Here is a 143847-nt window from a genome sequence, read left to right on the forward strand (position 1 = left end):
TTCATGATCCTGTTAAATACGAATAGATCTATTTTCTTTAAAGGTTTAATCTGTTATCTTTATTATGGCTGCCATCGATCCTGTCGAACCCCACTGTTAAAGATGATAGGTTAGATTTGAGGAGTTTATAGGTCTGCTCGTATTGAATAGTCGATTGTTCACATGCTATGATCCTTTTTCTACTTGAATCGGCTCTTTTAGCTGATTCGCCTGTGCTTTCATAGATATGACACGCTTTCATGAACTTGTTGAAGTATGGTCAGTTCTATGGGTTTTCTGGTTCTAGACTATCATCGTCATCATAGCTGTATTGATCTGGTCGAACCTCACTGTTGACGGTAATGGATTAGATCTAAAGAGTTCGTAGGTTTGTCTGTATTAAACAGTCGATTGTATGCGTGACATATCCCTTTTTCACCAAATTCATTGGCTCTACACTACGTATTGATCGAATCAGATTTAGCCAGTGATGTATCTCTGACATATACATGTTAATAGCTTAAGGGAAAGATTCATTAAAGCTGAGTGCATCGCAGTCGTCATTATAAAATTAATCACAATCCGTGAGTGTTACAGTCCTTAATAGCCGATTTCTTATCGTATCGGCTATTTAGTCGATTTTCCCGTCTGGCTGCTCCTGAAGCGGCACACTTGGAACTGTCTGGGCAAGACCGGCATGTTCCACCTTAAACTACTGATAAACTTTCTCTCCTTGTCAATTGCAGATCAAATTGACTGGCACGCCATCGGGAGGAATTCGTAGGGTCGACTGGTCCTATGTTGAAGCCAAGCGGATCTCCAGCCTTGCTCCATCAAGCAGATCCTTCCGGCTTGCTGTATACCTGGCGCAACGACACGTTTTTACGCCGACACCCGCCATCGAGCCAAGCCAGCAGTACGCACGGTACCCTCCGCTCCGTTTCACGTGAAAATTTCATCGAGCGCCCGCGAAAGAAACCGTGCGTGTTCCGGGCTTTCCTTTTGCGTTCGTGTTGGAGAAGTCGGCTTTTAGGTCCGTGACCTTTTTCTTTCAGCGTGACGCATACCATAAATAGGTCTCCTGTTTTGCATCGTATTGTTGGAGACAGTATAACACGAACAACCGCTTATTCGTACACCAGACGACTTTATTCATACTACATACTATGCCGTGATATATAGCTATAAATCACGTGCATAACCTGTGAACATGAGACCTTTCAATGACGACGACGCCTCTTTTTTTAAGAACTGTTCCATCGAAGAGACTAAACCTGAATGTCCAAACCCATATAGGGCAGGTTGTTTAAACCTTCAGCTGTCACCACAATTTTTAATAAGAGAACAAAGTTCCAGCCCCTACCATCCACCGATGGTACACAGCCAATATTTGAGATTACAAGAGGAAGCCATAAGGCTTGCAAACCACAAGAGAAGGAACAAAAAACAGTAACAGCCCATCTAGTGAGCACAGCACTCAAAAGAAACTAGTCCGCAATACGATTATTAAATCTCCATCGGAACTTCGCAAAGATCGTCATAATTAAGGTTTCCCAGCTTCTGCTGCCCATCTTATATAGTGGCCGGTCCTCCTCTCTATGCAACATGGACCATTGTCTGATCCAGTACGTCGCCCTGAAAATTACCTGTATAAAAGTGTTAGCTGAAGCCTTGTTAAATACCATATCATTTCTATTCAAACATAGTGCCCAACAAAGTGCAGCTGCTCCTATAAAAATTTGATTTTTGACTTTAGGACATAATCCATGAAGCCAAGAACCAAACAAATTAGCAAAACTAGTAGGTGGTTGAATTCCAAAAGTGATATGCACAGTATTCCAAACAAAGCTTGAGAAGCGGCGGTCAAAGAACAAATGTTGTATAGTTTCAACTGAACTACACAGACAACACTTGACATTTCCTTGCCATTTCCTCTTAGCTAAATTATCTTTTGTGAGGGTTACCCCTCTTTGTAAATACCAAAAGAAAATCTTAATTTTCAGTGATACTTTTAATTTCCAGATAGGGTTTTTCTCAGATAGAACACCTTCACAGATGTAAAAGTTGTACATAGACCGTACTGTGAATATGCCATTCTTGGTAAGGTTCCAAGTGAACACATCCCTACTATCTGAAAGGTGAACATGTACAACTTTGGACACTAGGTCCAACCATGCATTTCTATTTTCAGACACTAGACCCCGCCTAAAAGATACATTAAGTGGAACTGTCCCTAGGACGTTCGGCACCGTGTCATCTTTAATTCTAAATAAATTAGGATAAGCCTCTCTAAGAGGTTTGTCTCCTAACCACACATCCTCCCAAGACCTTACTTGCTCCCCGTTCTTTATCTTAAAAGTGCCACCAGCTAAGAAATCCTCTTTAGCTTTTATAAGACCAGCCCAAAAATGGGAATCCCCTGGCCTATGCTGCACTTGAGTAAGGCATTTATTGGTCAGATATTTTCTTCTTAGAAGGTTCTGCCAAATCCCATCCTTATTGATCAACTTAGACAACCACTTACTTAAGAGACATCTATTTTGTATGTCCAGATTGAGTATTCCTAGCTGTCACCATATGTCCTTCGAGTTCGGCGGCGGCATGGACGAGATCCGGTAAGCTTTTCAGGGACTGAGCGGACAACGGGACACCGGCCTCGTCGTCTAGGGCGGCGAGGAGACGTCTTGTTGGGAGAGGTGGGAGGGTCTATAGGTGCAGTCAACCTGGGGGCTCGTCGTGCATGTGCACAAGGGCCACAGATGAGAGGAGAATCATGCATGGCGATTACCATGGCATGGAGGAGCACTGTGGCGGGTTTGGAAGCCATTGTTGTTCTTGTTGTGTTGGATGAACTAACTAACTGATGCTCCAGCTAATAAGCTTGATGAGTTGCTTGGCTGGTGCCTTGGAATGTATCAACACCGCTGATTATTTATAGGGCCGGGGCGCATCAGCAACTTGCATGCATTATTGACTACGGTCTCTCCATGCATGCGTACGTGTCAAAAAAAAAGATATTAGACGACGAAAATGCATGCGCTAGCTCATGTAGTACCACATTCGGGGGGGTCATCGCCCAATCATACAATGAATGAATCGGCATATTACATACAACTCAAAATAGATACGATAATGCTTCTTATCAGACGTCCGACGCATCGGACGCACCTCTTTCACTCATCTGCGTTCTATAAACCGCACTCATCCGCTCGCTCGCTCGCTTCTCTCCTTCACGCACTCATCTGGCTAGCTCGCTCGCTCACTGCCGCGTCCGCCCGCGCCGCGCTCCGAGCCTGCTACCGGCCACGGGGATGGACGCCGCGCCCGCGCCCAGCTCGCTGCCCGCCCGCCCGCGCTCCCTCCCTTCCTCCCTCCCTCCCTCCCCCCTCCGCGACCTCCATTGCGACCCCGCGCTCCCTAGTGACCCAGCTCCCGCTCCCCCCACCGGAGACGAGGACTACGGCGGCGGCTCCGACGAGGTAGGTCAGTCCTCTTATGGATCTGAGCCCTCCTCCTCCTCCTCCTCCTTTGGATCTGAGAGGATGCGGCGGTGGCTAGGGGTTCCGGCGAGCTCTGGGGTCCTATTCCCTCCTCCTTTCGGCAAGCTCGAAGGTGACGGGCCAGGGGCTGAAGCAGCCTGCACCTCGAACTCATCCCTTTGTTGTTTTGTATGCCTTGCTGTTTTCTCCATGTTGCAAGGGGATTTTTGGATGTTGCAACAAATGATTTTCGAATCTTGTAATAGGTGATTCATGTGTTGTAGAAAGGGAGTTCTAATGTTGGGATTGTATTTTTTGCTCTAATGTTGTAACTTGTGAATTTTAACTTTTTCTACGTGTTGTGGCAAGCGATTTTAATTGTTGAAATTACCTTAAATTCAAATGTTGCAGCACTGAAAGGCGATTTGAGATGTCTTCATTTCCATGTTTCATGGTTGATTTTGCGATGTTGCAGTACATAATTTTCGATGTTGCACTACATAGTTTTGTGATGTTGCAGTATTTATATTCCGATGTTGCACTACATAGTTTACATAATTTGCGATGTTGCACTTAAAGTGTTTCGTGCTCTTGGGACAGGGGCGTGGTGGGGAACGGGGACAGGGGCGCGATGGACGCAATTCTATTCTGATCCGATTCTATTCGATTATCGTTTACGGGTCGAGCGGGTTTGGGAACGGGAGCGGCGTCCTAACGCATCTCGCGCGCTGGACGTCCGAGCGCTAAGAAAGGTGAAATAGATAAGGTATACGAACGAACCCGTCAGAAAATACTGCCGCTTAATGGATAGTATATTTTCAATTCCATTCCATAAAGGCTGAAAGTACGTAAAGAAAATTGCATATATAATTTACTGGAGTAGCACATTAAGTATTACGTGGAGAAAAATGCTCACCACCACATTTCCTACACGTGCATTATTGGCAACGGTGGTGGCCAGGGGGTGCCACATACTACCGTGTACCCACACCCTCAAAAATGAATTCTAGTATTAGTGGCCAATCAGCCAATGGGAAGAAGCGTGGGGAGGCGGAGGGAGGAGCGAAGGATCCGACGAGTGGGCCCCACTTTCACTTGTCAAGTTGTCATCCATATTCGTAAAACCAACATTGAAACCAGCTCTACTCTATATATATATATATATATATATATATATATATATATATATATATATATATATATATATATATATATATATATATATAGATAGAACAACTACTCTATAACTGGCTATAAAATAACATATTTTGTAGCCACCTTGAGTTACTATAATTACTATGTTAATTTATAAGATTATAATAACTACTTACTAAGTGGTTTACTATAACGTTATGGTAAATATCCCTATGTGTTATAGTAACCTAACTATAGTAAATATATATTGACATTATCGTAAATTAGTATATAAAATTATGGTAAATGGAGATGGCTGCAGAATAACTTATTCTGTAGCTGGCTACTGAATAGCCTCTCCCTATATATATATATATATATATATATATATATATATATATATGACAAAAGTAGATTTCTTTCCGTTGTTGAGCCCCTAAAGAGACCTGCAAACAAGGCTGCTTTGATTTACATGATAGCACTTGAGCATCCATCATATATTCATATCCTCGATCTTCGCAAAAGGACTACCACAACGCAGCACTTTACCATACTACAAAGCACACAAGTGTGCAACCAAGCCCGCGTTTAGTTGGTTGAAAAGTTGGAATTTAGCTACTATAGCACTTTTGTTTTTATTTGACAATCAGTATTTAATTATAGATTAATTAGGTTTAAAACGTTTGTCTCACGATTTCCAACTAAACTGTACAATTAGTTTTTTTCGTCTATATTTAATGCTCCATACATATATCGTATGATTCGATGTGATGATTACTGTAGCATTTTTTGAAACTTTTTTTTAGAACTAAACACGGGGCAAATGAAGACCTTGTCCTAGCATGCAGTCCTGTGTGCCCCACAAGGAAGAATCTGGATGGCCTTTAGTCTGCACTCTGCAGGAAGCTTGAAGAAAGGGGCCACGTAACGAGGACATGAGGACTTTTATATCCGTAACACCACCACCAACCATCACTGGTGCTGAGGACCGAATCATGGAATTCAGAAATCAGAAACATGGTTTTTCAAATGTCCACATACTGAGCAGCTTCGAAGGAAGCAATAATCTAAAGAGAGAGAAAAAAAAATACATAACACAATGATAGATAACAGCAGCGTAAACAATGTACAACACCCTACGGTACTAACTCGCTAACAACATGGCATCAGTTCAGATGCAGGGTTTGTTTTCCGGTCTATATGTACACGAATGCAACAGCATGCATGACAAATAAAGGGGCATTTCGATGTGTCCCAGTAAAATGGAAGGGGTTCATTCTCAGGCTAGTGTCTCAACTGGATTCGCTGTTGAGTTAGCAGGCTCTCGGTTCGCTTGTCTTATAATTCATACTTTTCAGCTTGTTTTTTTTCAGCCAGAACAGTATTTTTCTCTCACAACAAATCAGCCGTAACAGTGTTTCGGCTGGTCTCTTGTTTCAGACTTGGAGGCTCCTTTGGCATTCTTCAATCTCGAGGCCTGGGTTGTCCAACTACTGTTGGTAGGGCGCTCAGTGGCGAATCCAGCCGGAGAAATGACCTAGGGCAGACTTATACTATAAAATTTTGGCTACCAACGACAATATGCATATTTTGGGCAAAAGTTGTAGAAGAACCACTATGAATCAAGATGTTACCCTGTAATAATGGAATTATCAATACTACATGTTTCGATAGAGAAATAAAGTACATAGCCTGTCAATTTTAAAGACAAGAATAAAAAAAAATCAAGCACAAATTTAGCAATACCTAGTTTCTTATAGCGCTTCTTGCTTAGTGGGACTGAAGTTGTCTGTCTAATCGTGGTGGCACTGTTAGAACCAGTTTCATCTCCTCCCCCATCCACAATGGCTTCATCTGCTCCCTCATCCATCACCAAATGACCAAAATCCCAAAATCACAAAATGTCCAAATCCAAAATCTCCCAGCACCAGCCTACAAGCTGCAACCAGCAGCAGGGCCGGCTGGGCCTAGCCGCCTAGCCCGAAGTTTTTACTTTTTAGCCATTTTTTTGAAAATTTTTCATAAATATGTCCCTGGATGTATGATTTCAAAATCTGAACCCTTAGCTCGGCACCATCGTTGCTGGCGCCGAGGTCTTGAGTTCGACACACACGTAGCGGTGACTTGACAGGCAACTCGCCGCCGTAGATCCTGGCGCCGAGCTTGGCGTCGTAGATCCTAGTGCCGAGCTTGGCACCAGGATCTATGACGCCGAGGTGGTGTTTTAACCCGGCCCCCCAACCTTCCTGCCCGAGCCTTCTTCCTCTTCTTTCTCCTCCCTCTCGGGTTTTTTCTCTCCCCACTTCATCCTACCTCACGAATCAGCATATTGGACCTTGGAAACTTTGATTTGATCCATAGATCTTCGAGAGCAAGGTATCCTTGCTCCCCTCCTAGTTTTTTTTCATCGATTCGGTATATATTAGTCGGATTTTTTAACCTAAGAATCGTCATGACTTAGGGTTTCATGCAATTTTTAATATTTGTATTATACAACCGTAGGATGTAAGGTGTGGAAAAGCTAGCAAACCAAGGTAAACGCATCGCATGTTCTAATGTCATGGGTTCATTATTGTGCATCAAATGGGAAACCCTAGGTTTAGGGTTTAATGTTAATTGCTTTTAGTTCTTAGAACAAAATTGGTTGAATTATAGTTATGGCCGGATGACCGGAAATGCCTTCGACCCATTGCCTCTGCCTAGTGGTGTTCCAGTGCCCATGTTCTTTTGCGGCGATCCTTGCAAGGTAGCCAAGTCCGATGAAGAGGACACGTATAGGCAGAGGTATTGGATGTGTTCCAATTTTGCATTTGAGCCTACACTAAGTCAGCGCCGCATTAACAAGATGGTGAGAAATTGATGTTTGTGTCATATGACATCTTGCATGATTTTTTTGTTTTGTAACAATTATATTTTTTGTAGATCCCTCCACCGCTCTGTAATTTTGAGCAGTGGATCGACACTGAGATCAAGCCTGAAGACAAGGAATGGATGCAGAAACTGTTGCGGTGGGAGGCAGAGGACAAGAAGATGATGGAGAAGAGACACGGAGAGGAGGCTGCAAAAAAGGAGCACAAGGAAGAGGAGGAAAGGAGGCGTGTTGCTGCGTACAGGGAGGAAAGGGAGAAGAAGCTTGAGCGTGCACGCCGAGCAAAAGCAGCGATGGAAGAGAATCCCGATGCCCTGAGGAAGGGAAAGTGGCCTCGTTGCACTCAGTAGTCTCCATGACTTGCTAGTTCTATGATTTATTCATGAACAATGTTGTCTACTGTCGGCACGTACTTCTAGTATTATTGTGTTGTTTAATGTGGCATAGTATTGGACTTTTTATTATGTAGTTGTTTTCATTATTTGTGGTCATAATATTCAGTATAATGTTGCGGACGTAGTGAAATGTGATCATGTGCTGCAAACACAACCTAACGAAGTAGGGCATTATATAATTCAACACACAGAACACATGAAATGGCATGTGAGAACATGTACCGAACTAGGGTACAAAGTTTCTTCGACTAAACCTAACATGCCTTAGGTAATTAAACCAAACAACAAACACATGGATGTGCCATGTGAATAAGATAGGGTCGTCCTAGTAGTGTGGCCACATAGCAAATTGTGTTGCACCTTCTCCACAGTAGCCTCCCATTGTTGGTGGTGGTGGTGGCTGGGGTGACGGCGGAGGCCCCTTGTTCTTGTGGTTAGGGCAGGTGCAATATGGATCATTGTAGAGTGCCTCCTATGAATCGGCACCATTGTTGTTGTCGTCCTATTCGTCATTCTTGTAACCGCTGCTAACTTCCCTTTCTAGATCAAAGATACGGTCTTGCAGGTAGTAGATGTACTCCGCATGCGGATAAATAGGTCGATGATCGACCCACCTAGTGAACCCATAGTTTTCTTTGGCCAAGGAAGACTGCAATAAGTATGTCATGTAAGTTGTATAGAAGAGGAACATATTGAAGAAATAAATAGTAATAGAAATTACCCATGCTCACGAGCATTTGAAGAAACGACGACCTCCATATATTCCCTCGATGAACATCTACACTAGGCAGTCCTCACCATGCATGTATTTTAGCCACTCTTCTTTCCGTTCATCGTATCCTCTCAGTGGTGCCTCTTTGGTGAAATCACTTTTGCTCTCAACTGAGAACCTCTCATAAAGAGCTTCCTCAAAGAAATTGGGATCAAGAGAACCCTCCCACATAATGGTAGTTCGCTTCCCCTTTCCTCTCCCTCTGGACGATCCTCCGACATTGGTGATGCAATGAAAGAAAATACTAGTTGAGAAGTAAGTAGCAATGCATCCAGCATTGCATATATATAGGCAGAGGCAGGTTTAGTTGCTGTTTCAATGTGTTATAACTGGTCACAAGAAGCCTAACTAGTTTCACTGAAGAGCCTATTTCAATGGACACTAAAAAGCCTAGATTCATTTCCTAAAAAGTATATTCGTTGTTGACATGATAAATCACTGAAAAGCCTAGATGCTATAGGTGTACTATATAAGTGAAGTGATAAATCGCTGCTGTCATCGTACTCCTCATCCTTGTAACTTAAAAGTCTATTTTCATTATCTAAAAAGCCTAGATTCGTTCACTGTTACTAAAAAGCCTAGATGCTATAGGTGTACTATGTAAGTGAAGTGATAAATCGCTGTTGTCATCGTACTCCTCGTCCTTGTACCTGAAAAGTCTATTTTCATTGTCTAAAAAGCCTAGATTCGTTCACTGTTACTAAAAAGCCTAGATTCATCTGCAAAGCGTCTGTACGATATGATTGTACTATACACGTTCTAATGAATTTACATTTAATTTGTGTACTACATTTGTGCCTTTTTAGAAGTGTAGTATAATTAATGATTCACGAAAAAAAATCACAAGAGTTTCCCTTGTTTTAGGAGCATCCATAGTTACAAATAGAGATATCATTATATAATCCAAATATTTAATCGTCCAAAGAGCACAATACAACCACATGGAACATCACAATCAACATAACATGTCCTGCATAGTCCAAATAGTCCACAATATCCATACAGTCCTAAATAGTTATAGAAAAGTAACTACAAAAACCATAATAGTACATACTAACATCTACCACAAACCCTCACTGCCTCCTAGTCTAACCCTTTCCCTTGTGACCAAGAGCGCTGGTACCTGGAGTGTAAGGGTCAGGTGGACGGCATCGCCTAGTGCCTTAAGGCTATGTAGACTAAGTCGAGGGAGCGTCCTGGAGCTGAGAGGGGCCAAGCTCCTCGTGCCTCTGGTCCACGTCGTCATTGCCCTCGTCCTCGTCCTCGTCCCCTGTAGGTGCTTGGCTAGAGGAACCTAAGCCTCCTCTGCCTACAGAAGGAACGTACACGTCTTGCGTCGTGGCTGTCCTACAACCACAATGAGCAGCCGCATGGCGTAGCCGACGTGATAGCCTCTGTTGTACAAAATTATGTTAACCGGAAGAATCTAACGTATTAATAATATGTTTGAAAGAATATTTTGAATCTTACGTCTAGAAAGCTACGCGTGTCGTCGTCCCTGACTCTCGAATGAAAGCGCTCAATGTCTTCGATGGAGCATTTGAGGGTATTGCCCTGCAACAAAGTTCTCAATAATAATACTTCTCAACAGATAGCAACAGGTTTTGTTTTCTTTTGTACAAGAATCTAACGTATTATAAGGATGCTACGGCTCGAAGGTGGCACTAACTAAAATAGATACCTCTAACGCATAATGTATTGGTATGCATCTTAACGTAGAAAAATAAGGCAATTGATTTACCACTCTGTCCAAGATTGGTCCTGCCTCCACCTGCCTTCCTACACGAGTAGATTGGTCGTACACCGTGTCTTCATCGTCGGAGGACTCGATGTCGACGTAGTCATCTTATGTCCATTGTAGCCTCAGCCTACAACGTGTCGCACGTTGGTACCAAGCTTGGTAGTGCCTGAACTCACGGTTTGTGTGTGGCTCGTTGTTCTCATCCATGTTGTCGTGCAACAGCTCCCATTGCTCAATGTAGTACTGGTGGTGCTTCTCCCAGTCAAAAATCTTTCTGTTCTTCTGACGATCCAACCTGCACGTATGTCATCATTACTTGAATCCATGTACATGTCACCGTATTAATGGAAATGGACCATCACGAGACAATTGAAATAGCAAAACACTTACTTGTGTAAGTCAATGTCAGTCGAGAACGGAGCCGTTGGCCAAAGCTGTCTCACTCCAAATTGGCGTGCAACTCTATCTAGCAGGTGGAACTCGATAGCATAGAAACAGATTAGAGGGCACCTCATCCTATAGAAGTCGTCGTCGCACCCACACATGTTGCTCAACTAAAAAAAAAGTGCCCCCTCTCCATCATCTGGCTCCCATGACACCTGCAACATGTCCAAACAAGATGTTAGATGCTATACTAAACTATTTCAAACCAGCATGGGAAATAAAATTTACTTACACTAGACGTCGTGAGCATGTCTAGCTCATTCGTGAACTTAATGAACGCCCACTGTAACCTCACGTGCGGAACCCTAACCTAGTCCCAAAGGTACGCCCACGCTGGCTGCCAACATGGAGGCTGACCTGGGAACCACTCACGATGAGTCAGAACCTCAAGATGGCCAACTGGTAGATGAGCCCACATCCACAACTAGAGTAGATACACGCATCCACCAAGTGACGCTCTGGACGAAGTCTGACGACAAGCCTCGCAAAGCTACCGGTAAAGAAAACCCAAGCCTGCAGAGCCCCAACTGTACTGACCCGCCTAGTCCCAGTCACTGAGGCAGTGGACCCACATCCATGATGCAGTGTCACCCATGGCATCGGGGAAGAGAACGCAGGCAAACAAGTGTAGGATCCACGCCCTATAGCAATACCCAACTGTCTCCTCATCTGCCTCCTCCGGGCACTATGCGAACTCTTGACGGAGCTAGGAGATTAGAACTCCAGAAGTGCGAGCCCCTTGCTCGCCAACCTCACACCCAAGGAAGGCCTCTACTCATGCTCTCCAACCTTCTGACCTACACTACCCAGTCACTACGTTGCCGTGAATCCTCAGGCCTAGCATCTTCTAATAGTCCTAGAGCATGACTGTCATCTCTCTGAAAGGTAAGTGGAAGCTGTGAGTCTCTGGCCGCCACCTACATTTTAAACAAAGCAAGATTACATGTAAAAAAGGCAAGCGCATGAACAAATGGCCATGAATGGAGGCAATGATTGAAGATAACACCTGTCAACCAATGCAGTTATGGCCACTGAGTTGAACTTGGGCAACCCACGATGAACCTAAAAAGAGATGACATCCAGGCCAGCTCTTTGCAGGAAAGGAGTGTACCTGTTGTTGTACTACATGTCCAAGAACCCATTATGGGTTCTAGGATGAAGGAGCGGAAGGTCCTGCATGGAATAAAACATAGTCTCCCATTACTTCACAAACACATGTACGGTCACAAAAATTTGAACAAAACATATAGATTATTACCTGCCCTTCCGCTATGAGACGTCCTCGGTGGGTTGCCTCATACATCAGGTCGAGCAGGAGGAATTGCACCATCCTACAAAAAAAGTCAATGAAATAGAAATTCAATATACAATGAAACATGAACTTAGAAATATACAAGTAATTGACACAATTACATGCATAAATTGAGACATGCATAATTAATTAAATGAATACGACAAAATGAAATAATGAAAACAACCAATAGTCGCACCTCACTAATCTACCAATGGCAAGTGCGTGAATTGTGGCCCAGTCTACCACACTTGCCTGCACTTGTACTACTTGGGGTCAGTAAGAAATGGGGTTCCTCTCCCACACCTTGTTCTTCTGGGTATCTGATCCATAACCATCATATGTATCTGTCCTCTTCCTTGATCCACGCTTGTTCCAACGGTAAGCTAGGATCCACAATGTACTTTGGCCCATCATATGGAGGCCACTCTCCTAGGGTCCCAAAAAGACACGAAGCGGGGGCTCCATGTGTGCACAAGCGTGTCGACACTGAACTCGTGAGGTATCCTGCTCTTCGATATTATAGTTGCTGATGCCTAGCTGCTACCACCAAATGGGAACATAGAAAGTGGTACTGCCTTGGTTTACCGACAAGTGCATGTGAAAGTTTGGAGGATAACCACATGCATCCTCGACTCTCGGACCTCACCATCGGATGTTGTACTGTCCCCTATGCTCGACCTAATAAGTCCCTGTGGCATGGTCAAAGCATGTAACCTCATGTGTGCCAGCCCTTTCATTTGCCTTCCTTAGGTGTGCCTTTGGTTTCAGAGCCCATATCTCTCCATCACTCAGCAACTTCAATGCATGGGCAGTGTCTATCATTGAACCAGGCAATAAGCTTGTAGAAGGTGAATTGAATGATTGCATTCACGGGCATACCACATATCCCCAATAGCAACTTATTGAATGACTTCGCCATGTTGTTGCACTGAAACTCGTACCTCCATCCACCGGCTTTGTGAGCTCTTGTCCATTTCTCAAATCCCTCATCAAACCTAGTGAGCCAATGTCTACCTTCTGCATTTGATGAGGTTCTGACCTGCTCCAACTTTTTCTGAAAGTACTTGTCCTCAAGCTATCGAGCAGCCTCCTGGAATAGGTCAAAGTTATCCTTCACACCATCCTTCTGGAGTAGATTCTCGGCAAGGTGCTGAGTACACCAACGATGGTGCAAAGGTGCATACCCCTCTATCTTGCTCTCGCACGGCATTAAGGATGCCCTAGTGCCTATCAGATATGACGCCAACCTCCTTGCCAGGTCCAACCACATGTATTCGGACTAACCTTAAGAACCATCCCCAACTGTCATTGTTCTCCTTCTCAACCAAAGCAAATGCCAAAGGAACCAACTTGTTGTTCGCATCACAGGATATGGCTATAAGAAGTGTGCCCTGGTATTTGCCAATCAAGAACATACCATCAATGGAGAAGATGGGACAACAGTGCCTAAAGGCCTCAACACACTGAGGGAAGCACCAGAAAGCACAGAAGAATATCTGCCTCCCATCCTTCCATGCATTTGGTTTTGGGATGTACTCATAATGCATGCCTAGATTCACCGCTTTGATTGCATTGAAAAGTACTAGCAGCTGCTCATACCCATCCTCCCAGTCCCCATATATCATCTTCCATGCTCGCTGCTTAGCCCTCCAAGCTTTACCATAAGTTATCACATAACCTCCATGCTATGCCTCAACGGTCTTGATTATTGTCCTAACCTTCATATTGGGTTCTCCCTACAATATTCCCATTAACCGCTTGGCAATGAGGGTAGATGTCAACTACCGATGCTTCAGTGTTAGCACATGGTCAGCACAATTGTGTGGCTCTGACAAATTTTGTGATCTTCCACTTTCCTGATGACCTTTTGCTTCCTTGCACAAACCCTCCATGGGCAGTGTTCCTTGTCACACACAACTGTGTAATGGCGCTTTGCATATGAATACAAGACCTTGTAAGGTCTCTTTCATATCACTACAAACGTCTACAACCACGTCTTCAATGTAGGGAGGTCCTTGAATACCCTCCCATTCTAAATTACCATGTAAGGGCCGACCTCAGGAGCTTCTAGGAGCTCATCATCACGTCCTTCTATACATGCCTGATCGGAATGAGCAAGATCGCTGAACTCATGAACTCTTGGATCACGACGGCCGAGAAAGATACGCCTCAGCATCTCAACATCACTCTCTGTCAGCTCTCCAACAGGGCAATCATCATTAGAATCAAGAGCCCTTGCCATCTCATATGGCTCTAAATCATTCATAATTTCAACACTATTGGAACCATGAAATCCATCTCCATAGTGCACTTGCGTAGCAACAGGGGGCACATCCACATTGTCAGGAATGTCTCCTGCAATATAAGTATAGAAATGAGGAAAGAATGAAAGAAATGGATGTAAGGAAGGGGGTAAGCTCCCAATAACCATGCGGATAAGACACTTACTCAGATGATTCTAGTGTCAAAGGGATCTCATGAGGAGGATCTGCCATAATATCATGAGTCTGACAAGCATCTCCAACTACCTCATTGGGGGCAGATTGAGCATCGGGAACCGTAGGTGCAACCTCCACATCCATATCAGGTTCCTGGGATGGGAGGGTCGAAGTGTGCCTACTGACCCATTGGTGGGGAAACCCATGAGGGATGGGATCAACTAACACCCAACGCACAACCATGTCCAAACATTGCAGCTAGCTCTTCATAGCCGATCTCACATAGTTCTCCCACTGATCCGCACACCCAATTGGGATCATTCGCCTGAGGATGTTGGGAGGAGAACCTAGGTGCAGTACACCCTCAACTGTAATGCCATCATCATCATCTCAAAGGCAGTGCAGCTCCTCCCGAGCCCTTGCAACCATCTCACTAAATAAAGGCCTATCATTGAATAGCACAGGCACGCTTTGCATATCAACAAACTCAACATATCCATAGCGATCGCATTCAACGGTGCCTCCATGATATATGGTCACTAGGTTGTCCATCTAGTTCAAACACATAACGAAACACATGTCCTTTAGTCCAAATTAGACGATAGATAGTACCTAACAAGTACTTTCTAACTACAAACTAAGTAAATAAGATAATAACTACGTATATATATACAGTGTACTAAAAATAGCTATGTCTATGTACCTATGTATCTGTGTTTCTATCTATCTACATATCTAACTATATCTATGTACCTATGTATCTATGTTTCTATCTATCTATATATCTATCTCACTAGATCACTAACTAAATCAACTACCTGAGTCATCACATTAACTACTAAATAATAAATAATCGAACTACTACATTACAATCAAAGCAAACTAAGTACCTGCATTGCATATTCACAATTTTTACCTAGCACGGCCGGGCGCTACAGGGCTCGAGGACGGCACGGCCACGGGCACGGCTACGGGCGGGGACGGCCGGCACGGGCACGGGCAGGGACGGCCGTAGAGGGCGTGGGCGCGGGCACGGGGGTGGTAGCGTGGGCGCGGGCGGGGACGGTGCGGCAGCGGTGACGGCACGGTAGAGAGAAACAAAGAGGAAGAGAGAAAGGAAGGGAGGGCCCATACGTAAGAGAGTGCTTGGCGCCAGGATTGTTGGCGCCGAGCTCGGCGCCAAGATCCACGGTGCTGAGCTGGCTGCCATGTCAGCATCCACGCCACCAACGTGGCCCTAAGCTCGGCGCCAGAATGTATGGCGCTGAGATGTGTAATCTCGGTGCCACCATCGATGGCGCTGAGCTAAGGGTCCAGATTTTGAAATCATACCTCCAGGGGCATATTTGTGAAAAAAATTCAAAAAAGGGCTAAAAAATAAAAAAATCGGTCGCCTAGCCCTGGGGGCTGGCTGGCCATGTAATGAGGATAGGAGAACTTTTATACTAGGAACAACCCTCCTAGATAGGTATAAACAGGAAATAAAAATAAAAAGATAGACTTTATGAAAGGCCCCACGAAGTGAGTTCCTAGGACTAGAGGGGGGGTGAATAGTTCTTTCTAAAATTAAACATGTCGGCTAACCAAAACAGACGCAAAATTATTACTTCCGGTCTAGCCAAGACTATACCCCTCTATCTAAGTTAACAAACACCTTATAAAGATTCTAATTAGGCAACAAAGGTGCCAGGGCTAGATAGAGCTCACCTAATCAATTCTAGAGTAAGGTCACACAAACCTATGCACTAGTACTTTGGCAACTGAGGAGCTCCTACACATGCTAGTGATGCAAAAGCACAAAGCTCCTAAGCTCACTAGCAATGCTTAATAACAAGGCTACACAAGCCTAAATTAAAGAGCGCAAGTTACTTGGCTACACAAACTAAGCAAGGCAACTAATTCACTACAAAAGTAAACTAGTTACACAAGGGAGCTACTTCTATGCTACACAAGCAAGAAGGTAACTAGCAAGCTACACAAGGTAACTAAATACGAGAGCAACTACACAAGCACAATGTATATGAAACTAAATACAAGCTTGTGTAACAAGGATGCAAACCAACAGGAAGACAAGGATGACACGGTGATTTTTCTCCCAAGGTTCATGTGCTTGCCAACATGCTAGTCCCCATTGTGTCGACCACTCACTTGGTGGTTCAGGTGGCTAATTGGCATCACCCGCCAAGCCCACACGTTGGGCACCGTAAGAACTTACCCACAAGTGAGGATAGCTCAATGACACGCTCAACTAGAGTTGCTCTTTGTGGCTCCCGTGGGGCGAGCACAACACCCCTCACAATCACTTCTCTAGAGCACCACATAATCTTCTTTGTGTGCTTCGACGGAGACCACCACCAAGCCATCTAGGAGGTGGCAACTTCCAAGAGTAACAAGCACCACCGGCTTGCAACTCAAACACCTAATGCCACTTGAGGCAATCTCACAATGCAATGCACAAGAATCACACTCACTCACAATCGATTCGCACTCTTGCAAGCACAAGAGAGTTAGAGGCATCCAAGCCCTCCTACACAAGCCACATAGGCATGAGGGTGCTCAGCAACCAGCCCAAGGCTAGTCACCACTTCTATTTATAGCCCCAAGGGCTAAAAGAGCCATTGCCCCTTCACTGGGCAAAACACGCACTGACCGGACTCACAGGTCATAATGACCGGACACGTAGGTCACAAAGTCCGGTCACTAGCATGACACCACGCATCCCCTCCTTTTGAAATAGACCATTGGGCTCCAATGGCTAGCTCCCACTGAGAGGTCCTTGCTTGGTTTTGGTAATTGAGTGACAACCATAGGTGGACTAATTGTGTTTATGTGAGATACACAGATGATTAGTCCACAGGTACATATGTGTGGGCAACATATGCCATGGAGGTGGAAATGGCTCGAAGATGTTGCAAAGCTCACACATGTGATGATGAAGGAGCTCATTGCACATGAGACATGACATTGAGTCATGTGATCAAGGTGGAGAAGATCAAGACATGACTTGGCTTGCTGGACCGGTTGCAAGCGTGAAGGGCAAGTTAGAGGCTTTGGAGCGATGGATCGCGTGGCGGTGAAGCTTGACCAAGACTTGGTGCCGATGGGCGAAGGCAATAGTGAAAAGCAAGTGACATCAAGATCGATGAACCAATATGGTCACGTGATGATATGAAGTGGATCATATCATTTGGTGATTGGTTGGTGCATGTGTTGCATTGACATTAGAGGAGATGGGATGGAATGCGCAAGGCAAAGGTATAGCCTAGGGCATTTCATTTCACCGGTCATATGTTGTGTAGAGAAGTGCTTGACTGGGTTCAGGATAGATGGCTGTACTATCAAGATGGGCAAACTTGTTTGCATATCGGTCATTCAGTGCCACTCGAGTGATCTAACTTTGCATCATTGCTAGGATCGAGTGGCGTGGTAAGTTGAGTGGTTAACTCCTTGAAAATGTTTGTGAAAAGCTAACACACGTGCACAAGGTGTTGTACACTTGGTGGTGTTGGCACATTTGCAAAGGAGAAGAAGTTGGTGAAGAAAAGGAGTTGAATGCGCTGATCACGGGGTGACCGAACGCGTTCGACATGAATACCAGACGCGTTCAGTATCTGACTTAGGCGGCAGTGTTCCCAACATGACTAGACATGTCCGGTATCTGACTCAAGCGGTAGTATTCCTGATGTGACCAGATGTGTCCAATATCGATATCGGACGCATCCGGTATTCTGGCCAGGCGCGGGCAGAGCTGCTGAGGTGACCGGACTCTGGCTCATAGCAGTGACCGAACGCTGAGCAATCACTATTTAGCATCAGGTCATTGTGATGTGGGGTGCGGGTGTTGGTCCAGAGAGGACCGCACGCAGGGGTGCGTCTAGTCGTCCACACCGGATGCGTCCGGTCGTAGTTGAGCAGCACTGTGGGCTCTCTAGACTCGACCGGACGCTGCCCCTCCTACGTCCAATCACTTCACTACAATGCATCTTATGCATCGCATCAGAGCGTGTCAGAGTGGGCCGTTGGGTGGCAACATCTACTTTGTTTGAATGGGACACGTGGTGGTCAAGCAGTGACCGGACACAGCGATCGGACGTGTTCGGTGCACACGACCTGTGCTTTCGGTCATCCCAAAATCTACCCAGTGAAGGGGTAACTACTATTTTAGCCCATGGTGCTATAAATAGAAGTGTTGGTTGGCCTTTGGCTAAGAGCTAAGCACACTAGAGCCTTGGTGGCTTATGTGGTGGTGCTTGGAGCCCTCTAACTCACTCTAGCTTGATAGTGTTCATTAGATTGAGTGAGTGAGCGATTCTTGTATGATTGCATCATGTTGGTTGCATAGAGTGGCACTAGGTGGTCGTCTTGCAAGCCAGTGGTGCTTGTTACTCTTAGGAGGTTGCCACCTCCTAGACTGGCTTGGTGGTAGGTCTCCGTCGAAGCTCGCAAGAAGCTTGTGCGGTGCTCTAGAGAAGAGCTTGAGGGCCATTGTGCTCGCCCTGCGGGGGCCATGAAGAGCAACTCTAGTAGAGCGAGACACGAGGGGCGGCAAGTGGTCCAACTAGGGTCAAGTGCTAGAGCTTCTAGTAAGAACTCCATGTGGGAGAGTGTGACTTGCGGGTCACCACTAGCAAGAGGACCGGTGGCAACCTTGGAGCTTGTCTCAACGGGGATGTAGCATGTTGGCAAGCACGTGAACGTTGAGAGAAAAATCACCGTGTCAACATTGTTCTTCCCGTTGCTTGTAATCCCCTTACACAAGCTTGTAATTACTTTCATATACATTGTGCTTGTGTAGTTGCTCTTGTAATTAGTTAGCTTGTGTAGCTCATTAGTTACCTTCTTGCTTGTGTAGCATAGAAGTAGCTCCCTTGCGTGGCTAGTTTGGTTTGTGTAACCTTGTTAGTCACATTGCTTAGTTTGTGTAGCTAAGTATTTACACTCTCTAATTTGGCATTGGTTACCTTGTTATTGAGCATTGCTAGTGAGCTTAGGTGGCTTTGTGCTTTTGCTTACTAGCATGTGTAGGAGCTCCCTTGTTGCTTGAAGTACTAGTGGCATAGGTTTGTGTAACCTTGCTTCTAGAATTGGTTAGATGAGCTCTAGCTAGCCTAGCACGATTGTTGCCTAATTAGGATCTTTATAAGGTGCTTGTGAACTTTGATAGAGGGGTGTAGTCTTGGCTAGATCGATTGTTTTAATTCCACATTTGTTTTGGTTAGCCAGCGTGATTAAATTTAGAAAGGACTATTCACCCCCCCCCTCTAGTCTGCTATTTTGACCTTGCCATAGGCATGAGGGTTAGAAGCATCCAAGCCCTCCTACACAAGCTACATAGGTGTGAGGGTGCTCAGCAACCAGCCCAAGGTCGGTCACCACTTCTATTTATAGCCCCAAGGGCTAAAAGAGCCATTGCCCCTTCACTGGGCAAAACATGCACTGACCAGATTCATAGGTCATAACAACCGGATGCACAGGTCACAGAGTCTGGTCACTAGCATGACGCCATGTGTCCCCTCCTTTCAAAGCTGACCATTGGGCTCCAACGGCTAGCTCCCATGCATGCATACTCCTGACCGGATGCGCCTAGGCCCAACTACCGGACGCGCCGAGGGCAAGTTCGGTTACCAACACATCTCTACACAACTGACTGAACTCTGCTTTCTCCCATGACCAGACTCAACTCTCCTAGAGTCCGATCACTTCCAGAGAGGTTTTAGAGAGCTCTTTGGATGACCGGACACGTCAGGCCACTAGATCCTAGCAACGATGCAAAGTTAGATCACTCGAGTGGCACTAGATGACCGATATGCAAACAAGTTTACCCCTCTTGATAGTATGGCCATCTATCCTAAACCTGGTCATAAACTTATCTACACACCTATGACCGGTGAAATGAAATGCCCTATAGGTTATACCTTTGCCTTACGCATTCCATTCCATCTCCACCAATATCAATGCAACACATGCACCAGCACGATCAACAATGATATGATCTACTTCATATCATCATGTGACCTTATTGGTTCATCAATCTTGACCTCACTTGCTCTTCACCGTTGCATCGGTCCATCGGCGCTAAGTCTTTGCTCAAGCATCCCACCACGCGGTCCAGCGCTTCAAAGCCTCCGACTTGCCCTTCACTCTTGCAACCGGTCCATCAAGCCAAGCCTCATCTTGATCTTCTCTACCTTAGTCACATGACTCCATGTCATGTCTCATATGCAATGAGCTCCTTCATTACATATTTACCTATGGACTAATCTCCTATGTATTCTCACATAACCGCATATTAGTCCACCTAGGTTGTTACTCAATTACCAAAACAAAACAAGGACCTTTCAATCTCCCCCTTTTTGGTAATTGATGACAACTCTACAAAGATATAAAAATTAAGCTCAAATGAATTCATGTTTCTTGTCCAAGTAATTTTACCATGTATAAATGATTTTGGACAAGTACCACAAACCAGAATTGGTAGTATTAGCTCCCCTATTATATGTGCTAGAGTGTTTGGTTTGAAGCTCGCACATATGCATAGATAGGAATTGTGGGAGAGTAATTACTACCAAATGATGCTAAGGTGTATAGAATAAACCTTTGAAGCATGATACCAATCGAAGTTGCACCTTAAAGTTCATCCTTAGCACCATGGTTAGCTAGATAGTACTTGGAAATAAAAACACTAGATACCTCATGAGATCAACATTAGAAGCAAGGTACTAGTATTACTTGAAGAACATACCAAGTGTCTAGCTAACATCCTATGCATGCTAGTTTTTATTTCATCGATCAAATTCTATAACTAGCATACATCACACAAGCTTGCATAATAAATTTAAAAACTTATGCAATGCAAGCAAGCACATGAATATGCACATATCAAATGCAAACAACCAAGTTCATGAGCTTGCTCCTCCTACTTGTATGCTTTTCTTGTCCAAGAATTTTTTATCCTCTCACATTCCTCAATGTTGCTCCCTCTTTCTCCATGTCCATGTCTAAATCCAACTTCCCATAATATCTTTGTGCTAATTTCTCCTCCTTTGTCATCAGTTTCCATAAAAGGTATGCTTCTTTTGATACAAAGGGTTGCAATAGGGATAGATGGTTGACACTTGAATCTCACATTTTATTGGACACCACCACATATGTTGGAATGACACCACTTATAGCCCTTGAGATCACTCATGTAGGATCTTTGACCTTGATACCAATCGGTGGGGCACCCCCCTATGTCATATCATGGGTCATCCACTTGATAAACTTGAGCTCTTGTAATTGAGGGACCTTTCTTCACTTGATGATCACTTAAAGTTGAGGATTACTTGTGGAACCACCATTTGATGTACTAGATACCACTTGTATGAATGCTACTTGTAAAAAAGTGATAATTCTAGATATATCATGTGTAAGAACCATCATGGAACCACTTGTAGGATTTGTCAATTATAACCATTTCTTGAACTAGATTGTTTCCATGAGCTTCTTTATCTTTGACTTGAGCTAAAGTGATTTGCCTAAGCTTCCAAGTCCGGTTTGATCCAATGACAAGCTTCTTCACACCTCTTGCAAGGGTTATCTTGCCAATGTTATACTTATCACTTGTTAGCAATCCAAAATAGATCAAGTACTTTGGATTCACTAGCTCATGAACAAACTCATATGCTTACCACTATATCAACTAATCATTCAAGCAATAGTGGTAGGCTATGAATTTTAAAATTTTATTTGTCATGCATGATCCTAATAGATATGTTCTATATGCACTAACTACATACTAGTAAGAGATGAAAAATGGTCATGCACATTACAATGATACCTTTGCTATGTTAGAGAAGATGATAGTCACATAGATTCTAATCCATTTCTCTAATAGCAATGTGAAGTCCAATTTAATAGCTTGGTGAAGACCAATCATCAATATGAAACCCATTCTTCACCCATATGATTTGAAAACCACTAATGATCAAGTGCACTAACTCTTGTTGTGGTTGGCTTGCTTCTTCATTTCATCTTTTCTTGCTTGAGAGCACTAAATGTGAGAATACCACTTGAACTATCATGACTTGCTCTCTTTTGGGTGTTGCTTGCTTTCTAGATCAACCCTTTGATTGCTTTAACTAAGCATCTCAAATGTTCCTTAGATCACCACTTCCATGTTAGCCTTTCAAGTACCACATTTGGTTTACCTACTAAAGGCGGCAAGCCCCTACACTAGGGAGAAGTGACCTCTCTCCAAAGAACCATCCTTCATACCTAACTGAAAATAGCTTTGTTTGATTGATCTGAGTGATGGACTTAACTTGATGTATAACCTTGAATCCTTCTTTAAGTATTTTTCTTTCTTCTCATTTAAGTATTTTTTTACAAATGATCTCCAATTGTCACTAGAACTTAAACCTTATCTTCATCTTGAGTTTGATCTTGATCTTCTAATTTGAGTACTAAATGTGTGTCACATATACTCCACAATAAATGACCTTGTACTCATTACTTGTCATGTTTATAGATCAATTCAAAACCAAACTTAGGTACCTCAACCACTTATAAACATGTTTCCAACTTGAGGACCTTTAAATCAAAGTGACTCTAAATCAATCAAACATTTGTCACTTTTCTAGCAGATTCTGTACCCTTCAAAGATAATCCATATCTCCCAATGTACAGATCTAATTATCACAAAATTTGGTGGAGATGTGAATTACTAAGTCATTTAGTAGATGTAAAAATTAGAGCTTCATTTGACTTCTAGATTGCTACCAGATTTTAATTCTTCCATCACTGCTACATGCTGAAAATAGCTGTACTATAGCTGACAAGATCCACTCCAAGACCGAAGCATCTCTCATCCAATTATCATGAAATTCATACAAAAATTAATACTATAAGTCTAGAGCATGTATACCAAATTTCAAGCCAATCCAAATAGATTTGATCACTCAAACTCAGACTTGATCACAGCTCACTAAGATTTTTAATAAAGGACAGATTTCAATCACTTGAGCTATTCTTCTTCAAATTAAACCAAACTTGAATTCAATTTATTTGAACACTTTTCACAAGACATATATCTATTCAATCCACTTACTAAAAGTCATCTTATGAACTTATCCAACTCAAATCAATCCAAACTTGATTACTAGTCAATTGATCCATTCAATCATCTTATAGCAAGCAACATATGCATATTTATCCAATTCAATCAACTTATATGCACCCAAATGAATGAGATCAACTAGGGATATACCTTGGTTAGGTCATGATCATCCATAGCAAGCTTCAACTCAATTATTTACAAGCCATCATATATTCTAATAAATCATCCACAACTTGAATATGACACTTGTATGTTGTAGCACTTTGGACTTCACTTATATTGACTTGGCATTGGGTTTGGATATGCACTAAGCTTCATAACTTGATTCAACATATGATGATCAATAAGAATTCCATTGAATCAAGCCTCCAATGCTATGGTACTTATAAACATTCATCCACTTTTCGATGGTACCCAAACTAGTTTGGGTCCTCTCAAGTTAGGTACAACATACTTAGGCAAAACCTTAGTATGGGTAGCGGGATGTTTTGCAATAGCAACCATAGAGGTACCATTTCCATCCTTCCTAAGCACATTGTTATTATCAATTGAAGTAGGCTTAGAATTGTTACCTAGGGAACATGAGTGTGCCATGTGTCCCCTTTCCCGGCATGAGTAGCAATTTCTTTTGGTTAGAGCCTTCTCTTCCTTGCTCTTGTATTGCTTCTCATTGCCTTGCCTCTCATGAGTTGCTTGAACCTTCTTCTCAAGCTTGGTAGGACACCTCGAGGCAAAGTGTCCCATATCTCCACACTTGAAGCACTTGATGTGAGCATACACCTTCTTCTTATCTTGAGTCTTGCTCATCGTCTTGGCATCTCAATTACGCATTGGATGCCTTGCTCTTCCACCCCTTCTTGTTTTCTTCTTCATCATCATCAAATCACTACCATCTTCATGGTTGATCTTGATTTGCTCTTGGGGTGTCTTTTCTTGCTCAACTTGTGGCTTTGGTTGAGGCTTCACTTGATGCCCCACCGCTTGCATTGGTTGGGCACATAGAGGTGAGATGACCCCATGTGCGGCACTTGCAACATTTGACATGCTTTAGCCTCTCTTCTTCTTTCATCTTCTTGAGCTTCTCTTGATTAGGGCAATCATTTGCAAGATGTCCCACTTCATGGCATTTGAAGCACATGAAATGAGATAGCCTCCTTTGTTCTTGTTTATTCATCTTTCTTTCTCTTTTTCTTTCACCCTTTGTCATCTTCTTCTTGAAGCCAAGGCCACACTTGTCACCATAGTTTCTTTGAATCTTCAGCATGTGCTCAAAGGTGACTTTTGAGTTGTAGCACCTTTCTAGCTTGTTCCTCAATTTCTTCACTTGTTCATTGAGCTCATTGCTCTCCTTCAAAAGGTTAGTCTCACAAGACATAGAAGTGGAATAAGCATCTAATTGTGAAGAACATGGCATAGATAGCAAATCATCACAAGAGGTGGATACATTCTTCTTGCCTACATCATAAGGGTTAGCAATAATATGTGATTGATCATTTGACCCATGTGATGAGCTCTCACTAGTTTTAATTTTTCCATTGGAAATCTCATTAGTGAGAAAAGCATGGTCTTGTACCAAGTTATCATGAGAAACACTAAGTTCCTCATGAGCCAATTTTAGCTCCTCATGTGAACAAGTAGTAATATAAAGTAGATGCTTTTGTTGTTCACATGTGTTCTTTAGAAATGGGTTTTTATTTTCCAATTTCATTATTTTAGCTTTCTCATTTTCTAAATATATGGTCATGCTAGCAAGTCTACTAACAAGCTCATCATATGAATCAACATGATCAACCACATTGGCATTAGATACCTTGGTGTCACCTTGTGATATAAAGCGATGTGGTGTAGCGGATGGGCTCGTAGTAGCATCATAATCATGGCCTGAGCATGAACCATCTTCATCACCAAGTGTGCTTGAGGTAGAATCATCATTTGCATCACTTGGTAAATCATCATCCATCATGCCAAGTGAACTCAGTGGTAGATCGATCATCATCATCATCACTTGACCATGAGGTGGAGCAATCTTCCACAATCACCAAATTGTGGTCATGCTCAACATCTTCATGCGCCTCCTTCTTGGTGGCCTCATCATCATCATTGGAGACATTCCCATATATCAAGTTGAGGTACAACCAAATATCATGGGCGCCCTTCATGTACATGATTTCCCCAAATATGTTATCTTTCATAGATTGATAGAGAATGTTAGTAGCTTGGCAATCGAGATGTAGGCATTTCTTTTGCGCTTTAGTTTATTTCTTTTCATCCAACGCACGAGAAAAGACTACATCTACGATCCACCACATTTGGGGGGAAATAAACTTAAAATTGCATGTCATCCAATTTTTCCACCGTGCAAAGTGTCTGCCATCAAAAGTGTATGGACACTCAACATCTAACCCATAAGCCACCATTCTCTCGGGTCAGTGAGGACCACAAATGAGAGACCTAGCTCAGATACCACGTGTAGGGTCGAGATGGCGGACTAGAGGGGGGTGAATAGTCCTTTCTAAACTTAAACGCGATGTCTAACCGAAACAAATGCGAAATTATAACTATTGGTCTAGCCAAGACTATACCCCTCTATCTAAGTTCACAAGCACCTTATAAAGATCCTAATTAGGCAACAAAGGTGCTGAGCTAGCTAGAGCACACCTAATCAATTCTAGAGCAAGGTCAGATAAACCTATGCACTAGTACTTTGGCAACCGGGGAGCTCCTACACATGCTAGTGATGCAAAAGCACAAAGCTCCTAAGCTTACTAGCAATACTTAATAATAAGGCTACACAAGATAAATTAAAGAGCGTAAGTTACTTAGCTACACAAACTAAGCAAGGCAACTAATTCACTACAAAAGTAAACTAGTTACACAAGGGAGCTACTTCTATGCTATACAAGCAAGAAGATAACTAGCAAGCTACACAAGCTAACTAAATATGAGAGCAACTACACAAGCGCAATATATATGAAACTAAATACAAGCTTGTGTAACAGGGATGCAAACCAACGAGAAGACAAGGATGACACGATGATTTTTCTCCCAAGGTTCACGTGCTTGCCAACATGCTAGTCCCCGTTCACTACAAAAAATCTAGGTTTGTATGACAAATTGAAAATGTCATGGTAAATACAGGATTTGTCATAAAAAGAATCTTATGACGAAAAAGCAGCGTCATGCCGGTCGTCATATAACGACTAGTCACAAAATGTACCTTGTGACGATAATATAGAAAGCCGTCACAAAATGTGATGACCTTTTGTGATGGTTTTGATGTGTTGTCATATATTATTGTCATTTAATGACGATAGTAACTGTCACATATTGGTTGGTCAACTCATCACCTAATACATGAACCATCACAAATTGTACGCTAGGAGCCCTAATTTAGACTAGTTATTGTGACGATAGGGCAGATCTTGTGACATTTACATTGTGACAAATGTGGCATTACCATATGTATTAATTCAATGACGAATGTCACACAGATGTTTCAGCATTCTCATCACAGCTCATACATATCAGCCAAGCCATCATCCATATACATTCCAGAGAATAAGACAGAAGACAATTGCTTGCAGGTACCAAGAGATAGCATAAAGGATTTTCCTAATACCATGAATGGAAGTGCCAAGAGATAGAAGATTCCCTCATCATTGTCTATAGTTGGAATGAATTCATCAATGAGCACATGTGGTCTTGAATCTCCGAGGCCAACTTTTTGTTCCAAATGTTCAAGCAACTCCAATTCAGAAGGATCAAACTTGACTCCAGCAGGCAGCCCAGGCCACTGCATGGCAACCTGCAGAATTTGAAATGTAGGAAAAACTTGCTCAGATATGTAACATCTACAACTGAATATGATCTAAAAGCCAAATGCCTATTCTCCAACAACCTAAATAGAATAAATATACTCACATCACTGTTATCAATAACATAACTACAGTTTGGGCATTCCCTCCGTGCTTCTGCAATCAGTTCACTTATCTGGCAATTAGCGGCAGGAGTTGCGTATCTTATTTTCTTTGCAATTCCCCTTAAAGGTATCAGCCATGACCTGTAACAAAAGGAGCATATCGGTGCTGGTCCCTAAAGAAGTACTTGCACAAGATAATTTGAAGACAAACATGCTCAAATAGTTGAAATTTTTTGTATTTTTAAGCTAGTAGTATATGTGTAACAAACATGCTCAAATGTTGTAACCACAGGAAGCAAAGCTAGCAAAAATATTTATAACACATCAGGGCAGAGCATATGCTCTGTTCCTCTGCTCCTTTTCTTTTTTTACTTATATCCTCAATCTGTGCATGAATGCAAAACTGATCATGATAAATTCTGACTCGAAGCAGTGTGCTAGTGCAATTACAAGTAATTGCAATCCAAGATCTTTTAAAACTAATGCTACACATTGGTTGAAGCTAATCCCAGTTGCGTGCATATTAATCAAATTAATAAAAAACTACATATATAGAATTTATGTTGGAATTGCTTTGCAGGCTGAAAGGAAATTGGACTGGCCCCTGACTTGTGATGCTTAATTTTAATGAGGACTTGTGGGCATGAACATTTCTTAGACTGAACTGATGCTGCTGTACAAAGACAGATTAGAGAGGACACGGTGAGCTCCTGCTCATGTAGACAACAGAGCTAAAAATAATAATTGTGGTTCAATATAACACATGTATAGAATAGAAGTGCAATCAGCAGTTATGTCCCCTCCAACTGTAGATATTATTTTAGATGGAGACAAGATGCACAAAACGCACCACAGGATGTGAAGCTGCAGTTCTGTTCTGATCAGCAGCTCAGTGCCTATCTATTTTTGTGGCATGATTCAGTATCACCTAATTTAGGTTCTTTCGTCTGGTTTAGTGCTAGTCTTTTTTTTAACAAGTGCTTTAGTGTTATCTAGAAGGAACATATATCCTTCCATTCAGAGTAGTAGCAAGGGAGATATTGGTCGAGCAAATTACCTTTTGAGCAAATCACCAATTCTTAACCAACGAGATGACCAACTCCTACTAGGGTCCATCAGAGAGATAATCCTGCATAAATAAAAGGCATATCAATTAGCTATTGTGGAAACTGGACTGCATAAATAACATTAGGGGCATCAATGCTTTTTACAAAGGATCATTCAACATTCAACATCAACATCTGTGCATCCCATTATTCCAATACTCATACTACTCATAATCCATTATGCCTGAACTAAACTACAGCATCCAAAGACACTGCAACGTGCAATAGGATTCAATGCTACAACGCAAAAACAAAAAACATCTAGCACTGACTGGAATCGATGGTACCTGGTCGCAGGCGCTCAGCTCGGGGCTCATGGCGACCTGGTTCTTGGCTGCATCTCCAAGGAGTGCTCGCATGAGGAGCTGCAAGTATGTGGGGCTAGGCGAATCCACGCCGCTGGGGAGTCGCTGGGACCGGTCATGTCCAGGCCGCCGAGGAGTCATGGGGGCTGAGCGAGTCCACGCCGCGGGGGAGTCATGGAGATCGGGCGAGTCCGCACCATGGAGGATTGGCGGCGTGCTGCGAACCCTAGACGTTGGAACTTGCAATGCTCACCATGGTGTAGGAAAGATACAGGATGGTGAGCTTCTTGAACTCGAGTGCAAGGACCTACGAGTAGAGGGAGAGGTCAAAGCCACCGGACCTTGTTGAATCGGATGCTGGTGAACTACGACAGATCAAGGAGGAAGGCCCGCACGGGCTGCCGGCGCCGCCGCCTAGGAGACGGACAGGGCCGTGCGCCTACGCCGCCAGCCGGGAGGGAGAGGGTCGCATGCCTGCGCCGCCGGCCGAGAGGGGGCACGAGGAGGCGGGAGACTGTGGGTAGGGTTTGGAGAGGGGGCGCAGCTTCAGTCGTGAAGCAGGTGGATTTTGGGGGCATTGAGAGAAAACAGAGGAGATGAGGACGATTTTGTCGATGTCAAGAAGGGAAAAGCGGGCTAGGAGGGAAGCGGGGCAGACTGGATTGAAAATTTGGAGTTGGGAGGGAGGAAGGGAGGGTGATGAGCTTGTCGGCGGGAGAGACGAAACATTAGGCGGCGGCGCTGAATTTGAATTTTGAGAAGAAACACTGAAACAGAGTCAAGGTTTCACGGGTCAGGTTAAATTGAGTATTTGAGACACTAAACAAATTTAAATAAAAAAATTATCAATTACAAAGTTGTATAACTTTTCAACATCTACAACTTTTGTTTTTGGAGTTTCTCCATCCGAGACCTTTTACAAAATTTGAATTTCAAATTTGAAAAATTTAAACATAGTTTTCGTTGACAAGATGATTTCAAATCAAAAAGTTGCCAACTACAAATTTGTATAACGTTTTGAGATATGCAATTTTTATCTAGGTTATTTCTTCATCCGAGGTCATTTGAAAAATTCAAATTTCAAATTTGACAAATTCAAACGTAGTTTTCCGTGACAAAATGATTTCAAATGAAAAAGTTGTCAACTACAAAGTTCTAAAACTCATCGAGATCTACAACTTTTATTTTGGTCATTTCTCCATCGAACTTTGTTTGAATAATTCAAATTTTAAATTTCAAAAAATGACAACTTCAAACAAGATTTTGAAATAACAAATAATCTCAGCTGAAAAAGAGAGCAACAACAAAGTTGTACAACTCATCAAGATCTACAACTTTTATACTGGTTATTTGTTCATCCGACAAAGTTATATTAACATCGTTCACAAATTTTACATATCTCTTATAATTTATGAAACTACAAAAGAGATATGTAAAATTTGTGAACAATGTTACTATCACTTTGTCGGATGAATAAATGACCGAAATAAAAGTTGTAGATCTTGATGAGTTCTACAACTTTTATTTTCATGACATTTTCAGCTGAAACCATTTCGGGTTTCAAAATCTAGTTTGAAGTTGTCATTTTTTGAAATTCAAAAAATTACAACTTCAAACCAGATTTTGAAACCTGAAATGGTTTCAGCTGAAAAAGTCATGACTAGCAAAGTTATAGAAATCATCGAGATCTATGACTTCTATTTTGGTCATTTCCCCATCCGACTTTGTTTAAAGAATTTAAATTTTAAATTTCAAAAGATGAGAACTTTGAACATAATTTGGGGGTAATAAATGTTTTCAAATGGAAAAAATATCTACAACAAAGTTGTATAACGCATCGAGATCTACCACTTTTGTTTTGGTCATTTTTCCATATAACTTTGTTTGGACAGTTTAAATTTTGAATTTTAAAATATTAGAACTTCGAACAAAATTTTGGGATACGAAAGTAATTTCAAATGAAAAAGTCATCAACAACAAAGTTGTAGAACTGATCAAGATCTACAACTTTTATTTTGGTCATTTGTTCATCCGACAAAGTGATAGTACCATTGTTCACAAATTTCACATATCTCTCTTATAGTTTCATAAACTATAAGAGAGATGTGAAATTTGTGAACAATGTTACTATCACTTTGTCAGACGAAGAAATAACCAAAATAAAAGTTGTAGATCTCGATGAGTTCTACAACTTTTATGTTCATCATCTTTTTAGCTGAAATGATTTACTACTTCAAAATGTTGTTTGAAGTTGCTATTTTTTGAAATTCAAAATTTGAATTGATAGAACAAAGTCACATGAAAAAATGACAAAAATAATAGCTGTAAGAACACAATAAGTTGATAGAGCATGATTTTAGAAAAATTTTAGAAAAAAAGATCATTAAATCTGAAGTTAGTACGAGGGAGAAAGACTAGTTACAAGTTTTAGCCAGAGATTAAAAAGAAAAACTGCACTTGTTCATATGATTTGTGAGAACTTCGGTATATAAGAACTTCGAACAGAATTTTGGGAGAGTAAATGATTTCAAATGAAAAAGTTATAAACAATAAAGTTGTAGATCTCATTGAGACCTACAATTTTGATATTGGTCATTTCTTCATCCAAATTCGTTTGGGTAATTTTAAATTTGAGTTTCAAAATTTGATAAATTCGAATAGAATTTTGACATAGTAAAATGATTTCAAATGAAAAAGTGAGCAACAACAAAGTTGTACAACTCATTGAGATCTAAAACTTTGGTGTTGGTCATTTCTTCATACGAATTTGTTTGAACAATTTAAAGCTCTTGAATTTGAACTCAAAATGGATTTACAAATTAAAAAGAAAAAAAGAAGGAAAAAGAAAAAAACATCTCTCGGCCCAACTCTTTTCGGGCACGGCCTGTCTCCCTCCACCCGTGCCCCCTCTTCCTTTTCACCTAGGCCGAGGCCTAGCTCTGAGCCCAACGTTGCCCATGCCTTATCCCTCTCCCGCGTTGGGCTGTCATGTTTGAAATAACAAACAGTGATGCTCCATAGCCGTCACATAAAAACAGCACATATCGTCATAAAAATGCCACCGTCAACCGCCTCCTGGCTACTTACATTTTGTGACGACACTTGGTACCTTTATGTGACGACACTTGGTACCTTTATGTGACAAAACAAAGAGTATCGTCATAAATAGTTCTGGCTCTCCTGATTTTATGACGCTACAAACTTTTGCGTCGTATTATGATACATTATATGACAAAATTTTGCCCCGTCATGAGGATTTTTGTCATAGAAAGAAGGATTTCTTGTAGTGGTTGTGTCGACCGCCCACTTGGTGGTTCAGCGGCTAATTGGCATCACCCGCCAAGCCCGCACATCGGGCACCGCAAGAACTTACCCAAGAGTGAGGGTAGCTCAATGACACGCTCAACTAGAGTTGCTCTTCGTGGCTCCCGCGGGGCAAGCACAACACCCCTCACAATCACTTCTCCGGAGCACTGCATAATCTTCTTTGCATGCTTCGATGGAGACCACCACCAAGCCATCTAGGAGGTGGCAACCTCCAAGAGTAACAAGCACCACTGGCTTGCAACTCGAACACCTAATGCCACTCGATGCAATCTCACAATGCAACGCACTAGAATCATACTCACTCGCAATCGATTCGCACTCTTGCAAGCACAAGAGAGTTAGAGGCATCCAAGCCCTCCTACACAAGCCACATAGGCGTGAGGGTGCTTAGAAACCAGCCCAAGGCCGGTCACCACTTCTATTTATAGCCCCAAGGGCTAAAAGAGCCATTGCCCCTTCACTAGGCAAAACACGCATTGACCGGACTCACAAGTCATAATGACTGAACGCGTAGGTCACAGAGTCCAATCGCTAGCATGACGCCACGCGTCCCCTCCTTTCGAAACCGGTCATTGGGCTCCAATGGCTAGCTCCCATTGAGAGGTCCTTGCTTGGTTTTGGTAATTGAGTGACAACCCTAGGTGGACTAATTGTGTTTATGTGAGATACACAGGTGATTAGTCCACAAGTACATGTGTGTGAGCAACATATGTCATGGAGGTGGAAATGGCTCGGAGATGTTGCAAAGCACACACATGTGATGATGAAGGAGCTCATTGCACATGAGACATGACATTGAGTCATGTGATCAAGGTGGAGAAGATCAAGACATGACTTGGCTTGCTAGACTGATTGCAAGCGTGAAGGGCAAGTTAGAGGCTTTAGAGCGATGGACCATGTGGCGGTGAAGCTTGAGCAAGACTTGGAGCCTATGGGCGAAGGCAACGGTGAAAAGCAAGTGACATCAAGATCGATGAACCAATACGGTCACGTGATGATATGAAGTGGATCATATCATTTGGTGATTGGTTGGTGCATGTGTTGCATTGACATTAGAGGAGATGGAATGGAATGCGCAAGGCAAAGGTATAACCTAGGGCATTTCATTTCACCGGTCATACGTTGTGTAGAGAAGTGCTTGACCGGGTCCAGGATAGATGGCCGTACTATCAAGAGGGGCAAACTTGTTTGCATATCGGTCATCAAGTGCCACTCGAGTGATCTAACTTTGCATCGTTGCTAGGATCGAGTGGCATGGCAAGTTGAGTGGTTAACTCCTTGAAAATGTTTGTGAAAAGCTAACACATGTGCACAAGGTTTTGTACACTTGGTGGTGTTGGCACATTTGCAAAGGAGAAGAAGTTGGTGAAGAAAAGGAGTTGAATGCACTGGTCATAGGGTGACCGGACACGTCCGACATGAATACTGGACGCGTTCGGTATCTGACTCAGGCGGTAGTGTTCCTAACATGATTGGACATGTTCGGTATCTGACTCAGGTGGCAGTATTCCCGATGTGACCAAACGCATCCGATATCGATACTAGACGCATCCGGTATTCTGGCCAGGCGCGGGCAGAGCTGCCGAGGTGACCGGACTCTGGCTCGTAGCAGTGACCGAACGCTGAGCAATCACTGTTTAGCGTCAGGTCGTGGTGACGTGGGGCGTGGGTGTTGGTCCAGAGAGGACCGGACGCAGGGGTGTGTCCGGTCAGCCACATCAGATGCGTCCGGTCATAGTTGAGCGGCTTTAGGGGCTCTCTAGACTCGACCGAACGCTGCCCCTCCTGCGTCTGATCACTTCGCTGCAGTGCGTCTGATGCATCATGTCAGAGCATGTTAGAGTGGGCCATTGGGCAGCAACGTCTACTTTGTTTTAATGCGACACATGGCGGTTAAGCAGTGACCGGACGTAGCGACCGGACACGTCTGGTCGCCATACCGGACGCGTTTGGTGCACATGACCTGCACGTCCGGTCATCCCAAAATCTGCCTAGTGATGGGATAACGGCTATTTTAGCCCATGGTGTTATAAATAGAAGTGTTGGTCGGCCTTTGGCTGAGAGATTAGCACACTAGATCCTTGGTGGCTTATGTCATGGTGCTTGGAGCCCTCTAACTCACTCTAGCTTGATAGTGTTCATCCGATTGAGTGAGTGAGCGATTCTTGTACAATTGAATCATGTGGTTGCATCAAGTGGCACTAGGTGATCATCTTGCAAGCCGGTGGTGCTTGTTACTCTTGGAGGTTACCACCTCCTAGATGGCTTGGTGGTGCTCTCCGTCGAAGCCCGCAAGAAGCTTGTGTGGTGCTCTAGAGAAGAGCTTTGTGAGGGGCATTGTGCTCGCCCCGCAGGAGCCGCGAAGAGCAACTCTAGTAGAGTGAGACGCGAGGGGCGACAAGTGGTCCAGCCTGGTCAAGTGCTAGAACTTTTGGTAAGCACTCCACGTGGGAGAGTGTGACTTGTGGGTCACCACTAGCAAGAGGACCGGCAGCAACCTTGGAGCTTGTCTCAACAGGGACATAGCATGTTGGTAAGCACGTGAACCTTGGGAGAAAAATCACCGTGTCAACATTGTTCTTCCCGTTGGTTTGCAATCCCCTTACACAAGCTTGTAATTACTTTCATTTACATTGTGCTTGTGTAGTTGCTCTTGTAATTAGTTAGCTTATGTAGCTCATTAGTTACCTTCTTGCTTGTGTAGCATAGAAGTAGCTCCCTTGCGTGGCTAGTTTGGTTTGTGTAACCTTGTTAGTCACATTGCTTAGTTTGTGTAGCTAAGTATTTACGCTCTCTAATTTGGCATTGGTTGCCTTGTTATTGAGCATTGCTAGTGAGCTTAGGTGGCTTTGTGCTTTTGCTTACTAGCATGTGTAGGAGCTCCCTCATTGCTTGAAGTACTAGTGGCATAGGTTTGTGTAACCTTACTTCTAGAATTGGTTAGGTAAGCTCTAGCTAGCCTGGCACCATTGTTGTCTAATTTGGATCTTTATAAGGTGCTTGTGAACTTCGATAGAGGAGTTTAGTCTTGGCTAGACCGATTGTTTTAATTCCACATTTGTTTTGGTTAGCCGGCGTGATTAAATTTAGAAAGGACTATTCACCCCCCTCTAGTCCGCTATCTCGACCTTTCAATTGGTATCGGAGCAAGGTCTCTCATTTGTGGTCTTCACCGACCCGAGAGGATGGCGTCTAGTAGGCTAGATGTTGAGTGTGACACATTTTTATGGCGCAAACTTTGCACGATGGAAACACCATATGCTTGATCATTTCCATGCAAAGGGACCAAAGTTTTGGTGGATTGCCACTAGTGGTCTCACTCATGTATTGGACCATAGAAATCTCACCAAAGCTCAAAAGGTTCTCTTTGAACTTGATGCACATGCTTGTTGTTTTATAATGGATGCAATAAGTTTTGATTTGATGAAACAAGTAAACTATATGGGAACCACTCATGAGATATGGGAATCAATCAAACACACCTTTGGTGATTCTTCCACATGAGATGATGGCAAATTCAAGAAGGAGGATGAGCCCAAGAAGGAGGCGCATGAGTGTGTTGAGCATGACCATGATTTGGTGATTGTGGAAGATTGCTTCACCTTATGGTCAAGTGATGATGATGATGATCATACCACAAGATCACTTGACAAGATTGATGATGATGCCAATGATGATGCTACTCCATGTACACTTGATGGTGATAATGATGGATCATGCTCGGGCTATGAGAGTGATGTTTCTTCAAGCTCTCAAACTACATCACATTGCTTCATGTCACAAGGTGACACTAAGGTGTCTAATGCAAATGTGATTGATCTTGATTCATATGAGAAGCTTCTAGATAGATATAGTTGCATAAGCAAAGCTTTAGAAAATGAGATGGCTAAAACCGAGAAATTGAAAAATGAAAACTCTTTTCTAAAGAACACATGTGAACAATAAAAGCATCTACTTTATATTACTACTTGTTCACATGAGGAGCTAAAATTGACTCATGAGGAACTTAGTGTTGTTCAGTGATAACTTGGTACAAGACCATGCTTTTCTCACTAAGGAGCTTTCCAATAGAAAAACTAAAACTAGTGAGAGCTCATCACATGGGTCAATTGATCAATCACATATTATTGCTAACCCTTGTGATGTAAGCAAGAAGCATGTATCCACCTCTTGTGATGATTTATTAGAAATGCCATGTTCTTCATAAATAGATGCTTGTTTTACTTCTATGTCTTGTGAGACTAACCTTTTGAAGGAGAACAATGAGCTCAAAAGTGAAGTAAAGAATTTGAGCAACAAGTTAGAGAGGTGCTACAAATCAAAAGTCATCTTTGAGCACATGTTGAAGACTCAAAGAAACTATAGTGATAAGTGTGGCCTTGGCTTCAAGAAGAAGATGACAAAGGGCAAGAAAGTAAGAAAAGAAGGTGCAGAAGCAAGAGAAAGAGAAGCTTTCTCATTTCATGTGCTATCGGTGCCATGAAGTGGGACATCTTGCAAATACTTGCCCAAACAAATAGAAGCTCAAGGAGATGAAAGAAGAAGAGAGGCTCAAGCATGTAAAATGCTTCAAGTGCCGCACATGGGGTCATCTCACCTCTAAGTGCCCAACCAAGCAATTGGTGAAGCAACAAGTGAAGTCTCAACTAGAGCCACAAGATGAGCAAGAAAAGAAGCCCCAAACTCAAATCAAGATCAACCTATGAAGATGGTGGTGATTTGATGATAAAGAAGAAGAAAACTAGAAGGGGTGGAAAAGCAAGAGAAAGAGCAATGCATCCAAGGATGAATCAAGATGCAATGCAAATGAGCAAGAACAAAGAAGAGAAAATGAAGAAGATTGCTCACATGAGGTGTTATAGTTGTGACATATTGGGTCACCTAGCTTCAGGTTGCCCAAACAAGCTTGAGAATAAGGTTCAAGCCAACAAGGAGAAGCAAGGCAATGAGAAGCACAACATGAGCAAGGAAGAAAAGGCTCAATCAAAGAGAAAGTGCTGCTCATGTCAGGAAAGGGGACACATGGTACATTCATGTCCCCTAGGTAACACTCCTAAGCCTATTTCAATTGATGATGATTCTATGCTTAGGAAGGAATGATAATGGTACCTCTATGGTTGCTATTGCAAAACATCCTGCTACTCATACTAAGGTTTTGCCTAAGTATGTTGCTCCTAACTTGAGAGGACCTAAACTTGTTTAGGTACCATCAAAAAGTGGATGATTGTTTATAGATACCATTGGCATTGGAGGCTTGGTTCAAATGGTATTCATCTTGTTGATTATGTAGTTGAGCCAAGTATTGATAAGTGATGATCAGTATCCCAACGCCATGACAAATTAGTGAAGTCCAAGTGCTATCAACAAACAAGTGCTATAATTCAAGTTGTGGATGATATATATATATATATATATATATATATATATATATATATATATATATATATATATATATATATATATATATATATATATATATATATATTTGATGGCTTGCAAGAATTTTAGTTGAAGCTTATATATATATATTTGATGGCTTGCAAGAATTTTAGTTGAAGCTTGCAAATTGATTGAACATGAGCTAACCGAGGTATATCTCTTGTTGATCATTTTATTTGGGTGCATATGAGTTGATTGAATTGGATAAATATGCAATGTTGCTTGCTATGAGATGTTTGAATGGATAAATAGCTTAGTAATTCAAGTTTGGATTGATTTGTGTTGGATAAGTTTATAAGATAACATTTAGTAAGTGGATTTAATGGATCTATGTCTTGTAAAAGTATTCAAACAAGTTAATTTCAAGTTTGATTCACATTTGATGAAGTATAGCTCAAGTGATTGAAATCTGTCCTATATTGAAAATCCGAGTGAGCTATGATCTTAGACATGTTTGAGTGATCAAAACTTATTTAATTGGCATTAAAATTGGTGTACATGCTTCTAGACTTATGGTATAATATGCTGTACAAATTTCATGAGAATTGAATAAGAGATGCTTCGGTTTTGGAGTGGATCATGTCAGCTATAGTGCAACAGTTTTCAGCATATAACAGTGGTGGAAGAATTGAAATCTAGTAGCAATCCTAAAAGTCAAATGAAGCTCAATTTTTACAGCTGCTAGATAACTTAGTGAAGCACATCTCCATCCAAATTTTGTGGTATTTGGATTTGTACTTTGGGAGATATGACATTTTTCTTTGAAGAGTACAGAATCTGCTAGAAAAGTGACAATTATTGGATTTATTTGAAGTCACTTTGATTGAAAGGTCCTCAAGTTTAAACATGTTTGTAAGTAATTGAGGCACCTAAGTTTGGTTATGAGATGATCTAGAAGTATCACAAGCTATGAGTACAAGGCCATTTGATTGTGGAGTGTACTTTACACACATTTGGTACTTAAATTGGAAGATCAAGATCAAACTTAAGATGAAGATAAAGTTTAAGTTCTAGTGACTATTGGAAATTATCTGGTAGAAAGAAAAAGACTTAAATAAGTAGAAAGAAAAAGACTTCAAGAAGAAATCAAGGTCACTCATCTAAGTTAAGTCCATCACTTGGATCAATCAATCAAGTTATTTTAAGTGAGTGTCAAGAATGGTCCTTAGAGAGAGGTCACTTCTCCCTAGTGTAGGGACTTGCCTCCTATGTGTAGGTAAACCAAGTGTGGTACTTGGAAGGCTAATATAGAAGTGGTGATCTGAGGGACATTTGGAATGCTTAGTTAAAGCAATCAAAATGGTTGATCAAGAAAAGCAAGCAACACCTAAAAGGAAGCTAGTCATGGCAATTCAAGTGGTATTCCAAATAGTTCTCTCATGCAAGCATTGATGAAGCAAGCTAACCACAACAAGATAGTGCACTTGATCATATTAGTGGTTCTCAAATCATATGGGTGAATAATGGATTTTATTATTCATGATTGGTCTTCACCAAGCTTATAATTGAACTTCACATTGCTAATGGAGTAATAAATTGGAATCTATGTGACTATCCTCTACTTCAAGATAGCAAAGGTATCATTGTAATGTGCATGATCATTTCATCCCTTACTAGTATGCGATTAGTGCATATAGTACATGGTTCATAGGATCATGCATAACAAATGAAATGTTTAAATTTATAGCCTACCACTATTGCTTGAATGATTAGTTAATCTAGTGGTTAGTATATGAATTTGTTCATGAGCTAGTGAACCTAAGTACTTGATTTAATTTGGATTGCTAACAAGTGACAAATACAACATTGGCAAGATAACCCTTGTAAGAGGTGTGAAGAAGCTTGTCATTGGTTCAAACCGGACTTGGAAGCTTAGGCAAATCAATTTAGTTCAAGTCAACTTAGAAGCTCATGATAAGTAAAAAGAGTACAAGCACAAGACAACAATGCAAATGGATATCTAGTTTGTTTGTTTCAAGTGGTATCTAGACTCAAGTATTTCATCAAGAATTCACAAGTGATGTCTAGATCAACTCACAAGTGATATGCTATAAGTGGTACTCATGAAGATAACAAAGGTTCAAGAAATAGTTTGTATTGATAAATCCAACAAGTGGTTCCATACTAGAAAATTCTTTCAAGTGGTATCACATCTACACGTGGTATCAATCATGCAAGATGATGGTTCCATAAGTGATCCTTAACTTTAAGTGATCATCAAATGAAGAATGCATCCCTCACCTACAAGAGCTCAAGTTTATCAAATGGATGACCCATGCTATGACATAGGGGGAGGTGTCCCACAAATTGGTATCAAGGTCAAAGATCCTATGTGTGGTATCTCAAGGGCTACAAGTGGTGTCATTCTAACATTCAAGTGATGTCCATAAAAAATGCAAGATTCAAGCCTCAACCATCTACCCCAAATACAAACCTTTGCATCAATGAGATGCACACCTTTTATGGAAATTGATGATAAAGGAGAAGAGATTGTACAAAGATATAAAAGCTTTGGGAGAGATTGAGACTAAAGGAGTAGAGGTTGGATATAGACATGGACAAAGAGGGAGCAGCATTGAAGAAAAGAGATGGATCAAAATTCTTGGACAAGAGAAGCACACAAGTAGGGGGAGCAAGCCCATGAACTTTGATTGGTTGCATTTGATATGTGCATAGTCATGTGCTTGCTTGCATTGCATAAATTTTTTAAGATTTGATATGCATGCTTGTGTAGTGTATGCTAGTTGTAGAACTTGAATGATGATTTGATAACTAGCATGCATAGGATGGTAGCTAGACTTGTATTTTTACACGTGGATACTAGAACCTTGCTTATAATATTGATCTCACTGGGGTTTCTAGTATTTTTGTTGTCTAGCTACTCATTGTGCTAAGGATGGTGTTAAAAGTGCAACTCCGATTGGTATCACTACTTTTAAAGGTTTATTCCTATACACCTTAGCATCATTTGGTAGTAATTAGTCTCCCACAATTCCAATCTATGCATATGTGCGAGCTTCAAACCAAACACTCTAGCACATATGTAGGGGGAGCTAATACTACCATTCTGGGTTTGTGGTACTTGTCCAAAATCATTTACATATGGTAAAATTGCTTGGGCAAGCAACATGAATCCAAACTGAGCTTAATTTCCATATCTTTGTAGAGTTGTCATCAATTACCACAAAGGGGGAGATTGAGAGGTCTTTGTAGAGTTGTCATGAATACCGGACGTGTTCGGTATCTGACTCAGGCGGCAGTATTCCCGACGTGACCGGACGCGTCCGATATAGATACCGGACACGTTTGGTATTCTGGCCAGGAGCGGGCAGAGTTGCCGAGGTGACCGGACTCTGGCTCGTAGCAGTGACCGGATGCTGAGCAATCACTGTTTAGCATCAGGTCGTGGTGACGTGGGGCGCGGGTGTTGGTGCAGAGTGGACCGGACGTAGGGGCGCGTCCAGTCGGCCACACTGGATGCGTCCGGTCGTAGTTGAGAGGCTCTAGGAGCACTCTGGACTCGATCGGACGCTGTCCCTCCTGTGTCCGATCACTTCGTTGCAGTGCGTCCGATGCGTCACGTCAAAGCGTGTCAGAGAGGGTCGTTAGGTGGCAACGGCTACTTTGTTTGAATGGGACACATGGCGATCAAGCAGTGATCGGACACAGCGACCGGACGCATCCGGTCGCCACACCGAAAGCGTCCGATGCACACGACCTGCGCGTTCGGTCATCCCAAAAGCTACCCAGTGAAGGCATAACGGCTATTTGAGCATGTGGGGCTATAAATAGAAGTGTTAGTCGGCCTTTGGCTGAGAGCTGAGCACACTAGAGCCTTGGTGGCTTATGTGGTGGTGCTTGGAGCCCTCTAACTCACTCTAGCTTGATAGTGTTCATCCGATTGAGTGAGTGAGTGATTCTTGTACGATTGAATCGTGTGGTTGCATCGAGTAGCACTAGGTGATCATCTTGTAAGCCCGTGGTGCTTGTTACTCTTGGAGGTTGCCACCTCCTAGGTGGCTTGGTGGTGCTCTCCATCGAAGCCGCAAGAAGCTTGTGTGGTGCTCTAGAGAAGAGCTTTGTGAGGGGCATTGTGCTCGCCCCGCAGGAGCCACGAAGAGCAACTCTAGTAGAGCGAGATGCGAGGGGCGACAAGTGGTCTGGCCGGGTCAAGTGCTAGAGCTTTTGGTAAGCACTCCACGTGGGAGAGTGTGACTTGCAGGTCACCACTAGCAAGAGGACCGGACGACAACCTTGGAGCTTGTCTCAACGGGGACATAGCGTGTTGGCAAGCACGTGAACCTTAGGAGAAAAATCACCGTATCAACATTGTTCTTCCCGTTGGTTTGCAATCCCCTTACACAAGCTTGTAATTACTTTCATTACATTGTGCTTGTGTAGTTGCTCTTGTAATTAGTTAGCTTGTGTAGCTCATTAGTTACCTTCTTGCTTGTGTAGCATAGAAGTAGCTCCCTTGCGTGGCTAGTTTGGTTTGTGTAACCTTGTTAGTCACATTGCTTAGTTTGTGTAGCTAAGTATTTACGCTCTCTAATTTGGTATTGGTTGCCTTGTTATTGAGCATTGCTAGTGAGCTTATGTGGCTTTGTGCTTTTGCTTACTAGCATGTGTAGGAGCTCCCTCGTTGCTTGAAGTACTAGTGGCATAGGTTTGTGTAACCTTGCTTCTAGAATTGGTTAGCTGAGCTCTAGCTAGCCCGGCACCATTGTTGTCTAATTAGGATCTTTATAAGGTGCTTATGAACTTCGATAGAGGGGTGTAGTCTTGGCTAGACTGATTATTTTAATTCCATATTTGTTTCGGTTAGCCGGCGCGATTAAATTTAGAAAGGACTACTCACCCCCTCTAGTCCGCCATCTCGACCTTTCATCCGCGCGCGCATACTCCTAACCGGACACACCTAGGTCCAACGACCGGACGCGCCGAGGCCTAGTCTGGTTACCAACGCATCTTTGCACAACTGACCGGACTCTGCTTTCTCCCGCGACCGGACTTGACTCTCTTAGAGTTCGGTCACTTCCAGAGAGGTTCTAGAGAGCTCTTTTGAAGACGGTCATCACTAACTGGACTCCCGTAGCATCCGGTCGCTTCTGCACGTGAAAGAAACACCGACCGGACTCGCAGGTACTAACCGGACGCGTAGGTCACGGAGTCCGGTCACCGATTTTTCAACGCTAAAACAGCTATAACTCTTAGCTTCGAACTCCAAATTTGATTATCTTGGACATTTTGGAAAGCTTACTCAGAGGTCTACACAACCCATTAGTAAACTTGATCCAAAGAAAATGGGTCAACATAGAATTCCAATCCAATATCCATCGCATAGTTCGGAGCACACCGAAAAACCTTTCTCTCTTCTCCAAGTTGATCCAATTCAACTCCAACAACTTCTCCTTAGCAAATGTGCCAACACCACCAAGTGTACACCACCATGTGCATGTGTGTTAGCATTTTCACAATCATTTTTACAAGGATTAGCCACTCAACTTTGCCACGCCACTCGATCCTAGCAATGATGCAAAGTTAGATCACTCAAGTGGCACTAAATGATCGATATACAAATAAGTTTGTCCCTCTTGATAGTATGGCAATCTATCCTAAACCCGGTCATAAACTTTTCTACACACCTATGACCGGTGAAATGAAATGCCCTATAGGTTATACATTTACCTTGCGCATTCCATTCCATCTCCTCCAATATCGATGCAACACATGCACCAACACGATCAACAATGATATGATTCACTTCATATCATCATGTGACCTTATTGGTTCATCGATCTTGACCTCACTTGCTTTTCACCGTTGCATCGGTCCATCGGCGCCAAGTCTTTGCTCAAGCATCCCGCCACGCGGTCCAGCGCTTCAAAGCCTCCGACTTACCCTTCACTCTTGCAACCGGTCCATCAAGCCAAGCCTCATCTTGATCTTCTCCACCTTAGTCACAATGACTCCATGTCATGTCTCGTATGCAATGAGCTCCTTCATTACATATTCACCTGTGGACTAATCTCCTGTGTATTCTCACATAACCACATATTAGTCCACCTAGGTTGTCACTCAATTACCAAAACCAAACATGGACCTTTCAGCCATAAGGTGCGTGTTGACACCGGTTTCCTCATTAGTAACAACCTCGAGAGGGGGGGGGGGGGACGAAGGCTACGCCAGGCACGATCACATCATCAAAGGTTTCTTGCGAAACATTCTCACCATCCTTCCCATGCTTACTCCATATCGTGTAGTCTCTCACGAGTCACGAATCCCCTGGTAATCAAGTGACATAGTATCTGTTCCACGTTAACCCATGTCCTGAGATTATTGCAATCTCTGCATGGGCAGAATACAGGCTATCCATCCCCAGCATAAGCTTTGGCAGTCGTGATGAAGGTGCTGATGTCCATCAAGTACCGCATGTCTGTAGATGAAAGACCGTACATCAATTCTCGATCCATCCTTGCACAGAAAAATATTTCTACTTCATGCGACATAAAAATGGGGAGAGTAATTATAGGGAAATAAAAATTGGATCCTTCATTAACAACAATTGTAGCTCAAAACAATGGGTTGCTGGTTTTGTGCTCATCCAAATTGAAATTGGTCGCCCCATTTTGGAAAACAATTATTCTACACTAATTATAGGAAAATGAACATTGGTAGCCCCCGCTTCAAGAACAATTATTCTACTTCAGGGCACGTGAACATAGAAAGACTAGTTACAGAAAAAGTAAAAATTAGAGATTTCATCATGAACAACAATTGTAGCTCAAATAATGGGTTGGTAAGTGTCACATAGATTCTGTAGTAGTGAAAGGCGATATGTCGATTCTGCAGTAATGGAAAGGCAATCTGTCGGGGTTTAAATACTGCCTAATGCCGATCGACTATGAGTGCTATGGAAGAGCGTCGTTTTACTTAGGCGACTATATTGCACTTTTGAGATTCGTCATATTGTATTGCGTTTGGGCGGTCAATACGCAACCTGCTTCACGGAGACGTTCTCGTTTGCACTCTGTCCGTCCAAAACTAATTAACCTACTGCCGAATGTTGATCGATTGAGTGCTACGCAAGGTTAATTTGACTTAGTTGGGACTCTTGACAATATAATTGAGATTCATTCGTCATATTGTATTGTGTTTTGGCGGTCGATGCAAACCTACTTCAAGGCCAAATAACCCGAAGCCCGAACCTGAAATAACCAAAACGAGACTGAAAGGCCCGAAATATCGGTCATGGGTTCTATGTTCGGGTGCAGGTGGTAACTGGAGACCGAACGTAGTTTATATATTTCGGTCGTCTTTCTCAACTAACCGAGCAAACTGAAAGACCGAGGACCTTAGACTACCCACAATGTTGCATTTCATCGATGCCGAAAGAGAGTTGTAGCATCGAGTAAGACCACTGTGCATACCGATGCTAAGTTAGAAAATCTTCTACTTGGGTCATGTTCGTGCATCGGTGCTGAATACATAAACAAATACTCCGTATTTATCATCAGCAGCAGCACCAAAGTACGTAAGAGGGGAGGATTCTGACTCAATGGCCCCCACATGTACTAGTAGCGTCGGTGCAAATGTGTGGTTGAAAGGTTTTTGGCATCACAGTCAGCTGTCCAAATGTGTCGGTGCAAATGTGTGGTTGAAAGGTTTTTTGGCGTCACCGCTGGTCAGCCGGTGTAGGTGTAGGCAGCCGGTAGGCAGCGCCGTCGCTGCTCGACCAGGGAAGGCCCACCGCTGCTCCAGCGAGGCGGCAAGGGAGGTTGGTCGCATGCATCAGCTGCCAGTGCCACCGCGCCGGTCCTCGAGGCCTGCCCTGAGCGGTATCTTCTCCGACGGACCGGCGCGGCCCCCACGCACTCCCTCTCCTCTCTCAGCTAGATCTGAGCAGTCATCCTTCGTCTCTCTCTCTCTCTTTTTATCGGGTACATCATCCTTTGTCAGTTTGTCTCTTGGTCTACTCGGTTACAACCGAGAAATCGAATCAGAGCAACTTCAGCAGGGCCCTACTTAAGCCCCCATAGCTAAATATGGGGACTCAGGTAAAAAATCCAACTTCAGTAGGACCTCTACTATAGACCCCAAATTTGTGTGGGACCCCAAATCCTCTCACCAGACCTCATTTTGGTTGGGCCAACAACTCGGCCCCCATCCATGCAGGCGCCGCTCCTCTCCCTCCAGTGGCTTCCTCCGACGAGTGTCGTGATGTCCCAGTGCGGCAGCGAGTACCGGCGGCGCGGCTCCCTCTCCTCCCTCGCGCGGAAGCGAGATCGAGCACCGGCGGCGCGGCTCCTCTCCCTCCGGTGGCTTCCTCCGACGAGCTCCGCGCGACTAGATCCACGGAAGGCAGGGACGGAGGGCTCACCGACTCCTCCCCTTCGCGCCGCCCTGCCATGCCGCCTGTCCCCTTCTCCTCCACCTGGGCATGCGCAAGCTCAAGCGCGCGCCGCCTGCCATGGCGTTCGCAACCTCCCCTCCCCGGCATCGTCCCCTTCTCCGCCGCCGCCACGTGCGCGCGGGCCCGCTGCTCCGCCGTGCGGGCCTCCCTCTACTCCGCCATGCGGGCTCGGTCCCCTCTGCTTGGCCGCGCGAGCTCAGCCCTCGCAACCCTGCCGGCACAGGCGAGCACTTGTTCTGCCCACGTCATGGTATGTGGGGTGGATTTCAGGGGAAGAAGATAGATTTAACCCAATGACAAGTGGGCCCCTTATATCATTGTCTACTAATATGGATTTGGGGGCCTTCGTTTTGGGGCTACTGTTGGAGTGGAAGCACAAATTTAGATCAACAAAAATAGGGATAGGCACCCAAAGGGGTGAATTTCAAGGGAAGAAGATAGATTTAACCCAATGACAAGTGGACCCCTTATGTCATTGTCTACTAATATGGATTTGGGGGCCTTCGTTTTAGGGCTAGTGTTGGAGTGGAAGCACAAATTTAGATCAATAAAAATAGAGATAGGCACCCAAATATAAAATGGGGGCTCTAATTTGGGGCTACTGCTCGAGTTAGCTCTTAGAAGACCGAAGACCGATCCCATCGGTTCTTGCTTTCTCGGGAAAAACTTCGGTTCACGATCTCTGAAAACCAAATTAAAAAAAGACCGAAAGAACCGACCTGAAATTTCGGTCATGACCCAATGCTCAGGGGTCTTTGTTTAGACTAAACTAAACTTTAGTCCATGTGTTTGGACGCTAGACAGAAAGCCTAAACAAAAACTAACTATAGTCTAATAAAAATTAATAGAGGCTAATCGATGATTAGAATACATTAGGAAAAAAAGGAATTTTTAATTAGTCCATGTTTAGCCTTTTTATCAAAGGACAACTTTAGTCGGGTGATCTAAACGCCTTAGCTATATACTAACATCTGTTTAGAAAGCATCTCCAATAATCACTGCTACAGAAATTTTTATGGAGGCGGGCCGTCTCCATTCAAAGGCCTCCGTTAATGCGCAGACCATGGAGGCGGACGCCTCAGTTAATCAATCAGAAAAAACAAAAAAAAAACGAAACCGAGCCCATCCAAGCGCCGCCGCCGCCGCTGCTCGCTGGACCGCGCGCACCGACGGATCCCGGCAGCCCGCCCGCCGCCGGATCTGAACTCCTGCCGCCGCACCAGGCATCCGTCGCCGGGATCCGGCCGCCCGCCGCCGCATCCACGTGGATCCGCGCGATCCACCACCACTGGAGCTCGCGGAGCCTGCCTCGAACCCGCCGGAGCGAGCGACGTCCGCCGCCGAGGCGCGCTACTCCCGCCGCTGGAGCTCGGGACGCGCCCGCTGCAGAGACTCCGCCGCCAGAGCGCGCGGCGTCTGCCGCTGGGGCGCGTGAGCCCCGCCGCTAGAGCTCGGAAGGAGAGGGAAAGGGAGGAGGGGCGCCGCTCGGACTCGGCCTCAGAGGGAGGAGGGGCGCCGCGAGGGAGGAGATCTTCGAGGAAGGAGGGGCGCGACTAGGGGGCGGCGCTCGGTGTTGGGCGGAATCGGTCTGAGAGGCGTGAGAAAAAGAAGTGAAGGGGAAACTGTAAGTCTCTGTATTTATACCCGAAACGGCTATCGAGCCTAACCTGAGGCCTCGTAGCGCGTCCGCCTCCGAAAATCGATTTATGGAGATGAATTTTTTTAGATAAATGTTTTTGAAAATAAATTATTTTTGAAGACGGTTGTTTTAAAATGATCGTTTTCGTAAATCGATTAACGTGGTCATGTCATCCTCCTCCTTGTCTCTCCATCACAGACGGACTCGGCCTTGGTAGGAGAGGGGCGCGTCGTATGGGGTCGCACAGGCGTCGACGTCCTACGAGGAGCCTTCGTTCTAGGCAAACGGGGCCGCGCATGTGGGGGGTGGGCGCCGTCGGGATGTGCTCGCGGCCGGCCAGGGAGGAGGCGCGCCGCGAGGAGGGAGGAGATCTTCGAGGAAGGAGGGGCGCGACTAGGGGGCGGCGCTCGGTGTTGGTCGAATCGGTCTGAGAGGCGTGAGAAAAAGAAGTTAAGGGGAAACTCAAAGTCTCTGTATTTATACCCGAAACGGCTATCGAGCCTAACCGAGTCTGTTGGGCCTTTGCTTTTTTTATTATTATTTTTAGGCGGGCCTCCGAAAATCAATTTATGGAGGTGGACTTCTTTGACAACTGTCTTTGAAAATAAATTATTTTTGAAAGTGGTTGTTTTAAAACGACCGTCTTCGTAAATCGATTAACGGGGTCATGTCATCCTCCTCCTTGTCTCTCCATCACAGACGAACTTGGCCTTGGTAGGGGAGGGGCGCGTCGTACGGGGTCGCACAGGCGTCGACGTCCTACGAGGAGCCTTCGTTCCGGGCAAACGGGGCCGCGCAGGTGGGGGGTGGGCGCCGTCGGGATGTGCTCGCGGCCGGCCGGGGAGGAGGCGCGCTCGCCATGCTCGCGCCGCCGGGATGGCAGTCTCGTCTAGGTTGGGGTCGGCAGGGTCGAGGTCGGGGATGGCCCGCGCCGTCGAGGAGGAGGCGCACCGGCGGGGAGGAGGCACTCTGGCGGTAAGGAGGCGCGCCGGTGGGGAGGAGGCACGCCGGCGAGAAGGAGCGCGGCCGGCGGCTGCGGGCGTGCGCGAGCAACTACGGGCGAACGCTTGGGGAGGAAAGCACTGAGAAAGATTTGGGTAGTGTCGTTGATCCAATAGTAATGGGTAGTGGAGAGGAGATTTTGGGTAGCCAACAAATTTGTTGGGTGTGATAGATAGTGTGCTAGAGTGGATTTTTAAGCCTTTCACCACTCAGATTAAGGATAGGTAGTGGAATAGATAGCATTACCGGAGATGTTCTAAGTTATATCGTACCGAACCACCCCTCGTTGTTGAGCTAATCAATGCCCTCTGACGGATGAATCGATCGATAGTGGATCTATGCCTTCCACTCTTGAAATCAAACAAAAATATATTATTGAATTGTGTTAAAAGCATGCACGATGAATTGATGACGGCACCTCAGTGGCCTGTGGTATGGGCTAAGGCACTAAAGTTTAGTAACCTCTGTTAAGTTTAGTGATCCCTGTTTGGTTCCACCCAGTAAAGCAGTTGTCCTATGTACATTTTAGTCACTTTTAAGTATCTCTTGATGACTAAAAGCTACCAAAATTTAGCGACCCCTGAACCTTAGAGAGGTTTTTTTTTTGTATTTTAGTGACTTAAGGTGACACTGGGATGAACCAGACATGCCCTGAAAAGAATAGACGGATGCTTTTGGTGGTCCGCTGGCGAAATGTGTCCGAAAAAGAAGAGCCAAGCAAAGCAAAGGTAGCATGACAAGGACCCCGGCCGTGTCGTCAACTCGTCTCACTATTTTATTTTGCCCTCACATGGATCACACATCCTCAAGCATGGATCGTACTCAGCGCCCGCTAAGGATCTGCATCTGCTGCCTGCCATGTAGTCTACCTGCTTTGGGGGTCGCAGCGGCCTCTGTTGCCGCGCGAGCGATTCTGAAAGAATCCCTCCGGCTGCCCCGCGCCCGCATGGCCGGACGACTGGCGAGCTGGACCGAGGACAAAGACAAGAAAGAAATACCGGAACTACTGCTCAACCGGTTGCTGGTCGCCGAGGTGTTCCTGCAGATGCTTGCTTTGGGGTTGGGGACGATCGCCCTCGTCTGGGCTACGGTGGTGCTGCTCGGCGGCTTCTCCTCCGCGCTCATGACAATGGATTTCTGGTTCGTCACGGCTATCGTCTTTGTAGAAACCGCCAGGTAATTAGCAAGCTCTCCCGTGTTAGCTGTGATCGAATCGCCTTGCTTTCTCCTTTATTACTTCTTCTCGGTTTGTTTAGTATCATTGCTTATTTCTCCCGATACAGCACATGTGGGAGTGAGTTTATCATGACTTCAATGGTGAAGCAGTTTGCAAAAGTACCGTTTGGTAAAAACAAAAATAGCCCAAAAATCCCTACCAGATGAGGCCGTAGATTTTTTGATTGTATAGACCATAATAATGATCACATAAACAGGATCCAAGGCAGCTCAACTCAAGAATGTCGTCCAAAATGGCCTAAAAACTACACCCTAGCTCAACCTTCCTTCTCTACAATCGCTTCCTTTGTACCTCTCGTCTCTTTCGTCACCATCTCTTCGCCCCCTGATCTCATCCTGCAACTTCACCTTGGCTAGCACGTGACGGCAACGCAGGCGCAAGCACAGTTACGACGGCTAGCTTGGTGATGGCCAATATTGTCCATGCAAAAATACTCGTATGCCACGGACGCATGGAGCTAGGTCTAAGGCCTGGATGTATAGCATGGAATATTTCAAAATAGGTGAATAATAATAATATTTTATAAATCCATGAAAATTGAAATGGCACCAATATAAAAAAAAACTCTATTACGTGTGATTTAGATATAGGTTTATGGGGTTTATGTTTTATTTCATAATTATTTGATGGTGGGTAAGTTTTAAAGAAAACAAATAGTTGTAATAGGGCTATTGTTGTTTGAGGATTGATGACCGGATGTTCCTAGATTTTTTAAGAATTTATACAATTATATTTTTTCCAACAGACTCGTTAGAATCAACATGGAGTCTTCGGTACATGCCTCCAATTATAATATAGAATAGATAATAAGATAGTTGGTATATACGTATGGACTTTGGAACCAAATCTATATCTATCGTCCTGTTGGTATATACTTTTAAATGTAGGTGTGTATATATATTTGTGCTAAACTATTCAAATTCACTGTCCTACTTCTATAAACTGGTAGTTATTTATTTCAATCAAATGTGGCAATTTATTTATTTAAGCAGTAGCCATTAGTTTAAAGACGTCTACAAGAATTTGTTTGCTTGCTTCAAGCCGATATCACTAGCTATGTAGGCGCCATGACCACAACGTCGCTGTATATAAAATTAAACCATGAGTACCACGTGTTCAATTATGATATATATAGAGTAAAATTGCACAACTAATTGAAATGCATGATACGATTGTTAAATCTCTGAGCTAGGGTCTGTTCGCTTAAACTTATCAGCCGGCTTATCAGCTAGAATCTACAGTATTTTTCTCTCGCAATAAAACAGCTTCAGCCGGCTTATCAGACGGCTTTAATACCAGCCGAACAGAAAAGTTACTAAAACGTACAGTCAACTTTCAAATTAAAATCTTCCACCTCCAATTATTGTGAAGTTTTCCCCTCAAAACAATAAGCTTTTGAAACCATTTTCCCAAACAAATAGGAGTACAAATTAATAAATCTAATCGTCCCATGATGTCCTTGAGTGCGTACATTGCATTCGCCATCGTGCACACAAACACGGGCTAACTAAACGTTCGTTGGCAGAATCGTCGGCTACAACTCGGCTCCCGAGGCCAAATTCTTCATCGATGTTCCGGCAGCTTTCTTGAGAAGGAAAACCTTGCAGGTCGGAAGTGCGACCGCCGGTTTTGTAGGACTAATCACAATGGGGCCAGCACTGGTTGCTGTTACTCCCATTTTCGCAGCATCGGCCTGCATGACGCTGTCAATCTGGCGTCTGCAAATAAGCATCGGTAGTCATGGTTATGCAGGCTCAAATGCTCCATCCAGAAATGGCAATTTGTTGCCAGCGCTCATCTTGTTCTACGCCCTGGTCCTCACTCAAGGCGCATTGTTCCTCATGTGGCTGGTTGTTGCTATGAGTCGTTCAGCACAAGCTGAAAATTTGTACTTCACAGGGGAAGAGAAGAAGATAACAACTGATAGATATATTGCTCGCACACTCGACATTTGCGTCGAAAAGGGCGTTGTTAGCACCATGAACAGGACTCTGGTCACTTTTGCAGAAGAATTGCTGCAATCTGAACAAGATAATGACCACGAAGATGCAGTTTTAGTTCTACACAATGTGATTAAGAGGGAAGAACGTAGAGATGGAGTGACTAAGCAGATTTGTTCTTCTGACCAGTTGGTTTGCAGGTTGATTCGGTTGTTAAGCTCAAAAGGCCCCTATAAACTAGATACTCGGATACATGCAGCAGAAATCGTAAAGGATATATCAAAAAATCTGTATCTAGCTAACATACCTGGAGCAGCCAACTCCTTATCGTCTCTACTTGATGCTAGATTCATGACAAAAGCAGCACAGACAAGCCACAACACTGGAGAAATCGTAGTCAGCATTAAAAGGGACATGTCGTCTCTTATTGTTCATAGCCTTCAGATTCTTTGCAAGCTCGCTGAGGACCCGGGGAACTGCACAGAGATGTATAACACCAAGGATCTTGTGTCCAAGATAATAGCGTCACTTACTCATGGGCTGCATGTAGCCGTTGTCAACAATAATGAAGATGCAACAGTTGAGATTGTGAGAGAATCCTTAGGCGTGTTGGCTAAGCTTACCAGCGGGACAGGTGAAAGCAGTACAGAACTATGCTGGTATCTATTGGACAATAGCACAACGGTGGTTGGCCACATGCTTTTCATCTTGAGAAACAGTTGCCACACAGACTTGAAGATACAGGCGGTGAAAATGCTTACAAGCCTTACTTTGGGTCGTCGACTGCCGAAAGAACGAAAAGGGCTTGTTTTGGCCCAACTTGAGTGCCCAGATCTTCAGCAGATGGTCACAATCTTAACAAATGATGAAATCTCCAAGGAGGACAGAGCTGTGACGGCGCGATTGTTAGCAGAACTCTGTGCAAATTCTGGATCAGCTCAAGACAGGAACCGACTGAGACCAATCTCCAGTGCATTGTCCACAGTAAGTACATATGGATTTCTTGATACATTTTTGCACTTCAGTACATGGGTTCTATATGAAAAGATTCTCTGACTCATCTTTCCAATCCTACAAATTTTCACAATTATCCCTTGCTGTATTTCTTATTGTTAATATTGTTTGTCATTGAGAATGTTAATCACTGGATTAATGCCAAATAAAAATATGATTCTGTTAGCCAGAGTACTTATAAAAAAGTTTTTCTTTCTTTGCTGTTGGTAGGTACTGAAAGTTATAGGCAACACTCAATGCACAAACGACGTTGATGCTGACACTTGGAAAGTTCTTGGAGGCTTATTAGACCTTACCGTCCAGATTTGTGTCAATCTTGCCATTCCTGCAGACGCTTTTGCTGCTGCGGTCAAGGGGATTCCAGAGGAGGATCATGTGTTTGTAAACAAGCTGAAGAAGATAGTTGATACTTGTATGGACAGATTTTCCAGAAATAGTTCTAAGGGCAGCGAGGATATTGTTTGCCTGATGATCATGAAGGCCGCTGCCAAGTTCGCTACGTGGATAATGGAGATCAACTGCCATTACATCGAGTGTTTTTGCCAGGTGAACTTTCTTGAGAAACTCGACACCTCCATAATCGACATGGCAAACCTGGAAAAGTACATGATCTTAACCGGTTGTCGTGATGAGTCTGAACGTTATGAGACGCTCTCGTCACTAGTAACACGTGCTAAGGATTTGGTTTCGCGGCAAGAGGCTTGATGTGCGCATGTCAATGTGCACTACTTTGGCAGTTTAATTTACTGTATTTGCCATGCATGCTCTGTTATCTCTGTATTTGGCTTTGAAAGGAAACCTTATAAATAGTTCTTGTTTCCTGTGGGTGTAAGTTTGTGAGGGACTACGTTGAGATTTGTCTTGGTCTCCTCGATGTGTAATGAATCATGAATGATTGACACGTGTGTTGAGAGATTTGGAGCTTTTGGTGGTGCATAACATGTTGAATGTGTATATGATTGCTTTGGCTAGTCGAGAGGTATGGAGGAATATGTCTCCTGTCTCATGATGTGTAGGTCAGTATAGATGCGATATGGCAGCCAGCGGCTAACCATTGAAGAGCAAGTGGCTTGGCGCCTATGGACCATGCAATGGTGAAGGATGAGTTGGGGCTTGAAACTCTAGGGACCATCCGTTCCGAAGAGCCACAGGCGATCTGTATTGTTGATCACATGAAGAGTGCAAGAAAACATGCGGACAAGAGGATGATGAAGATGGTGTTAGCAAAGTCGAGGAGGAGGATGGCGTCATGGCACTCTGTGGAGGCCGAACACATGTTTACCTTGGGATAATGAAGATGACACAGTTAAAAATTAGCTCTCATAGCGACAAAACCGTCCACTAATTTCCATGCGCGGAAACGTCGGTTGAATCTACTGAGCAAACATGAAAGATCACAGACGATAATTCGTCAATTCCTCGCAAATCTTTCGTGTAAATTAAGCCCAAGTTTATCATGGTGTGGTTTGGGGATGACTTCCATCCTGGATTACCTGGGAGAGTTGTAACCGGTTAAACTACCTCTTCTTAATGAAATACCTGGGGATAGTTATGATTGAGGGGGAGTGTTAGATAGGCAATGTGCGCATGCATCTGTAACAAACCAATGAGTCATCGGTCAAGCTATAAGTTAGGGGTAGTTGCTATTAGATATATATTGGCTCTCCTAACTTATAGCTATTCAGATACATCTGTAATCTATATGTAGCCACGGGTGAGGCTGTTTCACTCATTCAATCAACACGCAAGCACCTGCAGTCCTGAGTTTGGGACTCGGTGTTCATCCTCATCTGCGCCTCTGAATTTCTACATGGTAATCAGAGCCATCATCTACTAAACTCCAGCGCCATGTCCTCTTCCAGCTCCAACAACAACAACAACTCCAATCCCTTCCACAGCCATGCCGTCACGGAGAAGCTTGGAAAGGGGAACCACGCGCTGTGGAAAGCCCAGGTCCGATCCGCTATACGCGGTGCTCGACTCCATGGCTACATCAACGGTGATCGCAAGGCGCCAGCAAAGGATCTGGTCGTCACAGTCGACGGGAAGGAGTAGAAGACTCCGAACCCAGCATTCGAGGAATGGGAAGCCAGGGATCAAACCGTGTTGAGCTTCCTTCTCTCGTCACTCTCCAAGGAGGTGGCAAATCAAGTCTCCACATGTGAGACTGCAGAAGCGGTGTGGAACGCCATCGAGCAGATGTACGCGTCGCAAACGCGTGCCCGCATCGTCAATCTACGCATCGCCCTCGCCAACACCAAGAAAGGTACATCTACTGCTGCTGAATATTTTGCGAAGATGAAGGCCCTCGGTGATGAAATGATAGCAGCCGGACGCCGGCTCGAGGATGAAGAACTGGTCGAGTATATTCTCACCGGTCTTGGAGAAGACTATGCATCGTTTGTTACTGCCCTAACAATCAGGGTGGAACCGGTCTTGGTTGAGGAGCTCTATGCACAGCTCCTTAACTATGAGACCCGTATGGATCTTACCTACGGCGAAGGCGGATCCAGTTCGGTGAACTCCGCGAGTCGTGGCCGCGGAGGATTTCCCAGAGGTGGAGGAGGCCGCACCCAAGGCGGCCGTGGTCAGCGCAACCGTGGCCGTGGTGGATCTCCATCACGCGGCCGCGGCAACTTCAACAGAGGCGGTGGACGCGGAGGCTTCAACAACTCTCACCGTGCATCACCTGCCGAAGATGATGATCGCCCTTTGTGCCAGGTATGCTACAAAAAGGGGCACTCTGCTGAAAAATGCTGGCACAGGTTTGATGAAGACTACGTGCCGGATCCAAAGTTGGTTGCAGCTGCCATGAACATGTACTCAGTTGACACAAACTGGTACACAGACACAGGGGCCACCGATCACATTACTAGTGATCTTGAGAAGCTATCCTTCAGGAACAAGTATCATGGTGATGATCAAATCCACACCGCCAGTGGATCAGGTATGGATATTAGTCACATTGGTCATACTACTCTTCATACCCCTTATCGTAATATTCATCTTAAAAATGTTCTTCATGTTCCACAAGCCACCAAAAATCTTGTTTCTGTACACAAACTAGCCTCTGATAATTCTGCGTTTCTAGAATTTCACCCTGATTTTTTTGCTATTAAGGATCAGGCCACGAAGCAAACCATCCTTAAGGGAAAGTGTCACAAGGGCCTGTACCCCATTCCGGCCCTTCCAATAAAGCAAGCTCATGGAGTTGCCCGAGTTTCCGTGACCAGATGGCATGATCGTCTAGGTCACCCTGCTACAAGCGTCGTGAAGCAAGTCATTAGTACCAATAATATTCATGTTTTAGAAGATTCATCTAGTGAGTCAGTGTGTGATGCCTGTCAACAGGCAAAGAGTCATCAGTTACCTTATGTTAAGTCATCTAGTACATCATTAGCACCTTTAGAACTTGTGTTTTCTGATGTCTGGGGTCCTACTATTGAATCAGTTGGTAGGAAGAAATACTATGTCAGTTTTATTGATGATTATAGCAAGTTTACCTGGATTTATCTTCTCAAATACAAGTCTGAAGTCTTTCAAAAATTTCACGAATTTCAAGCTCTAGTAGAAAGACTGTTTGATCGCAAAATTCTCGCCATGCAAACTGATTGGGGTGGCGAGTACCAAACACTGAACTCATTTTTTGCTAAGATTGGTATTACTCACCTTGTGTCATGCCCTCATACACATCAACAAAACGGTGCCGCAGAACGCAAGCACCGTCACATAGTGGAAGTTGGCCTTGCTCTATTAGCACATGCCTCAATTCCTTTGAAATTCTGGGATGAGGCCTTTTTATCTGCTACTTATCTTATAAACCGCACCCCTAGCCGTGTCATCCACAACTCCACTCCTCTAAAACGCCTATTTCAACATGATCCGGACTATGCCTTTCTCCGAGTGTTTGGGTGCGCGTGCTGGCCTAATCTTAGGCCCTACAATGCCCACAAACTTGAATATAGATCTAAACGTTGTGCTTTTCTTGGCTATAGTCAACTCCACAAAGGGTACAAGTGCCTAGATATCTCGACTGGACGCATCTATATTTCACGTGATGTTATTTTTGATGAAAATGTTTTTCCCTTTTCTGAGCTCCATCCCAATGCCGGTGCTCGGCTTCGCTCAGAAATAGATCTCCTTCATCCCACATTGTTGAATCCAGGGGGTACAACTGTAGTTGATCCGGTGACTAATGCTGTATCTAATGCCACTAATAATTTTTCTCCAAGTGCTGTTGCAAGTGCAGAAAATACCGCTGCTGATCTGCTGCGCACAGCAAGTGTGCCACAATCATCCATCGACACTGGAACTGAGGATGATGCGATGCAGCACCCTGGGCAGACGGCAGGTACGCCTGGGCGGGATTCTGCGCTGGGATCCGCATCTGGTCAGCGGCTGGCCCATGAGCGCTCGCCATCTGCCTCCTGTCACACGGGGACCAACTCCGTCGTCGCTTCACGCCAAGGAGGGACAGGATCTTCTGATGCTACTGCTCGTCGCTAGGGGGAGACTGCTGCACCTGATGGATTTCCTGTGCTGTCCACCGGTGCTGGGGGATCTTCTGTGCCGGCTGCTACTACTAATGCTGATGCATCTGCTATACCCCTCTCCTCCACAGACACTGATGTACAGGCAGAACCACGTCGTCAAACACGTCTTCAAAGTGGCATACGCAAGGAGAAAGTATACACTGATGGTACTGTCAGATACTCTTTTCTCACAACTTCAGGTGAGCCCTGGAATATAGAAGAAGCTTTGTCCAATACAGATTGGAAAATGGCAATGGATTCAGAATATAGTGCCTTGATGAACAACAAGACATGGCACTTGGTTCCACCACAAAAAGGTAGGAATGTAATAGGATGCAAGTGGGTCTATAAGATCAAAAGAAAGAAGGATGGAAGCTTGGATAGATACAAAGCAAGGCTTGTAGCAAAAGGATTCAAGCAAAGGTATGGAATTGATTATGAAGATACCTTTAGTCCTGTCATCAAGCACTCTACTATTCGCATTATTTTGTCACTTGCTATCTTTAGAGGTTGGAGCTTACGACAGCTTGATGTGCAAAACGCATTCTTGCATGGATATTTGTACGAGGATGTATATATGCAGCAGCCTCCAGGTTATGAGGACCCTGCAAAGCCTAATTATGTGTGCAAACTTGATAGAGCTCTCTATGGGTTAAAACAGGCTCCCAGAGCCTGGCATGCTCGACTTAGTAACAAGTTAATAAGTCTCGGATTTAAAGTATCAAAGGCTGACACATCCTTGTTTTTCCTCAATAAGGATAATTTGACCATGTTTGTGCTTGTATATGTAGATGATATTATTGTGGTAAGTTCTACAGAGAAGGCCACAGATACACTTCTCAAGGAGCTACAAAATGAGTTTGCCTTGAAAGATTTAGGTGATCTTCATTATTTTCTGGGTATTGAAGTTTCCAAAGTATCAAATGGGATATTATTGACACAAGACAAGTATGCATCTGATCTACTCAAGCGAGTTGGAATGTCTGATTGCAAGGCCGTGGCTGCTCCACTCAGTACTAGTGAGAAGCTGTCATTGCACGAGGGATCTTTGTTGGGACCTAAAGATGCGACACATTACAGAAGTGTAGTCGGTGCATTACAGTACTTGACACTTACCAGGCCAGATATTTCATACTCGGTGAACAAGGTTTGTCAATTTCTCCACGCACCAACCACTGTACATTGGGCTGCAGTCAAGAGGATACTGAGATACATCAAGCAATGCACTTCACTTGGCATTAAACTTCTCAAGTCATCCTCTACTTTGATCAGCGCATTTTCTGATGCCGACTGGGCAGGCAGCGGTGATGACAGGAGATCAACCGGGGGTTTTGCAATCTTCTTTGGCTCCAATCTTGTCTCATGGAGTGCTCGCAAACAGAGTACAGTGTCACGGTCGAGTACCGAATCAGAGTATAAAGCAATAGCTGATGCAACTGCTGAAGTTATGTGGATACAAACTCTACTTCGAGAATTGAGTGTGAGAACCCCAGCTGCTGCCAAACTGTGGTGTGATAATATTGGTGCTAAATACTTGTCTCAAAACCCAGTATTCCATGCTAGAACCAAGCACATAGAAGTGGATTATCACTTTGTCAGAGAAAGAGTTGCAAGAAGACTGTTAGAAATTGATTTTGTATCATCTGGAGATCAGATTGCTGACGGGTTCACCAAACCCTTGTCTGTAAGGCTACTTGAGAATTTCAAGCACAATCTTAACATGACCAAGTTATGATTGAGGGGGAGTGTTAGATAGGCAATGTGCGCATGCATCTGTAACAAACCAATGAGTCATCGGTCAAGCTATAAGTTAGGGGTAGTTGCTATTAGATATATATTGGCTCTCCTAACTTATAGCTATTCAGATACATCTGTAATCTATATGTAGCCACGGGTGAGGCTGTTTCACTCATTCAATCAACACGCAAGCACCTGCAGTCCTGAGTTTGGGACTCGGTGTTCATCCTCATCTGCGCCTCTGAATTTCTACAGGGATGACTTCCATCCTGGATTAACTGAAAGATCACAGATGACAGAGAAGATATTTGTTGACGAGGTTCAGTTGAAGCCTACATCCCGAGGCATGACCACTGGTGATCCTCCCTAAATACCACGATCCCTGCTACTCCAGGTCCGAATGATACGCCGAGTGCAGGATACAAGAGCATCTCTAACAGATTACTTACCCCCATCTCCTAAAAGTCTATGTAGGTGATCTCCTATTATTGATAGTGTAGTTTTTTTTTATTTTTCTCTTCCAATGCATTACCAATACCTTGAAAATGGACAGTGGAGAAGGGGTTGATCTCCTACATTTTGAGGGAGAAATGGGTGATTTTGAGTAATTACTTAAAACTTTTAGGTATTGGGGATCAGATGAGTAATCTGTTGAAGTAAGCACTATCTCTTAGTATTCATAAAACTTTTAGGTATTGGGGATAGGGTGGGTAATCCGTTGAAGTAACAACAATCTCTTATATTGCATTCTTTGGTACTAAGGATGTGACAAGTAGTTTGTTGGAGATGCTCTAAGTAATCGGCTAGAGGAGGTGAATAGATGGTGATCACTAAAAAGCAAAGACACTAGGGAATTTTATTGATGTAGTTTTGATTAGGAACACAACTTATTTTTGTTACAACCTGAATCAACCAATAGTCGACTAATCAAACCATGAGCTGAAATTTTGAGCTGTGTTGGTATTTACGAGTGCAAATTAAAATATAAGAATTCTGTAAGCGCACAAAATAGCATTGCAATATTTCACCGGGAGTATTCCAGGTATCATTATTTTACCATTAGGAAACAATGGAATAAAGATTATTGAATAACAAAAGAGTACTTACTAATCAACATACCAGCATAGCTAGAGCAGGGGTAAATGTAAAGATAGAAATTAAGCATAATGACACTCAAGGGATAAAACCATAATGAATAAATAGACTTGATAACTTGGAAGTATATTGGGTGAGGTAGACTCCTATAATATTCTCACTATAGAGTTATAGAAGTACAGTGGCATAAACTTATTATAGCAAAAGATTGACTCCATATTCATGCATAAGGGACATTACTCGAGAAGAGCATAGCAAAATATACTTCTTCCGTCACAACACGGGTCCTACTAATCCTACACACGGGAGATGGATTCCAAAGGACCAACGTAACTGTCACTTACGCAGCCTACCATAGGTTCTGGCATGCAGGGTGCATCCACAGGCACTACTGTGTATAAGCATCACGCTTAGACAAAAGTCTGCTACTTAACCCATTCGAATAAAGCTAGGCTAAGCGCTCTGTGATCCTATGCATAAACATAAAGGTAACTTTGACTATTCTAAGCATATAACCAAGGTAAACATAATCATGTAGATAAGAATATGACATGTAAAATATTGAAGTCTCAAAAGATATGAAAGTGTAGATACAATGGCTTACCAAGCCTCCAAGACTAGATCCGGAATCTGGACATAAGTCCAACTTGACCCTATCTCTCAAGCTACTCATCTACTACATTAGAGAGTTCTAGACCTATTCCCCCTGGTGTGCCTTCATCTGAATGAGAGATGCCTTTCTGGAGGGGGTCTGGGGTCCTTTTATAAGGAGAGATGGAGTAGGGAGCAAGCCAGCACCACGTTATTGATCCGCGTCAATTCCCTCGACCAACTTCAAACCGCCTTAGAATCAATGGTGCAGATCTTAGAGGCGTGCACGAGGCGGTGAAGGGCCAGAGGCCCATTGGGTAGGTCGGCCGACCTACACCTAGGGATGAAAGCGGGAACGGGAAATTCCCGTATCGACCGACACCGAATACCGGAATTCCCGATCGGATATCATTTTCTCAGGAAAAAAACGGATTCGGGAAGAAATCCGGAAAAATTCGGCGAATCCGGTATCGAAATCGGTTAGAGTGATTTCCCGACCGAATTAGCGGATCCCGTATTTGTCCGGGAAACCTCCCGCGGGAAATTCCCGTTTTTCCCATGGAGCAGCAAGGTTTGGCCCAGGAAGAGAGGAGGCAAGGAGCTGACGAGTCATGCATGCGGCCCATCATTCCATGCTTGGCCCAGGAATTCACGCATGGAGCAGCAAGGTTTGGCCCTTTGTTCATTTTTCTTTTCCATTTTCTTTTTTTGGTAGTTCTGTAGTTTTCTTTGCATAAATATTTTGACGAGCTCACTGTTTGCTATTGTTTGCATATGGATTATGCATGGTTGCTATTGTTGCATCGAGCTCACTGTTTCCAGTGGTTACATATATCGATGTTTCCATTTTGTGTTACCGCTTCCCGATCGTAATCGACTTGTTCCCGTTCGAAATATTCCGTTCCCGATATCCCGTAATACCGGATTCGTTTTCCCGTCCGGCCTTCCCGTTCCCGTTCCCGTTCCCGACCAAAAAATACAGGAGCAGAAATGGTTAAGACATTTTCCCGACCGTTTTCATCCCTACCTACACCTAGGGTCCCCCCGACCCTTGTCATGGCAGGTGGGCCAACCCCTCTGGTAGGTGGGTCTATACTTTGTCTTGATATCCATGATCTTCACGCCGTGATGGTTCTTGCACGGAAAAACAAACAAACACGGAGGACACATGTCAGCGAGGTATATGATGTCACATGTCACAGCATTTTTTTAAGGAAGTTAGGCATATACGGAGTATTTCTCATTTCAAGATGTTTACATCAAGGAACACAGGAGGGGAACCAAGCCAAACATGCCGGTCAGCTCCAAGTGAACATGGATACTTTGCAAGATAATGAGCCTCTCTATTAAACTCCCTACCTTCATGTGTGAAGCGCACGCAATCAAAAGATTTATCTCGAAGGATCGCCCTATAAGCGCAACGGGGCATCTCCACAGTCCTCTGCAGCTCGTGCGACGGTATTACCAGCACACGGTTACAGCCTGCGCGGCGCAGTCGCTTGGGCCCTAAAAGAAACTTTACCAAATGAAGCCCGGCCCACAAGCGCCCACGGCCTCGCCCGGACACCCTCACCTCCTCAGCGCGGGCAGCAGCAAAATTTCCGCCGGGCTTTCGAAAATCGAAGCGCCCCCGTCCCGAAATTTTCGATTCGGGTCGGGTCGGGTCCCCGCAAATCCACCCACCCGCCGTGTCCCTGCGTGCCTCTGCTCCGTTCCCTTCCCTTCCCTCCACGCCGCCCGGCCGGCCCGCCCCGAGGAAACCAAACCAGCACCCGCACCGCACCGCACCGCACCCAAGCGGCGCGACTCCGCCTTTTCAAATCCCGCCTCCCACAGTCCCACTTCCTTCCCAGTTTCCCCCTCCCTCCCTCTCCTCGCCACCTAATCCGCCCCGTCGCCCCCGCTTCCGGAAGCTTCCAGAAGGTCGCCGGTCGGAGGGACGGGCTACACGGGGGCCATCTCCCGGTAGCTTCAGTCGCCCGCCGCGCCGCCGCCAGGTCAGTCAGCGCCGTCCGGGCCTCGTCGCGCGCGCCCACCTCTTACTCTTACTCCCCCGTGGCTGTCGGCCCCCCACCCGCATCGCCACCGCCGGCCCCGATCCGCCGCCGCCGCCTCCCGCCTCCCCGCCCCCACCCCACACCGCGCCGCCCCGCCGCTCGTCTCTTCCTCCTACTGTAGCAGCCAGCCTCCAAACCCTAGCTTCACTCCCGTGTCCCTAGCCCCGTGGCGGCGGGTGGAGCCCTCGCCGCCGCGCTGCTGGGCCGTCGGATCGGGGAGTTTGTCGACTTGATTGCCCTTGCTGAACGAGGCAAATGCGCATTCATCTCCTCAACGCCGCACACGTTTGATTGATTTCGGCCCCTGATTTGGCGTAAGCGTGTTTGAGTGATGTAAGAGGATTCAGATCTAATGCGCACGCCGTTCCATGCCATTGCTGCCGAAAGCTAAATTTCTGTGTGGGGTTTATCATCCGTGTGCCTTGTCTTTCCAGATGAGTTAATATACAATGACAAGCAAGTGAAATAATGTCCTTGTTTATGGGTTTTTCCTTTTTTGTTCTGTGTTGGTGTAGGCCGAGTGGAAGGTAGGGGAAGGCGAGGAGCCAGAGGGCAGGATGCGGAGGTAGAGGATTGGACGCTACAATGGCGCAAGCTGCTGTTGAGTCTGCTCTGAATGGTGACTCTTTGATTGGGAGGCAGCCGGCGGTTCCGAGGATGAAGAGGAAGACACCGTCCGAACTGAGAGTAATGACGCCTCTCTTCCCTTCAAATTTTAAGTTCACAATGATTACTGTCTTGCCACTGGGAACGTGCAGTAGGATGAAATCCTTGGTCAAATGCAGATGCTGTCTCAACATATTCCTTGAAAGATGTCTAATTGGCTATATCACATCTTATTCAGCTGTTCATAGCATTCCACACCTGTTAACAATCTATGAGTTTAATGTGATGAAAATGATCTACCTAGTATGAACTTAAGTCCTATCCATGTTGCAATGCGATGCTTTCTGTTTTATTTTGCCCCAATGTTAATCAATTAGCTCTGTTTTCACATGGCCCCTGCCTAGTTCAAAAACCTGCTTAACCACTGGCCACTGTGATTTGAACACATTCTGATGTAAGTATTTCATGTCACAGAGTTGCATATTAACAGTGGAAACATTCACATGCTGTTGTGAGCATCATATATGGATGGATGCAAACTGAAGCTGAAATATCTTAGCATCGTATACTTATTAGAGTAAAATTCGTCACTTGATATTTTTTTTAGGTTCAAAGAATGCTTTCCACTGTTTTTGCCCCAATGTTAGTGGATTAGCTTTGTTATTTCACATTGACCTAGCCTATTAGTTCAAAGATGTCCACAGTGTACAAGCACATAGCTTGCACCATTTAAGTGATATCCATCTTTGTTGATTTTTAGGGTAGTTTTCTTAGAAGCCTGAAATAAACACTGCTGCTTGAACACATGCTGATGTAAGCATCACATATCACATGGTTGCAGATGAGCATTGAACATATTCACATCCTGTTATAAGCTTCATGTATACATGGACTCAATAACACTAGGAAGAGCTTGCAATGTTTTCCAATCATAGCATTCCACAAAATGCAGATAAACACTAAAAATGTCAATAATTATTTGTTGCAGGGTGAACAACTGAAGCGGCATACATCTGAAAAGCTTGCTAATGATCTGTTACCTTCTGCCGCATTAGATAGGTAGCTTTCTTAACCTTGTCATGTTCCTCTTGTGCTGTTTTTTTTTCCCTATGTGACTATTATATTGTATTGTAGGTCAAACAATGGACTTAGGAACACAGAACAACAAAAGATATCCAAGTACATTAACACACGTGTTACAGAGGTGTTCCCTGTGAGAAAAGCAAGAAACCTTGGGAAGGAAAATTGCAAGGTTAGAGTTAGAGGTTTTTATCCATTTTGTTGAACTCATTGACGCTTAGTCAGTCTTTTATGAAGTTGGATATTTGGTTCAATGGTTTGGTACTAAGTGTAAAATACCCTGCAGGACGCCTTACAGAATAATGAGAAGGTTTCTAAGTCTGTTGATGCTACAACGGCCTCAAATTTTGCATCATCTTCACTTCCATGGTAATGATCTGACTGCAGAACTTTAGTTTCAAGCTTTTCATTTGTTTGAGCTCTTATTCGGCTTGTTTCTCATAATTCAGTGGTCATGGCGACTCTGCTAAGTTGGACTCTTTTGTTCCATCCATGGAGGCTGCAAAGCCAGGCTTCAAGAAAGTTGAGAAATGCAGTGAAAACGCTCTGCGGAGTGTATCTGAGCTTCATGTTGGCGATGAGAAGCAGACTGGTTCTAGCAAATTTGATATGGTAATAGTCATTCTTCCTCTTGCAATTGATCATATGTTATAATGCTAGCTAACATTTCTAATGCTTTATTTTAGGAAAAAGTACTGAAAGGGTTTGGAGCTCGTGATGCTTTTGTGGCTTCTGGGCTCAATGCCCCTAATGGACAAGTTGGTGGTACTGCGTTGAAGTCTTCAGACATATTCCTGTCTAAGATCACCATTCCAGGGAAAAAAGCTCCCCTGGATTTTACCTTAAAGACTAGTTTGCAGTTTGTTTCATCATCATCTGTGAAGTGGTGGGTGTGCACTAGCTTCTCTTGCTCTTCTGTATTGAAATTTTGCTAGTTAGAAACTGTATTAACATGGTGTCTATGTTGCTTGAACCTATACCATTTCCTCAGTGGGCATTCTTAAAACTATGTTTGACCACATGCCAGTTATAACCTTTTTGAATGCTATACTGATTTGCAAAGTACTGATAGTCATAGCTTGTACTGCTTGTAACAGGTGTCACAAGCTCAATACAAGTTATGGCAGAAGCAGCATCACTGGAGCCATTGGTCAGATCTGTCCTCGCGGGTGTCAAAATTCAGAGTGCCCAAAGCCTGAGAGCAATAAGGAATTTTTGTTCTCAAAGGCTCTACAATCATGGATATATCCACAATCGCAGTTGCCTTCCTCTATCATATCTGCTATGCTCTCATCAACTGTACGAGGAGGTAATCACTAAACCTTAATTGCTCCTTTCTGTGAATGTAATTCCATAAAAGTGCTACTCTTTGCCTTGTAGAAAGTGATTTTCTTCTCAAAAGACATCAGGACTGGGAAGATTCATTTCAGAATCTTTACTACATGCTCCGGAAGAACATGTTGAATATATTCTATGGTACCTTACTTCACAGAGCTCATATTATTTGCACAAAGGACAGTATCACGTTCTTTTCGTAACAAAAAGAAGTAGCTCATCATAAAAATACCTATAACCTGACATTTACCTATGGTAAACACTAAGCAGGTTACTACATTTCATTTTTCTACATGCTGAAGAGTAGCATTTGCACCTGTACTTCTATAAACAATGTTATTTCTTGTGCCTTACACTTTATTCAAAACATAAAAGAGAGCACATAGTGATACATTTTACTCAAGGTCATCTTCATATGTGGTTCCATTTTGTGTTCCTTGTCAGTTCTGAATTTTTGTTATTCTATATCACATTATTATTCTGTCTAACCTCATCAACAACACTGACTGAACATTACTTTGTTGTTACAGTTTATACAACACAATTTGTTGCTCTCTTCATTGGTGGAAGCTGTTTGGAGAAAAAACAGTCCAGTAACGCCTACTTATCACTATCTACACGTGGCCTACGCTCATTACTACGTAAACATGTGAGTTCATTCTGATTTATTTCTGTCAGTAATATTTCTACAGCATTAGTTTTTGATGCTTCACATTTTACATATTCCTTGACACTAGTTCGATGTGCCCTTTCCGCTGCACTAATACAGAATCAAAACATTTAAAGCATGATATGGCAGCGGTAGTCTTGAAGGGCGGGCCCAGTGCAAGCGGTAGAGCTTACCGCCTGTGACAGGAAGGTCCTGGGTTCGAGTCGCGGTCTCCTTACATTGCACAGGCGAGGGTAAGGCTTGCCACTGACACCCTTCCCCAGACCCCGCACAGAGCGGGAGCTCTCTGCACTGGGTACGCCCTTGACACTATAGTTTCTTATTAACCATCAAGACACTGCATGTTTTACTAGCAATCATGGTTTTTGAGGCGTCACCTAGCCGTCGCCTTGGCGTACCACCAGCGCCACAGGACGTGGCAATGCCTCAAACCATGCTAGCAAATGATATTGATGTGGAGTCGATACATGTGGGCCATTTTTTCAGTTGCCAACTATATTTGTTGGATGAAATCATTTGTCTACCATTGCCTGGTATCATAATGGGACTGATACAATTCAAGCTTATCTAACCTTTTTTTTGCTCTATACCACTTTAAATCTTTTTATCTGCATGGATCATCATTGTAACCACATCAGTTTGCACTGTTGCAGGGTGTTTGCTTTTCTATGCCTCTTTGCAACACTGAAGTGGAGCAGGCTACTGAAGATGACCTTATTGAACTTTCAGAAATCCAAAGGCGCAATCTTGGACAGGTTTTGGTTTCCTTCCAGTTTTCCCTGTTTTGCTTTAGTTACTCTGCAGGTACCTACTTGATATAAAAAAAAGATAATTGAACCTGCAGGCAGTCAATTTGGATGCTTTGTCTGACGTGGACAACACCACACAGTCACTTCTTTCATTTACAGGCAATGAGAACGTTCATGGCTTATACGATGTTCTGTTGAATTACAAGTATGGTGCATCTCATTATTTTTTCATCCCATTCTTGTTTGCCTCAAAAATTCTGTTGCATAAGGTGATCTTGTGATTTTTCAGATCCTTGCTAAATTCTTTATCTGCTGTGGACGTCCCAGTCTTATATTCACCCCAGCCATTTCAAAATGGCTGCCTACATATTCCAGAGGTCAATTTTCAATTCTCTTTATATTTTTTGTTGTGCCTGCCTCTTTAGTTCCTTTTTGTTACTAGACTAGAAAACTTTGTGACTTCAACTCTTCTATTTACGAAGAAAGAGAACCATGTTAATGTGACATTTGTTAGAAATGCAAACTGATGCATGCGGAAGCTCTGCCCTGATTGCAAATGCCTTTAATTGAATTTGAAGCTGCCATATCATGCTTTAAATGTTTTGATTCTGTATTAGTGCAGCGGAAAGGGCACATTGAACTGTATATCAGTCTTTAGACTGAATTGTGCAATTGCGAAGTTTGATTTGAAAATTCTGATCCTCTGAATCTATGCATATCTTAGGTGAAGTGCAGGGAGATGAGGAGAGCAGACACATCCGGCGGGTTCGACACAGAACAGGGATCACCATTTGCCTCAACGACAGGCAACATCTGCTACAGCATGGAAGTGAAGGACGCGGTTCTACCGCCATGGGTCGTATCTGGACTCTGCGCCGCGATGAGCCTGGACGCGACCAGCTTTGATCTAACGTACGCACAACCATACTGTATCTTCCATTTGACATTGTTGTGTGCTTAACTCTTAGTTTTGTGCTGAGCTTTGTCGTTGTTTCTCGCAGGATCGCTACGGAGCCGTCGTCGATGGGCTTGAACGTTGCCCTCAACTCCATGGGCACCACCACGAATGCCCAGCCTGAAGGACCGACGCCTTCCAGCGGCTGTGCGCCTGCGCCTTCGGTGGGTGGCATTCCTGACGCGGTCCTCGTCCCCTCCCTGCACTCCGCCTCGGTGCGGCGCCTCAGCTACACGGACGGCGGGTACGTTGCGCACACAACCGTGTGAGCTCTGAGCTTGAGTTGGCCTCGGTTCCTGCCCCCGAGCGTAGCAGCCTCTTTTGCTGCCCGTCCGGCAGCCGGGTGGGTGGGAGGGTGCTTCTGTCGTCTGTTTGGCCGGGCCCCCACGACGGCAAAAGAAGCCTCGGCATGCGGAGTCCTGTTCCTGCGTCTCCCAACTCTGGCTGCGTATCATGTGCGGGTTGTTCTTGTGATTTTGGAGCCTGCCCTGGCCTTTTGTCGTACACGGACGTGTCGTTACACGCTTGGTTGGATGGTATCTAAATTATGAGGCCAGCTTTCTGGTGGTCTGGGAAAGGGTTCAATTCTACTTGTGCATCCATCACCTGTGCTTGGTGTTTTATTTTCATCTCTTTGGCTTGGCCGTCGTACTGTCGTTTAAAGTTGGAGAGATTAAAGATGGCAACGTACGTGGTGCCCGCGGATATTGCCTTCTTACGCCCGCCAGCTAAATCTCTCACCCGCGCCCGCGACTCGCCACGGGCAACAAACCACGCCTGTGCCCTCCATCCGTGGGCATGAAATGCCCGCGTGCATGCCCGTGTGCCCGCCAGGTTGAGTATATACATAAATTATAGTGCATTACAAGAGATGCGAAGATACATATTCACAACAAATCGTGTATATATACATATATTTGCTTGTAGGTCTCACATGTCAGACTTGTGGAGCGGGTCTGGCGGATAAGCGGGCGAGGATAGCAAATTTCTTTGCTCGCGAAGAACTATCCTCTGGGTTTAGAATGGTGCCCTCGTCCGTGCCCGCGGGCAAAAAGTGGTGCCCGTATCCTTGCCCATCGGGTTCCATGCCCGCGGGCATGCAGGCATTCTGTGCCTGTTGCCATCTTTAGGAGATGGAAGGTGCCGTTCCTTTTCAACGTTACTTTTATAGTACTGTTTGTGTGGGCTTCAACTGCAAGGCTGGCAGTCAAGGGCTAAGCAAGCCTGCTGTTTGAATTTCGATGGCAACGTTCTGCGATGGACTGCGAACGGTTTCGTCTTTACTTGCGGTTTGAATTTTAAGGGCCAGTCCTGTTCGCTTGATTATAAACCATACTTTCACAACACATTAACTAACGGTATTTTAGTCATCGCTTATTATCCAAGCGAACGGAGCACCGGCTGCTGCCCACTTTACTTGCCGGACAGTGTAATGGTCAATGGACACACAGAATCCACCTGTCCAGTCTAGCAACCTGAGCCAGGACCAACCCTCCAACCACAGTTGACGAACGGAACGGCAGAGACTGAGCCGACGCTCGTGCTACCAAAACTGCCGATCGAATTTGTTTTCCCGCCGTTTCTCATCGCCACAAAAATGGGCGGGAAATGTTATTATATTACACTCGTAATAATAATACAAAATCACAGGGCAGGGCAGGGCAGGGAAAAGAAAACGAAACCGGACGAGGAAGAGTCTCCCGGTCCCATTCCCAGGAGGCTAGGAGATTAGCGCCTCTCCCGAGACATCATCAACGCGAGTGCCTGTCGCATGATCCCGAGACAGGATATTAGCGCGAGCCCCGAGGCAGCAAATCTTCTCCAGGCGGGCCCCGCACACCCCCGTCTCTCCCTCCAGGGCTGCCGCTCAGCGCTCAGCTCTCCCGCAACGCGACAAATGTGCGAAACGGCAAATTGGCAAAAGCATTCCTCTCTTCTTCTACTACTGCCCGAGGAGGCTCTGCTGCTGCTGCTAGCAAAAAGCTTCGTCCTTTCCTCTCTCTCGCTCGCTCATTCCACGTTCGTTCCTCCCACACCCATTCCCTCCTCACTACTTTTCGCGTTGCGCTCGGCGGCCCATGACCATGAGCGCCTGCGGCGGCGGCGGCGGCGGCGCCGGGGGCATCAGCCCCGCGTCGCGCTTCCTGCGCCGCCGCGCCGCCGTGCGGGACCTGGGCGGGGACGTGGCCGGCGACCCCGACTCCGACGCCTTCTGGGCCGCCGCGCCCCTCCTCTACGACTTCTCCCAGCAGCAGCCCACGCCCCAGCGGCCCGCGCGGCGATCGCCCTCGCCGGCGCAGACCAGCCCGTGCCTCCTCGCCCGGAAGCGGCACAAGGAGCGGTCCCCGTCGCCGCCTCCGGCCCCGCGGCGCTCGCCCGCGTCGGGCGGGACGACGACGACCTGCCTGCTCTCCGCCCTGCACCGCACCTGCGTGGGCTGGGGCGTCACGAGGCGCGCCGAGTACCCCAGCCGGTACCGCCCGGCTTCTCCCACAGCTTCTAGACTCGGGATGCGCGTGCACCAGCTGGCGGCGTCTCGGTGCGTGGGCGAGGACAAGGACAAGGAGAGCACCAGCGGCGCCGTCAAGAGGAGCAAGTGCCTCGGGGTGGTGGTGGGCAAGAACGAGCAGCAGGAGGAGGATCAGGTGGCGCCGGCGGTTGGTCAAGATCAAGAGAGCGGCCGTGAGGAGGCGAGGAAGGCGAGGAGCAGGAAGAGGGCGAGGTGGAGCCGCCGGCGCCGCAGCGCTTCCAGGCGCGCCAAGAAGGCCCCGCGCGTCGTCAAGGAGGAGCAGGAGGAGACGTCAGGCGAGGCGTCGGCGGAAGAGGACGTCAAGCCTGCGGTGGCGGAGGAGGAGCCGAGGGAGGGGAGGAAGAGGGCGGCGGCCACGGCGAGTGCGCGTGCCCGCGTCGCCGCCAAGCGCGGCAAGAGGACGACCCCTCCGAAGCAGGAGGAGGAGAAGGGGGAGGTGGCAGCGGCGGCGGCGGCGGCGGAGAGCAAGCCAGCCACCGCCACTCCCGACCCCGGCTCGCCGCGCGGCAAGGTGGACCGGTGGTCGGCGTGGCGGTACGCGGCGGGCGAGGCGACGCTCGTCGACATCCTTCGCGAGCGCGGCGCCACTGCCGGCAACCCCGCGCCGCGCGCCGACCTGCGGGCGCAGGCGCGCCGCCACATCGGCGACACCGGCCTCCTCGACCACCTCCTCCGCCACGTCGCCGACAAGGTCCCCGCCGGCAGCGCCGACCGGGTCCGCCGCCGGTATAACCCGGCCGGCGGCCTGGAGTACTGGCTCGAGCCGGCCGGACTGGCGGCCGTGCGGCGGGAGGCCGGCGTCGATGACCCGTACTGGGTGCCGCCGCCCGGGTGGAAGCACGGAGACCCCGTGTCGCCTGAGGCCCGCACGCTCCAGGTGCAGAAGCAGGTGGAGGAGCTCACCGTCGAGCTTGCCGTCGTAAAGAGGTCTCCTTTCTCGTCTTCTACTTGTAGTCTCATGGATTGCAGCTTCTTCTTGCAGCTATGATGAATGTCGATGATACTCTGATTAGATTCTTGAACGCAGCAAGTACTGATACTTGTTTCTTTGCTGAAATTGACTTGTGATTTCCATGAACTGAAGGCAAATGAAGCAGCTCGACTCCAATCTGGTGCAAGTGAGCAAGGAAGCCTACATCTCATGGAAGGTGATCACACATACCTTGTTGATATGAATCTCATTCCTGTCTTTCACTGTTCAGATTTTCGGTAAACTTCTAGTGCAGAACTGAAAACAGGGTATCCATGTGTGACACTCTCACACATAGTTGTGCCTGTGCTCTGCTCTTGTAAATTGTAATGTTGTACACATGTCTAGTTCTGGCTGGATGTTGGTGTTTGATTTCAGATGTTGTTAGCTACATTTGTACTGTGCATAAAAATTGGTAGAACAGCAGGATATTTTGTTTAGCTTTGCTCCACTTGTCACCTCTCTGAAGTTGTGAATCTGTCATTTATGTGCTTTACTTGTCACATTGCTTCATCGTGCTTAAAGTCGACCTATTAATCTGCAATTCTGTACACACACTGGAACTACACTCATGCCAATATAATGTTAAACTGCATGTCTGTTTCCATTAGTACTTAAAGAACTTGATGAAGAATCAAAAGTTCATAGTTTTTGTTCATTGTAGCATTTTAATCTAGATAGGTAGCTACCCTCATTGGTCTAAATATGTTCATGAATCATGATATTAATGGCAGGGGTATGACTGTATGATGAAGGCTAATGGCAAGCTGGAAAAAGAGGTGCTGTCCTTGGAGGTATGCTTCACCTTACTGCTTCCTAAGTTGTTAATCTAATTTGATGCAAGATTTATATTTCTGATCCCATTACTTATTCAGTGTACCCCAACTTGCTTGGGAGTAAGAGGTTTGTTGTTGTTGAATCCATTAATTATTTGCTAGCTTAATTCGGTGATGGCCATGACTTATTGTGGGTTCTCATTTTCAGGAGAAGTATGAGAATGCGGCACAGGTGAATGGGGAGCTGAAAGAGCTGCTGCTGTTACTGAAGGTACATCACTACATTCAATCAATCTTCACAATTTGCACCTCAGCAAAGTTACGTATCTTTCTGGTAACATGTGGTACCTTTGTATGATGAAGTATTGATCTGAAGCTCTGGATCTGTTTTCCAGGATAAGTATGATACTGTGCTTGAGAAGAATGAGAAACTGGAGGGCCAGATGGTTGCTCTGTCCACTTCTTTCCAGTCCATGAAGGTACACTCACTATTTATTTAATGCAATTGAACTGCACAGATATTTGGCGGACTGCTGCTCTGTAGTTTCTTTGTTTTGCCTCACTTTGAGGCGTGCCTCATTGTGTATTTAGCAGTAACAACCATCAGTGTACTGATAGAACATTGCTTGTGCATTGGACTGTATGTGCAGGAAGAGTTGCTCCTGCAGAGAATTGAAGAACAACCTGTTCTGATGCTAGCGCAAGAGCCTTGGGATGGTGACAAGCAAGAAGCCTGTGCGAACAATGCTTTGGTGTGTGCAAGCAACCAGCTGACTGATGCTGATGCCGTCGATGGCAGCTTCAGCAGCGATCACAGTGCCTGTGATGACGAGAAGATGGCGCTGAGGAAGGGTATCTGCATGCGGGAGGGAGCATGGCAGTGGCCTAGGTCTGCTGCTTCCGGTGGCAAGGCCGGCAGCCCTGGGGATCTGCCAGAGCCGCTGACTCCCGGCGCGGATCTGGTCATCGCCGACTTCGACACCATGATCAATAGCCTTGCGCCACCGTCCATGGAGGACTACCTGCTGGCCGATGGTCTCCCCACGCCAACGTCGGCCTCGTCCACCAATGCCTCTCCCAAGCTCCAGCTCCTCCCCTCACCGGCCTCGCCAATCCAGGTCCAGCCTCTGCCGTCAACAGCCATGGTCATGGGCGACCTCAACCTGCAGCTCCGGCATTCGGTGAGCTAGTCTAGTCCTCCCTTAGTGCCCTGCTTCCTGTCCCCCCCCCCCCCCCCCCCCCCCCCCAAAAAAAAATGTGCCTTGACAATTGACATCTCTAGGTCGTGCCACCAATGAACAGTGCACACACATGACCGTGAAGATGACTGACCTCTGCCTGGCCATTGTTACAGCCACAGGACATGTCGTCTACGTCATCAGGACCGTGCGGTGCCAAGGCGCTGAATCTCGACGCAGGAGCTGGAGGTGGCGAGGTTGACACTGAGCTGGTCCTGGCAACCCCCACCTACTGATCCGACGCTGACGAGCTCCGATGAATGGACAGATGACCACTGAAGTTTTTGCCTCGCCGTCATTATATTAACCCATCTCACATCTCAGAACATAGCACACAGGACAGGGCAGGATAGCTGCAGAAAGACAGAAGAACACCCGAGACGAGAAGATAGATTACCTACCCCTTCTTTACCTTTGCTGAACTAGGCCATGCATTATGCTGATTCTTCTCCTTTAATTGTCAGTCAGTAGTTGTCTCTAGTTTCAGTTGGAACTTAGTTGCAGGTGGGTTTTACTTACAGCTGAGCACCATGCTGCTGCTGCTTAATTCCTACAGTAGTTTGTACTTATGGTTGGAGAAATGGTCTGCCACTCCGTTGAAGTCAAATGCTCACCAGGAGCATGCATCAGAGACAAGGATGTTTTGATCTCGTGATGAATTGCACAGACTGCTTATAGATTAGCGTATTCAGGAGTTTTTTTTTTCGAATGCTATTTGTTACTGTTTAATTACATTTGCCACGATAACATCACCCAGCGGTCCATGTCCATCGAGTCGACTGCACGCGCTCGGCGTGGTGAGGCTTGCCGTACTCGTCGAGCATGCATGACGCATGACGGTGAGCGAGCCCTTGCCCTGAGGCAACCTCCAGGACAGCGCGGCACGGAGGAGCTTCTGTCTCCTCGCAAATACGAGGCGGACGGCGAGGGATGGAATTGTACAAGCTTGTTTGGGAAGAGAAAGCAGATTAGCAGAGCAGAGCAGCGGTAGTGCAACCACGCCTATGCTCGTGGGTTGGACTCTAGTTTTGGCACTGGCCTCTTGTTTTGCAGAGGTTTGAAGTCGGGTTTTATTCTGTGCCGAGTGTTGGATACACAGGTGAATCCTGTCTGTAGCACACAGCACAATGTTGGGTACGCAGGTCGCTGCACACATACATGCCTCTGCTCATGTATTCTAGACTCTGCGTGCGGAGCGGACCGTGCTTTTTGTTTTGGAGGCACATATTCCGCGACTGGTTGCACGCTCCGGTAGCGCACAGCCCATCTTCCTCCTCGCGTTGCCCCTCCCTGCCACCCTTCCTCCGTCGCCCCTCCCCTCCCCTACCTCCACCACTGGCGGCCGGCGGCTCCCGCCGCCTCACCGCGCTGCCCACCTCCCGCCCTCCCCTAAAGCTCCGCCGCGACGCCCTCGCCCTGCCCCATCACTGCGGCCAGCGGCTTTTGCTGCCTCGCTGAGCCACCCACCATCCGCCCCCGCCACCCTAATCCTAGGGCAGGATGATGGCAAGCTCCTGCCGTGACACCCCCACTGCCAGCCCCGCCCCGCCATCGTCTCGCCCGCCTCCCCCAAAACCCCCCTTCTAAGCCTGCCAATGAGGGTATCGAAACTAACACCAGCGAGCTTCTTGTCTTCGACACCGGTGAGCTCCTCGCCAGAACCCTATAGCTGCCTTCTTCCTCTCCTGTGCGGGCGCGCGTCGCGCGAAGGGTCGCGTAAAAGAATTAACTTTTTTGTTCCATGCGCGCGTGCCTCCCCTCACCACTCAGTCTCAGGTGCTCAATATGTTGCATGTGGGGCCTCAACTCCAAGTATCGCCATGCCATCTCCGTCATACACCACCAAGCACCTCTCTGCGTACGGGGCTCCTCCTCCTATATTCTTCTTGAGGATCTTTACGACAGGGAACATGTGAAGGAGTCCCATCAGGCCCTTGCCGCCATTGACAGCAGTGGCTCCGGTCCTCGATCCGGCGGCGGCTCCAGCGTCAAAGCCCTCGGGTTTTGGTCCAGCACTGGCTACCTCAATAAGAAGCGTCGTAGCCGCGGCCTTGGAACCTTTCTGACCGACAGCATCACCACAGAACCCTCCTTCCCTAGGCTTCGATTCGGACATGGGTTAGTGCCACGTCCTCCTACAACGCCATGGACCCCAGGCTTGGCCCATGCCTTTCCGTCGGTTCCCTGGCGCTGGTGTTCTAGGCGGGTCGGCCTGGCACATCGCCTCACCAGGCCTACTTCTCCACGGATGCCATTCCCACCCAAACCAGTCCCCTTCATCTACAGGATGTTCTCATTTCGACATTTAATTTCCCATGGTCTGATTAAGAACCTAATCTCTATCCGTGCTCTGACTCGCGACAATAATGTTCTATCGAGTTTGACCCATTTGGTTTCTCCATAGGTCCATCTATTTGCGGTTGCCATTCACTCGAGCTCTCCTCGCTGTAGCGCCCTCTCTGGTGCCAACCTCAGCACGAGCCGCGTTGCGGGATCCCAACTGGCGCGCTGCCATAGAAAACAGGAGTTCAAGGCACTCCAGTCCAGTCGAACCGTACCTGGCGCCCTGTCGATCGCTCACGTGGTGCCCACATCCGGAGTACAAGCTAGCTAGCTAGGTGAGTGCATCTAGGTGGTCAACAAAGCGATCAGCTAGCGGGGCCAAGCAGCCATTGGCAAAGCTCAGCAGCTTGGATGCCATAGCCCTTTGGAGACGACAAGGTGGACATGGATAATCCTATTCCTAGTTGATGTAAAAACTAAACTGGAAATTAATCAATTGGGTGTGCATCAAAATTTCCTCCAAAACGATCCGGGATGGAAGCAGTGGTGGACGTAGGATTATGAAATAACATGATAAGCCTTAAATTCAAAGATTAAGCTAGCTAGAAACTAGGACAACTTATGATATAAATAGTTCAAAATATAGCCGTAAAATAGACTTATAATACTACATGTCCGACTTGTTTACCTACCGCTTTATGAATGACATAAATGTCTCGATTATATCATTCTCATCCACTTAGAAGAAAATATCCGGCTCAATGATTTTGACTAGACAATCATTCGAAGCTTAGCTAATTATTCCTTTACTTTGTTTTCACTATAATCAATGCAGAAAATACCCTTTCAACACTCGCCGTTGCCATCGTAAAAGCAATATCAATTTGAGGAGCAAGTAAATCATATCATACGCTTTGTGCCTTTGTGTTTCAACAAGCTTAACTGAGACGTCAATAATTTTGTTTAGACCCTTGAAGCTATCATCTCGTCACATGACGTCAATACAAAGTTGCAATTCAAGTTTTAGCAAATCATTGTTGGAGAACTCCTTAGGGTAGAATTCCACCAATCTAAGTGCATCAAAAGAAGCATGAGTTGGAAGGACTAAAGGCTAACATACAAGATACTACCTCCATATTGATCTCATCAAACCAATTATGATGCTCTTGACTAATTTGATCAATGACACCGATATATACTTCTCTTTTGAAATGATCATCATTTGTTTGGTTTAGGGCACGGGCATACCCTGCCGAATTTTCATAAGGAACATAATCACCATCCAGAGCAGGAACATTATGATTAATGCAAAAAGAAGTGACCCTCCTCTCAAGAAATTGATCCCAACCATCGGACCTCAATTGTTGCATTCTGATTTTTTACCACATTAACAAGTGAGATTGCAATAAGAATATCTTGATCCCTTGTCTACAAACACTCGGATAACTCATTTGTGTATCCAAGAATTAATAACATAACATACATCAAGTGCGCAAAGAAAACAAACTCAAAGGTTTCAAATGCTCCAAGCACAAAATGTATCTTTGTCCAATCGTCCTATGTGAAATATCATCACCAAGATCAATGTTTACATCATGGATATTGAGGAATACATAGTGATGATGACGCATATAGTTTTGTAATGAGAGCCCCACCGAGTCTCACCAGGCCTAGGCAAACCCATATCTTTCTAGTCCACAATTCAAGCTCACAAAACTCAAATACTTTCTTGATATTCTCAAGCCTAGCATTTCGAAGCATAGAATGACGCTTGTAAGAAACTCCAACAATATTAAACAAGATAGATACTTGATGAGAAAAGCTCTTACAATCAATATTTCCCTTGGCAATAGCAACATGAGAACTATACTAGTTGGAGTTGATGTGCAAAGCAATGAATATAATACACAGAAGGTGATTCTTGCATGACCAATGTTTTTATCCCTTTAATTAATATCTCCTTTCATATTGCTAGCCCCGGCCCATCATAACCTTGACCTATGGTTTGAGTCACATAGTCAATCCATGACTAACAAGTAAACCTTGGTGCAAGTTTTTCACAACCCATTGACGGTCCAGTGCAAGCTTTTAATTTCCCATCTATAATCGGTGTTTGCGTTTGCGTTTTCACGGCAGACAGACAGCCCGGTGCAAGCTTTTTTCATCAATCCATAGTCGGCGAGTTTCAACGCTTCAGTGAGGATTGTCCAGTGCATGCCTGTAGCGTCGGGCTGTCTGCCAGTGCTCCTATTTGCTTGCCTCCTTATCGCTTGCCTCACCCATGTCGGCGACAGCGTTCTCACCTCCTTCTCCTCGACTTCGGTGGACTGAACCACCCGGCTTCCTCTAAACCTTCTCACCGCCACCAAACACCTCCTTCACCGGCAACCTAGCGGCTCCGATACCACTTGTTGGAGCAAGTGGTGCCCTGCGCTAGAAAGTGAACGCCGACGAGACTTAGTAGATGGAAACGCAAACACGAGAGAATGGATATGTGCGGCTCAACTGTCGTAGCTCTTGCAGATCTCTTCGTTGCCTTTTGTTTACACAATGCAAGCCTAGGATCTCGGAACAACCTCCGAGTCCCTGCGCCATGCCGCGTGCCGTGCGACCCTGTTTCTCTGCGACGCGCGCTACGTTCAGCGTCACACGCCATGGCGCTGACAGACAGACCCAATCGGGCTGTGTCGTGGACCAAGCACGCCTTCAGCCACGCGCTACCCGCTAGCCTAGCTAATGCAGATGAATGAACAAAGTTCTTTACATGATGATAATGCAACAATTTAGCTAACAGAAACTGGAGGGGCAAAAATCCCCTACAGGAAATTTATTGAATAAAAAAGAGTAAAACAAGGTTCAGAAGAACGAAACTAGAACTAACTAAGCAGACAGAAAGAGAGAAGACCGAAACTAAGCTTAGGAAACAAAGAAAGAAAGAAAGAAAATGAGAAACAAGATACAAGTTACAACAGATTTTGAATCCACAAGTCAAAGGTCCTGAAAGTTTAGCCTTAACCCGTAGGGAGAGGATCTTGATTTCCTTCAGAAAAATAGCTTTGGCCATCGAAGGGTCTGGAGGTCGGCCCTTGAAAATAAGATCATTTCTCACGGATAATGGTTATTGTCCTCGTGCAGTTTGATAGGCAATGTGGCAATCTTGTGTAGTACTGTGTTAGATACACAAGTACGCATAATCCATCTGTTGTCTTCATCGGCTACGAGCTTGTGAATGATATTCGTGACTTTTATAAGCAGCCAGTCGAAGCCCATTCTAATTTTTTCTTCTCACCCAATTTCCTTTTTTCTATTGCCCCGAAGGCATCCGTACGGCTGCCGTTTGCACGGAAGGCATCTGTACAGCCACAGCTTTAGACTGCCTAAGGAGAAGAGATCAGAACCAATAATTCTTTTTTTTTTGTCATACCAGTAATTCTACGTTGACGCTTCATGACTATTGTTGCATGTGTTCTGATTGAAATATCTTCAGTACCATCATTAAATGCTCTAGCTAGGTCGCGAACTGCAATATGAACTGACTGTAAATCTCTCGCTTTTTTCTAAAGGCAGCGCATGCTTCTCACGAAGGTCTTGTTTGTTTATTTTATAATCTATATTTTTCAGCTGAAACAGTGTTCTTCTCCCACAACAAATCAGTCGAAACAGTATTTCAACTTATTTTTTTAGCGAAGTGAACGGAGCCGAAGCATGCATGTCCGATAGCTTTTCACCTGCTAATCTCATGATACCATGAAAATTGCGGCAGTTCTTTCTTATTCAGATCTGTGAAACCGGAATTCATCCAGGACTCGGAGTCATCATAATAACGTGAACGAAAAATGAGTAGCAGTATCCAGGTGAGCCTTCTTCTCCTGCTTTCACTGTCCATGATAAAGGACATATCCAAAGAGAGATGCAGGAGAATTTGTACGCTTTGCTTTTTCTGTGTGGCTCGACAGTCAAGGCAGTCAAAAATACTTTTGATGGTGCTTTTTATGGCGTTGATGATTTCATTCCCAAGAGCGAAGGCCAACTCTGGACTGACTGAAGGAGGCGTTCTTCCTCTCCGTCTCCCACATCCTCTTCGTCCTCCGACTAAGGTCCTGTTTGGTTTCTATAAGTCAGGTGACTTATTAAGTCAGGTGACTGAAAACCAGTGACTTATAAGTCATGCCTGTTTGGTTGTAGATGACTTATAAGCTCATTAAAGGTGTGGGCCCCACGCGAAAAGGGTGACTTATAAGTTTTAAGCAGGGGTGAACCAACTTAAAACTTATAAGCAGGGGTGACTTATAAGTTGGTAGTGTTTGACAAAATAAGTCACTTTTTTTACTTTTTAACTTATAAGTAGGTGATTTATTTGGAGCCTAAAGTGGGGCTGTTGGTTGGTCTCTTTAATTAACAGCAGGCCCAAGCCATTCCGTGAGTACCCAACATGCATTTCTCTACCATCTGGAGCTCTGATCTCTGATTTGCGTGGCATGCAGCCTGACTGTCCCTGTGGAGTTTGAGAGGTGCCATGGCAATCTTGTGTAGCACGTACGGTATTGGATACTAATCCTTCTTCGGTTGTCCTCATGCACTGCGAGCTGGTTTCCGTCATTCCGTATCACGACCACCGGACCTAACGTCCTTTTGATCAGTTCGATCGTCGCCTTTCCATCTTCCGGTTTTGGGATGATTACTATTGGGATTGGCGAGATAACCCGATCCGACCCATCCCGATGTGAATCCCGGCCTGATCCTCCAACGGAGTATGGTTTATAAGTTGTAACGATAGCGTCAAAGTACGTATGCAGCAGCAGCATCTCGGTGTGTGTATTCCAGTGTACTAGGAATTAAGTAACGGTGATAGATGACTTTGCAGTCGCACTACCGCAAACCTCAAATTTACCGAATGTTTTTATGTTTATCGAGTGTATTTCCTCGGACACTCGGTAAATAAATTCTTTGTCAAGTGCTATCCTAAAAACACTTAGCAAAAAAAAACACTCAGCAAAAAGGGGTTTTGCCGAGTGTCAAACAAAAAACACTCGGCAAATAGGGGTTTACCGAGTGTCACAAAAAAACAGTCGGCAAAAAGAGATGTTTGCCGAGTGTACAAATACAACACTCGGCAAAGAAAAAAAAAAAAAAAAAAAAAAAACCCACCCGCCCCTCCCCTCCCTCACGCACACACCCACACCCACACCCACACCCACACCCCCACCCCCTCCCCTCCCTCCCTCCCATCCTCTCCCGCGTGTGGCCGACGCCTCCCCTCCTTCCGCCGGCGGCCGACCCCTCCCCTCCCTCACCGGCAGCGCCCCTCCCCTCGGATCTGCCGCCCCGCCCCTCATTGGTCTAAATATGTTCATGAATCATGATCTTAATGGCAGGGGTATGACTGTATGGTGAAGGCTAATGGCAAGCTGGAAAAAGAGGTGCTGTCCTTGGAGGTATGCTTCACCTTACTGCTTCCTAAGTTGTTAATCTAATTTGATGCAAGATTTATATTTCTGATCCCATTACTTATTCAGTGTACCCCAACTTGCTTGGGAGTAAGAGGTTTGTTGTTGTTGAATCCATTAATTATTTGCTAGCTTAATTCGGTGATGGCCATGACTTATTGTGGGTTCTCATTTTCAGGAGAAGTATGAGAATGCGGCACAGGTGAATGGGGAGCTGAAAGAGCTGCTGCTGTTACTGAAGGTACATCACTACACTCAATCAATCTTCACAATTTGCACCTCAGCAAAGTTACGTATCTTTCTGGTAACATGTGGTACCTTTGTATGATGAAGTATTGATCTGAAGCTCTGGATCTGTTTTCCAGGATAAGTATGATACTGTGCTTGAGAAGAATGAGAAACTGGAGGGCCAGATGGTTGCTCTGTCCACTTCTTTCCAGTCCATGAAGGTACACTCACTATTTATTTAATGCAATTGAACTGCACAGATATTTGGCGGACTGCTGCTCTGTAGTTTCTTTGTTTTGCCTCACTTTGAGACGTGCCTCATTGTGTATTTAGCAGTAGCAACCATCAGTGTACTGATAGAACATTGCTTGTGCATTGGGCTGTATGTGCAGGAAGAGTTGCTCGTGCAGAGAATTGAAGAACAACCTCTTCTGATGCTAGCGCAAGAGCCTTGGGATGGTGACAAGCAAGAAGCCGGTGCGAACAATGCTTTGGTGTGTGCAAGCAACCAGCTGACTGATGCTGATGCCGTCGATGGCAGCTTCAGCAGCGATCACAGTGCCTGTGATGACGAGAAGATGGCGCTGAGGAAGGGTATCTGCATGCGGGAGGAAGCATGCCAGTGGCCTAGGTCTGCTGCTTCCGGTGGCAAGGCCGGCAGCCCTGGGGACCTGCCAGAGCCGCTGACTCCCGGCGCGGATCTGGTCATCGCCGACTTCGACACCATGATCAATAGCCTTGCGCCACCGTCCATGGAGGACTACCTGCTGGCCGATGGTCTCCCCACGCCAACGTCGGCCTCGTCCACCAATGCCTCTCCCAAGCTCCAGCTCCTCCCCTCACCGGCCTCGCCAATCCAGGTCCAGCCTCTGCCGTCAACAACCATGGTCATGGGCGACCTCAACCTGCAGCTCCGCATTCGGTGAGCTAGTCTAGTCCTCCCTTAGTGCCCTGCTTGTCTTGACATCTCTAGGTCGTGCCACCAATGAACAGTGCACACACATGAGTACATGACCGTGAAGATGACTGACCTCTGCCTGCCCATTGTTACAGCCACAGGACATGTCGTCTACGTCATCAGGACCGTGCGGTGGCAAGGCGCTGAATCTCGACGCAGGAGCTGGAGGTGTCGAGGTTGACACTGAGCTGGTCCTGGCGACCCCCACCTACTGATCCGACGCTGACGAGCTCCGATGAATGGACAGATGACCACTGAAGTTTTTGCCTCGCCGTCATTATATTAACCCATTTCACATCTCAGAACATAGCACACAGGACAGGGCAGGATAGCTGCAGAAAGACAGAAGAACACCCGAGACGAGAAGATAGATTACCTACCCCCTTCTTTACCTTTGCTGAACTAGGCCATGCATTATGCTGATTCTTCTCCTTTAATTGTCAGTCAGTAGTTGTCACTAGTTTCAGTTGGAACTTAGTTGCAGGTGGGTTTTACTTACAGCTGAGCACCATGCTGCTGCTGCTTAATTCCTACAGTAGTTTGTACTTATGGTTGGAGAAATGGTCTGCCACTCTGTTGAAGTCAAATGCTCACCAGGAGCATGCATCAGAGACAAAGATGTTTTGATCTCGTGATGAATTGCACAGACTGCTTATAGATTAGCGTATTCAGGAGTTTTTTTTTTCGAATGCTATTTGTTACTGTTTAATTACATTTGCCACGATAACATCACCCAGCGGTCCATGTCCATCGAGTCGAGCAGCTTTCTTGTACTGCACGCGCTCGGCGTGGTGAGGCTTGCCGTACTCGTCGAGCATGCATGACGCATGACGCATGACGCATGACGGTGAGCGAGCCCTTGCCCTGAGGCAACCTCCAGGGGACAGCGCCGCACGGAGGAGCTTCTGTCTCCTCGCAAATACGAGGCGGACGGCGAGGGATGGAATTGTACAAGCCTGTTTGGGAAGAGAAAGCAGATTAGCAGAACAGAGCAGCGGTAGTGCAACCACGCCTATGCTCGTGGGTTGGACTCTAGTTTTGGCACTGGCCTCTTGTTTTGCAGAGGTTTGAAGTCGGGTTTTATTCTGTGCCTAGTGTTGGATACACAGGTGTATCCTGTCTGTAGCACACAGCACAATGTTGGATACGCAGGTCGCTGCACACATACGTGCCTCTGCACATGTATTCTAGAGGGCCTGTTTGGATGGCAGCCTCCCAGGCAGTTGCCTGCCAGGCAAAGGATCCTGGCCACAGGCACACAAAATCGGAAGCTTGGTGTTGCTGCCTTGGCCAGGCAAGATTCTTCTACCACCGTTCAAACAGGCCCTCTGTGCGTGCGGAGCGGACCGCGCTTTTTATCTGGGGAACTGGGGAATTCACTGTGCATCATTAAAAAAAGATCGCAATACCCTGTGTGTCTCTGAAAAAGTTCAACGATCTTCAGCGCTACTACTCTAACTTTTTCGTATCCTCCATGCCACTTCCGCCAGTTTGGGCTCTAACACCATCAAACTGTATGTGTGAAAAGTCGAAAATACCCTTATGTCTAAATATGATATTAATTTTTTTAGCATCTTAACGACTTCAAATGAAAAAACTCAAAACTAGAAAGTTGTAGATCTCGTCGATATCTATAATTTTCATATAAAAACTATTTTTATTTAATTCCGTAAAAAAGATATGATTTTTCTAAGATATATTAATCATATCAGATCATATTTTGCGACCCATCTTCCTCCTCGCGTTGCCCCTCCCTGCCACCCTTCCTCCGTCGCCCCCTCCCCCAACCTCCACCACCGGAGGCCGGCGGCTCCCGCCGTCTCACCGCGCTGCCCACCTCCCACCCTCCCCTAAAGCTCCGTCGCGACGCCCTCGCCCTGCCCCATCACTACGGCCGACGGCTCTTGCTGCCTCGCTGTGCCACCCACCATCCGCCCCCGCCACCCTAATCCTAGGGCAGGACGATGGCAAGCTCCTGCTGTGACACCCCCACTGCCAGCCCCGCCCCGCCATCGTCTCGCCCGCCTCCCCCAAAACCCCCCCTTCTAAGCCTGCCAATGAGGATATCGAAACTAACACCAGCGAGCTTCTTGTCTTCGACACCGGTGAGCTTCTCGCCAGAACCCTATAGCTGCCTTCTTCCTCTCCGGTGCGGGCGTGCGTTGTCGCGTAAAAGAATTAACTTTTTTGTTCCATGCGCGAGTGCCTCCCCTCACCCCTCAGTCTCAGGTGCTCAATATGTTGCATGTGGGGCCTCAACTCAAGTATCGCCATGCCATCTCCGTCATACACCGCCAAGCACCTCTCTGCGTACGGGGCTCCTCCTCCTATATTCTTCTTGAGGATCTTTACGACAGGGAACATGTGAAGGAGTCCCATCAGGCCCTTGCCGCCATCGACAGCAGTGGCTCCGGTCCTCCGGCGGCGGCTCCAGCGTCGAAGCCCTCAGGTTCTGTTGCGACCTAGTAGCATGGATGCCATTAGATAATCCACCCAAACTGGAAGATGTTTTTTTATTAGAGAAAGAACTGGAAGACACAATCGTGTAAAGCTGAATGAACGGTGATGGATAATTTAATTACTTATTATTCATACTGATCCACATATTCCTGTATTATCCTTTTTTTTTTCTGGTGAAAATGAACTTATTCTTGTGTTCCAAAAGGTGCGTTAATATCTTAGTGTGGTGAAAGCTGAAATGGTCACTTGTGCAATTGTAGTAACTAGAAACCACGCGCGGCGTTGCCGGCGCGGCTGCTTGTGTTGGCCTGTTGGGTCATTTCCATATACGGTGACAAGCGATATGCCTCCGTTGCCTCCCCTATGAGACAGAGAGGATTGTTTAAAGCCTGTTGTTTCTAAAGTATTTTTTTTTTAATTTTGATATTTCATGATACTCCTAATATGTAGTACATTTCATTTAAAAAAGAGGTTTCTTGATATTATAGATAAGAGAATATATACATATATGATGTTCCTCCCAATAATATAGTATATTTTCTAACAAACAGGGGTTTCTTGCTCGTTGTCACATGGTCTGTTGGATAATATCAGCCTAGCTTTATTTTTTGAGTGAAACAGGAGGGGTGCGCCCCCTACTGGACTTTTATTAAAATTATAAACAGGGTTTTACAAAGGTCTCTCATGAACTTCTAGCCATTGAGAAATAAAAGGCTGATAACTTGCTTTTGCTCGAAGTATAACCCAAGCAAACTCTCTTTTGCTCGAAGTATATCTGCCTAGCTTTATTACACAGTGTGCTTCAACAATAGCTGAAACTTTTTTTTTTGTGATGTCCTCATTGCTCTGGTCTGTGTTTCTGAAGCATCATTGAGCACACTGTAAAATTGATAGAAATTAATATTTGTTGAACTATAAGAAATTCGAAGAAATTGCTGTTGCAGCGTATGTTTTTTTGTTACCCTAGTAGTGTTTGTACTGCCATACACAGGCCAAATCACAGCTGCAAGCATCTGAACCAGGTACAGACAGAGATTTTGCTCATGCTTTGTCTTTTTTTTTAGCTTAGTGTCGTTGGAGCGGCATCCTCCTCCTATGGACAGATAAATATCAAGAAATTGTAGAGATAAACTATTTTTACATATTGTTATTAATCTTTATTAGAAATGTTGCTAAATTCAGTATAACGGTATCATTTACTTGCCTTGTCATCAACATGTTTTGAAATACTCTTTCAGGCAGCTGTTTGATTAAGATTTTCTCTCTGGTCTGGTAAGGAGATAGACAATTTTAATATTGAGTTGGAGCATATATATGCTGATAGGTTGGAAAAAATATTGGAATCATATACATATTGAGATGCATGCATCGGATTTGCGTGCAACATGGCGTCTGTGTATGGAAGAAAATGAAAAGCAGTCACTGTTCCCAAACGCAGACTAATTTCATTTTATTATTACAGGCATGCTAAAGTTAGTTTCTATGTAAAATGGAGGAACATTTGAAGTCTTGAATTGTAATGTGGAACTAAATGAGTAAATTTTTAATTCTTTTGCATGCTGCCATCAGGACATCTATTCTCAATAAAATGCGGTAAATCTGGTTTTGTAGCAGACTATGGTCAGACAAATTAATTTGGCACCTTCACTCATCTGTGCAAGGTGACAAGGGATTTAGACATCAGCAACATCCATTGAATCCACGCCCCAGTAATTGAAATGGAGGATACAAGGTACAAAGCTTACTGGCACAGAAAGCACGAAGGGTTTCAGCCTTTGGTACATCATTGTCGTCTTGCACAGAAAGTACACCAGCTTGATTGCCACCATCGTCCCAAATGAACTGAATATATATACCATCATTCATCAATAAGAGACAATGCCTATGCAGAGGCAAACAATTCTAAAGCTACAGCTGGTGGTACTTACCTTGGCCAAGAAATTTATGGTTGGTGAGAAGTACAATTGCATCAGGATATACCGTGTCACAAACACATATAGTGAGCTTAATCGCAGGGGATAAAATAATCATGGGATTGCTCTGAACTTTCTTGATGCGTAACAGCTCTGAAGTATTATGTTCAAGGAATCAAGGTATTTGTAGCCTGCAAAGACTATCGTTTTAAAAAATTAAATTCACGTTCGAGCATGCTTACATTCGAGGATTGTATAGGTGTAGTTTGTCTGCTTTTTTCAACATGTAGGACTCCCTGTTGATTGCAGACATAGCCACCTCCATTCTTCTCTCTGCACAGACTTAAGCATGGTTATTTGACCACTAACCAAAACTGTTACAGAGGCAAATCATCGAGCACATGGTGTGCGTACTGCATAGTGAGTAACCACCATTGTCTCCACTGTACGTGTGCAGGCACAAATGCGATTGGCACAACGCCAGCGAGGCAGCGAGCAAGCCGGGGCTTACGGCGGCACGAGAGGGTCACAGGAGGCAGCGACACTGACTTCCGCGTCGCCAAGCGGCGCTGGCCGCAGCCCCCTGCTTAATGGCCGCACCAGCCTCGCCGGAGGGCGAGGGCCGCACCCATGATGTGGTGGTTCTCCGGGGGCCGCCACGCTCACGCGAGATGGGTTCGCGGGAGGAGCACGGCGGACCGACGGGAAGCACGGAAGGGAGGGGCGACGGCGGCGCAATTGCAGGTGGTGGACGAGCCCGATGGGGAATTCGAGAAGGAGCGAGACGAGGCGATGGGTCGTTAACGGCCTAACGGGCACGCGGATGATGAGCAGTTTGGGACCGACCTATCCACGATCGGACGTTCGTCTTGGCCAGATCCGACGGCTAGCTGGTTTACGGACGACTTGGTCCTATCCATTGGCTCGTTTTTTATTCGAGAATCGTATTCAGAGATTACCAACATACTTAAGACCTAGAATAATATTTTTGCAATAAGATGTAAAAGAATAAATTTAAATAAAATATATAATAAACAATAGGGTTTCAACTTAACATGTGGATAAAAAATGCAGCAACTATTTCAGATCAAAATTTAAATGCCAAAGTTGAGATCCATGTTTACTTGATTCACCAAAAATGATCAAATAGGATGTTTCCCTGATTCTGGACTACCAAGTGCACAGAGTAGAGTAATGGGCTATTCCTTCCCTGAATAAATTTCTACTTTTTTTTTAGGAAAGAATAAATTTCTACTGCATTTGACTAATCTGTGACTTCGACAAAAGGTCCGTTGGGCTAAAACTCTAGGCCCATACAAAGTGATCAGCAGAAGCCTATCTAGGCCTGCCTCAGGCCCTACATTCACTAGTATAGGTCCTTCACTCAATCGGGCCCACCCGCCAGAAAAACAGCAGTTTCGCCCGCGCCTCCCTCCCGAAAGTTTCGAAAAGAAATCCCCAAATCCCCCCCCCCCTTCGCCGTCTCCGGCGAGCCCCACCCCTCACCACCGCCGCCGCCGAAGACGCAGTGGGAGGGGGGATGGATCAGTCCATCATGGCCCTCTGCGAGTCCCTCTCGTCGTTGCTAAACCACGCTGAGTCCTCATCCCGCGAGCTCGCCGACGCCGTCTCCCAACGCCCCATCCACCTCGGTAACCACCTCACGCGCACGCCTCTCCCTCCTTCCCTCCCCGTAAGGCTCCTGCTCACGGCGTCGGGATCCTCGCAGATATGGCGAGGACCTCGTTCCTGCAGAAGCTGGAGTACAGGGCGGAGGCGGCGGCCGCCGACCTACAGCACATCGAGTCCATCGCCCTCGGCACCGTCTCCTTCGAGGAGCTCCTCGGCCACTGCGGCGAGTCGCTCAAAGTCTACGCGCGCCACGCCAGCGCCCTCCAGTCCCACCTCGCTCCCTTCGGCTACGAGCCCGCCGGTAACCCAATCGGTTTCCCAATCTCTGGCTGCAGCGTTTGTTTCGATCCGCTGGGATGAGGTGAGACCGCTGTTTGTTTGGTGTGCAGACGCAGAGGAGCCTGAGTTTGATGTGGATGTGGAAGTGGAAGATGGAAATGTCGGTAAGGTTGAGGACCTTGGAGATGGATGCCTCAGCGTGTCGCGTTCAGTGCTCAGGTCTGGTAAGCGGCGGTTTGATGACGACAACGACGCAATGTATCCTCTTTGGTTTGGTTTGGTTTTGTTCGGAACTATAGATTGTCATTTGCTTGAGTGCAGCATATTGTGCTTTTCTTGACTGCTAATTAGATTTGAAGAGTCACTGAAGGATCTTGGGTTTTCAGATGCTTGTCTAGCCACTCTTTCTTCTGAAGGTATGCGAGGAAAATATTTTGCCTATCGTAGCCGGTTAATCGCATTGTGCTTGTTGTATTAGCATTTCTCACCGGCTACTAACTTTTGTCTTGAATATTTACTGGGATTTTGCAGGCGCAAATTATGGTGTGAGCCCAAAGAAGCTTTACAAGAATCCTGAAAGGTAACAGAAGGAATTACCATCAGGTTTTCTCACTGTTATTGTTTATTTCTAATGTTACTTTATTACTTATTTTAATCTTATCTTAAATATGACCTAATTTATTTGTTTAATGCTCTACTGTTTAGTACTGATTATGGAGAAAAGATCATGAATGAAGCTGAAATTATGACTCCACAAAATGAAAGAAATAGTCAAGGTGATCAGAATGAATGTCTTAGATGTTTTAAAGACATGTCAAGCCTTTGCTAGTTCTGATTTTTTTCCCCGCTGTTGACTCCATGAAGGTAATTCTTTCAAAGAAGTGATAAGGGCATCTAAGGAGGAGTATGAGCAACTTCCTTCTTACATGAAGAGTCTAGCATCATGGGAGGTCTGAATTTCTTTAACTACATTGCTATTTGTAATTCTGCCCATAGTACTTTCTGCATGATCGGTAGTGGTTACAAAATTACACATAGTTCTTGAAACCTAGTAGATGACCTTACTCTTTAAGAAATTCAACTGAAGACATATTCTGCAACATCTTCACTTCCTATTTCCTCAATTTTTGCTTTTCGTTTTTGTCAATGCATTCTCGATCAGAAATGGACCAGTCATCTACCTCAAAGCAATTAATTGTATTGTTTTTTTTTTGCACTTTTTTATTGCATCAGGAGTTGCAGGAGGGAATATCCAAACTAAATTCATACTTCGGTGGTGACAAAGCTCAGGGAAGTGTTGCATTGAACCAGGACCATGTTGGAGAAATAGGATTGGGTGCGTGCACTTACCGCTCTTAGCACGTGGATTTGAAAATAGCAAATGTTATAGCATGTTGAACAAAATCTTTTTGTTAGATTGCTGTTTCATTGACACATTGCTCTTGAACAATTCTGCTGTGGTAGCTAACCTTTTTTCTGTTTTTCTTTTTTGCTTTTGTCCCTTTTAGGGCGCAAAGGAAGAGCCTGCCTGCTGATGCTGTTGCGGCTCAATCAGTTAAGTATGGAGACAGTTGATGGATCTACCTTTTACACCCTGTGCAAGAACAACTTGTAGGCGATTTGGATTTCTGCGGAAACAGATCGGTATGACTCCCAAGCAAGTTGTCCAAAAACCTGGTGCTGGTGGAAATATGGTGCATTGAATCTGAAATGTTGATAGCCTGATACTACTATACTGTATTCTGCTGAAGTTTTTCTTTATTGTGTGTTGTGATGTAGCTCATCTTGTTAAAATAGTGTATCATGATGTACTACTCAACCTCAGTTGAAAAATATTATTTTTCCATGAGCAGTTTTTCTCATGTAATGTTCCTACCACCATGAAATAAAATGTGTTTTGAGGCTTTGACTTTGACCACATAATACGCCTCACACAGGCCTGCTTGAATTGGGGTCTATAATTTCAATCCTGGGAATTTACAACAAATTTGTACTAAAACGTAGAAATTCCTAGACTGAACCCCCCTTTTTAAACACCTGTATGCAGGCACCATCTATATATATAGTTCTATACTATGTAATATTTACATTTCTCCAACAGAGGCACACAAGTTTAGTCGCGCATTACAATTTACACATTTTAAAAATTGACGTACAAATTGAATTCTTCGAACCCATCCCTGCAATGCGTATAATAGCTCAAGCAGGGATCTGCTAAAGTCAGGATCCTTGAGGTTCTGTGAAAAGTACCCTGACTAGCTCGAGATAGGCTTCAACAAACATCTCCTTCCATCTCTTTACGCCACAAACCCTGATGAAGAGGATTGCCCATATATCTCATTCGCCTCAGCCACAGGGACATACACGACATCTGTCAATGAGCTGTGGGTGCGGCCATAGAAAATGTAGACGAACACCCCCATCACCAGCCACACCCCCACTCGCATCCATGTGCCGCCACTGAAGAACATAACCAACAAGTTCATGCATGTTAAAGAATATATCAGTTTTGAATATGTAGTAAAAAAGCTGAAAGGATCAAGTACTCACCCAAGATTTATTAACAAGTATGTATTTATGAGGATACACATTACTGGCAGCAAGGGAACGAATGGACAGATGAATCCTACAGCAGACACAGAAGCAAAGATGTTTAATGCCAAGTAGTACCAATATGATCCTAGTACAATGAGTTGCTGAAGCGTGCTGTGATAAGAGTACCTCCGGAATGGCCAAAGGAGTGCCTCCCATCATCTTGGTCAATCCAGCAGAGCATGCCCAGACCAGCTAGGAGGAGCAGGCCACCAAAAGCACAAACGAAGCATCTCACCAAGCTGACATGGCACAGATTAGATCGTTAGAGTGCTTTGCTTATATGCAGGAAAGTTCACTGGGGAAGGAAGCATGCATTCTTGCATAATAGACTGAACAGTTGGCACTTACAAGGGCAAGAATGTCGCTGAAGCTGAAGTTGTGAGGATCAGAACCCCTATGCAGACAGATGCAATGCTGCATGCAGCAGTCCTACGCCGTTTTGTCTCATTCAAATTGCCTAAAGAGTCAGCAGACAAGTTTATTAGCTACCTTAACTGAAATGTACATACTTAGAAATTTTAAGCGTATGAAATCAGTAATGTGATTGCCCAGACATACTTGCATACAGCTGCTTCTCAATGAGGGGGTCATTAATTGATTCTACTACAACATCACTTATTTCAGCTGACCCTTGTTCATGATCATCGTCTCCAAGGGTACCCCTCAGCTTTTCCTCGTCATTTTCTTGGCTCAAGCGGAGTGATGCTTGCAGGGAAGATGGGAGGGGTACCTCATCTGGAGGAACATACCTAAGAATCAAGATGGACACAGCAACTATAGTGAATGCGAGTAGTGTGCCTACACTAACCTGCAACCAAAAACAAAACCTTTTTAGTTCCAAACATTTTTCAATAATGCTCATATTCTACATGCATATGCTGCGATGATCTCTGGGGATAAGGTTCATTAATATAACTGAACTCAAGATGAAGTCCATATATATTCTCAAATAACATGTTTGGTAAATCCTTACCATTCCAGCCAGTTGTGAGACATCCATGAAGAAAGCAAGAGCAGCAGCGCAGATGCCAGTCACTATTGTGCTTTTGACTGGAACTTGTGACGTCTTGTGGACATCAGAGAAGAATGATGGTAAAAGGCCATCTCGTGCCATGGCCATCAATATTCTTGGCTGAAGGAAGTATCAAAGTGGAAGTGTGAATATCCATGGCAGCATAAATTGAAGTTGTAAGATGCATATGCTTGTTGAGAAAACAGATAAAGCAGAAAACTGGCTATATGTATCCAGATTATATGCCAGTATGCTTCAGATGTTACTCATTTAAAGCCATGCCCACTTGGCTAATGGCTCGTATTCCATCGACTCGAACCACAAAAGAAAATTTATGATACATTGATTAAGATATGCTTATACCTGTGGCAATATAGATCCCATCAAGGTTGAACAGAGAGCAAGAACAGCACCAATTGTTACAAGATACCTAAAAAAAGATAAGCACATGAACAATCTCAGTCAGATGCACACCAGATCATCCATGATAAAATGAGAAGCAGTCCTTACATTGCCCAGTGCATCCCATGTTTGGCAAAGGCAGATGAAATAGGGGTGTCTGGGTCCATAGCAAAGTATGGTACCAGACCAACAATAACTACTGAAACCAACATGTACAAGGTACAGCAAATTGACAATGCTGTTCCGATTCCCAATGGCAGATCTCGTTGTGGATTCTTCACCTGTCAGAAGTTAACATAAGATAATTAGATATTACATTTTCTCAGATGAGGGAATTATATTTTCTATTCAACGCTAACAATCCAGCAAATAAGAAGGGCCAAATCAATTAGGGAAATTAGACATTTCCTAACCTCCTCAGCAGTGCTGGCAACTGAATCAAAGCCTATGTAGGCAAAGAAGACAGTTGCTGACCCGGCAAGCATTCCATTCGCTCCATAAGGGAAAAATCTGAAATCAATGAAGTGTAAGTGCGCTAACTACTGGCTTGAGAAAAGAAACAAAGCATCAGGGTCTTTAGCATTACCCTCCAGCAACCTTGTAGCCAACCCATCCTGTTTGGAAGCCGATGTAACTACCGGCTATGATAACAAATAACATCACAAAGCAATTTAGGACTGTCACAACTCCTTGCACAAATGAACTCTGAAAAAATAAAAAAATAAAAACAGAGAGGAAAGATCAGGTGTCACATTCCCAGAAAATACGTAAGGTAGCTATTACTGAATTGGAGAAGGTAGCAACCTCTTTTATCCCGACACATAGCAGACCTGTGACAACGAAAACCAGGAAAGCAGCACAAGGATCAACAACAACATCAAGCCATGGGATCTCATGCCGTGCTAAAATCCACGGCAGATTATCCTGTCCTCCAAAAAATATGGCCTGAAAACATAAAGTTTTTTTTTTAGAGTTTGTATAAGGAGATTAGAGATTTGTAGCTGTAAGCCCTGCTTCCCAGGCACTTTTAGTGCTTTTAAGTTTTTAGCTAATCTATGTCATTAAGTCCTTGGGTAGCTCAAGAGGTGTGCGGGTACCCAGGCAGGTTTCCTGTCTAGTAAAAGCTCTAGTGAGCTGTATGTAATCAATGCAGTTCTTATCCTATATATATATATATTGCAATGCAGTCATCTGGGTGACTAAGCCCTGGCTGATTATTGCTCTGTTACCTCCAACAATTGGTATCAGAGAATAGGTTAGACACCTTCTCACCTTCTCATCTTCTCCATGACGTCAACCTCCTCTGAGCGCCGGGCTAGGAAGACCAAGGGAGCTACTGAGGGCGAGCTGGGCGACCCCTCTGGCAGGGCTGCGCGCCTGAAGGCAGCAGAGGAGGCGGCGGCGCTGGCTGTCGAGGCGGCACAGCAGGCTGCAGCAGCCGCGGAGGCGGCGGCCAGGACAGCGCAGGAGCTGCGGGCGGAGATAGCAGCAGAGAAGGGAGATGAGGAGGAGGAGGAGGAAGAAGAAGAGGAGGACCGGAGGAACCGGCGGCCACGGACTCCGCCGCGGGACAGGCGCCGTTCGCAGTCACCACTGCGTGACCGAAGGCGTCGTGGCGGTGGTCGCTATGAGTCACCGCATGGCAGGGTGGTCTACCGCGATTCCGGCAGCGGCACATCATGGCCAATGCTGGACAAGACCAATTATTATGAGTGGAGCCAGACGATGAAGCTCAGGATGCAGGCGCGCGACCTCTGGGAAGCTGTCGAAGGAGGCCCAGTGCAGTTTCGCGACGACAGGCGAGCTCTGGAGGTGATCGTCGCTGCTGTGCCCAAGGAGTTGGGGCTCCCGCTCCTCGACAAGGCGACGGCAAAAGAGGCATGGGATGCCATCGCTGCGACTCGTATCGGTGTGGACAGGGTCCGCCGAGCGACGTTGCAGCGACTGCGTCGGGAGTGGGAGAACATTGACGTCAAGCCTGGCGAGGCGGTGGAGGATTTTGCCCTGCGGCTGTCAACTCTGCACCAGCAGCTGGTGCTTCATGGAGACAGGGACATCGATGAGGCGCGTGTCGTGGAAAAGTTTCTGCGCACGGTGCCAACCAAGTACGCGCAGATCGTCGTCGCCATTGAGCAGTTCCTCGACTTCGAGGCGCTCACGCTTGAAGAGGTGACAGGAAGGCTCAAGGCGGTGGATGACCGTGAAGCGCAAGCTGTGACAGAGCCGGTGTTCATCAACGGCAAGCTGCTGTACACTGAGGAGCAGTGGCGTGCGCGTTTGAGGAAGGAGAAGAAAGGCGCAGAAGAAGCTGGCAGTTCTGGTTTCAAGAACCAGCGCGGCGGTGGCGGAGGACGCAGCCGCGGAGGTGGACGCGGACGGGGCAGAGGTGCTGGCCGTGGCAGCGGACGTGGAGAAGGCAATGGCGCCGGCCGTGTTGGCCCCAACACGTGCCTCAACTGCCATCAGGAAGGGCATTGGGCGCGTGAATGTCCCCAGCCGCGCCGTGATGGAACAGAGCGCGGCGGCGAGGGAGGAAATCGTGGTGGACGCGGTGGCGGAAACCGTGGAGGAGGCCGTGGCGGCGGTAACCAAGCTGGGCAGCAAGGAGGACATGAAGGGCGTGCCCAGTTTGCCGAGTGTGAGGAAGATGCAGCTCTGTTTCTGTCTCACGGCTTCATTGAGATGGAACAGAGCACGCCGGAGCTCAACTATACAGCACAGCGCGTTGAGTTCTTTGAGCCACGTGCGCGTGCTTATCTGGGAGCAGATGATGAAGAGATGGCTGGCGGCTGGTACCTTGATTCAGGCGCAACACACCACATGACTGGGCAGCGTGACCTGTTTTCAGACCTGAACACGGACGTTCAAGGCACGGTTCGGTTCGGGGACGCGTCCAAGGTGGAAATCAAGGGCGTTGGCTCAATTGTTTTTGAAGCAAAGACTGGGGAGCATCGTGTTCTTCATGGAGTTTATTTCATTCCGGCATTGAAGAACTCGATCATGAGCCTCGGTCAACTTGATGAGAATGGCTCAAAGGTGGTGATTGATGATGGAGTACTGCGGATTTGGGAACGCAGCAGCGGCCGCCTACTGGCCAAGGTGAGGCGTGGCGCGAACCGGCTGTATGTACTGCATATGAAGACAGCACAGCCAGTGTGTCTTGCTGCGCGCAGGGATGAGGAGGCGTGGAAATGGCATGAGCGTTTAGGGCATCTGAATTTTGAGGCCCTGCGGAGGCTTGGCAAGGAGGAAATGGCAAGAGGGATGCCAAAGATCGATCATGTTGAACAAGTGTGTGACACTTGTGTCACCACCAAACAGAGGAGGCGATCATTTCCTGCTGCAGCAACATATCGTGCTCAGGATCACCTTGAATTGGTGCATGGTGATCTCTGTGGGCCAGTTACACCAGCAACTTCGGCAGGTAATCGCTATATTCTGCTGCTTGTAGATGATGCCACACGATTCATGTGGGCAGTGCTGCTGTCATCTAAGGATGCTGCAGCAGATGCTATCATAAAGGTGAAGGCTGCTGCAGAGGTGGAGAGTGGGCGTAAACTGAAAGTTCTGCGCACAGATAATGGAGGAGAGTTTACTGTTGCAGAATTTGCTGCTTATTGTGCCAATGAAGGAGTCAAAAGGCATTACAGTGCTCCTCATTCACCACAGCAGAATGGCGTGGTGGAGCGTAGAAATCAAACCGTGGTGGCCATGGCACGTGCCTTACTCAAGCAGCGCCAGATGCCAACCAAGTTTTGGGGGGAGGCAGTGATGACTGCTGTGCATATTCTGAATCGGTCACCAACCAAGGCTCTAGGTGATGTCACTCCCTATGAAGCATGGCATGGCCGAGCACCCACTGTTGGCCATCTGAAGGTGTTTGGTTGTGTGGCATATACTCGCCGTTTGTCTCAGCTCAGGAAACTTGATGATCGTGGTGAAGCTGGAGTATTTATTGGCTATGCTGAAGGAGCCAAAGCCTATCGAGTTTTTGATCCAGCATCTCAGCGTGTACGTGTCAGCCGAGATGTGGTTTTTGATGAAGGAAGAGGTTGGGATTGGACATCACCAGCAGCAGGTACGTCTGGGGCAGCTGGTAGTGATTTTGTGGTGGAATTTCCTTGGGAGGAAGAAGTCCCTGGAGCTGGAGGTTCAGTGCAGTCACACTCATCTCCTCAGCCCCATTCTGCCTCACCTGAAGCTTTTCCAGCAGCAGAATCGGTGCTTGATGCAGGAGAAGAGGTGTCTGAGACATCCAGAACGCCTTCACCACCACCAGCTCCAGCCAGCCCACAAGTGGAGCACGTGACTCCCTTGGAAGATGATGAGGAACGGCTGGACACTTATCACAACGACGAGCAGCTGCGCTATCGTACCATAGATGGCATATTGGGCGGGGAACAGGAAGTTCCGCCGCCGGCGCAGCGCTTGTTCGCAGAGCTCCACCTCACCCACTCTGGGGAACCCATTTCTTATGCAGAGGCAAAAGATGATCCTGCATGGCAGGCAGCAATGAAAGAGGAGCTGCGCGCTGTTGAGCGCAATGGCACCTGGGAGCTTGTGTCTCCCCGAGCTGGCCATCGGCCAATTTCTCTAAAATGGGTCTACAAGCTGAAGAAAGATGAGAAAGGAGATGTGATCAAGCACAAGGCTCGGCTTGTTGCTCGTGGGTTTGTGCAGCAAGAGGGTGTTGATTATGAGGATGTGTTCGCTCCTGTTGCGCGCATAGAATCAGTGAGACTGTTGCTTGCTCTAGCTGCCCAGGAAGGATGGACTGTTCATCATATGGATGTCAAGTCAGCTTTTCTAAATGGAGAGCTCAAGGAAGAAGTATATGTCCAGCAGCCACCTGGGTTTGCTATTCCTGGGGAAGAAAGCAAGGTATATCGCCTGCACAAAGCTTTGTATGGGCTGAAGCAGGCACCCAGGGCGTGGAACGCTAAGTTGGACTCTACTCTGAAGGAAATGGGGTTCAAACAGAGCAAACATGAAGCAGCAATTTATAGGAAAGGTTCAGAGGGCTCAGTGTTGCTGGTTGGGGTCTATGTTGATGATCTGATTATCACTGGAGCAGTCAAAGATGAAGTAAAGGCTTTCAAGGAAAGGATGAAATCCACCTTTGAGATGAGTGACTTGGGTTTGCTCAGTTTCTACCTTGGCATTGAAGTACAGCAAGCAAGAATGGGATCACCATGAGGCAGACTCACTATGCCAAGAAAATCCTAGAACTGGGAGGCATGTCTGATTGCAATCCAGCAGCTACACCAATGGAAGAGCGCCTGAAGCTCAGCAAGCATAGCATTGCTAAGGAGGTGGATCCAACTCAGTATAGGAGGCTGGTTGGAAGCTTGAGATACCTGGTTCATACCAGGCCTGATTTGGCTTTCTCAGTGGGCTATGTGAGCAGATTCTTGGAGAAACCGACCACTGAGCACCAGCAAGCAGTCAAGAGGGTGCTGAGGTACTTGGCTGGAACATTGGACTATGGTCTGCAGTTCAAAAGAGCCCCAAATTCTGCTAGGTTTGTGGGCTACTGTGATTCAGACCTAGCCGGTGATATTGACTCCAGCAAAAGCACAACAGGTTGTCTGTTCTTCTTTGGCAACAGCTTGGTCAGCTGGCAATCTATCAAGCAGAGGGTGGTGGCTTTGTCTAGTTGTGAGGCTGAATATATGGCTATGACTTCAGCAGCAACACAAGCCCTGTGGCTGTCAAGATTGTTGGCTGATCTGTTGGGAAGAAAGGTGGAGACTGTGGAACTGAGGGTTGACAACAAGTCTGCAATTGCACTTGCTAAGAACCCTGTCTTCCATGACAGGAGCAAACATATCAGAGTTAAGCAACATTTTATCAGGGATTGTATTGAAGAAGGCAGCATCAGGACTGAGTACATCCCTACAGCTGATCAATTGGCAGACATTCTCACTAAGGCTTTGGGCAAGGCCAAGCTTGAAGATATGAGAAGCAGAATTGGCATCAAGCAGATCAAGAAGGGTTGAAGCAGGTCTTAGGGGGAGAACTGTAGCTGTAAGCCCTGCTTCCCAGGCACTTTTAGTGCTTTTAAGTTTTTAGCTAATCTATGTCATTAAGTCCTTGGGTAGCTCAAGAGGTGTGCGGGTACCCAGGCAGGTTTCCTGTCTAGTAAAAGCTCCAGTGAGCTGTATGTAATCAATGCAGTTCTTATCCTATATATATATATATTGCAATGCAGTCATCTAGGTGACTAAGCCCTGGCTGATTATTGCTCTGTTACCTCCAACAAGATTAACTACTGATCAATATCTGCATGGACACATCAGATGCAGGGGAATTCCACTCACTAGATTGGGAGATATGCCACGGGCAACAGCTGATCCACCAATCGTATATTCAAGTATCAAAGCCCAACCAATCAACCATGCAACTCTGCATAATGAAGCAATGGACAATGTGAGACCATAAACTCAGCGGCACAAGAATGCCATATATGAACAATGTTCACTCCATATGTATCAGTAAATTACCCTTCGCCAACGCAGATGTACGAATAATGGTAGGCACTTCCTGCAGAAGGGCAACGGCTAGCAAGCTCTGCATAGCAGAAGGCTGAAAGTGCAGCTGCTATTCCGGCTATCAGAAATGAAAGCGTCAATGCCGGCCCAGAATGCTCCCGGGCAACTGTCCCAACAAGAACGTACACCCCGGCTCCAATCGTCGACCCAACACCTGAGGAATGACACAGCAGTTCCATCATCAATACTTCCGTTGGTGAGATACTATAATTAGCAAAACAAAAAACAGGGTTCTTGGTCCAAAATACTCTATGCAGACCAGTAAACAAGCCTCTGCATAGGCTCTAAGAATCCGTGGAAAATACTTACTAGAACATCAGAAGTATGTAAACAAGCTACACCAAAAATGATTTGTGGTAAGGAGATGGAGTATCGTCTTGAGGTACTTTATGAACTAGATTGGGTTTTTTTTTGTAATATGAACTAGATTGTTTACATGTTATTAAACCTTTTTTTTAAAATGCTATGATCTGCATGTTATGCACAATGGGCATGTACATCAACAGAGTACTAGAGTATCAATGGCCGGAACAGTACGGAGCCAACCACCCACCTTACCAACACTGACCCCAACACCAACCAATTAAGCAGACGAAGCACGGAAAGAAAGAAACTAGAGAAAGAAGCAACTGAGGTTCAGAACTAAGAATCCGATCGATGAGACACGAATTGTAAACTTTGAGAGTGAAATCTCAGAGTAGTATAGCTCTAGCTCGAGTTTCAGTATCAACAGCTCACTGAACTGAATCCAGCAAATTCAAATCGTTGCAAAGGCATTCATTTCGCCGCCACAGTCGACAAAAGCAAGGGAAAGCACCTTGCTTGCACCCGAGGAAAAAAGAACACAGCGAAGGTTGCACCTTTCGGGGTTCCGACAAAATCCCCGCAAAGATCCACCGAAATTAGCCAGCCAACCGAGGCGCAGGGAAAATATTATAAATAGGAGGAGGAGGAGAAGCAGAAGAAGGAAGAGGACATGGAAAGTGAGAGAGGAGAGGTGTTCCTGACCGATGGCGACGAGCTGGGTGACGGAGAGCTCCTTGCGGAGCTGGTGGGCGCTGCCGGCGGCGCGCGTCCGCTCCGAGTCCACCTGCTTCCGGCGCATCAGCGCCCGGACCCCGCCGCCCATCCCCGCCGGCCGGCCCCCTCAACCGAGCACCAGGGAAGGACAAGGGGAAGCAAAGCAAAGGCGCGCCTTTTCCCGCGGCCGGCCCCGGAGAGCTCGATGAGGGGACTGCTGCCGCCGGCCGCCTCTGCCCCTTTTTGCTTGCTGAGGTCCGGCTGAGGCTGAGCAGAGGGGATTGATGATTGATTCCTCCTGTAGTAGGGGGGGAAGGAGGAGGGGAGGAAGATGGCAGAGCAGTCAGAGCTGCGTCGTCTCCTCTGGCTGGCCTCCGGCTGCCGGCCGGTATATATTCTTGGATTGGATGGCGTGCCGATGGTGTCTGTACATAACCGTAAAATGGGGGTTCAGATTCTGTAGGAAAGTCACCGGTGACGTATCCTATGCCCGATGCCTCCCATTCCACGTCCAACGGCTGAAAGAAGAAATCAACTTTTCCACAACAATAGCAAAGCCCAGCACCGGTGATTCTGGTCCAGTATGGCCGCACGCGGTTGGCTGACCTCCCCCATGCGCGGAATTTTTTTTTGCGGAATTTTTTTTGACGGAAATAAAAGATTTTTTAATCATTTCACTGAAAATCCGAAACTAGATGCTATACTCCACCTCCGCTGCAAGTTTATGTCTTATAAATTTCTGAACTTACGTACGTGTCCAATACCTGACATAGAGAAAAAAAAACTTTAGATGCGTACATGATATTTTACATGGCCATTCAATATATATGACAGCTTGTATTTTACTAGAAGAGCATCTCAATTATGTAACATATTTTAATCGAGTCAGCTAACGTACATACTCAATTATGTAACGTGTTAATAACATGTATATTTTAGATCATCGACGTTCACGTTCGTGTTAGCGTGTAATATGTTTTACATCGTCAACGTTCATGATTCAGTTAACGTGTTAATTAGATGTTGATATTTTTTATGTATATAACATATTTTTTAACTGAGTATGTGAATTAAAAAAAGATTATTTGAATTTGCATTCAAGATATATTGTATGCTTTATCAGTTATTTTAGTAGGATAAAATATTTATGCACAGTCACATAACAGAAAAAGGAAAAAGGCGAGCACAAGAAAAGGTGCGGCAAGGAAGGTGCTGATTAGGAGGATTTGACTATATCTCTTTTTCTTTTCATAGATTAATTAATAATTAATTAAAAAAACTATAAAAAACAAGGGATTAGATTTATTTGAGGTACTACCTCCTAGTAAGTAAAGAGGTTACCATAGTATTGCTCATTAAAAATACTTAGTAAAATGCCCGTTTAATTTTGTATGAAAATACTTAGTAAACTATCTATTATTTCTCTGTTTCATATATAATAATCCCGAGTTGGGCTATATTTGGGCCAAAACCACAGCTGGGCTTTGCTGCTTGGGGTGGAAAAGTTGCATCTTCTGTCAGCCGTTGAATGTGAAATGGAGGGCATCGGACATGGAGTAAGTCACCGGTGACTTTCCTTCGACAAGTTAGAGAATCTAAACCCCTACGGGGGTGTTCGGCTGCTATGGTTGCGGAGGAATTTGTATGGTTTAGAAGAATTCTGGAGGAATTTGTGAGAGAAAAATATTGTTTCGGATGAAAAAAGAAGCAGATCAAATCGGGATTAAGGGCACACGAATGGGCTAAAATGGGCGCAGGGGGGAGGATCAAGCCGGACGGACGACTAGTAAACTGCAAGCTTTGACGAGCGGCACGACGGTTAGACAGAAGGAATTTACGGTTAAGCTTCTGTGCTTGATGCTAACCGAGTCTAGTTAAGTTAAATGCGAGTACAGAGACAGCTGTTTGTCAAATCGTGTGGTTCTGTTTAACCTACGAATCCACGTGCACTGTTCAATCCGTGTTAATTAATGAAAGCAGCGTATAGCTTGACACTCGGTAAAATTTCTCCATCCTTGAATACAAACTATTCAAAGTGTTTAAACTTTGTTCCAAATTATAAGAGATTCTAGATGAACTAGCATCCAATGCAGTTTAAAAGACAGTATTAACATACACATGCCTACCATTAATTTCTATTACTAACTTAATATAAATGACGGCAACTAAAAAGATTACATACGTCATTTAGTTTTCTACTCAATCCATCCCAAATTGTAAGACGTTTGACTTTTTTGACATCAAGTTTGATCACTCGTCTTATTCAAAAATTTATGTAAAATATCACTTCTTTCGTCGCGGCTTAGTTTATTAATAAAAGTTCTTCGATAATGACTTAAATTTAAATATGTTTGTACAGATTTTTGAATAAGACGAGTGGTTAAATTTGAAGTTAAAAAGGTCAAACGTCTTACAATTTTAAGACGAAGGGAGTACGTAACATGTGAGAGTGACAAAGTTGTGCGTTGCAATTTGCAAGTATACAGTGGTACAGCGATCATGTAGCCAGTGGGCATGGATGATGTTGGCTGGACCTTGGTGGGGTTGACCTTTTCAGCCACACGCACACGCGCCCAATAGGCTCGTTAGCAATGCCGTGTTGGCATCTCCTAATCGCTAAAAATAATATAGTTCAACTACCTATATGTGCATGGTCTATAAAAGTTCCAAAGTGCGGCAAGGAAAGGAAAGATATTTTATCTATGAGAGCCGTCGTCAGCCAACCGTACGTGGGGGTTTGGAGCCATGGAGGTCTCGCTGCATCAGCCTGTCAAATCAAAGATTTCACGATTTTCTTCTCTTCGAAAAAGAAGATTTAATAATATTAGTGAGATATGTAGTACTCCATCCGTCCACAAAAGAATACAATTCTCGTTTTTGAGAAGTCAAATAATTTATACTTTGACTGAATTTGTATAAAAAAATACTAACATTCATGATATAAAATAAATATCATCAGATTGGTTCTAGAATATATTTTCATAATAAATTTATTTGAAGATATAAATATTAATATTATTCATCGTAAACTTGGTCAAATTTAGACTAGTTTGATCGGCACGATTTCCATAATTACGTTCTTTCGCGGACGGAACGAGTATAAAAAAAATGGTTTCAGTTTTGTGAATCCCCGTGCGCCCACGTGAATGCTGCCCACAGGATTGCTGCAGGTGTATAGCATACCGAAATGCATAGTCGCTCGGTAAATAAAAAAAATAGTGTCACCGTAGGATTTGCGCTGGTCAAATTTTTGTAAAGTTAACTAGATTTGTATAAAAAGTATTATCAATATTGTATCTCCAAACAAGTTTATTATAAAAATTTATGTAGCAAATTATCTAATGATACTAATTATACACTATAAACAACAATATTTTCTTATATATCGTTGATCAAAGTTAAAAATATTTGCTTTTTTCAGTAAATGAAAATGACATTTTTTATAAGACGGGGGAATATAAAAAAAATGTAAACTACACGCGTGAGAGTGCATATGTACTTCAGGTGTACGAATCTATCTGTACGTTGCATCCTAAATTCCTAGTCCATGTGGAGATTTGATTTTGCGCGAGCAGCTGTTTAGTCTGTTCGCTTGTTGATTTCAGCTAGGGCTTATCAGTCAGCCAATAGTGTTTTTCTCTCACAACAAACCAGCATCAGCCGGGCTTATCAGCCCAGAAACCAACCAGCGAACAGAGCCGTTATTTACTCGTTGTGATGCTACCGGATGCAGCTAATTTCTACTTTGTTCGGGGTCTGTTTGGATCGGCTAAAGCTAGTTATTACTGCCGTTTTGACTTTTCTAATATATAAACTTTATTGTGTATGTAGACATAGCTAGTCTATATCTAGATGCATAGCAAAAGCGATATAACTAGAAAAACCAAAATGACTTATAATTTAAAATGGAGGGAGTTGGTAGAGTTAAAGTTAGACAAATCAGCTAGGATTAGCCAATTATATTAGTTAGCTAACAACTAGTTGTAGGTTTAACTAAAAAATTAACCCACCTATTAGCCTTTTGTTTGAGTCTAACTTTTAGCTACTTGTAAACAGGCCCTCGGTTATTGCAAAATGTAAAATACCTCTAATTTTCAGTGTGCCGGAAATAACGACCCTCGCCCTCGTGTTGAGTTATTAGTACAAGCCCTAATTAACGTATTTTGTGGAGAATCAATACTGTATCACTTGGCCTTGTGTCTTTCGTAAAACTTTTTTCATGGGGCTTGTCCTGTTTCCTTTCAATTATCTCGGTCGTGTGCGGGTCTCAATTAACAAGCGAAATGAAAATCCCAAGTTCTGGAGGGGCTAAAGAGTAAATAACTGCCATGAAAATGTGACGCTCTAGTAAGATGTGTCATTGTCTTACACGCTTGTCATCTGGGCTCACGTGATGCATGCAACCTAGCTAGTGAATTGCGAATTGTGACTTTGTGATTATTAGATTAGTACAAAACTAGGTAAATGTTCGTGCGTTGTAATAGAAATATATAATACCACGATAATATATATATATGAGCATGTGTTATACTATTATCTAAAATAGATACCGTAATTATAATGTTTCAATCAATATTACATAAGTCTTCATGAAAGATAGATAGTTAAAATATAACTCTAAATTTGAATGCAAAACTAAAACATCAATTTCAATTGTTGCGTCACTTCATGCCTACGATACACAAAAGATAAGCTTGCACTTCTTTAAAAATCAAATGCTACGAAAGGATAATCATAACATGTTTATGTTTTACAATACATGTTTTACAATATATTGTACAGTTAAAAATTTAATCTCTCAATGTTTCGACGAAGACAACGTGCTTTGCACGAATACCAAGTTATAGCTGGTCATCAATAAAAAACAATCCAGTAATAGTTAAATATAGCAATGTTTTTTTTACTAAACTTGCTGTGTCGCACACTCGCACATGTGAGATGAGCAGTGTCGAACGTGCGTCGTACCGCATCGATGCTGTCCTGTTTAAAAAATTTGCACGGCATGCATGTGGCGGAGTACGACGTCGACGTGTGAGGCTGGGGCCTGGCCGCCTGACCCAGGGCACATCACATCGTTGGGAAGTGCCTGCCCATCCCGGACCCGGGCACATCACGTGTCGCAAATGCAAGCACCAACACGGAAACGCGCGATTCCTGCATGCGCGGGGCCGGTGCACTGCATGCGGCGGGCGAGCGCAGGAGTGTGCGTTTTTTCGCAAGTCGATCAACGATTCCCATCGTTTTTTCACGCTCTCTGATGTGTTTTAGTGGTACTAGCGTAGCGTAGGGCGATCGCATAATTGATCATAAATGTTATGGGAATTGATTTTTGTTTTTCTGATTTGCTGCGATTGTTATAAGGATTGAGCTGATCGTATAGAGCGAGTACACGTTGCCATCTTGATCTGATTGCATGGAGAGAATTGATTTATGCCTTCCTAATTTGCTGCGGCGGTTATGGAGATTGAGCTGATCGCATGGAGCGAGTGCACGTTGCCTTTTTATCTGATCGCATGGAGCGGCTTTGGTATAGCACCTGTGGACAAAATATTTATGAATGTTTTAGTTGTAGAGATAAAGCTAGAAGTTACTTTCTACCCTCTTTTGATGGGGCTCTTGCATTTATACCCTTGTTTTGTATTAAAATTATGATTTTTCCCTGTTTTTTTTACTTTGTGAATTTGTCCCTGCGTTTTCAAAACGAAGCACCACTTTACCTCTATTCCGTCATCCTCACCTAATGGTGTTAATTTTTATACAAATGACAACTATGCCCATGTGATTTTGCCCCTAGTTTTTATGGTTGTCTGTGATTTTACCCCTGATTTGGAATAAGACATTTATATTGTATTTTAACAAAAAATGGTTATATTTTATCATATATATTTGGCATAATTTGCAATGATTTCAAATTAATTCATCATCAAATAAAATGAACCATGTGGTCTACATCAGGAGTCAATCGGGGTGTGGATGCTTCTAACAAATTAAACGATAATGTAGTGATTGCTAGTGAAATCCACATTGCCACACAGCCAGGCAACAAACATCGTCACATTCATCAAACTAATCTTTACAGAAATTATCTACTACTAGTAGGCAGTAGCTAGCATTCATACGAATACAAACGGGTCAGCCTAAACTACAGAGGTCGCCCCTCCGACTGCAGCTCCAGTAGGAAGCTACGCCTGGCCTAGGGCCACCCCTCCGTCACTGACAGCTCGAGCGAGGAACCGGCACCTGCCCTGCTGCGGTGGCTCCAGTAGGCTGCTGCTCCTGTCCCACCGCCGCTCCTCCAGCGGGCACCAGGCAAGGGCGGCACGGTAGGCGTAGGCGAGTGAGCTGGTGTGCCGCCGACCGAGGCCGCCCCATCTCCACCGCGCAAGGTGGAGTGCGAGCAGGCCAGACCACCGCTGGGCGAGGCCACCCTGCGTCCTCTGCGTGAGGGGCAGCGCAGCAGCCGGTCTCGAGCGCCGACAGGAGAGGCCGCCCCACGTCCTCCGCGCAATGGGGCGCACGGCCGTCGCCTCCGCCCCGCGCATCCATCATCGCCTGCGCTGCCGTCGCCACTGTACCCTGCCTTAGAAGCACCCCTGACGCAGTCGTCGCCGCCAGACCCCGCCTCGGATGCGTCTCCGATGCAGCCGTCGCCCGCGAGAAAACCCGCACCTACGTTTTCCTTCTGGTCGGATGGGGGGAGAGGCTGATAAGGGGCAGTTTGGTCTTTTCCTTTTGTGTTTACAGATTTTGTATTTTTTTAAACCATTTATTCTATCCGTATCTAACGGATATCCAAAGCAGGGGTAAACGGAGGATTCGTTTCAAAATAACGAGGACAAAATCATAAAGTTTAAAAAACAAGGATAAAATTATAGTTGGACTGCTGGAGAACAGCAACAACATAATTTTCCCTTATGATTATTACAGCTGAGAGAGCGCGCGCGAGCTATCAACGTCCAATGCAACGTGGCCACAATAATTCATTCTTATCCACTAGGAGACCAAGCTTGGGAATTATTATAATCATTAATTATAAACATAATTAATGATTATAATTAACCATAGGAGTAGTAATCATCGCCATGCAAACAAATTTCCAACTGTATGTGCCTCCACCTCAACGCATGAAAATATACTACACAAGTAACCATAGGAGTCTCATTATATTCTAGTGGACATCACCTTACCATTAGCTAAAACAATAGTATTATTATTAAATCCTAGAATAAATATATCTAGGAAAATACATGTAACACCCTCGGTGTTACACTATACAATCTTTTGCTAAAACACTGTATAGCATCATATTTATGTGTAAATGCATGTGATATAGTGTATAAATCAATGTACGTAACTTAAAACGACCAACGAAAATGCTTAACGAAAGGTCGTTCGTGACCTATACAATTTTCAAGTACGGATGTTCACGAATTTTTATTGAACGAAAATACTATAGAACGTATATATGATATTTTTGTAAAGTTTGAAGTACACACCCTGTAGGTGACAATGAAATACTTGAGGTCACGAAAGGAATTCACTAGCTAGCATACCGAATAGCTTGAAAATCGAATTCGACGCGAATCCGATCGAGACTTAGTCGATTTCGTTAGTTTGAAAAGTGGTTTGATAATGCCAAGTTAGGCAATTTTTGTAGGAGAATTAGATTAATTAGTGGTATGGTTTCATGGCTGGTTTTGATAGCCTAATGTGCCCTCTTAAGAATTGCATAGGTGGTTGAGCGATTGGATCCATGTTTTAGGGGTTTTTGGGCGCTTTAAAAATCGTGCGCACAACGTTCTCGGCCAGTTTTATCGCGTGGACGCGGTCACCACGCTCCTGTGCCGTCGTCAGCGTGCCGGTTGCGAGAGCAAGTGCGCGTGCTTGGCTACACTCGACTGGCTAGATGGCAGCAGACCCTCCCCTCTGCCGTGAGGCACGCTGCCGCTGGCCGGGCCTGCCTCTGGCCGCCGTGAGCCGGCTGTACTGCTCGCGCCGCACTGCTGGCCATTGCCACCCCGTTGCCCGCTGCCCTGCACGCGCCGCTCGCACCGCGCATGGCCCAGCTGCAGCTGGGCTACCATCGCCCTCAACCCGCTGCCGCGCTGCTACTTCCTGCTTTGGTCGGCGCACTGCGCGGCTCTACCGCCCTCGTGTCCGCTTGCGCGGGGCTGTTGCACGCGTGGCCGCACTTAGCCTGCTGCGGCTGGCACATGGCCTCTGCCCGCACCATCGCTTGCCACACGTGGGGTTGCCCCCTCACCGCCGTGCCATCGTTTCACCATTTATGGAGTCGAAGCCACACGTGCATGTCCCGCTGTCGCTGTCTGCGTCCCGCCTAGGCAAGGACAAGCCAAGCTCCGATCGACCCCTCCCCTGCTCCTTGTTGTTTCCACCCGACGTGGCGCCACCCCTGCGTCCAGCAGGGAGGAGTCACCATCGCCTGATGACTCGCTTCTCTGGCTTTGCAATTACTCCTCCTAGCTGGCCAGACTTGCCTCTCCCTCCCTCTCTTTGGCCCTATCGTGGCCATCAGCTAGTCTTAAAGCCAAGGCATCCCCATTGACGCCAACTACCCCTTTCGAAATTCGTCGTGATCGAACCACCTCCGTCCAATTCCTTGCAACCATGCCTAGCTTGAGAGGTTAGCTCGTGGTTAGGATAGAACCGTTGAGCTATCGTCCACCGGTGAGATTATGCGAGGCATTTTCCTCACGGCGGTCAGCCATGGCCGCTGGAGGGGGGTACTCTACCATGGCGTCGTTTCTTTGCTCCTCTGCTTCTAACGATCGGTGCTTTGGCATCACTTTGACTTGGTTGCCTCGCCCATGTAGCAGTTTTGCCGACGAAGCAGCAGATCACCGGGAACACCTTCGCCGCGGTCGTCGTGAATCGGAACACTCCCGCGCACGTGGTCAACCACCTTGCCGAGCCTCACGACCTCGTCTAGACCATACTACATGTCTCTGGTGAGGTACCACTGCTCCTAGGGTAGACGGTTGAACCGGTTAAGGTCTAGGATCGCCGGGACACGTTTGCCGCCGCCAACGAACTAGGTTTAGATGTCGTTCCTGTGGCCAGCGCGTTTGGGTGTAGTAGCGATTAAAATAGGGTTTCTGTCTTGTTGCCCGTAGCCTATGGATGGATAAAGGGTATCTATAGAGGCATTGGGCTAGGTGCTTTTGCTGGTGCCGGTGTTGCCATGGCCAGACCCCGCCACGACACATGGCCACGTCTATGTGCTGCACCATTTTTTGTGTTTGGTACCTCGATCAGTTGCGCTTTGCACATAGAGCGTTATGGTGGTGATGGTTGATGTCAGGGAGGTCCATGCTCGCTGGTGTTTGGTCGGAGATGTCGTGGCCTCTATTAGATCGGGCCAGGGACCTTGAAAAACAGGAATTCGATTAAGGGCAGGGTGCTAGATGCAAATCCATGACTCAGTTAAATAGTGTTTGAGTTAGTTTCACAAATAGGAATGAGAATGGGGGCTCTTTAGCAAAAGAGCTAGCCCACGCTGAAAGCTCTAGTTTGGTTTTGGTGAATTGATGAAACCCTAAGTGCTAATCTAGTTTATCAAGTGATCATGAGATAGGTAGCACACTCTAAGTGGTGAAGTAAATGAAGATCATAGCATGATGTTAATAATGGCATGGTGATGATCAAGTACTTCGACTTAGAAAGAAGAAAGAGAAAGACAAAAAGCTCAAGGCAAAGGTATATTTTGTAGGAGCTATTTTGTTTTGATGATCAAGACACTTAGAGAGTGTGATCACATTTAGGTTTGATAGCCGTACTATTAAGAGGGGTGAAACTCGTATCGGAATGTGGTTATCAAAGTGCCACTAGATGCTCTAACTCATTGCATATGCATTTAGGATCTAGTGGAGTGCTAACACCCTTGAAAATGTTTGTGAAAATATGCTAACACATGTGCACAAGGTGATACACTTGGTGGTTGGCACATTTGAGCAATGGTGAAGTAGATAGAAGTGAAAAGGAGTAAGTGTCGCTGGTTATACAGTGACCGGACGCTGGCCTCTGGGGGACTAGCGCGTCTAGTCATGTGTAGCAGTGAAGACTCCAGCACCGGTTCCTGACCGGACGCTGGGTCGCTCAGCGATCGGACGCTGGAAGGCTGTGTCCGATCGTGTTGACCAACAGCGTAGTATGAAGTCAAGAAGTGATCAGACGCTGGCTGTGTCCGGTCGAAGAAATTCGTTTCTGGAACTTTACTGGAAACGACCGGACGCTGAAGGCTGAGCGTCCGGTCAGTTTGTGCGCTGCGTCCAATCAACAGACGACCGTTGAAATCTAATGAACAACATTTGAAGTAGGGGACACGCGGCGTGAATCACGTGACCGGACGCCGGTCACCCCATGCTGTATCAAGTGAAGGGGTACAATGGCTCTATTTCATAGGGGCTTCTATTTAAGCCCCATGGCCGGCTCAAGGTCACACTCTTGGCCATTTGCATTGACATAGCAACTTGTGAGCTTAGCCAAAGCCCTCCCACTCATCTCCATCTTTGATTCATCATCTTTGTGAGATTGGGAGAGAATCTAAGTGCATTGCTTGAGTGATTGCATCTAGAGGCACTTGGTGTTCGTGTTTCGCTGCGGGATTCGCTTGTTACTCTTGGTGGTTGCCGCCACCTAGATGACTTGGAGCAGCGAGGATCGTCGAGCGGAGGGTGGTGATTGTCTCTAGCTCCGATCGTGGTGATTGTGAGGGGTTCTTGACCTTTCCCCGGTAGAGAGCCAAAAGGTACTCTAGTGGATTGCTCATGGCTTGCGTGATCCTCATCTTGTGTTGGTTGTGCGGCACCCTATTGAGGGTTTGGCGTGCGATGCCAATTAGCTCGTGAACCTCCAAGCGAGTGAATCGCTACAACGAGGACTAGCTTGCCAGCAAGCAAGTGAATCTCGATAAAAAATCATTGTGTTCATCATTGATTCCGAGGTAATTGGTCTTCATTGTTATCTACACTTGTGATTGATTGGTTCATACATCTACACGGCGGTATAACCTTCTTGCCTACTCTTTACATTACCACAAACTAGTTGTCAAGCTCTTTAGTGTAATTAGTTGTGAGAGCTTATTAGTTTGGTTAGTATGGCTCTTTAGTTAGCTTTTGAAGAGCACACTAACTTAGTGTAGTGACATAGCTATTGTGTGGATACATACTATATAAACTAGAATTGTGGTAGGTGGCTTGCTTTTTAGTAGGCTAGCGCAACACTTGCTTCGCCTCATAATTATCTAACCAGTTTGCTAAGTGTTGTTGTAGAAATTTTTATTAGGCTATTCACCCCCCTCTAGCCATTAGGACCTTTCAAGTGGTATCAGAGCCGAGGTCACTGTTATTTGAGGCTTAACAACCTTCGGTGTAAAAATGGCTCAAATCAACAACACCAAGAAGCCACCCTAATTCGATGGCACAAATTATCCTTATTGGAAGTCAAAGATGACCACACATATCAAGTCAATCAATAGAAAAGTGTGGAAGGTGGTAGAAACCAAAATTGAGATTGAGGATCCAGAGAATCTCACCGCGGCCGAAGAAGTGCTTCTCCAAAATAATGATATTGCTCTAAGTGCCATTCATGATGCAATTGATGATAGAACATTTGAGCAAATCAAGAATATTGAGATGGCTCATGAGGCTTGGAAGAAATTGAAAGAATCATTTGAGGGCACTCAAGCCGTGAAGGGTGCAAAGGCATATATTCTCAAAGAGAAGTTTGCAAGCTTCAAGATGAAGGAGGATGAGAGTGTGCCAGAGATGTTCCATAGGCTTCAAGTGCTTGTCAATGATCTCAAAGCACTTGGAGAAGAGGTGAAGGACAAGAACTTCTCCCATAAGTTCTTGAGATGTTTGCCTTCAAGATTTGGTACATTGGTCACTATTCTAGTGATGAGTGGTTTGGACACCATGACACCAAACCAAGTGTTGGGAGACATAATGACCGATGATACATATAGAGATGATGATGAGAAGAAAGAAAAGAGGGAGAAGAAATATGAGAAGAAGGATGATAAGAAGAAGAGCGTGGCATTCAAGGCCACATCATCTAAGGGCAAAGCCAAGCAAGAAACATCTAGTGAAGAAGATGATTCATGGGATGATGATGATGATGAGAAGATGGCTCTCTTTGTCAAGAGATTTGGCAAGTTCATGGTGAAGAAGGGCTATCGTGCTAGAAGAAAGAAGTCTTCATCCAAGAACAAAGAAGAGTCAAGAAGGTGCTTCAAGTGTGGAAGCAAAGATCATCTTGTTGCTCAATGTCCATACAATAGCGACAATGATGATGACAACAAGAAGAACAAGAAGAAGAATAAGAAGGAAAAGAAAGAGAAGAAGGACAAGATGACCTTCAAGAAGAAGAAGGGTGGTTCATATGTGGTCACTTGGGATAGTGATGCTTCCTCAAGTGATGATGATGATGATAATTATGATCATAAGACCACCAAGAAGAAGGTTCTAGCAAGCATTGCTATCAATGAGAAGCCTTCTCTCTTTGACTCTTCATCATGCTTCATGGCTAAGGCCACTAAGGTACAAACTTGTGATGATGAAAGTGATGAAGAACATGATGATGATAATGAAAATGAAAATGATAGTGATAGTGATAATAATGAACCTACTAAGGATGAATTAATTGACATGCTAGAAGATGCTAGAGAAGACTTTGACATCAAGAGAAGGGAGTGCAAAAGCTTGCATAAGGAACTAAAAGCCCTTAAGCAAGCCTTTGATGAGCTTAATACATCTCATGAGAGGCTGGAGGAAGCTAATGAGAAGCTTGGCAAAGCTCACAAAAAGCTTGAAAAGGCTCATTCCTCTTTGCTTGATGAGCAAAATAAAAAGAAGCATGTTGAAACTTGCAATGTAGGTTTAACTTATGATATAATTGATGAATCACTATCTATGCCTATCATTATTCCTTCTACTAACCTCTCTTATAGTACTTCCACTTCCACCTCATCTAGTGGTGATGGTCTCACTTGTGATGCCTCACTAGTGGTTGAGAATGAGAATCTCAAGAAGGAGGTTAACAAGCTCACTCACACTTTGGCTAAGGCCTATGGTGGTGAGGACCACTTGCTTATGTGCTTGTGTAGCCAAAGCGCTTCTCTCTATAAAGAGGGATTGGGCTATACCTCCAAGAAAGGCAAGGCAGCCTTTGCTCCTCACAAGACTAATTTTGTGAAGAACAATGGTCGGTATTACATTAGTTGCAAGCAAGTGGGTCATAAAGAGCATGAATGCACCAACAAGAGCAAAAATGCTAATGTATCCTCCCCTAAGCTTGATTCATGCTATATGCTTACTAAGGGTACAAATGGTGTGAAGGCTAAGTTCATAGGTAAATCATGGATGGGCTCAAAGAAGAAAGCCATTTGGGTACCAAAGAGCTTAGTGACTAACCTTCAAGGACCCAAACAAGTTTGGGTACCTAAAAAGAATTGATCTTCTTTTGTAGGTCAATTATAAAGTCGGAGGAAGGCATTGGGTTCTTGATAGTGGGTGCACTCAACACATGACCGGTGATGCAAGAATGTTCAACTCAATCAACACCAATGGCAATGATGGTTATGATAGTATCACATTTGGTGACAATGGTAAAGGCAAGGTCAAAGGGCTTGGTAAGATTACAATATCCAATGACATAAGCATATCCAATGTATTGCTAGTAGAGAGCTTAAACTTCAACTTGCTATCCATGGCTCAATTGTATGATCTTGGATTCAAATGCATATTTGGGGTAGATGATGTAGAGATCATAAGTGTAGATGGCTCTAACTTGATCTTCAAAGGCTTTAGATATGAGAATCTATACTTGGTTGATTTCAATGCTAGTGAAGCTAAATTATCTATATGTTTGTTCACTAAGTCTAGCATAGGTTGGTTATAGCATAGAAGGCTTGGTCATGTTGGAATGAAATAATTGAATCGATTGGTTAAGCATGACTTAGTTAGAGGCTTGAAAGATATTGTGTTTGAGAAGGATAAGCTTTGTAGCTCTTGTCAAGCCGGCAAACAAGTTGGAAACACCCATCCTAAGAAAAGCATGATGAGCACTAGTAAAGCATTTGAGTTATTGCATATGGATTTATTTAGGCCAACATAATACACTAGCATTGGTGGAAATAAATATGACTTTGTGATAGTGGATGATTACACTAGATACATATGGGTATTTTTTCTAGTGGACAAAAGTGATGTGTTTGCAATATTCAAATCATTTATCAAGGGCATTTACAATGAGTTTGAAACAACCATCAAGAGAGTTAGAAGTGACAATGGTAGTGAGTTCAAGAACACTAAAATTGATGAGTTGTGTAATGAATTTGGAATTAAACATCAATTCTCGGCCAAGTACACTCCACAATCAAATGGCCTTGTTGAGAGGAAGAATAGAACACTTATTGATATAGCAAGGTCTATGCTTAATGAGTACAATGTGAGTTAATCTTTTTGGGCCGAAGCTATCAACACGGCTTGCTATTGTGGCAACCGCCTCTATTGTCACCTATTGAAAGAGAAGACACCATATGAGCTCTTGAATGGTAGAAAGCCCAACATTACATATTTTTGGGTCTTTGGTTGCAAATGCTATATCTTGAAGAAAGGCACTAAATTGGGCAAGTTTGACAAGAAAAGTGATGAAGGATTTCTACTTGGTTATTCCACTACAAGCAAAGCATATAGAGTTTGGAATTTGGATAGTGGTACTCTTGAGGAAGTTCATGATGTTGAATTTGATGAAACCAAGGGTTCACAAGTAGAGAATGAGAACTTGGAAGATGTTAGGGGCATTCAACTTTCAAATGCTATGAAGAACATGGATATTGGTGAATTGAGGCCTAGGCAAGTAAATGATGATGAAGATGATCAAGTGCAAGTGCTCTCCAACTCAAATGTGCAAGATGATACAAATCAAGATAGTATAAGTGGCTCTCATGATAATGAACTAGATCAAGTGGCTAGTATATCATCTCAACCCAATGATCAAGCAAGTGCAAGCAATCAAGTTCCAATCCTCCAACCAACAAATATTACAAGGGATCATCCATTGGACACTATAATTAGAGATATTACAAGAGGTGTACAAACAAGATCAAGATTGGCTTCATTTTGTGAGCATTTCTCATTTATGTCATCCATTGAACCAGAGAAGATAGATGAAGCATTGAATGATGTTGATTGGTGAATGCTATGCATGAAGAACTGAATAACTTCACAAGAAATCAAATATGGGAATTAGTAGAGAGACCAAAGAGACACAATGTGATTGGAACCAAATGGGTCTTTAGAAATAAGCAAGATCAAGATGGGATAGTAGTAAGGAATAAAGCAAGATTGGTAGCATAAGGCTATACACAAGTTGAAGGTCTTGACTTTGGAGAAATATATGCCCCGGTTGCTAGATTGGAAGCAATTAGAATCTTGCTAGCCTATGCTTGTGCCCATAACATCAAGCTCTATCAAATGGATGTTAAGAGTTCATTTCTCAATGGTTACATCAATGAAGAAGTATATGTTGAGCAACCTCCCGGTTTTGAAGATGATAAGAAGCCCAACCATGTGTACAAGTTGAAGAAGGTATTGTATGGCTTGAAGCAAGCACCTAGAGCATGGTATGAGAGATTGAGGGACTTTCTACTCTCTAAAGGGTTCAGAATGGGTAAGGTTGACACCACTCTTTTCATCAAGAAAATTAAAAAAAGATTTGTTTGTGTTACAAATCTATGTTGATGATATCATATTTGGATCAACCAATCAAGACTTTTGTGATGAGTTTGAAAAGATGATGGCTAATGAGTTTGAGATGTCCATGATCGGAGAGTTAAGTTACTTTCTTGGTCTTCAAATCAAGTAATTGAAGAATGGTACATTTGTAAGTCAAGGCAAGTATATCAAGGACATGATCAAGAAGTTTGGCATGAGTGATAGCAAAGTCATTAGCACACCAATGAGAACCAATGGCAACTTGGATAGTGATACAAGTGGAAATATGGTGGATCAAAAGTTGTATCGGTCTATGATTGGAAGCCTACTCTATGTGACCGCATCAAGGCTAGATGTCATGTTTAGTGTATGCATGTGTGCAAGATTTCAAGCCTCACCAAGAGAAAGTCATTTGAAGGCTACAAAGAGAATATTGAGGTACTTGAAGCATACACCAGATGTTGGCTTATGGTATCCCAAAGGAGCAAAGTTTGAGCTAGTTGGTTACTCCAACTCGGATTATGCGGGATGCAAGGTTGAAAGGAAGAGCACCTTGGGCACATGTCAATTGTTGGGAAGATCACTTATTTCATGGTCATCAAAGAAGTAAAATAGTATTGCATTATCAACCGCCAAAACTGAATACATATCCGCCTATAGTTGTTGTGCACAAATACTTTGGATGAAGGCCACCTTGAGTGATTTTGGAATAAGTTCAAGAAAGTGCCATTGCTATGTGACAATGAGAGTGCAATCAAGTTAACCAACAATCCAGTTCAACATACAAGAACAAAGCACATTAATGTCCACCACCATTTCATAAGAGATCACCAATAAAAAGGGGACATTTGCATTGAGAGTGTAGGCACCGAAGATCAACTTGCCGATATATTCACCAAGCCATTGGATGAGAAAAGGTTTTGCAAGCTAAGAAATGAGTTAAACATATTAGATTTCTCAAATATGTGTTGATGCACCCCCCACTTATATGACATGCCTCTCCTTCGAGCAATCCAAGGTAAAAGTTGATTGTCATAGCATATATCCTTGCTAAGGACATGTTTAGTGCATCTAGTCATCTCTTCATTTTATTAGGCTCATTCATGAAAATCAAATGAATTTGATGTTCATATGGTATCACTATTGATTCTATGCTTGACTTGATCTAGTGATAGCATATGACATGTTTGTGGACTTGTAAACCTAGTGTTTAATCTAGAAAATGAGCTCTAAGTGTTTAACTCAACATGGTACAAGATAACCCTTATTTAGAGGTGTGAAGAAGCTTGTCCTTGGATCAAACCAAGTTAAATATCTTTGGCAAATGATCTAGATTGGACCAAATTTTAGGAATATGATCCTCACCCCATTGATTGACATTGATAATCTCAACCTTTCTACCTTTTAAACATTTATGGTCATTGATGATAAAGGGGGAGAGAAACAAATATATAAGCGATAGCGGGAGAAATAACAAAAAAATTAGTACATGGGAGAGAAACAAAAGATATTAGTGTACTAAGATGGTGAAAAGACAACAAAGGGGGAGAACTTGACATAGGGGGAGAGATATGACAAAGGAAAATGATCAATTAAAATTTTGAGCACACAAGTAGGGGGAGCAAGCTCATGAACTTATATGATGCATTTGAATGTGCATTTCATATATTTGTTTACATAGCACAAGTTTTAAATTTAAATATCTATGCTTGTGTGATGAATGATAGTTGTAAACTTGAAATGATAAAATGAAAATCTAGCCTGCATAGGTTTATTCACAAGTGATATCATTTCCAAGTATTATCAAGTGATATCTATTCCAAATAGATTTTTCAAGTAGTATCTTTTACTAAGTTTTTACAAGTAGTATCTAGCTATCTTTCTGAAGTATTTTTCAAGTGGTATCAAGCTAACCATGGTGCTAAGGATGGTATAATGGTGCACTCCGATTGGTATCACGCTTCAAAGGTCCATCTTTTATACCTTAGCATCATTTGGTAGACATTGTCTCCTATATTTCCTATCTAAGCATATGTGTAAGCTACAATCTAAACTCTTAGCACATATGTAGGGGGAGCAATTGCTACCATATGGAATTTATGAAACTTGTCCATATTCTTTTACAAATGGTAAATATGCTTGGACAAGCAACATGAATTCAATTGAATTTCAATACATATCTTTGTATAAGGGTTGTCATCAATTACCAAAAAGGGGGAGATTGAAAGCTCTAGTTTGGTTTTGGTGAATTGATGAAACCCTAAGTGCTAACCTAGTTTATCAAGTGATCATGAGATAGGTAGCACACTCCAAGTGGTGAAGTAAATGAAGATCATAGCATGATGTTAATGATGGCATGGTGATGATCAAGTACTTTGACTTAGAAAGAAGAAAGAGAAAGACAAAAAGCTCAAGGCAAAGGTATATTTTATAGGAGCTATTTTGTTTTGGTGATCAAGACACTTAGAGAGTGTGATCATATTTAGGTTTGATAGCCATACTATTAAGAGGGGTGAAACTCGTATCAGAATGCGGTTATCAAAGTGCCACTAGATGCTTTAACTTATTGCATATGCATTTAGGATCTAGTGGAGTGCTAACACCCTTGAAAATGTTTGTGAAAATATGCTAACACATGTGCACAAGGTGATACACTTGGTGGTTGGCATATTTGAGCAAGGGTGAAGTAGATAGAAGTGAAAAGGAGTAAGTGTCGCTGGTTATACAGTGACCGGATGCTGGCCTCTGGGGGACCAGCGTGTCCGGTCATGTGTAGCAGTGAAGACTCCAGCGCCGGTTCCTGACCGGACACTGGGTCGCTCAGCGACCAGACGCTAGAAGGCTGTGTCCGGTCGTGTTGACCAACAGCGCAGTATGAAGTCAACAAGTGATCGGACGCTGGCTGTGTTCGGTCAAGCTTGACCGGACGCGTCCAGTCGAAGAAATTTGTTTCTAGAATTTACTAGAAACGACCGGACGCTGAAGGCTGAACGTCCGGTCAGTTTATACGCTACGTCCGGTCAATAGACGACCGTTGAAATCTAATGAACAACATTGAAGTAGGGGACACGTGGCGTGAATCACGTGACCAGACGCTGGAGACCAGCGTCCGGTCGATCGGACTGGAGCGTCCGGTCACCCCGCGCTGTATCTAGTGAAGGGGTACAACGGCTCTATTTCGTGAGGGCTTCCATTTAAGCCCCATGGCCGGCTCAAGCTCACACTTTTGGCCATTTGCATTGACATAGCAACCTTGTGAGCTTAGCCAAAGCCCTCCCACTCATCTCTATCTTTGATTCATCATCTTTGTGAGATTGGGAGAGAATCCAAGTGCATTGCTTGAGTGATTGCATCTAGAGGCACTTGGTGTTCGTGTTTCACTACGGGATTCGCTTGTTACTCTTGGTGGTTGCCGCCACCTAGACGACTTGGAGCAGCGAGGATCGTCGAGCGGAGGGTGGTGATTGTCTCCGGCTCCGATCGTGGTGATTGTGAGGGGTTCTTGACCTTTCCACGGCGGAGAGCCAAAAGGTACTCTAGTAAATTGCTCGTGGCTTGTGTGATCCTCATCTTGTGTTGGTTGTGCGGCACCCTATTGAGGGTTTGGCGTGTGATGCCAATTAGCTCATGAACCTCCAAGCGAGTGAATCACCACAACGAGGACTAGCTTGCCGGCAAGCAAGTGAACCTCGGTAAAAAATCATTGTGTTTATCATTGATTCCGAGGTGATTGGTCTTCATTATTATCCACACTTGTGATTGATTGGTTCATACATCTACACGGCGGTATAACCTTCTTGCCTACTCTTTACATTACTACAAACTAGTTGTCAAGCTCTTTAGTGTAATTAGTTGTGAGAGCTTGTTAGTTTGGTTAGTGTGGCTCTTTAGTTAGCTTTTGAAGAGCACACTAACTTAGTGTAGTGACATAGCTATTGTGTGGATACATACTATATAAACTAGAATTGTGGTAGGTGGCTTGCTTTTTAGTAGGCTAGCGCAACACTTGCTTCGCCTCATAATTATCTAACCGGTTTGCTAAGTGTTGTTATAGAAATTTTTATTAGGCTATTCACCCTCCTCTACCCATTAGGACCTTTCACACGCGCAGGTTCCGCCGTGCGCCGCGTCCACATGCCGTGCGTGTGGGCCGCGCTCTGGCTGGGCCGCTTGGGGCCGTTGGCCTTTTTCTTTTTCTAGGAAATTAGAAATGTCCGTTATTTGATTTGTTAAGCTGATCTTTAGTAATTAATATAAAATCTTATAAAAGTCCAAAACTAGTGAAACAAAATTTGTTAGGTTCATAAAAATATGACCTATCTGCTGGTGTAGTTAGTTTACAGTTATCTGTGAGAATGATATATTCATTAATTCATTTAGAAAAGCTTAGTATTATTTAGATTAATAATTATAGGAATTTTTGTGGCAAATTGGTAATAGCTTTGACCATGAAAATTTTACAGTAGGTTCATTGTATTATTATGTGCTCACTGAATTTTTTGTGGCCTTAGAATTGGTTGATAAATAGGGTAGCTAATACTCCTAGTTTTATCATATATATAGTAAATCGATGTTATGAATAAGGATGCCTTTAGTTGCTAAGATAATACATGCAATGTCTCATACCTGTTTAGTGGTAATAATAGGTAACTTAGCGTCTTGGTCGGTAAAGCTAGCTTGGTAGCTTGATAGATGTATTCTTATTTTAAGAGTTGCTGTTGCCGTATTACTAAGTGTTGCATCATCATTTCATGCATGTAGATAACAAGTTGGTAGAGTTCATGCCTGCGAGTGAACAGGAGTACGAGGAGATCATTGAAGAGTACAAGGAGGAGATTTTCGTTCAGGAGGGAGCCCCAGAAGCATCAGTTGCTGACTTTGTTGACACCCCACCTGCCCCAAGACAAGCCCCGGTGCATAACCCTTATTTTTAATGATCAGCGAATATATATATATATATATATGATGTGTATTTATGTTACAGGTATTTTATGAAAACTACATGCATAGATATACCTACCTATGAGTCCTACTAGCATAGGGCGAGTAGTTGCTATGCTTAGGATTTTGGTAGCGTGAGTAACCTATCGTTACTCACAATAGGTAATTATTAAGATCACTCATAATAAAATGGTGGAAAGAAAAAATGGAGACCGGGCAGAGATATGGCTTGGTTACACTTTTTCCCTGTTTGTGTCGGTTAAGGACCGGTCGTTGCAATGGACTTTAGGCAAGTCACAGACTTATTATCCCGAGCACATACTTGTGTATGGGCGCAGGAAAGGCTTGTTGCTCTCTTGTCGTGGGTTCTGGCTCTTTCCGGACCGACTGATTGGAGGCGGGGATGGTGGAGGTCTAAGCACCGCACTGAGTCTGGGACTCAGGATCGAGGGCTTGGAGTCTAAGTTTGGATGGGGACCTAGACCCCCTTGATAGGAGAGTGGTGGGTTGGTCCTGCTTATGCCTGGGGTACAAGCGTGACGTGTGTTTCGGGGTACCCAGCTGGGCACATTGATTCGCGAATCACCGGGCGATCCGGTACGACTTGTCTATACTCTACACCGTAGTAAGAACTGAAAGATGAAAGGCGGTGAAATGAAAATGTTTGTTCAACTCTTGCTTGAAAGTAGCACATGTGCTTACATAGAATGGTTAGATAATGAACTAATCATGAAGGCTAATAATTAACATACATAAGGATTCACTATTAGTATTGCTTTCTGCAAAAAGAAACCTAGCAAACCATAAAGCTGATCATATTCCACTACTACAGAAATGATTTTGCGAGACACCCCAAAAACTTAACCGAGGCGGACGCCTATTTTAGCCCACCACGGTAAATCCCACGATTTACTGAGGCGGGCGTTTTTTATTTACCGTGGTGGGCACTTTTGCTCGCCTCGAAAAATTGATTTACCGAGGCGGGCACCTTAAAATGCCCGCCACGGTTAATAGGTATTAACCGTGGCGGGCATTTTAAGGTGTCCGCCTCGGTAAATTGATTTTCCGAGGCGGACGCGTTATAAGGCCCGCCACGGAAAATGGCCTGGCCCAACCAGCCCAAGACGAAGCCCGATAGCCACTCCAGGTATAAATAGGCACACTTACGGTTTCCCAGCCATAGCCGAACTCCCTCCCTCCGCCTCCATGAGCACGGCACCCCTGCTCCCTCTCACTCTCAGATCCACACGGCACCCCTGCTCCCTCTCCTCCAACTCTCACTCGTGCCCCTCTCCCTCACACCGTCTCGGCGCGCCGCCCCTCTCCTCCGGCCAGCCTCCATCTCCCTCTCCACCCCATGACGCCGGTGATGGCGCTGCAAGGCGGGCATACCCGGTGGTGCGCGCCGTGGCTGGCGGCAAGGACCGCCATAGCAAGGTGGCGGCGGCGTCCACCACGGCGTCCCCGACGGATCTGGCCTCACCATGGTGGTGGCCTTCCTCCCTCCCTTTCCATTGCGCGGATCGACACGGCGCGGATCCACGACGACGGCCTTCCCCCTCCTTCCTCGCGGCGGCGGCGGCTGGGGCGTCCACGACGACGACGGTGATTGGGGCCAGATCCACGACGGCTAGGGCCAGATCCATGGCGGCGGCACCTGCTCCGGTGGGGATCCACGGCGGCGCGGCGCGTGGAGGTAGGTACAACACTTCCCTCCCTCTCCCTCTTCCTTCATCTCCCTCTCCCTCTTCCTTTGCAGATGACGACGATGAGATCCGGCCACCATGGCCCAGATCCAGCCCCCACGGTGCGTATCCGGTGGTGGGTCCATCCACGGCGCCAGATCCATGGCGTGTGGGCCGCTCGACTGAGGTGGTGGGCGGATCCGGTGCGGAGGAGCTCCCTGGCCGCGGTGGTGGGCGGATCCAGCAAGGTGGGAACGGGTGCGTCGGTGGGTTGGGCTGGGAACGTACGAGCTCGCTGGCGGGCTTGAGAATGGGCTCGCCGGCGGGCTCCTGGGTTTTTTTTTGTTTTTTTAAATGATTTACCGCGGCGGGCGTCCTAATGTGCCCGCCGTGGTAAATCGATTAACCGCGGCGGGCAAAGCGGCTCGCCGCAGGAAGGCCACGATTTACCGTGACCTTTACGCGGTGGCGGACGCGTTTGTCCGCTGCGGGAAAGCAAATTTGTCCGCCACGAAAAATGTTTCTGGTAGTAGTGTTACCTTGGAGTCAGGAAGTTATTCTCACTAGTCGGATAAGTCTTGCGAGTACATTGTGTACTAAGGGTTTATTTACCCCTGTTGTGCTTGAGGAGTAGCCATTGTGTGAAAGATTCTTCTGGTGGGCACAGACGGATCCTTGTGTATTGACGATAGATGTTTCTTTTCATATGAATTTGGTACTATAATAATATATATTTTAAGAACTCTGGATGTAAGAAATGGACTAAGTATTGTAACTCGTTCTCATTATTGAATACTTGAGGAAAAATATGGATTATTCGGGCTCTTCCTTAGGGTGTGCTCGACGGAATCCGTCTGATGTAGCTCGCTCTCGGGGTGCTTATTGTTTAGTGGAAAACAAACACCTCCGTAAGTGTATTATTTCAGACAGTTCTACCACAATACAAGCATCTGTGTCCTTCCCTGCTGCTACTTATATGTTGGGAACTTTGGCAACAGAGGCATGATGCGGTGTTCAGAGGCATGGCACCTGATCATTAACGCCTCGTCGCTGCTCGACAGTGGAGGTGCCGCGTCCAAAAAAATGATGCTCGTCTCTCTGTTTTTTGGTGTAATAATTTACCCAGCCCTTTAGTTTCCAACTTTAGCACTATGTAAAAAGAAGATTTTCCGTCATATTAAATTTACGGTACATGCATGAAATACTAAAAGTAGACGAAATTAAAAACTAATTGCACAGTTTGGTTGTACTTTGCGAGACGAACATTTTGAGTATAATTAGTCAATGACAATTATTACCAAATACAAACGAAATGCTACAGTATGGAACCTGACAATATATAAACTTTGCACATTCAAATTCCGGCCAACTAAGGGCCAGTTTGGATGCCAAATTTTTTGGCAAAACGCTACTGTAGCGTTTTCGTTGTTATTTGGTAATTAGTGTCCAATCATAGTCTAATTAGGCTTAAAAGATTCGTTTCGTGGATTTCGTCTAAACTATGTAATTAGTTTTATTTTTTATTTATATTTAATGCTTCATGCATGCATCCAAAGATTCGATGTGACGAAGAATCTTAAAAAATTTGGCATTTTGGGGTGCAACTAAGCAGGACCCCATTTGAATCTACCTCTCCCCCAATGCAATTCCTAAAGCTTTGTACTTTGGGCCCTGTGCCCCGCCACCCCCGGCTTTGCGTCGGCATCTGTGGCTGCAATATATCAGGTGGGGGTAATGTTAACGCCCCCGTCGTTGACAAAAAAAACAAGCATCCGTGTCAAGGCGAATATTTCAATCGAGATGGATATATTTCACCGTAAAAAACCTAACCAACTAAGTCACATTCAGTACATAAAAGGGCACTTATTTAGATCATATTTGGATCTATTATCTGCTAATAGTTATGCTCATAGCTAATATTAACTGCTGATTGCAGGCTTGGCTCAACTAGTGAGATACTTGTTAGTTGTGTATTGGCCAACAATTAACTAGTAGACTATTAGCTGGTCCCATTAGATCCAAATGAGATAATTAATTATTAGAAATTAACTATTAGCTCCACGGATCCAAAACAAAATCCTATACTTACAATTTTCCCTCTGATTGCCTCCCGTCGAGTGATGCCGGGTTTAGACCCAGCAGTGGTCTATGGATGTGAAATAGTATCCCATACAAATCAACTAATTTACATATAAAAAACATGTGTTCCAAACATGCTATATAATATAATATATGTCTTCAATTTCTACATGAATAATACGGGAACTGCTCTAGTACTCTCTTTTCTAAAAATGGCATGAATCTCAAAGCAGCTAATTAAAGAAATTAATTATTTTCTATTTGATTTGTTGTCTGGGTCACGGTTGGGATTAGCCTGTCCAACCTAGCCCCGAGCCCAACCCGTCCGCTGCTCCGTTAAATCGTCGGAGACGGCGTCGCGAGCAGCAGCGGCTGGCGGACGCTCTGTACTCCTCCCCGTCCTCCCCCGAGCCCATCTCGTCGTGCTGCGGTAAGGAGCTTCGGCGGCGCTGCCCGTTGAGGAAGAAGACGTCGGGCCACCGGCCGAGGAAGAAGACGTGCGGGATCAGTGCGTGAGGACGTCGAGGATGAAGCAGGGCGTAACGGTGGTGAAGGCGTGCAGGTTGCCGCTGCTGCGCGGGAAGAGCACGGACGCTTGGCAGGGCGCGCGGCGCACCACGTCCGCGGCCACCACCCTGGCCAGGCGCCCAGGCCATATTTCCTCCTCGCGGCGGAGCTCGGCGGCGGCGGCGGCGGGGCGACCCAGTCGTAGGAGCGCACATGCACCGAGACGTACTACAGCTTGCTGAGGACCACCATCCCCGGGTGGTCGTGCAGCGGCCAGCGGGAGTGCGTCGAGCCGGCCGAGAAGCAGAAGACGCCAATCTGCGTGATGAGCAGGGACAGAAGGCAAGGCAACACACGCCAGGACGGGATCAGTACAAGCACGACACAACACAACACAACCGACCACAAGCTCCGGCTAAACAGCAGCCCTGCTTACCGAAAAATCGTGGCACTAGTGTATGTACACGTAGGTGATCCGCGTGAACGCCGGCGCCGGCAGGAGGTGGGGGGGCTGCTGTTGGGGCTCAGCTCGTCGTCGGACGAGGACGAGGACGACGTCGGCTGCTCCCCGTCGTCGATCCCGACGTCGGCCGCCTCCACGCCATCTTAACCAAAGGAAAACGTGCAGCGCCATGATGTGCGGCAGGAACGCCACGACCATGGTGAGTGAGTGAGGGGGTGTTTGTTCCTACAGCAAAATTTTAGTCCCTGTTCCATCGAATATTTGGACACATATATGGAGTATTAAATATAGATGAAAAAAATAACTAATTACACAGATTGTGACTAATTTGCGAGACGAATTTTTTAAGCCTAATTAACCCATGATTTGACAACGTGGTGCTACAGTAAGTATGTGCTAATGATAGATTAATTAGGCTTAATAAATTCGTCTCGTAAATTAGTCTCCATCTATGTAATTAGTTTTATAATTAACTCATATTTAATTCTCCTAAATAACATCCGATGTGACATGGACTAAAATTTAGTCCGTGGAACCAAACACCCCCTGAGTTCTTACGATGGATTGCGACCGAGGTCGTTGTGTCGATGTCGGGTGTCGCGCAGGGTTTTTAATTTCGGTATTGCAAAAATTTCGGCCACCACCGAAACTGCCAAATTTCGCGAAATTCGGCCGAAATTTCGGCGAATTTTTTTTAGAGACTAGCACATGAAGTATGCTTTTTTTTTCTAAAAAAACATTTAAATCTAAACAAATATTAGTATGATTTATGACTACACATCTATTGAATACAAAAATATGCAATATAAACAATAAAAATTTGAATCTAAAGTTATATAACACATGTATTAGTGTATTATAAAATTTCGGATTTTTCTTTTGGCCACCACCGAAATTACCGAATTTCACGAAATTTCGCCGAAATTTTGAACCCTGGTGTCGCGCTCTGGAATTTGGGGGCTGCACGCGGCCAGGCGCCTCCCCCGGCCGGTGGACCCGGCGTCTTCTTCCTCAACGCGACGGCGGCGCCGCCGAAGCTCCTTGCCGCAGCACGACGAAAAGGGATTGGCAGAGAGATCGTCCACCAGCCGCTGCTGCTCGCGACGCCGTCTCTGACGAATTAACGGAGCAGAGCGGACGGGCTGGGCTTGGGCTGGGTTGGACAGGCTAATCCTAACCGTGACCCAGGCAACAAATCAAATAGAAAATAATTAATTTCTTTAATTGGCTGCTTTGAGATTTGTGCCAATTTTAAAAAAAAAGGGAGTACCGGAGCAGTTCCCGAATAATATTCCAAAAACCTTTATTGTGGTCACAAATCAGAAACAGACACGTACACATATTATGCGTACGTGTGAAGCTAGAGTATGCAAAACCTTTCTGTTGAAAAACAAAATGAAACGTGTAATACGATCAAACTATCAAAGAACGTAAGTATCTAGAAGTAGAGCCGTACAAGCTTTTTTATCAAATTTACATAACCATGTGCGGCCTGACATATATGCTACCAGTACCTAGCTTAGCAGCTTGATTGCGTGCAGCTGTGCATCTCACATGGCATGTACCGACCAGATCTCCGGTGATCGAATTGGTACGGAAGGTTCATCTGTTTAATCAATTATTAGCCTTGTTTTATCTAGCAGGTTAGATCTCCATTATTTACTCTAAGAATCTCCTAGCATGTTGTTTTGTATGTAAAAAAACAAAAACCTTGCGAACTGAGCCTAGCTCAATTGGTTAGGTTCCTTGTGGTAGAACTTGCCCACCCGGGTTTAAGTCCTCGACTTGGCACGGGTGGTCGCATTTTTCTGGATTTATTCTAGGATTTAACGGCGTTGTACTTTCAGTGGTAGGCGACGTTCCCGTCGACACTGAGACGCCTGTGGTGACTTCGTCAATCTCGAGATTTGCCGGCACAGTCTTTCGGAGGTGCTCATAGAGGTATGATTTACGTACTTGTGTTCATAGGGTTAGTGTGCGTGCACGTTGAGTGTCTGGACTCGTGTAATTCGGAAAAAAACTCCTGACATGCAGAGGAACTTCTTGCTCGGAATGGAAAAAAGATGCAGCTCATTCTTTTCTCAAAATTTAATAAAAATACTCTCAAACATTTGAATCACTCTGAACATCTGCAGAACTCCAACTGTTCTGACACACATGGATGGATGGTTGTTTGCACATTGGCTTCAAATAATGTCAACAGTCATTGACTATTTCTGCCTCAGAGCTTTGCTGTACATCTACAAAACGGAAGCAACATGTTTGTTGCAGGTAGGCAGGTAGCTTGGTGAATCAGCTGTTGCCTGCTGGCAAACTTAAAATTGGGTTCCGAAAGCAAAAGGAAATGCAGGCATGCAAGCGATTGGAAGGAATAAATAATGATGATAATGCAGTAGGATATATTCGTTCAAAAAAAATGATACTATGTGAAGCAACATGTTTGTTGCAGGTAGGCAGGTAGCTTGGTGAATCAGCTGTTGCCTGTCGGCAAACTAAAATTGGGTTCCGAAAGCAAAAGGAAATGCAGGCATGCAAGCGATTGGAAGGAATAAATAATGATGATAATGCGGTAGGATATATTCGTTCAAAAATAATGATACTATGTGCCAGTTTGACATAGCTTACAACAACTTGATCTTTTTTTTTTTTGCTAAACATTTATTTCCAAAATTTCTTCATGGATGAAGCTGATTTTCTCGTCCTCTTATAAAGACATGAGTTAGGATGAAGCTGAAAAATAGGTTATTCTAGCTTTATCCCTCATTTCTCTCCCTCATCCATATACGATGCTTTTGATGAAGCTGTTTTACTAAATAATTTTTCCAAAACGGCTTAACTTTACCTAGAAAGTTGCTAAAAAAAACAGCTTTAGTAACGAAGCTGAGGTGTGCTGAGAACCCGGAGAAGAAAATGACGTCTCTTCGAGTTGGAAAGCGGGTACAGACATATCGTCAAGACGTGACAAATGAGAATGAAACGTGAGACGTGGACGTTCAGCTAGCGACCTGGCCGTCCAGAAGATGTGAGTGAAAGAAAGGGCCTGGCTTGTTCTTGTATTATTTTTGGGGAAAATCAGTTCCGAAACAGAAAGGGTGAACATATACTTTTTCTACACCTCAGTCAGCAACTGTCATGTCCATATGAAATTATTGCTTGCAATCATTTTGTCCAGATTGCCTGCTATCGATTTGATTTGGTTCATCAGTTATCTTTATTTCTAAGGCAACTGATTTGAGTGAACTAATGAGCTCACACGGTAATACAGAATGGTTGTGTACCCTGATCAGAACAAATTCAAAGACCAACCATATAGTAACTTAGCTTATTAGCAGGAAGCCCCGCGCACCTGCGCGGGCTAGCAAGCATATATATGTGTAGAATGGGCAGGCACAAACAAAGGAAAGGACACAGTGAAGAATAAGCACGGGTTAGCAGGCCAGGTAAGGAAAGAGTTGCCAATCAAAAGAAGCAAAAAAAAATACAGTCTTGTATCTATGATATATTTAATTACCATGTGTAGAATGAGAAGGCACAAACAATGGAAAGGACACAGTGAAGAATAAGCACTGGGTAGCAGGCCAGGTAAGGAAAGAGTTGCCAATCAAAAGAAGCAAAAAAAAAAAACAGTCTTGTATCTATGATATGTTTATTTACCATCAATTAACTACATAAAAAAAATGAGATGGCTACAATGAACACTGTACATCCCAAAACTGAAGATATGGAGTAAAATCCTGCAACCGCAAACCTGAAGAGGGCAACAATTGAAATTATTGTAGTAATAAAGTATGTGCAGTTGCGCATAAGAAAATCAATTGAAGGGATCAGACAAAGTAAACATTTTTTTTGGTATGGCTGTAGAATGTTCAACTAAATGTAGAAAGGCAAGTTATACCTGATGCAGCAAGAGAAACAGTTAAAGTGCAGCCTATGAATTTCTTTTTTTTTTGGGTGGGGGGTGGGGGGGGGGGGGGGGGGGGGGGGGGGGGGGGGGGATATCCATACGTAGTAGTAGTTACTAAAAACATAAAGGAAAGAGGAAAAAATAATTAGAATGGTTCCCTCTATTAAGAACAGTAGGTAGTAGCACAGGAACATGAGTTGTATTTTTTGACCAGTGTGTGTATGAACTTATTTAGGCAATGCTTAGACCGTCTCCAACAGAAACAACCTAAACACGATACTCATTCAATAGTATAGGTCACCTACAGTGAAAGAGTCACGGACCCAAATCTCGCCTTCTCCAACAGACCCCGAGCAGCCAAATCCCGCCTCCCTGCATGCGCCGCCTGCCTCCCTTCCCGCAGAGCGCTGAGCCTTCCTCCCTGCATGCGCAAGTCGGGTTTTTTCAAGAAGGCCTAAGAGCTCTCCCTCCTCTGTGGCGCCGCCATCATCTTCTCCGCCACCGGCAAGCCGTCCGCAGTGGGCGCCCCCTCCGTCGAACGCATCATCAGCCGCTTCGCCCCGCTCCCCAGCGACGGCGGCGACGACTACGGCGACCGCGACAGCGAGGTGATGGAGGCCACGGCGCGGCGGGCGAAGGAGACTGGCACGCGCGTGGCCGAGGAGAAGACGCGGATGGGCGCCGTCGGGGAGAAGGTGCTCTGGGTAACAGCGGCCGGTGGGGTTTGCTTCTGGTGGTAGGCGGACGCCGAGGCGCTCGGTGAGGAGGAGCTGCAGGAGTTCGCCAGGAAGCTCCGCCGGCTCAGGGGCAACGTGCGGCGCCGCGCTGACAAACTGCAAGTGGCCCCTGCTTCACAGCCGATGATGGGGCTGCAGTAGAACCTCTATGGGAGCTCTAGACCCTCGGCTAACGAGCTCTAGACCCACGGCCAGCGAGATCCAGGGCAACCTCAGACTCGCGGCAGGCGAGACCCAGGCCAACCTCGGCGGCGCGGACCGGCGAGATCCAGGCCAGCCCCGGCGGTGCGGACCGGCGAGCAGGGGCAAGTGCGGACCGGTGAGTAGGGGCAACCTCCACCGACGGTGCAGACGCTACCTCCCCCGCGCGGAGCTTCCAGGTGCAGGCACACCTCGCCGTCGTCGTTCGCTCCACCCCGACGCCTCCTATGGGCCCATTACAGTGTTTTGCGTCGTGGAGAGAGACGACGCTTTTTTGCCTTCCGACTCGCCTGGTACGCAAAATGCGTGCTTTGGTTGCGTCCTCTGTTGGAGCGTGTTTTTGGGACACAAAATACTGTGCACGACGTATTTTACGTTTGGGTCGCCCTTTGCCTGCGCTGTTGGAGATAGTCTTAGTCCTGCATTCATCAATAGAGGAAGAGATTATAGGTAAGTTCACGACTTGAGGCTCACCATTCAGCATAGAAGAATAACATTCACAGAAACAACTGGCAATACCGAGTAGAGTTGGCACCTACAAAAATAAATTACTTAGTTAAAGAAAAAACACTAATTCTGGGGTTTGACATAAGAAACCAAAGCGAACAATTTATGGATATCTCAGGTAGGGTGCAGGCCATTGCCTAGAGATCGTTGCGAATGCTTAAGTAAATGTCAGGGCAGCTTCTCGCGGAGCCTGACTTTTTTTAGATTTCAAGGGCATAAAGCCCTAGCCTTTCAAATATTATCAAAAGACCAAACGGTTTTATAGCACAGTTTGCTCACAGAGCGTTCAAAACCACCTGTCAGGCGGTGACAACCAACCCGACACTACCAATCAAACAAAAACTGACAGAGTTAAACCACCCCTCCATCATCAAAAACCTTCATTACATCCCAGGAACGTTACAGATCCTTCATCAGGTAAAGCTCGAAAATACCAGCAGCCTTGAGCACTTTCCAGGCAACTGAGCACCTTCATATTGGGCCGCCGAGATCATGTCTCCGAAGCACTTTGCATTGCGTTTCTAGGAATATCTGGAAGCCAAGTTACCCTCCTTGCCACCGTCTTCAGGTTCTCCAGGAAACCATCCAGTCGCTCCCTCTTGTTCACCGGGCACAGAACTGTCCAGTTCTGTAGCAGGCCCAAGATTTTGTAGAACAACACCTTCATACTTTTCCATCCAGACCTCTGAAAACAAAGCTCATTCCTGAGTTTCCAAATTGACCACAAAACAGCAGAGGTTATCATGTTAATAACACTATTCTTTTTGTCACTCAACCAAAGCTGCCCTAAACTGACTAAGTCACCACCTACTTGTACCCCTAATATATCAGAGACAATAGTCCAACACCTCCTAGCAACAACACAATCAAAAAACAAATGATGGCAGCTTTCATTCTCAACACAGAAAAGACACGTTGCATCTTCTACTTTTCTACGCTTTGCTAAATTATCCCTAGTTAAAGTTCTGTTATTAATCAAAAGCCATAAAAACATATGGACTCTTGGAGGATCTTTAATCCCCCATACAGCCGATACATGCACCTGCTTAACACCTCTAAAATTAATGACTTTGTAAAGCGATTGAGAAGAGTAAGTTCCTTTAGAAGTAAACTTCCAGATCATCTCATCTTCCTCATCCGAAAGATGAACTGTTGAAACTAATTGAACTACTTCCAACCATAACTGATAAAGGTCATCACTTACTGTTCTCCTAAAGGTGCATTTCAAAGATGATCCATCCCATAACTCTGCAACTGTCTTACCATGCTCATTAATGATCCGGTAAATAGGCCAAAACTGTATGGCCAAACTAGACGAACCTAGCCAAGTGTCCTCCCAAAACCTAACTTTCCTCCCATTTCCAACCTTCCACAGAAAACCCATCTTAGCAGCCTGTGCTGCCCACATAAAACCCTTAAAAAAACTAGAAGCACTTGAAGTTCTAGTGAGCAGAACATGAGGATTCAAAGTATCATACTTGAAATCTATTAACTCTTTCCAGAGTTTATCTCTATCCAAATTATATCTTTTAAGCCACGAAGCCAAAAGGCACAAGTTTAGATCTCTCAGATTAGGGACCCCAAGACCACCAAATTCCCTATGCATTGAAACTAACTCCTAGTTTGCCAAGTGGTATCTATGCTTATCCTCAGAATCATCCCAAAGAAAATTCCCCATGTGGGTGTTTAACATTTTAATGGCCCATTTAGGGAATTTGATAAAAGATAGAAGATAAACAGGAATACTAGAAAGACAGGATTTAATTAAAACTACCCTAGCAGCAAGTGACATCAGCCTTCCTCTCCAACCTACAATTTTGTTCATGATTTTATCCACTAAAGGTTGTATGTCATCCCTAGTCAGAACATCAAAATGTAGTGGAATACCTAGGTACTTAATAGGGAAATTGCCAACAGGGCAAGAGAGAATATGGGCTAATCTATGTACTTCCTCATCCTCTAAGTTGATTGGGATCATTTCACTTTTGTGGAAATTGATTCTCATACCCGAAATTTGTTCGTACCACATAAGAATACATTTAAGATTTTCCAACACCGATTCCTCAGCTTTGGAAAATAAAATGGTGTCATCTGCATACTGCAGAGCCATAATACCCCCTTGTCTAAATTCTCCTAGAAGCCCTGTCACAATCCCTCTATCTACAGCTTTTTCAGCATTCAGACAGACCATCTCCAACTAAGTTGAAAAGAAAAGGGGATAAAGGATCTCCCTGTCTTAAGCCCTTGCCATGCTTAAAATAGGAACTTTCCTCCCCATTTACCATAATACCCAAAGATCCTCCCACCACAATATGTCTAATCCAGTTTATCCAAACTGGATCAAAACCACGAGCTTCCAACATATCAAAGAGAAAACTCCAAGACACTCTATCATAAGCTTTTTCATAGTCTAGTTTGAGAATAACCCCAGGTTCACCACTCTGATGCACACTATGAACCAACTCATGAGCTGCTACTACACTTTCTAAAATATATCTACCTTTTATGAACGTAGATTGAGTTGGAGCAACTATCCTTTGAACCACAAAGGTCAACCTAAGAGTTAACAATTTTGAGAAAATCTTGAAGCTGCAATTTAACAAACTGATATGTCTGAATTGCTTCATGTTTGTTGCCTCCCCTACCTTTGGAATTAGAGTAACCAATGCAAAATTGAGTCTCTTAAGGTCTAAATCCCCCCCTATGAAAATCATTAAAAAGATGCACCACATCATTTTTAATGAGATTCCAAAACTTTTGGTAGAAGAGGAAGGATAAGCCATCTGGCCCAGGAGCACCATCTGGATAACAGCTAAAAATGGCATCCTTGATCTCCGACTCAGAAAAGGTGCTATGAGTAACTCATTTTCATACCTAGAGACCTTATCCTCCTCTTACCAAAAATTTTGTCCCAACTTAAAGAAAGGCTCTGGGTCCTTGGCAAACAATTTTTTGTAAAAATCTATTGCCACTCTCATCATCCCTTTCTGGTCATAAACCAGACCAGTAGGACTTTCAAGGCACTCTATTTTCTTTTTTCTACTCTGTTGGTTAGCCACCGCCTGAAAATATGTCGTATTCTTATCACCCTCGAGAATGTTTCTATCCCTAGAACGTTGTCTAACTTTAATCTCTTCTAATGACCAAATTTGTTCTAACTTATCTTCAATTTGAGCTAACTCCTGCCTCTCAACACTAGACAGCTCCCTGATTTCAGCTAGACTTTCCAGTCTAGTGAACTCCTTAGACAACTCCACTTTGGCTCTATTCTGGACAGCTACCTCGTTTGCTGCCCACCCCCTAATCATCCTTCTTAAGGTCCTTACTCTAAATTGCCATCTATCCAAACAATTAGTCAGAGTGCAAGGTGTTTCCCAAGCTTTCTCCACAATCCTAGAAAAGGACTCTTTTTCCAGCCACCATTTCTCAAAATGAAACCTCTTTTTTCCAAAGCAGGTATTCCTCCTAGAATCTAAAACTAGAGGGTTATGATCACTTGGAAATCTATCTATGGCTTTGACACTGGACAAAGGTAAGCAGCATCCCACAAACCAGAGACAAAGATCATGTCAATCTTAGCTAAAATAGGGTGCTCTTGGTTATTAGTCCATGTAAATTTTTTATTACTAGGATTCAGCTCAATCAAAGCCCACGTGTTAACCTAACTGTTAAACTCATCTGCCCACCTATGATTATACACTCCATTATTTTTATCAGAGGCAAACCTAACAAGGTTAAAATCACCCCCAACCAAAGTTGGGCCATTCCAAGCACCCATCACAGTTTCTAACTCTTCTAAGAACTCTTGCTTAAGATCATCATAAGCTGGTCCATAAACCACAATGAGCTTCTAGACAAACCCATTGGCTTTGTTAGTAAGCATTACACTAACCGAAAATTTTAGTACATCACCCACTACCATATTAAAAATATCCATATTGGAACCAACCAGGATTCCTCCTGCTGAGCCTTTAGCTTCTAAATGATGCCAAGAAAAAAGAACATTACTAGACAAAGTTTTCAGAAAACCTACTGACAGAGAGTTTTTCTTGGTCTCCATAATGCCTACAAAACCAGCATGAGAATCCTTGATTCTACTAACCAGGGCTGGAACCCTACCAAGCTTACCCAGACCTCTAATATTCCAAAGCAAACCTATCATTTATATCTTTTCTTGTTCTTCTTTCTAGGTCCTACTTTGGACCAACCTAATTCCTGGTCATCCTTAGACGGACCAGAATTTCCATCCTGATCACTTTCCTCAGGTGTGTTGAAATTACCATCCAGGTAGTTGCTATTATCCTGAGAACCTAAACTAGATGTAACTGCCTTACTAGAACAACCAACATGACTACCCTTAGAAAGCATATCACCCATTCTAGTAAAATCTAATTGTACCATCTTGTCTAAAATAGGATGTCCATCCTCTACCTCTATGCTAATATCCTTGGCCACAGAAATTAACAAGTTCTTAGAAACATGATGGGTTTTAGAAGGTTTTTTGCTTATACCTGCATTATCTTCTAGATACCATTTCCTCTTAAATTCCTGGGCACATTCCATGACCTTCTTGCCATCATCAACCCTTCTGGTACTCCTCCTTAAAGGAATCATAGGCCCCCACTGTTGTTTCTTGTTAAGCAGCTTTGTCTTTTCTTTATTATCATCAGCTTGAATTCTTTCCAACACTTCATCACTGGGCTGCGTCCACACCAAATCTTCCTCACTGTCATTGGACTTTTCTGTCATCTGAGAGTTTTCACTCCGGGAGTCTTGCTTATCCTGCTGTAACAATATAGAGCCATTGCTATCTATGTTTTTATCCAACAAACTTGTATTCTTTGCTTGCAGATCATATATCCACTCATCTGGTAATTCAATTATCTCATTGTCATCATGTAGCATCAAGGAACTTTCATCTTCTAGAGCTTCACCCTCACCATCCTCCACTTCTAATTCCATGACTCCAAGCAGATTTGCACAATCAATTGCTAAGTCATCCTTCTGAGTTGTGACACTATCATCCTCAAACAACAGTGCTCTTTTGGACGATATTCCACCCACAGAAGAGGTACCACCTCCATGTGATTTATCTGACGGTTCAGGTAACTCCCTCTCCCATGGTTCATAGTCCTTGTCCTTCTTTGGATAGCATCATTCCCTTTTGGATTGTCCTTAGGATCATCCTCATTCAACAAGTCATCCTCCTCTAGTTCCTCAACATCTCTAGAATCACCATCAGTTGAAGTATCAGCTTGGACATATCCCTCAGGATTGAACAAGATTTTGTACACCCCAGCCTTGAACACATACAATCTTCCTCTGGGAATTCTGGTAGGGTCCTTACAAAGGATTTTGACTCTGACCAAACTAAAGAAACTGTCAAACACAGAATGCCAGTCTAGCTCTATCATCAGACCAAGACTTGAAGCAACTTCTCTCACCGTGTTCCAATCAACCCACTTGGGAGGAATTCCCTTGATCTGAACCCATACTTCAGTCAAATTCCCAACTGGTTCCACATCTCCATTCCACACACTCAGTGAAGCAACAACTTTGGGCCTATTTAGCTGAAAGAGAGAGGCCTTTCCTATCACTAGATTCTCAACCTTCCTACTAGGAGAAAATCTGACAATATAGCTGGTATCATCAGTCTTCTTCAGCTGCCAATTCCAGTCCTTATCAAACAGCTCTCTTAGATTTTCTAAAAGCCCTACCTCATCCATTTCCCCTTCCACAATACTTAGCACCCCAAAATTATCCATACCATGCTAGTGACTAAATCTGTTGTCCCTAGCTCCCACATCAATATGATAAAACCAAGACCTACACAAGCACTTCCATAATACTGAGCAGCCATTGGTGGTTTGAGCCATTCAGGACACTGCTCCACAACATGATTGGTGAGGCGACAGTTGAAGCAAACCTTGAGTCGACTACAACTAGAGGTCAGATGCCCTATCTCTCCATAGTTAAAGCAGACAACATACAAATTCCTATTCAGAGTACCACCTAAGTTCTTTAACACACCCTTAGCCTGACTGTTACCCTCAATCCTAGGAGCTCCATCCCTCTGCTGCTCCCTCACATTCCTAGCTTGGTACTAAGTTTGCCCACCATTCTGCCTGGTCGGGATCTACGGCCTTCCCCTCCCTCTGCCAAGGTTGCCGCCTCCTCTAGGTTGGGTAGCATCAAAAGAACGATTGAAACCTTGTTGAGGAGGGGGATGAGGATGAATCGGACCTTGATTTGGGAAGAAGCCAAAGGGCGGTGGTGGTGGTGGGTGACCATAGAAGGGCGGAGGAGCCTGCTGTGGGACCTGGTTCTAGTTTCCACCATCCCAAGCCCCCCAATTCTCCTCAGGACTATGGGGTCTGAGGCCCCGTCCCCTTCCTCTTCCCGCCATGGATCCCTTGACGATCTTGATGAAGCTCAGCCTCTTCCCCTTACCCCAGATGTCTTCTGCGAAACTCAACTTGGCTGGCGGCTCATCCCACTTGTCACCGTCTCCAACCAGAAAACAATCCGCAAGCTCGAAAGTTTTGGCAAGCCACAGATCCCGGCGAATCCACACCAGGTGCTTGGCTCCCTCCCCATGAACCCTAACTGTGGTTTTGGAATTGGGGATGAACCACCGCTGACCCCAGAACTCGTGTATCTCTTCTCCCCCAAATGGATCCCTAGTTTTGGGTTTGGATGGAGCCAACACCCGAACCATGACCACCATTGATGCGGATCCGCTACCTGCTCTTTCCTCCACAGCCACGTCTCTGCCTTTCGGATGAAGGGGCTTGTCAACCAGGGCCAGGATGAGAGATTCCCCGCTTGACACTGCTTGACACTGCGGGGGAGTCCCACATGCTCCCTGACAGGAGAGTAGGTAGCCTCGCTCGCCGGCGGGAAAGGTATGTCGCCCGAGCTCGACACCTAGTCGCTTCTCTGCGCGCCACATCTTCCTCCACCACAGAGTAGCGGCCACAAGGGACCCGATTACAAGGTGGGACTATAGGAACGCTGTGTCAGCACCCAATTTTGCATAGCAAAACCAAGTACTCATATATGTGCGCCCAGAATGTCCAAACACATCATATATATCACAAATTGCAATAGTATCAAAGTAAAGTACTTATTACATCGCATATCTCATCATAAAGTAAATACAAAGTTTGCTCGATGGCAATATTATTACAATCACAGCGGAATAACTAGCCCAACTGCCACAGGGACTCCAACTAGTGAATGTCTCCCTAGTAGTCCTGGACATCCTCCGAAAACTCTTCATATCCATTATTTGTTACCCATCTCGGATTTTCATTGGATGTAAAGAAAGTGTAAGCTCACCATGCTTAGCAAGTATATCAAAGGGATCTATGAGGCTCAAAAAGGCTTGACACTATTTGACTGCGGTTCGTAATTTTAGTGGATCAAATTTTTAGCATCCTGAATCACTACTTTAATGAACAGTCCCAATTCCCAAGTGATATTAAAGTATAGTCATATTCAATCTCAATTCCCAACCATCCACCATTCCTAGTAACCACTAATCTTGAAGGATCCTAGACCGCTCGTATCCATGAGCACGGCTGTTATAATAGGTTAATTATTTCTACAGAAATTGTACATCTTTACCCAACGAGCCGTGAATTCCCAATGCCAGGGTTCATGAGACCCACTACACCTCTTCCTAGGAAGTGTGGCAAGGTTTCACTATGAAACCCTTAGCTAGTTGCACTAACAAGTCATAGCTACAAAGGAGTGGTACACGTGGGCATCATCAGCACTGGTACACCCTAGCAGAAAAAGGAAAGATACCCTCTTATCCCTTACTGGAGCTATCAGACGAGCTAGTACAATCTAGTTAATAGGTTAAAGTCAGAGCGATATGACACTCGGGATTGTACGGTCCCTCCTAGGTTGCCGCTTCAAGGATTAAGTCCTTATGGAGGAGGCACCAGAGTACTCAACCTCGTACTCTAGCCCCCTATCTGTTGCTAAAAAGCTCCATTTTATCACATTGCATATAGCCTTTAATCATATTTAATAATTATTTCATGTTAAGCGCTGCAGCATCTATCCAAAATGCCTACCCAATAATCCCTAGGTATCAAGGATATGTGGTATAAGTAATCATCTAGGTAAAGTCCTTAAAGGCATTTCAAATTAAACACATTACTGCCACTGCTGTTGTCCAACTCGCCGGAAAAAATTAGAATGAATATCTTCTTGTATACCCTACATATATCTCTTGTCTTGATCTTATGACACCTACTCTGGTTACACCATTATCTTTTAAGAGTTATATGCTTGGACATGTGAGACTTATATGATGCATCTATAGATGGTGAACACCAAGAGGAACAACCAGGGAGGCGAGGAACTGCCACCACCACCCCCAGTTACCATGGAGCAGCTGATGATGATGTAGACCCAGTTGCTTAGCAGATGGCCAGAAACATGTAGAACATGGGGCAAAGGGAATAGGAATGCACCCCCTCATGCTAGAGATAAGAGGGGAGAGTTCCTAAAAGGACACCCACCTGTATTCAAGCACTCTGCGACCCACTCTAGGCTGACGACTGGCTACATGCCATTGAGAGACAACTAGAGATTGCTTAGTGTGATGATAAGGAAGAAGGTTTTATATGCTTCTGGACAGTTGCAAGGAGCTACACTGGATTGGTGGGACTCATTCTGCTTTGGCCTTACCGAAGCTAATCCCATCACTCGGGCTGAGTTCCACTAGTGCCTTTCGCTCTCACCACGTGCCTGTGGGACTAATGAAGCTAAAGAAGGAGTTCTTGGCTCTCAAGCAGGGGAAGCATGACTGTTGCTTGAATATCATGACAAGTTCATACAATTGTCACGGTATGCACCGACTGAGGTAGATAGACATGGAAAGAGGCAGGATGCTGTTTATGGAGGGTCCTGAATGATGGTCTCCAGTATCAGTTGCTGTCTCACACTTTTGCTAACTTCCAGCTAGCTGGTGGATAAGGCTTTAGTGATTGAGAACAAGCGCCGCCAGATGGAGGACAAAAAGAGGAAATTTCAAGGACAACAATCATAGGAGCAACTCTCGCTTCCGTGCCAACCCTCAACAAGCTCAACCTCAGCAGCGCTATCAAGGTTAGATAGGTCCCAACCGCAACCAGCAACCCCAGCGTGCACAGCAGCAGCAACAGCAGTACAAGGCACTAGCTCAAGCGCCAGCAGCTAGCCCAACAATGTACCTATGAGGACCAATGCCCCTAATGCTCCATAGAGGAATGGCGCACCAAAAGTGCCAAATACAGTTAATGATAATAAATGCTTCAATTGTGGAGAGCCGGGACATTACTCCAACAGATGTCCCAAGAAGACGGCTAACTCACAGCAGAATTATGTTCAGGGAAAGGTGAACCATGTGACTGCTGAAACAGCTTAGGAGGCACCAGATGTGGTGATCGGTACGTTTTCGGTCAACTCAAACTCAACTATAGTACCTTTTGATTCTGGTGCTTTGCATTCCTTCATAGCATATACATTCATAAAGAAGCATGGTATTCCAGTAAGTGTTATGAAGAAACACATGTTAGTAAGCTCACCTAGAGGGGTAATGAAAGCAAAGTGGATATGCTTAGCTGCTAGTCTCAGCATAAGGGGGTAGAATTTCAAGCAAATCTTATAGTCATAAACTCATCTGTATTGATGTCATCTTGGGTATAGATTGGTTAAGATTGCAGAAGGCAGTTATTAATTGTGGCAATAGTTCTATGAATCTTACCACTTCATCCAGAGAGGAAGTTGTGTATGTGGCAACTCAGTCCGCTGTAGAAATCTATCGGGTTAATCAGTTGGAGGGCACAACCTTGGAGGATATAGGATAGTAAATGAGTACCCGGATGTCTTCCCTGAGGAATTGCTAGGTATGCCACCTGAACAAGATATCGAGTTTATAATTGAACTTTACCTGGAACTGCACCCATATCTAAGAGACCCTATAGAATGGGAGTGAATAAATCAGCAGAACTTAAGAAACAATTAGGGAATTGTTAGATAAGGGTTATGTTCAACCTAATTCTTCACCTTGGGGTGCACCAGTACTGTTTGTAGAGAAGAAGGATGGTACACAGAGGATGTGCATAGATTATAGATCACTTAATGAGGTCACAATTAAGAACAAGTACCCACTGCCTAGAATTGATGACCTATTTAACCAGTTGAAAGGGGCTTGTGTGTTTTCCAAGATCGACCTTCGATCTAGATATCATTAGTTGAGGATAAGACATACTGACATCCCCAAGACTGCTTTGTGACTCGATATGGACTGTATGAGTTCACAGTCATGTCTTTTTGTCTGACAAATGCACCTGCTTACTTCATGTATCTGATGAACAAAGTGTTCATGGAGTACCTTGACAAGTTTGTCGTCGTGTTCATTGATGACGTATTAGTGTACTCTAAGAATGAAGAAGAACATGAAGGACATTTGAGGTTGGTGTTGCAGAAGCTTAGAGAACATTAGCTTTATGCCAAGTTTAGCAAATGTGAGTTCTGGCTAAAAGAAGTATCTTTCCTTAGTCACATAATCTCTAATGGAGGAGTAGCAGTAGAATCCCAAGAAGGTTAGAGATGTATTGAGTTGGAAGCCACCTAAGGATGTTAGTGAGATTCGGAGTTTTCTGGGTATGGCTGGGTACTATAGAAGATTCATCGAGGGATTCTCTAAGTTAGCCAAGCCCATGACTGCTTTGTTAGAAAAGAATGCTAAATTTGTATGGACTAAGCAATGCCAGGTCAGTTTTGAGGAGTTGAAGAGAGATTGACTTCTGCCCCAGTGCTTATCTTACCTGATCTCACCAAAAGCTTCTCCATCTATTGTGATGCCTCATGGCAAGGTCTAGGAGGCGTTCTTATGCAAGAAGGCAGAGTTGTTGCCTATGCATCCAGACAGCTAAGAAAACATGAGTTAAATTATCCAACTCATGATCTAGAATAGTAGCTGTGGTGCATGCTCTCAAGATTTGGAGGCATTACTTGATTGGTCATAAGTGTGAGATTTATACGGACCATAAGAGTTTGAAGTACATATTCACACAGTCAGATCTGAATCTGAGGCACGTAGATGGCTAGAGTTAATCAATGATTATGATTTGGATATACACTATCACCCGGGAAAGGCTAATGTTGTAGCAGATGCCCTGAGTAGGAGTTATGTGAACATGGGCCTATACAACTCAACTACCTAAAGAGTTGTGTGAGGAGTTCAAATACCTGAATTTGGGGTATTGTGGCTAACACCATGGAGTTAGAGGTAGAACCTACTCTGAAACAAGAGATTCGTAAGGGACAACTAAATGATGAGAGGATCAAGGATATTGCAGAGCGTATAGTGATTGGTAAAGCCCCAGGATTCCACTTGGATGATCAAGGGACAGTATGTTTTGGCAAAAGGATTTGTGTGCCAGAAGTAAAATCTATTAGGGAGTCTATCTTGAGGGAAGCTCATGACTTAGCCTATTCCATACACCCAGAAGTACTAAAATGTATCTTGATCTTAAAGAGAGATACTAGTGGTATGGACTAAAGAGAGATGTAGCTGAACATGTGGCCATATGTGACACGTGCCAAAGAGTAAAAGCAGAACATCAGAGGCCAGCAGGTTTGCTACAAACCTATGAAGATACCCGAGTGGAAATGAGAAGAAGTTGGAATAGACTTTATAGTTTGGATTACCCCGTACACAGAGAGGATTTAACTCTATCTAGGTAATTGTAGACCGTCTGACAAAAATGGCACATTTCATTCCGGTCAAGGTACTTATTCGGGTGCAAAGTTGGCAGAGCTATAACATGGAAAGGATTGTATGTTTACATGGAGTACAAAGAAGATTGTTTCGGATAGGGGTACACCGTTCACATCATATTTTTGGTAGAAATTGCATGAGACCATGGATACGAAGTTGAACTTTAGCTCAGCTTACCATCCGCAAACAGATGGGCAGATCGAGAGAACAATCAGATCTTAGAGGATATGCTAAGACCTTATGCTCTGTAGTATGAGACAAGTTGGGATAAGAAGTTTACCTTATGTCGAATTCTCCTATAATAATAGCTACCAAAAGAGTCTCAAGATGGCAACCGTTTGAGGCATTGTATGGCAGGAAGTGTAGAACCCCATTGTTTTGGAATCAAACAGGGGAAAGTCAAGTCTTTGGACTAGATTTTTGCAACTGGCAAAAAACAAGTGCAAACTATAAGGCAAAACTTGAAGGTTGCACAGTCTCGTCAGAAAAGCTATGCGGACACAAGAAGAAGAGATTTGGTGTTTGAAATTGGTGACTTTGTTTATCTCAAAGTTTCACCCTATGAAAGGGAGTTAAGAGATTTCATACCAAGGGAAAGTTTGTCACCCACCCAGGTA

The 143847-nt window shown here is 44.9% G+C and overlaps 6 protein-coding genes, 1 non-coding gene and 1 pseudogene across 9 annotated transcripts; 5 read left to right on the top strand and 3 right to left on the bottom strand.

The window, feature by feature from the left end:
• Positions 1-49651: 49651 nt before the first annotated feature.
• LOC136509542 (uncharacterized) lies at positions 49652-53904 on the top strand. The gene is made up of 3 exons (XM_066504309.1): positions 49652-49968; positions 51555-52953; positions 53194-53904. The coding sequence occupies exons 1-3, from the start codon at positions 49739-49741 to the stop codon at positions 53686-53688; spliced, it is 2124 nt and encodes a 707-aa protein (XP_066360406.1). The 5' UTR covers positions 49652-49738; the 3' UTR covers positions 53689-53904.
• A 1416-nt stretch (positions 53905-55320) lies between these two features.
• LOC136509744 (small nucleolar RNA Z247) lies at positions 55321-55459 on the top strand. The gene has a single exon (XR_010772487.1). It is a non-coding gene; the product is annotated as a small nucleolar RNA Z247 (small nucleolar RNA).
• Positions 55460-62712: 7253 nt separating this feature from the next.
• Positions 62713-69008, top strand: LOC136508644 (uncharacterized). 2 transcript variants are annotated; one of them, XM_066503377.1, is made up of 15 exons: positions 62713-62935; positions 63511-63682; positions 64590-64660; positions 64736-64853; positions 64968-65050; positions 65131-65293; positions 65368-65567; positions 65779-65990; positions 66062-66157; positions 66547-66665; positions 67340-67441; positions 67531-67640; positions 67725-67812; positions 68160-68347; positions 68437-69007. In XM_066503377.1, exons 2-15 carry the CDS (start codon positions 63581-63583, stop codon positions 68657-68659), a joined length of 1875 nt encoding a protein of 624 aa, XP_066359474.1. In that variant the 5' UTR covers positions 62713-62935; positions 63511-63580; the 3' UTR covers positions 68660-69007. The 2 variants fall into 2 exon arrangements, with proteins under 2 accessions (XP_066359474.1, XP_066359475.1); XM_066503378.1 differs by lacking the exon at positions 62713-62935 and adding an exon at positions 63062-63309 and having other exon boundaries at positions 68437-69008.
• Positions 69009-70374: 1366 nt separating this feature from the next.
• On the top strand, positions 70375-74589 carry LOC136508797 (protein AMEIOTIC 1 homolog). Of its 2 annotated transcripts, none has more exons than XM_066503570.1 (7): positions 70375-71847; positions 72005-72068; positions 72625-72684; positions 72875-72937; positions 73062-73145; positions 73317-73847; positions 74021-74589. In XM_066503570.1, the coding sequence occupies exons 1-7, from the start codon at positions 70469-70471 to the stop codon at positions 74138-74140; spliced, it is 2301 nt and encodes a 766-aa protein (XP_066359667.1). In that variant the 5' UTR covers positions 70375-70468; the 3' UTR covers positions 74141-74589. The 2 variants fall into 2 exon arrangements, with proteins under 2 accessions (XP_066359667.1, XP_066359668.1); XM_066503571.1 differs by having other exon boundaries at positions 74027-74589.
• An 11245-nt stretch (positions 74590-85834) lies between these two features.
• LOC136507771 (uncharacterized) lies at positions 85835-88113 on the bottom strand. Its single transcript, XM_066502392.1, has 6 exons — positions 88093-88113; positions 87705-88039; positions 87436-87526; positions 87026-87122; positions 86243-86373; positions 85835-86159 (listed from the first exon to the last, which is right to left on the bottom strand). The coding sequence occupies exons 1-6, from the start codon at positions 88111-88113 to the stop codon at positions 86148-86150; spliced, it is 687 nt and encodes a 228-aa protein (XP_066358489.1). The 3' UTR covers positions 85835-86147.
• Positions 88114-88620: 507 nt separating this feature from the next.
• LOC136508060 (uncharacterized) lies at positions 88621-90890 on the top strand. Its single transcript, XM_066502668.1, has 9 exons — positions 88621-88845; positions 88923-89126; positions 89215-89362; positions 89456-89520; positions 89636-89684; positions 89810-89880; positions 89969-90054; positions 90338-90440; positions 90613-90890. Exons 1-9 carry the CDS (start codon positions 88734-88736, stop codon positions 90717-90719), a joined length of 945 nt encoding a protein of 314 aa, XP_066358765.1. The 5' UTR covers positions 88621-88733; the 3' UTR covers positions 90720-90890.
• A 124-nt stretch (positions 90891-91014) lies between these two features.
• LOC136508059 (cationic amino acid transporter 2, vacuolar-like) lies at positions 91015-101073 on the bottom strand. The gene is made up of 14 exons (XM_066502666.1): positions 100673-101073; positions 99617-99818; positions 99434-99518; positions 93918-94058; positions 93700-93818; positions 93527-93623; positions 93222-93394; positions 93075-93141; positions 92673-92831; positions 92258-92507; positions 92048-92156; positions 91826-91938; positions 91655-91730; positions 91015-91564 (listed from the first exon to the last, which is right to left on the bottom strand). The coding sequence occupies exons 1-14, from the start codon at positions 100791-100793 to the stop codon at positions 91402-91404; spliced, it is 1875 nt and encodes a 624-aa protein (XP_066358763.1). The 5' UTR covers positions 100794-101073; the 3' UTR covers positions 91015-91401.
• A 24558-nt stretch (positions 101074-125631) lies between these two features.
• On the bottom strand, positions 125632-130427 carry LOC136507772 (plant cysteine oxidase 4-like; annotated as a pseudogene).
• Positions 130428-143847: the final 13420 nt, after the last annotated feature.

This window comes from Miscanthus floridulus, chromosome 15 (assembly GCF_019320115.1).
Source record: "Miscanthus floridulus cultivar M001 chromosome 15, ASM1932011v1, whole genome shotgun sequence".
In the NCBI taxonomy this organism is placed as follows: Eukaryota; Viridiplantae; Streptophyta; class Magnoliopsida; order Poales; family Poaceae; genus Miscanthus; species Miscanthus floridulus.

Bases quoted from the DNA above. Each gene is read 5' to 3' on its own strand.
- LOC136508059 (XM_066502666.1), bottom strand. From the start codon at position 100,793: ATGGGCGGCGGGGTCCGGGCGCTGATGCGCCGGAAGCAGGTGGACTCG. The intron at 92,508-92,672 runs GTAAGGATTTAC...TTTTGGTTGCAG, and splicing joins TCTCACAACTGGCTGGAATG to GTTAGTGTAGGCACACTACT. The intron at 91,939-92,047 runs GTAAGTGCCAAC...GTGCCATGTCAG, and splicing joins TCAGCGACATTCTTGCCCTT to CTTGGTGAGATGCTTCGTTT.
- LOC136507771 (XM_066502392.1), bottom strand. From the start codon at position 88,113: ATGGATAGGACCAAGTCGTCC. The intron at 87,527-87,704 runs GTAAGCCCCGGC...AAGTCTGTGCAG, and splicing joins TGTGACCCTCTCGTGCCGCC to AGAGAAGAATGGAGGTGGCT. The intron at 86,374-87,025 runs GTAAGCTTTGTA...ATCTGTCCATAG, and splicing joins CCTTCGTGCTTTCTGTGCCA to GAGGAGGATGCCGCTCCAAC.
- LOC136508644 (XM_066503377.1), top strand. From the start codon at position 63,581: ATGGCGCAAGCTGCTGTTGAGTCTGCTCTGAATGGTGACTCTTTGATT. The intron at 63,683-64,589 runs GTAATGACGCCT...TATTTGTTGCAG, and splicing joins AGACACCGTCCGAACTGAGA to GGTGAACAACTGAAGCGGCA. The intron at 68,348-68,436 runs GTACGCACAACC...TGTTTCTCGCAG, and splicing joins GCGACCAGCTTTGATCTAAC to GATCGCTACGGAGCCGTCGT.
- LOC136509542 (XM_066504309.1), top strand. From the start codon at position 49,739: ATGGCCGGACGACTGGCGAGCTGGACCGAGGACAAAGACAAGAAAGAA. The intron at 49,969-51,554 runs GTAATTAGCAAG...GTTCGTTGGCAG, and splicing joins GTCTTTGTAGAAACCGCCAG to AATCGTCGGCTACAACTCGG. The intron at 52,954-53,193 runs GTAAGTACATAT...TGCTGTTGGTAG, and splicing joins TCTCCAGTGCATTGTCCACA to GTACTGAAAGTTATAGGCAA.
- LOC136508797 (XM_066503570.1), top strand. From the start codon at position 70,469: ATGACCATGAGCGCCTGCGGCGGCGGCGGCGGCGGCGCCGGGGGCATC. The intron at 71,848-72,004 runs GTCTCCTTTCTC...CATGAACTGAAG, and splicing joins GAGCTTGCCGTCGTAAAGAG to GCAAATGAAGCAGCTCGACT. The intron at 73,848-74,020 runs GTGAGCTAGTCT...CCATTGTTACAG, and splicing joins ACCTGCAGCTCCGGCATTCG to CCACAGGACATGTCGTCTAC.
- LOC136508060 (XM_066502668.1), top strand. From the start codon at position 88,734: ATGGATCAGTCCATCATGGCCCTCTGCGAGTCCCTCTCGTCGTTGCTA. The intron at 89,127-89,214 runs GTAACCCAATCG...TTTGGTGTGCAG, and splicing joins CTTCGGCTACGAGCCCGCCG to ACGCAGAGGAGCCTGAGTTT. The intron at 89,881-89,968 runs GTGATCAGAATG...GACTCCATGAAG, and splicing joins AAATGAAAGAAATAGTCAAG to GTAATTCTTTCAAAGAAGTG.